The sequence below is a fragment of the Sarcophilus harrisii genome, chromosome 4 (genome assembly GCF_902635505.1).
Source record: "Sarcophilus harrisii chromosome 4, mSarHar1.11, whole genome shotgun sequence".
NCBI lineage: Eukaryota > Metazoa > Chordata > Mammalia > Dasyuromorphia > Dasyuridae > Sarcophilus > Sarcophilus harrisii.
Window position 1 is genome coordinate 54,464,980 of NC_045429.1, and position 125,801 is coordinate 54,590,780.

The 125,801-nt window shown below is 36.6% G+C and overlaps 2 protein-coding genes across 4 annotated transcripts; one reads left to right on the forward strand and one right to left on the reverse strand.

Annotated features, from left to right (window-relative positions):
* The first annotated feature begins 55,774 nt into the window (after window positions 1-55,774).
* POGK (pogo transposable element derived with KRAB domain) lies at window positions 55,775-80,916 on the forward strand. 2 transcript variants are annotated; one of them, XM_031936810.1, is made up of 6 exons: window positions 55,775-55,856; window positions 57,843-57,976; window positions 72,065-72,191; window positions 73,184-73,297; window positions 75,264-76,745; window positions 78,833-80,916. In XM_031936810.1, the coding sequence occupies exons 2-5, from the start codon at window positions 57,845-57,847 to the stop codon at window positions 76,730-76,732; spliced, it is 1,842 nt and encodes a 613-aa protein (XP_031792670.1). In that variant the 5' UTR covers window positions 55,775-55,856; window positions 57,843-57,844; the 3' UTR covers window positions 76,733-76,745; window positions 78,833-80,916. The 2 variants fall into 2 exon arrangements, with proteins under 2 accessions (XP_031792670.1, XP_003767442.2); XM_003767394.4 differs by lacking the exon at window positions 55,775-55,856 and adding an exon at window positions 56,029-56,336.
* TADA1 (transcriptional adaptor 1) lies at window positions 80,197-100,522 on the reverse strand. Of its 2 annotated transcripts, XM_003767381.4 has the most exons (8): window positions 99,998-100,521; window positions 92,092-92,183; window positions 91,708-91,773; window positions 90,015-90,112; window positions 87,903-88,112; window positions 86,206-86,357; window positions 83,279-83,441; window positions 80,197-82,900 (listed from the first exon to the last, which is right to left on the reverse strand). In XM_003767381.4, the coding sequence occupies exons 1-8, from the start codon at window positions 100,069-100,071 to the stop codon at window positions 82,748-82,750; spliced, it is 1,008 nt and encodes a 335-aa protein (XP_003767429.1). In that variant the 5' UTR covers window positions 100,072-100,521; the 3' UTR covers window positions 80,197-82,747. The 2 variants fall into 2 exon arrangements, with proteins under 2 accessions (XP_003767429.1, XP_031792671.1); XM_031936811.1 differs by lacking the exon at window positions 91,708-91,773 and having other exon boundaries at window positions 99,998-100,522.
* Window positions 100,523-125,801: the final 25,279 nt, after the last annotated feature.

A 125,801-nucleotide genomic window follows, 5' to 3' on the forward strand; every position in this document is an offset into this window, starting at 1 on the left:
GCTATAGTGGTACTCTGGTTACCTATGCAGGTGATTGTAGGAACAAAATGTAGAAAAAAAATTGACCTTGAAAACTTCAAAGGAAAAAGGAATATAACATTTCTTTGTGATATAAAAGACCATTTTAAATAGAATTATAATATGTTTCAGATAGAAGTTAAAGCTAGCTCCTCATGAATTTCTCATGCAAAACAAACATGCTTTTAACTTAATAGCCAAAGCTAAGGGGGGTCAAAACAATCTATTTAATAGCCTTGGAGTCTCTTACAGACAAAATGATCAACTCAACAACAATTGTATAAAGAGCAGTCAAAACATTAAAGAATAAAACTGCATTTATCTGACTCCAGATGACATTCCATGGTAAGGTTATTCCCTGACATGAGTTATTTCAAGAGTTAAACAGCAACATAAATAACAAAAAACAAGTCATTGCACAAAGCTAATTTTCAGTATCTCATATCCTAAAATGATAAATCTAGAGGCAGATGAGACCATAGAAGCCATCCAGTTCAAACTTTGCATTTTACATCTAAGAACTGAGGCCCACAGAGACTGTAACTTTCCCAAAATCATACAAGCAGAGAGCATCAGAGACAAGATTCAAATTTAGGTGGTACAGTGAATAGAATGCAGGGCCTAAGGTCAAGAAGATTCATCTTTTTGATTTCAAATCCAGCTTCAACACTTATTAGTTGTGTGATTTGGGGCAAGTCATTTAACCCTATCTGCCTCCATTTCTCTTCTGTAAAATGAACTAGAGAAGGAAATAGCAAACTACTTCAATATTTTTGCCAAGAAAACCCCAAATGGGATCACAAAGCTGAACATGACTGAAACAACTGAACAAAAAAAAAAGAGCTCTCTCCTCTCCCTTCATCCATCCTCCTCTCTCATGGGAAGAGCATTTTCCATGTCCTTAAAAATCATGAGAACATAAGTTTACTTGGAATTTGCTGATCTTTCCAAAGCCATTATTCCTTTCAAAGCAAATAGGCTCCAAGTCTTCATGGAAGCAATACTTAATAGCATCCAATCCAAAAACCCCAGGTCCAATCACAGCAATTCTCTTCTTAGTCAGAGTCTCTCATCTCACTAGTCAAAAGAGTTCTGTGGGTATCATTAAATGCAGGAATGAAAGAATTCTATTTTATAGGCATGAAATTCCTATGATCCCAGCTCCACAGACCCGAGAACCCAGTTGTCAAAACAACATCAGGTGATCTAGCTATAGCAGCCTGATCAAACTCATTAAAGACTCCATTGGAAACCTAAATTTCAAATTTAGTGATTTACATTGGAGGAAATGTCTGGCTAGGAAACTGAAGGGGTCCTATCTCCCACGTGGAGCATTTTTTTTTCTGTAGGAAAATGAGCCAAATAGGAAGTTGAATAAATCAGAAAAGCAATACTCTATGAACATGGGATCAGGAAAAAAAAGCAAAAGGCAGGACAAAGCAGACAAATCCTTTTGTATCTGGGTAGAGAATTTCTGGAAACCCCATATGATGATCCTTGTAATTTAGATAAAGTGTCCTGCTTGGCCATTTTCAGTTGACAAATCTGTCATTCTCCAACACATCTTTTTATATGTTGTTAAGAAGGAACACAAATCTTCTGTGTACTTTACTCTAATTTGACAGGTTATCATAAATACCTTATATTTCTTTCTTTTTTTTTTTCTGAAGCAATTGGGGCTTGCGCAGGGTCACATAGCCAGGAAGTGTTAAGTGTCTGATGCCAGATTTGAACTCAGGTCCTCCTGATTTCAGGGCTTGTGCTCTATCCACTACATCAACTAGCTGCCCCAATTCCTTATATTTCTACCCACTTTACAATTATATTTGTCTTTTAACTAATTTCAATATTTTTTCTTGAATTTCTTCATTTCATTCACCGTGAGTTCTTCTGTTTGTTTTGAACTTCATTTTCATGTTCATCATTCTCTGACCAGGCTGAATTTATCACAAGAAAAGTTCATCACTAGGAAACTCCTAATCTTAGAAATTGCTTCAGCTTTGCTATTCATACATTATCAGGTCTCTCAATAGTTCCTACTCCTCTGAATGGAGGTCTGGAGGGAAAGGCAAAAAGCTCCTCCCATAATCTCCCTTTCTATAAGGTTCAAAAATCTTAATCATCTCTTCCTTTGACTTTGACTCTACCATTATTTTAATCAAGCCTTTGGGGTGAAGTACCTTCTAGTACCCTGCCTCCCTTTCAATTTTTATTGTCATCCCCTTTAGACTGTGAACTCCTTGAGGACAGGGTGATGATCTTTCTTGTTTGTGTCCCCTGTTAAGCACAGCTGAACACACTACCTCGCACATAATAGGGCAATTAATAAAAGTTTTATTAAATCTATCAAATGGCAATGGGAGTTAATAGGATGATCATCTATTTCCTATCTCCTGATCCACAGGATAAAAGGAAAAACATAGCCAATTCTGAAGAGGATATGTTGAACTTATATTTAAAACCTTTCCAACTTGGTAGGATCTTTCAGGTAGGATTTTACACTCTGCTGACACATCCTTTGAGAACCCATGTTATAATAAGGCAGCTGAGAAAGAGTTTAATAAAAGATTACTTGGAAAATAAAAGCTAAATAGCAACAGCTCTCCTTTAGTCTCTTGGATTCACATCACAGGATTAAGGAATGATATTTAACAAAGTTTGAACATCAATTGAAATGATAATTGTCAAAGCTCCTCTTTCCTGCAGATCTTAATCATTTGGCTCAATTTTCTATTCCTAGTACATTCTGGTAAAATCCAAAATTAGAGAGGATATAAGATACAGGAAGTTTTTGCTTATTTCCTGTAGAAGATATTACCAATCTCACTAGGCTTTTTGGCTATTTTTTTATTAGTTGATTTTGTATTCCAAAAGATTTCTGATTTTTCTAATAGGCAATATATTCATTCTCTTTGATAGAAAGGATCCTAGTTTATCTTCTCTCTCTTTGCATTAATAGAAATTTCCTCCAGAGGGCACCAAATCACTCAACATATTTTCCAGCTCCTTTCTGCAATAAGCTATTTGGAAGAATTGGGAGGATAGCAACAGGGGATTATGTTTTACAGTCAAAAAAGCCTTAGATTTGTAATTAAGAGGACCTGGGCTCGAATATTGCGTCTGACATTTGACCTTGAAAGAAATCACTGAAATTTTTAATATGAGGCTCCATTTCCGTACTAAGGTTGCTTCCAGCTGTAAATCTATGATTTTATAAGTTAAGAATCCCAGGGACTGAGGGAGAGAAGAAAGAAGTGAAAATAGAAGCATATCTAGCAAAGAAATGGCCCCAGAAATTTATACAATCCAAGGGATGATGCCATCACATTATATCTGAAAATATTTAAAATCTATTATGTCTTCTATTTTTCCTTGTTGTTAGGCTTACAAGCAAAAATCTTACTTTTTAAAAGGTGTACTTCTTAAACAAAAGCATACACAGTTTCTAACCAATAGCAGCAACTTCTTTTTTCCATGGGCTTCTAACTCCAATCCAGTTAAATAAAATTTTCATTCCTGACAGGCAAACATTATAATATTACTGGAGTGACTGAATAAAAGGAGGGAATTTTATTTTTAAGACATATAAATTACATGGATATATGCACCTGTCTTAACCCAAATATAACATGAAAATCCAGATTTATATAACTAGTTTAATTATAATTTAAATGAAAAAAATGATTTTTCATTTATAGGATTTACTATAGGATTTATTTCATATTAAATACTCCTTGGACATTATATTATTATCTGATTTGCACATTTTTGGTTAACATTTTCAAATTGCATCAACCTTGAAAATATAAATATTGAATTCTCTGCTTCGTTTAATGTCATTAAAATTAAGTTAGACTCAGAGCATAAGTGGGAAAAGGTTTAAACGAAGAGAAACCATCTTATGCTTTATTTACTCATTCATTCTCCATTAGGATCAAAACTACAATAATAGTAACATAAAATGTTAACCCAAAATGTGAATCTAGAAGATACCACTGTAACCAAAAACAAAACAAAATAAAACCCCAAAATCTTTGAGGATGTACTTCTATCATTATTAAAAGTTCAGATTTCCATGGGTTAGAGGATCCTTTCCAAGTCAGAAAGGGTCTCCTGGCCTGAGCCTATTCTCAAGTCAATGCATCAATAAATATTTATTAAACATCTACTGTGTTCCAGGCACTGCGCTAAGTGCTAGGAGGCAAAAAAAAACAGTCCCAGGTCTCAAGGAATGCCCAATCTAATAGGGAGTTGATAAATAAACAAATATAAACAAAAAAGTAATATAAAGGAAAAACAGGAATTAATTAAGGGATTAATAAGAGAGTGGGAGGAGAGAAAATGGAAGCATGTTTATATTAGAGATTGGAGGTTTTTAGATCAGGAAAGGGCAGAAGAGATATAGGATTATAGAGGAGGTGGAAGGATCAAGTGAGAGTTTTTCAGAATACGGAGATACAAGCATGTTTGTGGGAATGATCTAGTAAATGGGGAGACAATGAGTAAAAGAGTAGGGATAATGGAGTGGGCAATCTGTTGAGGAACTGGAATGGAATGGGATTAGCTGTACAAGTAAGGGGGTTAGCGTTGGTAAGAAATGAGGTCACTTCATTATGAGACACAAGGATGAAGGAGGACATATCTTACTGATAGGAAATGAGGAAGATGTAGAAGAGTATTCACAGAAAATGCTTGTTTTTTTATGTAAAAATATGATCAAGGTTTCCAGTTGAAAGACTATTGGAAGGGAAACAATGGGAAATTTAAGAAAGGATGAAAAGGTTTGGAAAAGCTCAGTATGTGATAAGGAGGTAAAGTAGAATTGACCAGCTACAATGAGCTCTCAAATGAGGTTGTATAACATACATACATATATACATACATAGGAGGTATAGTGAATGGAGTCTGAAAGTCCTGGTCTCGAGTCAGGAAGACTGCATAAGTTCAAAGCCAGCCTCAGACACTTCTTCGTTGTATGATCCCAGACAAGTCACTGTTTACCTCAGTTTCTTCATTTGTAAAATGAGCTGGAGAAGGAAATAGCAAACTATTCCAATATCTCTGCCAAGAAAACCTCAAAATGAAGTCACAAATTAAAAAACTGAACAACAACAAAAGCATAAATTTGTTATGGATCCAGTTGTATTATTTTCTCCATCTTCATTCAACAGCATGTATGTAGGCTCAAAAGCAAGGAATGGTGGAAGTGATCCAAGACTGAGACATGACTGGGTATAATTGGCAATATTGAAAAGGAATTAGGGATTCAATAGGGGAAGAAAATGTAGAGTTGAATTGACTCACTAAAGGGTCAAGATAGAGAAAAGAGGGAGAGAGACTAGTGCAAGGGAGATGGTCCAAAAGAGAAATAAGAGCTCAAGACTTTTGGAGGTCACAGTATAAAAGAAGAGTACAGTTAAGTGTGTGTGTGTGTGTGTGTGTGTGTGTGTGTGTGTGTGTGTATGTATGTATAGACATATGTGTGTATAAATATATATATAAGCCATACAATATAAATTCAGCACTCTATTCATTACATCATCATGCATCATAGAATCTACATTACCTGATAGATGAAGGGAACAGAGACCATCTAAACCAATTCACACATGAAAATAGTTCCCATTATAACATAACATAAAGGAAGGCAGAGAAAGAAGTGAAAGGTCAATGTTCATAAGGGGAAATTTCAGAATTACTGAATTGCCCAGAATTCAAGGATTTCCAAATTCTTCAATGCTTGAAAATTAGCTGTTTGTTTTGCCTACAGCTAAAAAAGGTACTAAACGTGAGCTGTTAAACATGTACATATATACACATACCTTCCAGAAATACAATTAGTATAAGGAATTCCCAGTAAGAAAATTCCCTCTCTCAAAGTAGGTTGGCCATTATTCTGCAAGTCTTAAGGGGAATTTTAGGTATAAGTGAATTGCCTTGGGTCAAATAGCCAGTATTTGCCCCTTTTTTATCCACAGTTCTTAGCAGAATGCCTGGCACATAAGTGTTTAATAAATGCTTCTTGACTGACTGATGTCAGAGATAGCACTGACACCCAGGTTTCCTTCAGTCTAGGTACAGTCTTCCTCCACTGCACCACATTGTCTTTTTTATGGGGAGAATTGCTAAACACAGGAACATAACAACTGACCTTCAGAAACATTTAATTTGATTCAATTGAATTTGTTAAATTGTCAAATTAACAAATAATAAATTTATAAATATTAATTTGTCAAATTTATTGTCAATAATTAATTTGACAATTATTTGACAATCATAATATCTGAAATTTATAGAGAGTTTTAAGGAATTATGAGGCTGTCTATAGACATTAACTAGGCAATTTCAATGCGGCTGAAAATGTTATCAGACTCATTTTTGCCCTACACTGAAGTAAGAATGACAAGTGAAAAGAAAACTCTGCACACATTAGAAATGTCTCTTCCTCCTCATTTCTGAAGTGATGTGTGTTTTGAGATTTCACACTAAACTGTTTTGTAGTATTTCATCACCCATATGGTCTATGGTAATTTGGATACAACTAAAGCCGAGTCCTTTGTGCGTGAGTCTAGAATGCATAAATTGGACTGTTTTGTGCTTCATAGAACAGTTCCACTTGTCCTTTACCAATTTACAATGTCCTTTCCCCACAAACCAAGTCCTTGCTCTTACTTTCTAGGCATGCTAGTTGACTAGGGAGAATAGTGGCTGATAGGAAGATCTGGAGTTAAAATCCAACTTCAGACACTTAGTAGCTGTGTGACTCAGGACCAAAGTCATTTAACTGCTCTCTACCTCAGTTTTCTCATCTGTAAAATAAAGATAATAATAATGCTTACCTCTCAGAGTTGTTGTGAAGATCAAATGAAATAATATTTATAAAGTGATTTACAAATCTAAGCTAAGAGTGTTATATAAATGCTAACTATGATAATTGTTATTGTAAATATTTATTTGTATAAATATATTTATATAAAAACATTATTATAAATGCTAGCAATGGCAATATTGATATTTATAGTACATCAATCTAATTAATGTGATGACATAGAGAGTATTTATATAATACTTTAAAGTTTGAAAAATACAGTATCTGGCACATATTTTATCATCATCATCATCATCATCATTATTACTATACCTGGTATCACTGAACTCTGACATGGAGAAAAAAGAATGAGTTTGGAGTTAAAAGACTTTTTGTCTTTGACTTTGTTGTCTGTCGGTGAGTTAGAAAGCATTTATTAAGCGCCTATTATGTGCCAGACACTATGCTAAACATGAGTTAACAAGAGATAGAAGATAATTGTTCTTGTCTCCTCTCAAGGAGTTCACAATTGAAAGATGAGTCTTATTGCTCATCTGTATAATGTGATCAGCGTTATTTAACCCTATCATAACATATAAAAACAAAAAACTCCCTTGGTAGCTTATACTTTCCTGGAGGGATGCACATTCACAAATCAGTAAATATAAAGTATATACAGAGAACCATCAAGAGGAGAAAAAGCATTTAAGAACTAGGTGGGGGTGGGTATCAATAAAGACATTCTTTAGACTTCTTTTGAAGGAGGATGGGAATTCTAAAAGTCTGAGGTGAAGAAATGGATCATCATCATCACTATACCAGTTTCACCACCACCATTAATATAGCACTTTAAGATTTACAAAGTATTTTAAGTCATTTTGTTCTCACATTGACTCAAGGAGATAAGTGCTACTATTATTCCCTTTTTTATAAACTTTCCTATTTCCAATGGAGCGCAACTTTTTTTTCCATAGTACAAAACCAATCTCTGACCTTTCCATAAGATGTCCTCCCCTACTCCTGTCAAGTGATCCTGAGAGACTGATAATCCTAAAATCCACTCTTTTATGTACTTCAAAGCTAAAATCTGAACTTTCTGTGAGCATCATTTCATTGTGATTACATCTGACAGATTGCAGCAGATATCTTATGTTCTTACTTTCTTTCCAATTACATGTCTTTTTTCCAGTGTGAATTTCTTTACTCCTCTTCTACAAAGAAGAAAAGAACATTATTTCAAAAACATATATATTGGGGCCTTCCTTTATGTATCATTTTATATAGATTTCTATTCATATTAAAGATGTCATCCTTTTTTTGTCCTCGATCTCACAAATCTTCTCAAGTAGACAATCAAGACCATTTCCACTAACTTTAGAGGGTTCATAGACATGACTAAAGAGAGGCAGCTTAGTCAATACTTCCCCCAGTTGGTGTTTAAAATAATCTTAAACTCATAGATGCTTGTAGTGAGTCCAGTGATTTTGGTTTTTGGAGGATAAGAATGGCAAAAGTAATAACTCCAACAATTCTACCAGATTTTTTATAAGACTCTTGGGTTAATTTATACAGAAACAAAGGAAATTAAAATGGATTAAAAAGAATCTCCTCACAAGAAGCTTCATCCAATTGTTTTACAATTTTGCTAAGTAGAGAGTCAGGGGTGATTTTAAGAGGAAACAAGCAAACAATCCAGAAATAAAATAGGAGTTTAAAAGAATTTCAGATTATAAATCACATAAGAATTTGATCTTTAAAAGTTCCTTTGGTATGAGGGGAAAGTCCTAAATAGTTAAAAAATTGAAATAGTTTAAAATTACTAATTATTTCTCTAGCTAGCTGATTGGACCATAAACTAATGAAATTATAAAATTCTCCTATGGAGAATAAGCCCACATCACAGATGAAGGCCAGAAGATGATACTAAAGAGCAGCATGATAACACCACCATTGGACATCAGTTTCTCTGTAGTTTGAGAGACATGAGTTATCCCAGACACATGTTTCCTGTCATGTATTTTCTCTGCACATTTATCTAACCATATATTTTCCCTGGACACATGTGTTAACTACATGTGTACCACTTTATATCATTCCAAAATCAATAACATATTAGCACTAGAACTAGAACCATCATTTCTAAAGTCCTAATTCTTAATCTACTTCTTTTGGCATTTCCTTTACATAAAAATAGGTCTTTGAGCTTTTTTCTGAACAGAATAGGAGGAGCTAAGAGGAGAAATTAGATGGATCTGTCTAGGACTCCCTACCCTCTACATAGTTGCTTGGGTACTCGATTCCCCTACAGATAGTTTTGCCTAAATCATCATTGGGGCCAGTTTACATAATTTAATTTGACAATCCCTTATACAAAAATATTCCTTTCTTCAGATTCTTACATTATCTGAAATTCAACCTTTAAAGATATTTCCTTCAGATTAATATACTGCTCTCCAGTATTCTTTTATTAAAATGTAAATTTATCCAATGCCCAACTCATGAATAGAATGTCTTATAATGGTTTATTAGTTGTTTGGAAAACATAACACATTCTTCTCATAAAAAACAAATTGAAAACAGTGTGGCTATATTTCCAGGATGGTACACAAAAGATTATTTGCCTCATGATAGAGCTGTCTAAAATAAGGGTAAATTCTAGACCCTATGAAAAAAGAGTCATCAATGCAGTAGAGATGTGAAAAAAGAAAACATGTCTCCTTTCCTGGAATTAAACAACCAAAAATTGAAAGGTATAAATACAACAAACTTGTCTTTGGTACCACTCTTACCCATGTGTACTTTGGGCATTGATACAGGGATAATAGATAGATAGGTAGACAGACAGACAGATAGATAGATAGATAGACAGAGAGAGAGAGAGAGAGAGAGGGGGGGGGGGGGGGGGGGGGCGGAGGGGAGTGGCTATTGATACACACACATGCACATATACACGAACTAATATATTTGTGATATATAATAGACTATATGTATATGTAAGGAATGAGTATAGAGTGAGCCCTATCCACATGTGTAAAGGGTCTGACATACACTTTATTCCTTCCCTTAGGGAAAGAAAGAAGTTGAAGAAGGAAGCCATCATACTTTATCTTCCTCAGAGAGAGGGGATACCAGACTAGAAGTATTTATCTGCCCCCTAAATATTTGTTGTATGGAGGATATGATCAGTTTCAATTTATCTTTTGGTCTCTTTTTCTTTTGGAGCCATATAAAAGACTGCAAGCTCTACATCTAAGATTGACCCCTTTCCCACTTAAAATGAGTTCCACATTAAGCACACATATAACAAAGAAGTCGAATTATCTAAATTATAGTAAAACAGACATAAGAGAAGGTGCATACCAGAGAATATAAACTTAAAGGAATATATACCAGACAACACAGTGAAAGAGCTTTCCATTTGGGAGCAAGATAACTCAGCTCAAACAAGAGATGTATAAGATCTCATTCAAGGGAAGATTCCTAAAATCTCTGATGTACAAACTGGGGATAGAGACATGATAAAGACTGCCCACTCCTCTCATGTCTCTCCCAGAGTCTTTTCTTTCAGCCACCTAAAGTAGGTTGACCATTTTCTATCGGGAAGCTAGAAGCCAACTCAGAGCTCAAAGAAAACCTGAAGCTTGACCAAATCCAAAATGGGAATTACCTAAAAACTAAAGCTCTCCATCTCTCACCAAATTCACTAGCCCCTCACATAAGGCATGGCCTTCATCTCCACCATGAAAAAGAGAATCCCATACCTTGAGTTTTGAGACAGGGATGATGGATTATAGATAGATAGATAGATGAATAGATAGATAAATAATGTGTATGTGTATATAAACATATATATATATATATATATATATATATATATATATGTATGTATGTATGTGTTTCACAGATTACTGGTAAATGTTTAACAATTAGCCCTCTGAGGGAAAATTACACATACAACATACTTTTTTAAGTTTAATCTGCCTTGTTAACATTTCTCCAAATCTTTCTTAACTCTAAACAGCCAATAAAATATTCAAGCCAGGATCTGTAGCATTTTTCCAAGGTGTAAATGCTCACAATGAAAATTTAATAATCAGCTGTCTTGAGCTGTTCCAGCTGGCTACAACATATTATTACAGGTAAAGTAATTATAATAGGATACTCCTATATCAGAGATTTTAAGTAAAGTTAGAAATGTTTATATCATATGTATGACATATGGACAAAAGTGCATATTTATAATATTAGCTTTATTTTCTTGTTAAATATTTTAAAAGCCCAAATAAACATATTCTTATATGCATATAGTATAGTGTTTTTGTTGCTATTAAGTATATGATTTGACCAGTACAGAAACCTCAAGGCAGAAACTTCCTCCTCCAATGAAAATTTGCAAATGTTCTGCAATTTATCATCTTGGGGGTTTATGGAGGAAGCTACAATGTGTATCTAAAGAAGTACTCATCAACAAAATTCCTAAATTTTCAAAATATTGATATATGTATTCATTAGAAATATGAACCTACTTTCCTGTTACTCAGAGAGTAATTATTCCAATTCAATTCCTTTTGTTCCAAGTTTTTTCTAGCTACAGATATTTGCACGTCTACCATGTTTTTATTACACTGTGGTAATGTTAATTAATGAGATTGCTTTGTCAGTATCTTCAATTTGTGCATAATCTTTTCCTCTTTAATATAAATACTAATTATGCTGAGGATAAGAACTCTTACAAAAAATTATCATCTTAGGGAGTTGGCTGGAGCATGGAGCATTTAAGTGACCAGGGTCACATAATCAATAAATATCAAAGTGGGGCTTGAGCTATCTGTTTTCATTCATATATCTATCTCCATCTTGACATAGACATATGAGAAACAGTTCTACTAGCTTGCTGAAAAGACTTTAGTATTCCAAGCCTCCCACTTCCAAAATTTGTGTGTGTGTTACTAAATGATAATCTGGTAGTCCACATAAATGGAATGCCCCATGTGTGTATTATTTATGATAAATTCAAAGTTCAGCCATAGGTTGGGTCAGCTTCTTTATCTTTCAACCAATTGTAATGTCTTGAAGTCCCAGGTATATATCTTGAAGCACAGGATAAAAGATAAAACCTCAGAAACAGGACCCTTCCACCAGCTGTGATGCAGAACTAGAATGGAGAGATAGAACACCCCAGAAGCAGGCACTGCTATAATGTAAAGGCCCAGAAGAAAGGCAAGATGCACAAAGTTAGAGAAGCACCCCAAATATTCATATGGACTATTTGTGTCTGAGCTGGGTCAGAGCACTCTGAGCTCGTATTGGTTTGATCAGCCACAGGCAGACACACCATGACTTGACTCTAACACAGTGATTCATTTTGGTCCTCTTTGAGAATGAAGGACAACAAGTAATCAATGTGGAAATGAAAACTATAGGAAAAAGACTAGAAAAAAATGTAACACAGTTGGAAGTTTGAACAAAGCATGGGCAAAGCAGACCATCCTGATTCTGGCCAAACTCAGAGAAGTGGAAAAGTACTTATTAAGTTCCATTAACTGAAGATCAGCTAACTGTGTAGTTAGGATCTTTGATGTATTGCCAATGTAAGCCAAATTCCCTAAGTGTAAGCATTGCCTTATTTCCATGCTGAGTAAAGGACCTACTCACTTTTATGTAGTGTAATAATAGCTCTTTGCTAATCCATTATTTTTTTCCTCTTTAATATATTTATTTAATATTTAATTTTATGTAATAACATCTATAATAATATAACATATGATCTCTAATATATGATTATTTAATATGTTGTTTATTCCATTATTTCTCAATTACATGTAAAAAAATTTTACATTCATTTTTTTCAAGTTTGAGTCCCAAATTCTCTCCCTCCCTCCCACTTTTCTTCACTCTCTGACTAGGTAAGCAATTTGATATCAACTGTACCTGTGGGTCAGTCATGTGAAACATATTTCCATGTTAGCCAATTTTTTTGCTAACTCTTTATGCATATACAATTTTACCTACTACTCTCACCTGCTCATGCCTCCCCACCAAGACACCTAGTGTTTTCATTCTGTCCTAAATTTCCACCACAACACCCAAAACTAAGCTTGCCCAAAATGTTCCGTGCACCAGACTTATCTATTTCTCCCTCTTCTCAAATGGAAAGTTCCTTTTGGCATGATTTGGCTGAACTCATTCATATTCACAGAAGTACTTACATTTTTTATAACAGTACTCTTTTTAAAAAATTAATCATGTAAAGTTGGAATTTTTATTGGCTTTATTGAGGTAAATTTTAATAGAGTATAGTGGAATGGAGAGATCAAGAATGAAGGCATTAACTTAGCCCTGTCTGAATGGGTAGATTTGTTTGCCCTCACCCAAGTAGAATCTAGGCAGGTTAGCCTAGGAACCAAAGCACTCCACTTCAAGGGGTTACTAATCTAACTTACTTTCCCCGCCCACATGAAACTTGAGCAGACTAATAGTGTGGTAAACCCACAAAAATGTCCATCAAATCCCCTGTAAAAACCCTCAGGCTCACAAGGCACTAAGCATAGAACAGGCTTTATTTACATAATAAAGTACACAGAAAGGAGCCCATTAAAAAAAAGCTCTCTCTTTCATGTGATCTTTCATCTCACCTCAAAAGGGATTTGAAATTTTCATTACTATCTTCAGCAGAATTCACTGTTATGGATCTTTCTCCCATCAGAAATTTGACACTGTCTTCAAATGGTTTGAATGCACTTCCTTAAATGTTCTCAATTATTCCTTTTCTCTGAGGAACAACGAGGTGAGCCACAGGTAGTGCACAGAGTGCTAGGGCTGGAGTCTGCAAGACTCATCTTCCTGAATTCAAATCTGGCCTCAGATACTTCCTAGCAGTGTGATCCTGGACAAATCATTTAACTCTAAGTGCCTCAGTTCCCTCATCTGTAAAAATGAGGCAAAAAAGGAAATGCCAAACCAATATTTTTGCCTAGAGAAACCCAAAGCAGAGTAATAAAGAGTCAAAAATAACTGAGCAACAAAATCTACACTCTCACACTTCACACAAAGGATCTCCTCAGGTGCCTGTAGGAAGAACATGTTCTTGCTTGCTTCACTCCAGACATCTCTCTTTTTTTTTTTTTTAACTCCAGATCAGTTTACATTAATTGCATCCCATTTACCTATTCCTTCTCTAGGTCTGAGCAGTCATTTCTCACCAATGAAAATATATTTCATTCTTATAATATTTTCCAATATCCTCCATGTCAATTCTTCCCAACTGTCATTAAATATTAACATGTCTACAAGCCTTTAACCTCTCTTGATTCTTCCTCATCCTTTTTGTTTTCTAGCATATTTTTTGCCATCCTCCCTTTTCATCACTGTCTTGTCTTTCCATGGAAGTCGCTGAATATACAAAAAGATATGTTTCTTGTTTAACTTATATTACTTGCTGTCTATGAAAAGGGGTGAGGGGAGGAAAGGAGAAAAGTTTGAAACAAAAAGTTTTGTAGTGGTGAATGACGAAAACTATGTTTGAATGTAATTGGACAAATAAAAAGCTATAAAAATATAAAATATAAAAAGACATGCTTCTAATAGATTTTAGTTAATAATTTTATTTTCACATTGTCTAAAATTTCCCCTGTATCTCCTTTTCCCTCCCAGAAAGCTTTCTCTTATAACAAAGGATTTTTTAAGAGGAAAAAAATCAGCAAGAACAATTTATTGGGAAAAAATATGGCAGTATATTCAACAATCATCCTGACTCCAAAATCAGAGCTCTACTCACCCCATCATTACTTAGGCAATGGCTAAATAATTCAGTCAGTCAGTTAATTTCGGGTAGGGGATATCACAAATCCTTTCTTTAGAATCAAAGTTGTTCTTTATAGTTTTGTAGCCTTCTATTTCAACTGAGTTGTGATAATTAATCTTTCCATTATTACTGCTGTAGTTTGTTTTCTTATTTCTGCTTACTTTATATAAATTCATGTCTTTTCATGCTTCTCTGTACTAAAAAAAAAATATTCATTTAATTGGGAGAATCTTTTCAAGTTCTTAAAAGAATTTCTCTACTTCCTTATTCTTTACCTCAGTAAATAAGCTGCCTTTATTTTCTTGGTGGCCTTTTAAAAAATGCTAATCATAAACAACATAATTTGAAATGCCAGATTTCATGAACTGATGTTTCGAGTTGCTCTTGAATGCACAAGAAACCCAACTCCACTAATTTTTTCATTGCCTCTCCTGGAAAAAAAAAAAGTCACATTTAACTGTGATCGCCATTATGAGCAAAATAGAGTAAGGAATATGGAATTAAGAGAACTAACAATCAAATCACCCTCCCAAGAGACATCCAAAAGTACTGAAAGAATTGATTGATATCATTTCTAAGTCACTGGCAGAATGAATAGAGTACTGGTCCTGGTGTCAAATTCAAATCTAGCCTCAGACACTAACTGTGTTGAGTCCCTTTGCCTCCATTAGCCTCAGTTTCCTTAACTGTGAAATGGGGATAATAAAAGCATCTACCTCCCAGGGTTATGAGGATCAAATGAGAGATTTGTAAAAATCTCGGCTTTTCTTCCTCAGTTTATCACTTCTCTTCAACTCTAGGTGACGCCAAAGAGCAACAAATATCAGAAACTTTCTTTTATGTTTTTTTTTTTTTTTAAATAGCTTTTTATTTACAAGATATATGCGTGGGTAATTTTTCAGCATTGACAATTGCAAAACCTTTTGTTCCAACTTTTCCCCCTCCTTCCTCCCACCCCTTCCCCCAGATGGCAGGTTGACCAATACATGTTAAATATGTTAAAGTATAAGTTAAATACAATATATATATATACATGCCCATACAGTTATTTTGCTGTACAAAAAGAATCGGACTCTGAAATAGTGTACAATTAGCCTGTGAAGGAAATCAAAAATTCAGGCAGACAAGGTAGAGGGATTGGGAATTCTATGTAATGGTTCATAGTCATCTCCCAGAGTTCTTTCACTGGATGTAGCTGGTTCAATTCATTACTGCTCTATTGGAACTGATTTGATTCATCTCATTGTTGAAGATGGCCAGGTCCATCAGAACTGGTCATCATATAGTATTGTTGTTGAAGTATATAATGATCTCCTGGTCTCGCTCATTTCACTCAGCATCAGTTCATGAAAGTCTCTCCAGGCCTTTCTGAAATCCTCCTGCTGGTCATTTCTTACAGAACAATAATATTCCATAACATTCATACACCACAATTTATTCAGCCATCCTCCAATTGATGGGCATCCACTCAGTTTCCAGTTTCTGGCCACTACAAAGAGGGCTATCACAAACATTCTTGTACATACAGGTCCCTTTCCCTTCTTTAAAATCTCTTTGGTATATAAGCCCAGTAGTAACACTGGTGGGTGAAAGGGTATGCACAGTTTGATAACTTTTTGAGCATAGTTCCAAATTGCTCTCCAGAATGCCTGGATGTATTCACAATTCCACCAACAATGTATCAGTGTCCCAGTTTTCCCACATCCCCTCTAATATTCCGCATTATCTTTCCCTGTCATTCTAGCTAATCTGACAGGTATATAGTGTGGGTATCTCAGAGTTGTCTTAATTTGCATTTGTCTGATTAATAATGACTTGGAGCATCTTTTCATATGGCTAGAAATAGTTTCAATTTCTTCATCTGCGAATTGTCTGTTCATCTCCTTTGACCGTTTATCAATTGGAGAATGGCTTGATTTCTTATAAATTAGAGTCAGTTCTCTATATATTTTGGAAATGAGGCCCTTATCAGAACTTTTGACAGTAAAAATGTTTTCCCAGTTAATTGCTTCCCTGTCTTCATTAGTTTTGTTTGTATAAAAACTTTTCAATTTGTTATAATCAAAATTTTCTATTTTGTGATCAATAATGATCTCTAGTTCTTCTATAGTCATAAATTCCTTCCTCTTCCACAGGTCTGACAGGTAAACTAGCCTATGTTCTAATTTATTTATAATCTCATTCTTTATGCCTCGGTCATAAACCCATTTTGACCTTATCTTGATGTTCAGTGTTAAGTGTGTGTCAATGCCTAGTTTCTGCCATACTAATATCCAATTTTCCCAGCAAGTTTTGTCAAAGAGTGAGTTCTTATCCCCAAAACTGGGGTCTTTGGGTTTGTCAAACACTAGATTATTAAAGTTATTGCCTGTTTTGCCCTTTGAACCTAATCTATTCCATTGATCAACTAGTCTATTTCTTAGTCAATATCAAGTGGTTTTGGTAACCGCTGTTTTATAATATAATTTTAGATCTGATACAGATAGGCCACCTTCATTTGATTTTTTTTCATTAATTCCCTTTAAATTCTTGACCTTCTGTTTTTCCATATGAACTTTATTGTTATTTTTTCTAGGTAATTAAAATAGTTTTTTGGGAGTCTGATTGGTATAGCGCTAAATAAATAGATTAGTTTTGGTAGTATTGTCATCTTTATTATTATATGTGCTCGCCCTATCCAAGAGCATTTGATATTTTTCCAATTGGTTAGATCTGACTTTATTTGTGTGGAAAGTGTTTTGTAGTTTTGCTCATATAATTTCTGATTTTCCCTTGGCAGATAGATTCCTAAATATTTTATACTATCAGTAGTTACTTTAAATGGAATTTCTCTTTGTAACTCTAAGTGTTGGATTTTGTTAGTGATATATAAGAATGCTGATGACTTATGTGAGTTTATTTTGCATTCTGCAACTTTGCTAAAGGTGTGGATTCTTTCTAATAGCTTTTTAGTAGAATCTCTGGGATTCTCTAAGTATACCATCATATCATCAGCAAAGAGTGATAATTTGATTTCCGCATTACCTACTCTAATTCCTTTAATCTCTTTCTCAACTCTTATTGCCAAAGCTACCATTTCTAATACAATATTAAATAGTAATGGTAATAGTGGGCAACCTTGTTTCACTCCTGATGTTAATGGGAATGGTTCCAGTTTATCACCATTAAATATGATGCTTACTGATAGTTTTAAATAGATGCTACTGATTATTTTAAGGAAAACTCCATTTATTCCTATACTGTCAAGTGTTTTTAATAGGAATGGATATTGGATTTTATCAAATGCTTTTTCTGCATCTATTGAGATGATCATATGGTTTTTGTTAATTTGGTTATTAATATGGCCAATTATATTGATCGTTTTCTTAATATTGAACCAGCCCTACATTCCTGGTATAAATCCTACTTGATCATAGTGTATTATCCTGGGGATGATTTTCTGTAGTCTTTTGCTAATATCTTATTTAAGATTTTAGCATCAATATCCATTAGAGAGATTGGTCTATAATTTTCTTTCTCTGTTTTCAACCTACCTGGTTTAGGTATCAGTACCATGTCTGTGTCATAAAAGGAATTTGGTAGGACTCCTTCATTCCCTATTTTTTCAAATAGTTTATGTAGCATTGGGGCTAATTGTTCTTTAAATGTTTGGTAGAATTCACATGTAAATCCATCTGGTCCTGGGGATTTTTTCTTAGGGGAGTTGATTAATAGCTTGTTCTATTTCTTTTTCTGAAATGGGACTATTTAAGCAATTTACTTCCTCCTGTGTTAATCTGGGAAGCTTATATTTTTGGAAGTAGTCATCCATTTCACTTAGGTTATCAGATTTATTGGCATAAAGTTGGGCAAAGTAATTCCTTATTATTGCTCTAATTTCCTCTTCATTGGTGGAAAGTTATCCCTTTTCATTTTTAAGACTAACAATTTGATTTTCCTCTTTCCTTTTCTAATCAGATTGACCAAAAGTTTATCTATTCTATTGGTTTTTTCATAAAACCAACTCTTAGTTTTATTTATTAATTCAATAGTTTTTTTTTTAACTTTCAATATTATTAATTTCTCCTTTTAATTTTAGAATTTCAAGTTTAGTACTTGATTGGGGGTTTTAATTTGGTCTTTTTCTAGCTTTTTAAGTTGCAAGCCCAATTCATTGACCTTCTCTTTCTCTATTTTATTCAAATAAGCCTCTAAAGATATAAAATTTTTCCTTATTACCACTTTGGCTGCATCCCACAAGTTTTTGTGTGATGTCTCATCATTGTCATTATCTTGAGTGAAGTTATTAATTTGTCTATAATTATAATTTGCTGTTTCACCCAATCATTCTTTAAGATGAGATTATTTAGTTTCCAATTACTTTTTGGTCTATTTTCCCCTAACTTTTTGTTGAATGTAGTTTTTATTGCATCATGATCTGAAAAGAAAGCATTTATTATTTCTGCTTTCCTGCATTTAATTTTCAGGTCTTTATGTCCTAATATATGGTCAATTTTTGTTTAGGTTCCAAGAACTGCTGAGAAGAAAGTATACTCTTTTTTGTCACCATTCAATTTTCTCCAAAGATCTATCATACCTAATTTTTCTAATATTCTATTTACCTCTTTAATTTCTTTCTTAATTGTTTTGTGATTTGATTTATCTAATTCTGAGACTGCAAGATTGAGATCGCCCACTATTATAGTTTTGCTATCTATTTCTTCTTGCAACTTTCTTAACTTCTCCTTTAGAAAGTTAGATGTTATATCACTTGGTGCATATATACTTGTTTAATATTGATACTGCTTCATTGTCTATGCTACCCTTTAGCAAGATATAGTTTCCTTCCTTATCTCTTTTAATTAGATCAATTTTTGCTTTGGCTTGATCTGAGATAAAGATGGCTACCCCTGCTTTTTTGATGTCACCTGAAGCATAATAGATTCTGCTCCAGCCTTTTAATTTTGTTCTATATGTATCTCCCTGCTTTAAATGTGTTTCCTGTAAACAACATATTGTAGGGTTTTGGCTTTTGATCCAGTCTGCTAACTGCCCCTGCTTTATGAGAGAGTTCATCCCATTCACATTTACAGTTAAAATTGCTAATTCTGTATCTCCTGCAATCTTATTATCCCCAAATTATGCTTTTCTTTTCTTGCCTCCCTTACCCCCTTTTCCAGTATTAAACTTATGGGCCCCACTTGTGTCACGCAGCTCTCCTTCTTTAGGATCCCTCTCTCCCCCCTTTGAATCCCTTTCCCTTTCTTGTACCTTTCCATTATTACTCTTTTCCTTTTCCCTTTTCCTCTCCCCCTTTTTAATGTAAACAAATATGTCAATTATTTTCTCTTTGAGCCAACTCTGATGAGAGTAAGATTCACACAATGTTCCTCTCCCTCTCTAAACTCCCTCAGATATGATAGGTTTCCTTTGCCTCTTCTTGGAATGTAGTTTCCCTCTTTTTATTTCCCCTTTTCCCTTTTTCTGACACTATCCCTTTTCAATTTCTACTTCCCTTTTTTATGTTATAACAGTAAAAATCAAATTATACATGTACTCTTTATGTATATCCACACAGAAATACAGTTCTCAAGAGTTCTTTATACCTTTTTCTGCTTCTTTTGAATCCTATGGTTGGAGATCAATTTTTTTGTTTAGATCTGGTTTTTTCCTTAGAAACAAATGGAATTCATCTGTTTCATTAAATGTCCATCTTCTTCCATGGAAGAAAATGCTCAGCTTAGCTGGGTAGTTTATTCTTGGCTGCATTCCAAGTTCTTTTGCCTTTTGGAATATCAGATTCTAGGCCCTTTGATCCTTTATTGGGGAAGCAGCCACATCTGGAGTGATCTTTATTGTGGCACCTTGGTATTTTAATTGTTTTTTCTGGCTGCTTGTAATATTTTTTCCTTAGTTTGATAGTTCTGAAATTTAGCCACAATATTTCTTGGAGTTTTTATTTTAGGGTCTTTTTAGAAGATGTTCAATGAATTCTTTCAATGCCTATTTTACCTTCTGATTCTATTACATTTGGGCAGTTCTCTTTAATGATTTCCTGTAAAATAGCATCTAAGCTCTTTTTGTCATCATAATTTTTGGGAAGTCCAGTGATCCTTAGATTATCTCTCCTAGATCTATTTTCCAGGTCTATTTTTTCCAAGTACATATTGAACATTTTTTCTAGTTTTTCATTTTTTTGCTTTTGCTTGACTGATTCTTAATGTCTCATTGAATCATTTGTTTCTATTTGTTCAGTTCTGATTTTTAATGAATTATTTTCTTCATTAGCTTTTTTTTACTTCTTTTTGTATATGTGCAAATGAGTTTTTAAATGAGTTGTTTTGCTCTATGGAATTTTTTTCCATTTCACTAATTTTTTTACTGAGTTATTTTCTTTTTCCAATTCACAAATCCTACTTTCCTGGAAGTTCTTTACCTTTTCCAATTCACAGATTCTGTTTTCCTGATCTTCCTGGGAGTTCTTTACCTTTTCCAATTTACATTTCAGGAAGTTGTTGCTCTCTTGAATAGCTTCTCTTTCCTTTCCCCATTTTTCTTCTAGCTCACTTTTAAGATTTCTTATACTTTCTTCTAGGAGAACCTTTTGTGTTGGGGACTAGATTACATCCTCCTTTGGGATATTGTGTAGAGACTGTCTGCTATTAGTCTCCTTGGGGTTGAAAACCTGCTATTTATTGTCCTTTTGATTTTTTTTACTCATTTTTTTTAAAGCCTTTAGGGTCTGCCTTCAGGTCAATGAGGTTACCAGCTTCCTCTGTAGAGCAGGGATAGGTATATGGACAGTAGCTGTCTTGTCAATGGGCTGCAAGGAGCAACTGAGCTGCAGGGGTGCTCTGGGAAAAGATCCATACTAGAAGTGATTAGGCCTGGATATCACAGCCAAGCTGCAGAAGTGCCCTGCGGAACCCTACTGTGTGGATTAGCAACTGCCTCAGGGACTGCCCCCTGCAAAAGCCTACTTTGGATATTAGCAGTTGCCTTACCCCTCATGGCACTGGAAGTGTCTTTGCCTAAGGAGCCATAGTCAAGCTAGGAAAATTTCAATGCCCCACTGTGCAGATTAGAGGCTGCCCTGAGCTGTGCCCCCTGCCATGCAGATTTGTGACTGCCCCCGTGAAAGCCCCAGGCTGCAGAATGGGGCTGCACAGCTGTGCTGTGGTCTGTGCTGGGTCACTTCCAGTCCTGAGGGGACAAAGCCAGATCCTGTTAGGCTCTGGCATCCTTCAGAATACCCTCTACCCTAGGCTCTAATTTCTCTGCTGGTCCACTGCTCCACAACCAAAGCAAAGCAGTCAACCTATGGCAGAGAGCTCTCTGTAAACCTTCAAAAGGAGACTGCCCCCTGCTCCTGGTCTAGCCTCTGGTTCTATCCCTGCCTACACTGGTCTATTCCCTCTGCTCAGGACAAACCTTTTCTGGCAATCTTCCAAATTATCTTCAGCTGGTGAGTTGTTACACTTCCAATCTTCGTGAATTTTACCAGTCAAGGGCTATTTCTGAGGCTGAATTTAATAATTGGTAGTGAGGGTATGCGAGAGGCTGAGAAAGTCCCATGTGCCTTCTCTGCCATCTTGGCTCCCGTTATCAGAAACTTTTAGTCAATCAAGCTAATCCTCTGATTTGTTTCTTCAAGATTCACTCAGCTAAAGTTTTTTTTACTAACTGGTTGATTCTAATAATATAGCTCTAAAAGAGGGCTTAGAGGTGGATTTTTTTAATGACCCTCCTCTCTATCCCTCCTCCCATGTTCCTCAGATTTCTCCTATACTGAGATCCCACACTTTTCATCCTTCATGTTCCTATCCATCTCTGTCAGAATCCCATGGCTTAAAGGAGAGACTCATGGTTTTACTTTAAAAATCACAAGATATCCAAATGTTCCCTCTCAAACTTCACTGAATATTCTTTTCCTGATATGGGAAGGGGGGAGGTGGAGAGGTAAGGAAATAAGCATTTATTAAACACTTATTATGTGCCAGGCACTGAGGAATACAAATATTACCATCCTTTGGAGATAGGTGCTATTATTATCCCCATTTTTCAGTCGAAGAAATTGAGGTAAACAGAGCTTAAGTGATTTGCCCAGAGTCACACAGCTGGTAAATAACTGAGGCCAGATTTGAACAACAAATATATTGATTCCACGGCCAGAGTTCTATCCACCCCATCATTATTTAGCCTTTGGCTAAGTCAGTCTCCTACTCTGTAGTAGGCACTATGCTAAGTGCTAGGGATACAAAGAAAGGCAAAAACAGTCTCTGTTCTCAAGAAACTCACAGTCTAATAAGGCAGATAACTGCAAACAACTATGTACAAACCAGCTATTATATGCAAGAAAAATTGGAGATAATCAACAGAGGGAAAGCAATAGAATTGAAGGGGATTGGGGAAATAAAGAAACCAAGAGAAAAACATTCTCCTTTTGTAACTGTTGAATGATCTATGAGTTTCTCATTTCATTCCAATATCAGACTTCAATGACCAAAGAATTGGCATGAATCAGGCCCAACCCAGAACACCAAATCCAAGAAGGCAAAAATAGAACAAAATTTAGAATATATAAAAGAAACTCTTGCACTTAGATTTTTTTAATTGAGTTTTGAAAATTGGAGAAGAAACCTTAAGAATAATTCATGAGAAAAAGACGGGCTTTGAGCTGATTGCAAACTAAATGTGAGTCAGCAGTATAACATGGCAGCCAGACAAGCTGATGCAAACTTAGCCTGCATTGATAGAACTCTAGAGGCCAGAGAAGGGGAGGTAATAGCCCCATTGTGCTCTGAGATGGCAACACCACACTTGGGGTATTATATTCAATTCTGAACAAACTGGGGCACATCAAGAGAGAGAGAGAGAGAGCAGGACAGTGAGGTGACTTGTAACCATTTCATAAGAGCACAGTACTTAGAGCAAAGTAAGATTTTAATAAATGGTTTTTAAGTCAATAAATGCCTCACCCTGGAGTATCGATAGAGCTCTCACAGAAGGGTGAGAGGGATAGGGAGGTAACAGATTTTACAAGAAAGATCTTCCTAATAATTAAAGAAGTCCAAAAATAATAGGGATATATACTATAGTACCCAGTTTTTAAAACTATGGGTCATGACCTCACGTGATCTTGTAACTGAATGTATGGATGATGAAATTACCATTTATTATAAGTAAATATTTGATTTGTATAACTATTTTACATACCCATATACCAAGGTCACATAAAATTTTCTCAGGCAAAAAGAGGCTACAAGTAGAAAAAGTTTAAGAAGCCCTGATAGAGGCAATAAGACACTGTACTTGAAGTCAAGGAATTCCAGAGTTCAAATCCTTTACAGGGCCAGAACTCTGGAGAAATATACTTGAAATAAGGTGTTAACTCAGTGGAACTGATGAGATGATGGTTTTCTAGTTCACATATATACTTAGTATTTAGTATGGTGATGTAACGGTTCTCTAGTTCACACATATTCAGCATGTTGTAATGATGCAATTGTACTAAGGTATATAAGGGCTCAAAAGGACTAGAAAAGAAACATTCCATTTTTGACTAGCTCATGGTGGCTGTCCTGCCTTCATCACTTCTCTACTAAGACCAAGGACTTGAGCTGATCCTGAGGACCTTCAGAAAGTTAGCCTGAACATTACAAAATCCTACCTCATATTCTCACACTTTTTGTGCCTCAGTTTTCCTCATCTGTAATATGATTGGATTCCATGGCATCTAAGCCTTACCCCACCCACATACACACACACACACAGACCCGCAGTTCTAAATCTATAATCCTATATTCCTGTGGATAAGGGTTAGAATTAGAGGACCCTTAAACTACTTTCCAATGCTAAGATTCAATGATTCTATAATTTAGGAATATAAGAGTTTCAGTAGGCATAATCTTTGATATGAAACCTTTCCCGAATCTTATAGCTGCTAGTGCATTCTTCATTGTGTTTATGGTTTTCATAGGCTTATCAATCAACAAATAAATATTTAGGGGCAGCTAGATGGCACAGTGGGTAAAGTCCTGAAGTCAGGAGGATCTGGGTTCAAATCTAGCCTCCGACACTTAACACTTCCTAGCTGTGTGACCCTAAGCAAATCACTTGATTCCAATTGCCTCAGTAAAATAAATAAATAAATATTTATTGGACATTTACTATGTGCCAGGAGACAAAAGGATCTTATACTTGTACATGTTGCATCTCTAGTCAAAATAGAAACTCCTACAGATAGCTACATAAAGCAAAGGACAGAGCATTAGTCCTAGAGTTAGAAAGACTAACAAATCCAGCATCAGATCTTTGACTCTTACTAGCTATGTGACTCTGGGCAAGTCACTTAATCCCAATTGAAAAAGATAGATAGATAGACAAACAGACAGAGATACACACATAAATACACAGATATACATTTTTATATATGTGTGCATGTATATTATGTGTGTGTATGAGCTTCTTGAAGGTGGTGATTATTTCACTTTTGCCTTTATATTTCTAGAACTTAGCAAGCATAGTGGCTATCACATAGTGGGTGCCTAATAAATGCTAGTTCACTAATTGCTTGACTAAAAGAGAAAAACGTAGGGCACAGGGGAGAATGTAAATGTAAAAGAAAATAATAACAAGATAGTGATTGGACCTATCATTTTATTGATACAGAAAACTTCTTGTTGAGGAAGCTCCTTCTCCCAGTGTAAGATGATACCATCACCACAACTTGCAGTCTTAAAAAGATACCTAGAACGGTTAGGACTTGCTCTTTTTTAAGACTTGATAAAATTCTACACTATCCTTGATGATTATTATTAAAATTCTCCTGTAAATGTTTTGCAGTGCTTTGTAACAAAATCCTTAAAATGCATAAGGAAGGATCATATCTGATTTTCATGGAATAGGGCAAGGGAAAAGGAAAAACTCTAACAGTGACAAGCCTAAGATCTGAAAGAATGGTCCTAATTAGAAACTAATAAAAAAAATCCAATGAAAAGAAATTCTAAGGTCTATTAAAGGAAAAAAAGTAGGGCTGCAGAGTAGGAGATCTGTGACATCACTTTGACATGTTAAAACTATATAAAAGTTAGTCCTAATGTTTTTTTAATCAAGTATTTATTCAATGACTATTAAGTATTGAATGCTATTAAATGATTTATTATGTGCCCAGGACAATGCCAAGTACTGAGTCTTCAAATAGTTTACCCAAATAATTTGTTTTTATTTTGCCCATCTGCCCTTTTTCCTATCAAAAAGGGGAGATTATTTGTGGAAATGGGTGTGTGGAAAGTGAAAGAGGAACCTGACTAGTTTCAGAATGAGGCTTCCAGACAGAAGTGAAATCAGATCAGGTATGCAGACATAAAAAAGGACTGTCACCTACTGAAATTCACCCCAAATAAATAGGAATAGCTCACATTTATGTACCACATCTAAAGAGATATCCTAGAGTAGTAGAGAGAGTGCTGACACTGAAATCAGAAAGCCATGGATTCAAATTCTACTTCTGATAGATACTAGCTGCTGACCACAGATAACCTCCCAGTACTTTCAAATGACTTTAAAACTAAGTTTCATCTGAGTTGCTGATCTGCACCTGTGAAACTATTTTCATACCACAAGATCCCTATGCTAAGGAAGCAACATATCTGGGCAAAAATACACAGAATACTTTGCTTTGTAAAATGTTATCCTCAAATAAACCCATGAAGTAGCTCATTGTACAGATGAAGAAATCAAGGCATGGGGAGATTAAGTGATTTGCCCCAGGAGCACACAACTAGTAAATGTCAGAACCAGGATTAGAAACTGGTCCACTTACTTTAAGACCAGTGTTCTTTCCATTATATAAGTTTTACTTTTAATATAATGAAGCTTTGAATAAGTATAAGTGATTATCTACAAAAGTCAACAAACATACTTGATTTCATAGGATTCAAGGCTGGAAATTATCTTGAAGTCATCTTCTGTTATTATTCTTGTTGAATTGTTTCTGAGTCTTTGCAATGCCATTTGGAGTTTTCTTGGCAAAGATACTGAAGTGGCTTGCCATTTCCTTTTTTACAGATGAGAAAACTGAGGCAAACACGGTTAAGTGACTTGCTCAGGGTCACACAGCTAAAGTATCTGAGATCAGATTTGAACTTAGGAAGGTGATTCTTCCTGACTCTAAGCCTGGCACTCTATCTGATGAGGTGCTCTGAGTGGTGAGTATAGTTGACAGAGAGAAACTGAAGAATTGATTTAAAAAAAAATTATTCCCTGGGGCAGGCAGAAAAAAGGCTCTGATAATCGAGATCAGTTTAGTTTCATGATCCCACACTCTGGAAGTAATAAAATCAGAAATCCAAGATATAATAAGTCCCAAAGGTTAAATTTTCCCTATAAAACAATTTATAACCCATGGCTTGACCCTTCTTTGGGTCAGTCCCCAATTGGCACTCTGCCTCAGGGTATCTTTCCCTCTTACCTTTCCCCCTTGAAACATGATGTCTCAACTCCATTATGCTTTTCTACCCCACTTCTCCTCCTTATAGCTAACTGACTCTTTTAGTGTGCTAAGTCCCTTTCTGGATTTAGCAGGCCAGCTAAAGGCATGCCCCAATCTCACATAGTATTTCCTTTCTCCTGGTAAATGACAAATTCTGCTAGGGAACTTGCCCTCTCCATAAAACCCCTTTCTATGCTCTTCCAACCTTATTTCATATTTACCATTCCCGGCATCTATTGTACCTCTCATTTTATCTGCAACCTCTTCCACTAAATAAACCTATCTTTTGCCAAAGAAAATGGCCATTTGGTGCCTACGGTGACCTGGTGTCTACATCAGCCACATCATATCCACTGTGCCATCTACCTGCCAGAGGTCAGCTTATACAACCGAAATATTTGCAGGTTATGAGATATTAAATGACTCACATTGTAGAGAGGATTTCTTCACTTTAGAAAGATATTTTTTTAATAAAATAGGGATGAGAGGCTTTGAATAAGAATAAGAGGCAAACCCCCAAAACATTTGAATAGCCTGTATAATGTAAATTCCTCAGGGTAGGAAATTGTTCTTTTCTTGTTTTTTTATCCCTCCCACCAAGCTCATAGAAGATACTTAATAAATGTAGATTGGTTGACTTCCTAGCTCATTATAAGTATCTGATTGACCCTTCCTCCAGGTTCCATTCAATTTGGTTTCAATAAATAGTCATGAACCCTTTAGGCAGAAATCATGGCTAATCTGATACTCTTCCACGGTTGCTGTTTTTCAATCAATTTGTAATAACACTGATCAAAATGAATTGATTCAAGGTCAACTTCCTAAGCACATCATCTTATTTGGCATGAGAAAGTAGAAAAATATGGAAAGTAATGCATGAAATGTTGGCATCATTTTCTGGCTAAAAATATGAGACACATCATTCCAGATATTAAAGAACATTTTATTCCCGCAGCATATGTGAATGGATTTTAAATGTGTGCTCATCATTGAGGGTCTCTGACATTATATTTAAAAATAAATAATAAGGGGCAGCTAGCTGCCACAGTGGTTAGAGCACCAGTCCTAGAATCAGGAGGATCTATATTCAAATCTGACCTCGGACATTTAACACTTCCTAGCTGTGTGACCCTAGGCAAAGTCAGTTAACCCAATTGCCTCAACAGAAAGAAAGAAAGAAAGAAAGAAAGAAAGAAAGAAAGAAAGAAAGAAAGAAAGAAAGGAAGGAAGGAAGGAAGGAAGGAAGGAAGGAAGGAAGGAAGAAAGAAAGAAAGAAAGAAAGAAAGAAAGAAAGAAAGAAAGAAAGAAAGAAAGAAAGAAAGAAAGAAAGAAAAGAAAGAAAGAAAGAAAGAAAGAAAAGAAAAGAAAAGTAAAAATAAATAAATAAATAAATAACAAGATCATTACACATCAAAACAAATTCAGGAGGCAGAAAATATACTTGTTACATCAAAAAAAGAAAGAGGACAGAAAGAAATCCTATTCAGAACAATGCTTCCAAAACACAATAAATTTGAGCTTAAATTAGGGAAGGAAGAAAATTCTCAGAATGAAAACATTCTTTGTAAACATCCACCCTTTTCTCATCTCCTACAATCAAAATCTGGAATCATTCATGACCTCATGGCAGCCGATATTGATAGGTGCAATGGCAGAAATACAGAGAAGGGAATTATAAGGTAATTTCTCCCAGGAAATATTGATTCATTGAAGTATTGCAAACAGCTTGTTCCATCACGACGCTAACAAATAAGATCTAAAACTTTGGAAACTTAATCATAGAACAACAAAAGTATTATCTTTTTTTTTTAATAGCTTTTTATTTACACAAAAGTATTATCTTAGAACCACTAGGGTCCCTTTAACATTTATCTCAAGTGTAGAGAAGATGAAAAACATTTTTTGAACAAATGGAAGAAATTATTGGAGACAAAATATAGTGATAAAAATAGAGGTTTATATAACAAAGCAATGCATCTAAAATTTTGAAAAGATTGGGAGGAAGATAAATATAGCTTTTGAAATAACACCCATACACTTTAAGGAATTAAAACAAATTCAAAAGTGTAATAACCCAATTAGATATGTGGCCAAAAAACATAACATCCACTCCCATTCCATTAGTAAAGGAAGGACAGCTGTGTGCAATATCTATGAAGATGTGACTCCTGATTATCTGAGAGGATGTTAGACATAAAAATACATATTCCCTTTAAGAGACATCAGTTTGAACCAGCCATTCTTTCAAGTCATACTTGGGGGAAGAAACTAACTAGTGATCTCTTGAGTTGCCTTCCAGATAGACAATTTCTGAATGCTCATTATGGAAGTAGAAGCATAAAATGTTCTGTTGCCACATATTTTCTTCCCCATTAGACAGTAAGTTCCTTGAGGGTTACTGCTTTTGGTCTCTTTTTGTATCCCCAGTGCTTAGTAGGGTCTGACACATAGTGGGCATTTAAGATTGTGGAGTGTTTATTGATTGATTTTTATTTATTATTCAAATTCAAATAAGTCAAAGGTTGTAATTCTAAGCAGTCTAAAATTAAATACCAGAGAACTGAGCAACTTGTGCTGGCCTTTGATTTGAAGGTCATGGACATTTAATTAAAGTGAATTTCTTTGAATGGGTTTAAATTCAATTTAATTTTTGGCTCCATTATTAATTGCTATCAATATACTTTTTAATGTTTTCAAGTGAATTACTTCCAACCTTAATCTCTAGATTGAAAGCCAGCATCTGAAACTGGTAAAACTGAACTCTGAAAAGTCATCTCCATGCCTCTCCTAACTGGAGATGTTTGTCTCCCCTTCCCCATCCTTTTTATCTTTTATTACTACTTCTGATCTAATATTTTATATCAGCTTTGCTCCTCAGTTAGTTGAAATTAACAAGCTGTCCTATAGGATCTCATAAGATTATGATTATATTAATTTGTAGACAGAGAAATTAAACTCTTAGTCACAGAAAAGGGTCCGGGGCCAGATAGCCTACAATGATCAACCTTATGCAGCTGTTTATGAATTAAAGGAATATTTTATCAAATTGGAAAAAAAAATTAAAAACAACAACAATAAAAAAAAAGCCCTTGAATTTGGTTAGACTCAAAAGATTTCTTTGGACACGAGTCTAGCCTCTCCTACCTTTCCTTAACCTTCCCAATGCAAAATACACATATGCTTAATGGGAAGTATACTTACAACTGGATAAAACTGATAATACATCAGTCTTTTTATTCTAAAGGTAACTTGAAATGATAGCATGGTATATTAGGTAGAAGATGAGAAGATAAGGACTGGTGTCAGAAAGACTGCATCAACATTAGCAGTTCCCTACACTAGTAAAATCATTATTTTTTTTAATTATCTTAGAATCACAGAATCTCAGAATTGGAAAAGACCTCTTGGAGGCCATGTAATCTTGCCTCCACAAAGTTTTTTAATACCAGTTTATCCAAACTTGGCTTACATACTTCTAATGAAGAGGAAACTACTACCTCCCATTAAACTGTAAGGTTCTTCAGAGCAGGGTCTATATCTTCAGCCCTAAGCCTGTGTTTGGCATGAAGAAAGTACTTAATGCATGTTAAATGATCGAATGATTACATCCAAAGATGCCCCAAAGCATTCTGGGACAACTCTGAGTGATAAGCATTTTTCCTTGCTTCAAGTTTAAAAGTTCTTTGTAAGATCAACCCATAGCATGACCAAGGCTTGCCCAATCCACCAAATCAGTAAAGAGCCTGCAAATAAGGGGCCCTGAGCAGGCTCTACAGCATACTTTTACCCTACAAATAACCTTAGTGATGAAAGCACCCTCATTATCCTATATTAGTATCTCCCTCTTCCTGTATTCCTATCATGCCATAGAGACATAATAATCAGGTGAGTAAGTTCCCTTGTTAGCTCTCTCTTCTGAACTTTTTGCTTCTACTTTCTGTTTACTTAGGTCTGAGTGTCCATCAAAAATCTCACTCACTTTGACTTACAGTTAGAAAATGCTTGTTGCCTCCTATCAGTAGGTAGGAATTGCTGGAGTATATCCAGCCAATAGTAGTTTTAGTAGTTTTACAACAGGGGCTTTTTCTTTTTCTTTCTTTTTCTTTTTCTTTCTTTTTTTGCTATGGAACCATCCAGTTTTTCAATCTAAAAATGATTTTGAATTTCTATACAAAATAAATAGAAGCAAAAGCACAAAAACAAATACTGAGCACAGAGAGGCAAGGAATTCTCTTTCTCTTTTTTCAGCTGTCAGCTTGTCATTATTCTGTATCCATGGTTTAAAAAAAATGACTAGATTCTTGAACAGAAATTAAATGATTCAATTAAATGATTAGTCATGGCCAAAAGGGTGAACATTTTAAAGGAAAAAAGATAAAATTGGTGAAGAAAAAATAATAAAAATCCAGGAAATATTGATATAATATACACCTACTTATTAAGAATCTATTTTATGCAAGCATTCTTCTAGGCACTGGGAAAGATACAAAGTTTGAAAAATTCAAGACCTTATAGTCTATTATAAAATATTAACCCAAGTTGATGTAATATATAACACCATATCACTTTCTCCTTTTGGATAATCTCTATAGATTTTCTTTACATTGTTCTCTCTGTCCTACTTCTTTCTGGCTGACTACTCTTGAATTTTTTGTTTGATCATTATTCATATCCTACCCACTAAATGAGGCTGTACTCTAATTATAAGCACATAAAGAGCTATAAAACCAAGTGCTATATGAAGTCAAAAGAGGAAGGTCATTACCAATGAGAGAAGATTAGGGAAAGATTTCTGAAAGATGGGATACTTGAGTATCTAAAATATTCATATGCATGGTCTTTGGAAATTTTATAGGCATTGGAAATCTAAAAGAAATGGTGAATATATAAATATATCAGTGTATATGAATATATAAATGCTTTTAATAACAAATCTCTGGGGACCAAATTTAAATTCTACCTTATTTCTTATCTCCAGAATGACCTAATATCTTAACTTCAAAAATACTTTCAATACTTTCAAAAAATATCTCCAAAAAATGGTTAATCAAGCTCTTCCAAAAGACCTCCAATGAAGACTTGACTCTCTCCCTCCTCTCTCTCTCTTTCTCTCTTTCTCTCTCTCTCTCTCTCTCTCTCTCTCACACACACACACACACACACAAACAAACAAACACACACATAGACACACACTTAAATACAGAGGTTAGCACATTTATCAGCTCTTACTATTAAAAAGATTTGTATAACAACCAAGTTGAATCATCCTCTATACAAATTCCATTCCATCCGTTGTTCTTAGTTCATGCCTGAGGACATGTAGAACAAATCTAATCCATCTTCCACAATCTTCAAATACTTGAAGATAGCAATCATATCTACCTGAAGTCTTCACTTCTGATTCAACATCTCCAGTTCTTTCGATTGATCCCTATTGTTTCTTTTCTTGTTCTCTCTCAGTCTCCTTCTTGTCTCTACCCTCTCATTACAAGACTTAGCCTTCTACTTCATTGAAATCATTCACCAAGCAAAACCTTGCTCTTCTTTGCCTCTCTCCAAATCCTCTAAATTTACCTTTAATCCCATGCCTTCCTACCTTCTCCAACAAATCATTCCCACAATCATATCCTTCTCTCTAACATTCAATCTAACCTAACTACTGAATCATTGGCTGTTATCCACAAAAACCCAGCTCTCCCTCACTCTTATAAAAGTATTTTATCTTACCATTGCCTCAAATTGTCGTTGTACATCTCTTTTATACAATCAAACTGGAAAAAAAATTTATACTATTTCTTTCTACTTCCCTTATTTGTCAATCCTGTAATCTGGCATTTACCTTCAAATGAAACTACTTTCTTCAAAACTACCTACAAGTTCTTAATTGCATCTTTTGCTTCTAATCTTTCTTTACTCTTGGCAGCAGCATTCTACTTCTGGGAGCTCTCTCCTTTCTGTGTTTTCGCATTATTGTTCTCTACTCTTTTCGGCCTGACAAATCTTCAGTCTCTTTTGCTTATTATTTGTGTCATACTCACTACATGTGTATATAGCCCGAACACTATGTCAGGCTCTTTTTTTCTTTGTATTCTCTCTCTTAGTGACTTCTTCAGCTCTCCTGAATTTAATTAATTTCTATGCAAATAATTGTGAAATCTGTTTTCCCATTGGGCCATTTTTCTGTCCTTCAACATTTTAGTTACCCATCCAAACTTCATAACAATCTATAAATTTGACAAGAGTGACATCTTTGCCATTATCTAGGGCAGAAATCTAGATAGAAATATTGGATTGTCAAAGCAATGTTAAAGACAGTTACCTAGGACAATTTACCAGCAACCTCCTTCTAAGCTGAACTGAGTCCACCAATAGCTACTCTTTAGATGTGTTCAACTCCAAAACCACATTACAGTATATCTCTCCATCTTATTTACAAGAATAGCAGGAGAGAACTGTCAGGTGTTTTGCTGAAGTTTAGGTTTATCATGTTTACAAATTCCCTTGACTTGCTAGCCAATTTGTTCTTTCTGATTTTTATTTGTTTTATTGGTTATACATATACATTCATTTTTAACATATTTCCTTAAGAATCATTTTTGAGACATGTGCAAAAATGTTTGTGACAGCTTTGTTTGTAATGGCAAGAAATTGGAAACTGAGTGGATGCCCATCAGTTGGAAAATGGCTGCATAAGTTATGGTATATGAATGTTATAGAATATTATTGTTCTATAAGAAATGATCCGCAGGATGATTTTAGGAAGCCTTAGAGAGACTTACATGAACTGATGCTAAGTGAAATAAGCAGAACCAGATCATTGTACACAGCAACAGCAAGATTCTAAGACAATTGATTCTTTTGAATGTGACTCTTTCCAACGATGCAATGATTGAGACCAGTTCCAATGATCTTGTGATGAAGAGAGCCATCTAACCCAGAGAGAGGACTGCGGGAACTGAGTGTGGATTACAACATAACATTCTCACTCTTTTTGTTGTTGTTTGCTTGCATTTTGTTTTCTTACTCATTTTCTTCCTTTTTTGATCTGATTTTCTTATGCAGCAAGATAATTATGTAAATAAATATGTTTACATATATTGGCTTTAACATATATTTTAATATGTATAACATATTGGATTTCTTGCCATCTAGGGGAAGGATTGGGGAGGAGGGGAAAATTTGGAACACAAGGTTATGAAAGGATCAATAGTTTGAAAATAAAAAGCTTTAATTTTAAAAAATCATGTTGAGATAAAAAAAATCAGAACAAAAGAAAAAAACAGAAGAAAAATGTAGAAAAGTAAACATAGCATGTGTTGATTTACATTCAGTCTCCATTGTTTTCCCTCTGGATGTAGATGGCATCTTCCATCCAAAGCTTATTGGGATTGCTTTGGATCACTGAACTGCTGAGAGGAACCATATCTATCATCGTGAATCATCACACAATCTTGCTGTTGCTGTGAAAAATGCTTTCTGCTTGTTTCACTCAGCATCATGTTCATGTAAATCTTTCCAAACCTTTCTAAAAATCAGCTTCCTCACCATTTCTTATAGAACAATAATATTCCATTACTTTCATATACCATAACTTATGCAGTCATTCCTCAATTGATGGACATCTATTCAATTTCCAATTCTTTGCCATCACAAAGAGATGCTACAAATATTTTTGCACATATGGGTCCTTTTCCCTCTTTTTTGATTTCTTTGGGATACAGACCTAGTAGAGACACTGCTGGATCAAAGAGTAAGTACAGTTTGATAGCCCTTTGGGCATAGTTCCAAATTGTTCTCCAGAATTATTGGATCATTTCACAACTCCACCAACAATTTGATCTTTTAAAAAAAGAAAAGAGATTTGTCTGTCATAACCCATTCTTTTTTTTTTCTTGCTGAGGCCATTGGGGTTAAGTGACTTGCCCAGTATCACACAGCTAGGAAGTGTCAAGTGACTTCACAATTAGTGCTCTATCCACTGCACCATCTGGCTGCCCCTGTCATAACCCATTCTTAATGAAGCCATTCTAGCTTTGAGTGACCACTACTCCACTTTATAAGATTTCATAAATCATCCATTTGATATTATCTTCTAAAAATTTGTCAGGAATAGAAATCTAGTTCATTTCCTTATATTTTGCAAAGTATGCTCTGAAAAAATATGTTGTACCATTCCTTCCCTCCCCAAAACCTTTCTGTAGAATCAAAAAGCTATACTAATTTGGGACTCTGAATTTTATATAATTGACTTTAAAATATCAATTCTGCTTTGCAGTTACTCAATTCTTCAGAGTTGTCTTGAAGGCTAATAAACATTTACTTTAAGATTTTGATGGAATATAATCTCCTTAGTGTGACTTCACTCCCTTCTGGTGATTATGACCTATCTATGCCATTTCATGCTATACAACTCTTGCTGATGTCCTCTCATAAATTTTTTACAGGGTAATTGTCCAACGTAGGGGATAACTATTTAGATTTCTTCAAAACGAATAGATATCAATGGGGAATAAAGAATAACCCTTTATTATCTCTCATTCTAGATAATTCTTTTTCAATCATACATTACTCTATATTTATATCCTTTATGCAGTTGCTCTTTCACATTTATTTATTTGTAATTTTTATTCCACCAGACTATTCATGCCTACCATTGCACTCTGGGTGATCCACAATTTTAGTTCTTCAAAGACTTAAATATAGTCATTTACCATCACCACCCAATAAGTATAATGGTGTTATATTAAAATATATAAAAGTATGTTTAAAATATGGGCCTTTGTTTGAATAAGAAAATTGGGCTCATTAAAAGCACTACACAAGTTTCCAAAGATAATCTAGCTTCTCTTTCCCAGTTTCAGTTCTAGGTCCAGTTCACTATTTATCTGTAATGGATGTCCAAAATAGATTAACTCTATCTTGTGTCTATCTAAGCAGAGATTATAATCTGGAAAATAATGAACATTCATATACTCCTTTTTCCTTGTGTGGATAGCTAGGCCAAACTTTTTTATGTGATTATGGATCTTATTTCAAAGTATCTGTAATGTCTGGGAGTTTGATGAAATCAACACAACATTATTCAAAAACAGCAGTATCTAGAGGCCCTTAATATCTTTAGAGATTTCTTAGTCTATCTGGATTCCTCAATGCTCTGTCGACATGGAAGTCGCAAATAACTTTGTCAAGCATGACATCACTATTGGTATTACTAATCAGAATAAAGTTCCCCCCTTTATTGCATCTTTCAAAGAATTTTGTATGATTTTGACAATAGCATGAAAAACACTGTTGGAATGCTTTGAGGCAGCATTTTACTTTACCCAATTACACATGGTTGGTTGGTTTGCTTAATTTGACCAACAGAGGGATTTTGTAGTCTCTCAGGGTTAGTGTTAGAATAACAATGTAAAGATGTGGTCTGTTACAAAATATCTTTTATACAAGCCTGATTTTCCCTTCTTGTGCCACCATCAAGAATTCTTGCTTTTAATACACAAAAGTGTGTAGATTACACTCATAAGGATTTTCTAGTAATGTGACAGGAGGCAAATGAGTGATAATTGATACTTATTCAATTGTCTTTTTCTAGTAATAATAAGAACTTTGAGTTTCTCCCAAGCCTTGATGCTTTCTTCTTTCAGGTATCCTTGGAATCAATGGCTCAATGTTGTCAAAACTGTATCATTCCCAACTGATCCAACCATTCTGGAGAGCAATTTGGAACTATGCCCAGAGGGCTATAAAATTGTACAAACAAACTCTTTGACCAAGTAGGAGTTGAGAATGACCTCTATATGCAAAAAAAAAAAAAATTATAACAGCTCTTTTTGTAATGGCAAAAAAAAAAAAAAAATGAACAAAAGGGAGTGTCCATCAATTGACTAATAGATAAAAAAGCTGGGGTATATAATTTGCTATTGTGCTATACTATTGTGCTATAAGAACTAAGGAGCAGAATGATTTCAAAAAACTATAGAAAGACTTACACAAAGTGATACAAAGTGAAATAAACAGAACCAGAAAAGCATTCTACATAGTAACAGCAACATTATCCAGTGATCAACTGTGAATGACTTAGCTATTCTCAGCAATACAATAATCCAAGACAATTCCAAAGAACTCATGATGAAACATGCTATACCCAGAGAATACTGGTGGCATCTGAATGTAGATCAAAGCATACTATTTTTCACCTTCTTTATTTTTTTCCATGATTTTTTTTGTTTTGGTTTCTGTCTTCTTTTATAACATGACTATTATAGAAATATGTTGTGCATTATTTCATATGTATAATCTATAACAAATTGCTTATCATCTCAGGGAGAGGGAAGGGGGAGAGAGAAAATTTGGAACTCAAAAAATGAATGTTAGAAATTATTTTTACATGTAATTGGAGGAAAATAAAATATTTTTTAAACTTCATCACTTCTAATACATACCTTCTTAGTATATATTTGGTCTAGTCTTGTTTATTTCCCCAAGAGGATTTTCCTTAATGTTATTTCTATTTTCTTTCATTCTTCATTAGGAATTGTCATGTTAGAGTCCATTGCCATTGAAAGAGAAAAAGGTTATTATAGTAAACTGAATTTTTTTTCATTTTTCTTAAAACCTCCTTACAGTTTCAACCTTAAATACTGTGGGGATAATCTATCTTAAACAATCTCTTATCAGAAACCATTCTTTCCATAAACTTATTTTTCCCTTCATTGCTTCTGTTATTTGGAGCAATATTGCTAATGATTTACCATCAATCTTCTCTGTAATATTTTATAAATTAGTTTATACTATAAACTAGTGTTGATTTGGCTGTCATATGTTTCAAGTTAGATAGGAAATCAAGTGGTTGTTTTCAAAGAGAGTTTCTAGGCTCTTTTGGTCTCCTCATTGCAGTGACTGATAATATTGATTAAATTTCCTTAAGACATAATAATAGTTTGTGTTAATATCTATTATTATATTTATTTACCATTTGGGTACAAAACCAGTTTAAATAGCTCAGGTTGAAGTTATGTTAATTGAGTGCTTTATAGAAAAGATTTTTTTTCCTTCTACTAAATTGGTATTGATTTGTCCTAATAAATCAATGATCAATTTGAATATATAGGCAGCTGATTCACAAATGACATCACTTACTAGACATTTCTTATCTGGAATAAAATAAATTTCCTTTTTGTTATTGCATTTGGAGCTTGCTATATTCATTGTTCCACAAATCTTAATTAAAGCAATACTTATGTGCCAAAATTATAATTAAGCCAGATAATTTAAACATTTTTTAGTCTTAGTAGCAACCTTTCACTTTGTTTTCTTAACAGTGAAACAATTGATCCAGTGACAGTTAACATTTTCTTACTAATAAATCTGGCATCAATCATATCCCAGACTTAAGTCTGGGTTCCTTCTAATCTGGTCCTTCTAATCCTACTGTTGAACTTAATTTTTATGGTAATACTAGATTCTTCTGTCTCCTAATACCTATTCTTTTGGAGGATGTTAATAATCTCCTCAGATTTCTCATTGTGGTGAATATAAATTCTCAAAGTCTTTGCCAATAGAAAATAATGTCTATAAAACTGGACTTTCTAGAAAACCTCTACAAAACAATTTTATAAACTGGAAGGCTTCTGGAATACTCTCAGTGAAAGTCCAGATCTGCTGTTTTTAACCAGATAAATAAATCTCCAGTGAGTGGGGCCCTATTTTGTGGTAGTGGGAAAGATGGATTCTTTGCCAATGGAAACTCATAAAACAAAGAAAAGTATGAAATAGTCTTCAATCCTATCACATATCATTTCTACTTCTATAGTTGTGAAAGAGAAGAAAGTTCAATTTTTTTTTTTTTTTTTTTTTTTGCTGAGGCAATTGGGGTTAAGTGACTTGCCCAGGGTCACACAGCTAGGAACTGAGTTCAAATCGGGCCTTAGACACTTAGTGTCTAGGCCCGATTTGAACTCAGGTCCTCCTGACTTCAGAGTCAATGCTTTATCCACTGCATCATCTAGCTGCCCCAGTTCAAACAATTTTAGGCCATTTATAATCATTAAGTTGCTGCTAACTGTGAAATCTTTATCCAGTGACAAATGAAATTATATACAATTAAGGCATTCTTAAAACAAATAAAACCAAGAGAGAAAAGTAAGTTACATCCAAATAAGGACAGCTCACAGATTCTCCTTGGCAAACTATACAAAAAGGCTGCTAGATCTGACATCATGTGTCAATAGGCAATAAGAAAATGATGTAATATGATCATTTCATCTTTGAGCACAGTCAGAATTACCACTTTAAAGACAATTGTCACAAGAATCAATATCTGTTGCTGATGATGAAAAAAAGTAGAGAAGGTCCACAAAGACTATGACACAATCTTCAAAACCAAATTGATAAATAATTTAACAATCAATTACAATAAGAACAGGGAAAGATGGTAACAAATATGTTGAAAAAGATGATTCAGGTTTAAGAAATAAGTCAAAGACATGTCCTCAAAAGTATTCTATAAGTGTTAGAGCACTTCATTCAGCATCTGTTCATATAAGTCGTTCCAGGTTTTTCTGAAATCCAACTATTCATCATTTCTTATAGAATAATACTATTCCATTACATTCATATACAACAACTTGTTCAGCCATTCCCCAATGATGGGCATTCCCTCAATTTTCAATTCTTTGCCACAATTAAAAGAGTTGCTATAAATATTTTTGTACATCTAGGTTCTTTCCCCTTTCAATCAAAAAATTAAAGCAGATGTCAAAGTGAAATTGAATTACAAAGAAGAAAAAAGAACAGAAAACCCTATGTACAACTGAGACAACTTTAAGCTGACTATCCATGAGAATTAGAAAAAGGCAAACATACTGACTTTGGTCATCACTTTTTCTAAATGTTTAAGTGATATAAAACAATTCCCCCAACAAAAAGAGCCCCCAAACTGCCTTAGCTTTGTTGATCCCTACTTCACAAACAGGGAGACACAGAAGCCAAGGGAAGCCACAAATGATTTGCAAAATACTAAAAGAAGAAGTAAGTGGGAAATTATAGACAGTATCACTTCAGAAGAGGCACTTTGAAACAATAGAAAGAAACTTGGCCTCAAAACCAGGAAGACTTCCATTCAGCACCTCTGACACATATTTACTTACTGTGTGAAACTAGATAAATCACTTAATTCCTCAGTAATCTGGGTCAGGGTTTCTTAAATTTTTCCACTCCTTTTTGTGTGAGAAATCTTTACATCACCCCAGGTATATAGATATATAAAACAGGTATTCAAATCAAATATTTACTAATAATGAATTATAATTTTGCAACCCTACTTTCATTTATGAAACCCCATATGGGGTTCCAACCCACAATCTGAGAAGTTTTCTAGGCAACTAAAACCATTTTTTAAGAGAAGAAGCTGATCTGTTTTCAAAGAAGAAATTTCCCTACCTAAGAATTCTCCAAACCAATGAAAAGGTTCAGGTAGCTATGTGTAGCAATGGGTAGAGCATTAGACCTGAAGTCAGGAAAATATGGATTCAAATTCTGCCTTGGATATTTACTGGTTGGGTCACCCTAGGCAAATTACTTAATGTCTACCTTAATTTATTCATTTGTAAAATGGAGATACTAACAGTACCTACTTCACAGGATTGCTGGGACAATCAAATACATGCAAAACATCTAGCAAATCTTAAAACCTTTATAGTAGCTGTTAGGAAAAGCAGAGGAAAAAAAATCAATCTAAATCACCCAGCATCCTTCACTACTCAGATTTTCTGGGCTAGTTTTTGAGGCAAAAGCAAAAGGGAACAATAAGCAAAAATATTGAAACTACATAGGGGTAAACTAGGTGGTACAGTGGATAGAGCACCAGCCTCGAAGTCAGGAGGACCTGAGTTCAAATCTAGTCTCAGACACTTCCTAGTTCTGTGATCCTGGGCAAGTCACTTAACCCCAATTGCTTCAGCAAAACAAACAAACAAACAAAAAACTACAAAAGAATAGTTGTAAATTGCTATGGATGTGAGTCTTTCTAAAGACTACTTACTGACTCTTAAATTGCCTGGCTAATGACAAAATTTTTCCTCTCTCAAGTGAGGATCACAAGCTTTATGGAGATTCATAGTCCTTTTTTTCTTAGGATTCTACATAGGAATAGAAATTCAAATTCTATAATTCTAAAATTTATGCAACTTGCCAGAATTTCTGTTTGTTCCATTGACATAATATTCAAGAACTCAGAATCATCACCACATCACAGTCACCATCATATCACCAGAGAAGAACTTTAGTACAAAAATTAATTTAAATGTATTGAGTTGATTTTTCTGTATCATAATTTCAGCATGATTAAAAATTTCCTCCACTCATATAGATCACAACTGCCTATGATTTAGTATATAAGTCCCAGTTTAGTATATAAGTCCTAGAGTTGTTGGAGGATAAGGGTTAGAGATGAGATTTGAACTTAGTCTTTTTAATTCTGAGTTCATCACTATATTCACTATATCCCTCTGCTTCTATGCTCTACATTTGTTTGTGAAATATAAACATGAATCCTCTCTTTGAAATGCTAAGCCATTATGCTTTCTTGAATAGCTAAATTGAAATCAGAATTATAATCATATCTATCCTTATACAAAAAATTTTTGTAGTAAATAATCTGATAGTAATCTGATATTCATATTTTATAAATAGCTAATAAAAATTAAAAGACTAATATCCATTCTCTAATGAGTAATGGTCAAAGGATATGAAAACAATCTATGAAAAAAGAAAAAAAATTAATAATCACCAGAAAATTGTGTAAATACTTTTAAAATATGAAATTTAAGACAACTTTAAGACAACACATCATAATCAAATGGGGGAAATTAAGTGATAAAATTAAGTGCTGATTGAAGTGAAAAAAGATTTTTAAAACTTTTTAGTATTGCTAATGGAGCTGAACTTTTTTGGAGAGTAATTGAGCAATAAACTATAAGCTACAAAACATATTTTGCCCTTTAACTCAGTTATTCATTATAAGGAGTGCATACTAAGGACATTATTTTAAAAGGAGATGCCAATTGACTAGACAAAAATATACATAGTCATCCTGTATAATAGTTTTAAATGATTATAATCTATATACACCATGAATGAGGAATGGCTAAGTAAATTTGTGATGTATTAAAATAATGGCATATTCTTGACCTATGAAATAGGGCAAGAATGAATAATATGGAACTATTAGAAGGCATGTGAAGGGAAGCTGAGAAAAATAATTAGAAAAGTGTCATATATATTGAATTTACTGGATATTTTTTTAAATAGCAAAAATCTTTGTGCCATATTTAAAACATGAATTCCTTCTCCAGTATCCTCTACATGAGCTCACAAAGCTGCTGGAATAGTGGAATTAGCTATGTCAATTCTACATTGACCTCTGTTCTCAAATCCCCTTATCCTCTTCTCCTATAACCTTTTGTCCCTTGCTGAACTTCAGCTCTGGATAATTTCACTTCCTCTTCTCCTACATGCTAGATGCTGAACACAGCTAAAAGAAGGCTCACAATCACGCTGATTAATACATCAATAAATTCATGCTATCCAACTTCAACTGGGCCCTCACTAGAGCAAGGCAGTCCTTCTATTCTTCTTTAATTGATTCTCAGTCTTAGAAAAGTTATTCCAAACCTATTTCCTCTCCTCAAGGCTCCCCTGTCTTTTCTTCCCTCTCTAGCTCATGAGGCTTAGAATCTTGCCTCTTTACTGAGAAAATTGAATTACTTCTCCTCTCCTCTTTATTTCAATATCTCCCGACATTCCCCTCCCACTCTCTCCTCCTTTTCCCATCTCTGACAGAGGTGACAGTTTTTCTACATATGCACATGATCCCAATTTTCCTATCTTCTGCAGCAGGCTGCTCTGTAAATCTACTTTCTCTGTCTCTCCTTCCCTCCCCTACTTTTCTCCTCCCTCTTTCTCTCTCCCTATCCGTCCTTCCCTTCCTCTCCTCTCTGTTTCTCTCTCTCTGTCTCTCTTTCCCTCTCTTTCCCTCTCTCTCTCTTCCCCCTCCTTTCTATCTCTTTGTTTCTGTTTGCCTCTGTCTGTCTCTCTCACCTTGCCTCCCACCTCTGTCCCTTTCTCCCTCCTCCCTTCTCTCTCTCAAAATCTACTTATCTCTGTGTCTCTTTCTCTTTCTTCCCTTCCTTCTCTCCCCCCTTTCCCTTCCTCTCAATTTCTCCTTTATATTTACGCTATATGTAGTTTTATAAGTTGCTATCTCCCTCATTAAAATGCAAGTTTATACTTGTATCCCCAACACTGAGCACAGTGCCTTGCACATTGTAAAAGCTAAATAAATACTGGCTGAGTCATATTTCTTAAGCCTAGTGTGTAGAATTTCCTATTTATTCTTATAAACTTTTATCTTGTTAGTCTCAACCGATCATCATTTCAAATTGTCAAAATCTTCATGGGGGCCTAATTCTGGTATCCCACACATGATCTAATTAGCTAACCCTTCCATTTCATGCCATCCATGTATTTAATAAGTGTGCTATATGTATAACTATATCAAATGGCTTGCCGTTTTGAAGAGGGGAAGGAAGAGGAAGGAGGAAGATAGGGAGGAAGGGAGAAAAATTTGGAACTCAAAATCTTGTTTAAAAATGAATGTTGTATACTATTATTAATTAATATTAAATTAATTAAATTAAATAAAAATAAATTTAATTAAATAATGAAAAAAATAACCTGCCATCTAGGAGAGAGGGTGCAGGGAAGAAAGGGAAAAATTGGAACAAAAGGTTTGGCAATTGTCAATGCTGTAAAATTACCCATGCATATAACTTGTAAATAAAAAGCTATAATAAATAAATAAAAATAAAAAAGAATGTTGAGGGGCAGATAGGTGATGGATAGAGCACTAGCCCTGAAGTCAGGAGGACCACCTAAGTTCAAATCTGGTCTCAGACAGCTAAACTACATGTTTCAACTAATGTTGAAAACTCTACATGTAACTGGAAAAAATAAAATATATTTACATAGGAAAAAAAGAGAAGAAAAGTAATATGCTACCTGTGCTCTCTGTGACTTTAGACAAATTACTTAATTTCTCTAGATCTTTTTCCTCATCCACTCCTGAGGGCCTATTGAAATCCAATTATGTTATGACTAACCCAATTAGTAACTCTCATTTTTTTCTTTACAATGCTTATAGGGTTAACATCTTGACCTTTTTCCAAAGCACTCAATTTTGAAAGCAGGAAAACTGTCCATTTACCAAGGCCTCAGAGGAACATGGGAAAGGAAAATGGCTTTGTTTTCCAAATGTTTAGTTGATTGGCCTCCCCTAGAACACACAGCAGAGGGAGCTCCTGATTTCTAACCACTTCTCTCTACAATCTACAGAGATATACAATATAGTATAGAACTATATTTAGAACCTTAAGATTGGACGGGACTTTAGGGATTCACGGGTCAGATCGACTCACTGTACAGATGAGGACATTGAGACCTAGACAGGGGAAGCAACAAGGTGACATTACTAAGTAACATTCAAAGTAAAATCTTCCAATTGGCAAGGGTAGCAGATGCTTAATTAATGGTTGTTGAAAAATTGTACAATAAATCATCCTTCAGAGACTTAAGAACTGCGATCAATGCATGAACAATTGCAATTCTAGAAGACTGATGACAGATCATAAATCCCTCTAAATTCTCAGTGCTTGGGGGTTTGTCAATCCCAACACTTCTGGCTTCTTCAGGCTAGAAAAAAACTAGGCCCACAGAGGTGAGACCTAGACAGCTTTCCCAAGATCACACAGCTGCAATTTGAACCCAGGTCTGATTCCAAATTCCCTTCTCTTTCTACTACTCTAACAGTTTTATTACCTATTATGGGAAATATCATAAAGGGATTCATTCTTCATGAATGATATAAAATTTGTACGTAGTAGAGCCAGCGTGCACGAAATTGTAATTTTGGGTTTTTTTCCCTCTTAATAACTTCATATATCTTTGTATAAATAAATGGATATATTAACCCAAGTTGATGTTTATCAAATTCTTTCAAATAAAAAAAGAAAAATTAAGAAAATATTTGTTTCATTTAATAGAATTAAATCAAATGGAATTTTTACTATACTATGTTGTCCCTGCACTAGCCAGGGCTTTCTAATCTTTCCTTTTTAAAGAACTTTTACCTTAGGAAGATTTTTGGACTCATTTCTGTTCATTAATAATTCCCCTTTTATAAAGCCCCATCTCTCAAACATAGAGGGAACGGTATTAAATTTATAAAAAAAAAAAAATAAGTCATGCCCCAATTGTTAAGTGATCAACATATATGTTCTATGACCAAAGAACTATAAGTTCATACATATGCTTTGAAGTAAAAATACCACTAATAGGCATGAATCACTGAAGAGATTTAAAAACAAAAAAGGACAAGGACATATATGTACAAGAATATTTATAGTAGTTCTCAGAGCAAAAAAAAAAATGGAAATTGAGGGGATACCCATCAATTGGAAAATGACTGAATAAATTATGATATGGGATTATAAAGGAATATTATTGTTCTATAAGAAATGATAAGTAAGATGCTATCAGAAAAACCTGGAAAGGCCTTTATGAGTTCAAGCAAAGTGAAATATACTGTGTACATAATAATAGTAAAATTGTGGGATGATCAGATGTGAATGACTTTGCTGTTCCCAGCAATATAATCCAAAATTACTCAGAAGGACTCATGATGAAAAACGTTATCTATATCCAGAAAAAAAGAGCTGACTGTGTCTGAAGACAGACTAAAGCATAGCTTTTTAAAACTTTTCTTTTTTTTCTTGAGGGTTGGTTTTTTTGTTTGTTTGTTTTTTTGGTGGGGGGAATCTTGTTTTCTTTTGCAACATGACTTTTATGGAAATGTTTGCACAAGTTCACATGTGCCTTCTCAATGGGGTGGGATTGGGTGGAGACTAAGGGAGAGATTCTGGAACTCAAAATTCTGAATACAAATGTAAAAGAAATCATTGTTTTACATGTAACTGGGGGAAATAAAAATATTAAAACAAAGAAAAAAATTCTTCCCTTTTCCTTTCCCTGTCCCACAATGGGGAAAATTAATGGGAAGAATGTGTTAGCATAGAGAGAAGTTGGGGTCTTTTTTGAGGGGAATGAATCAATAGGAGAGAGCAGGGCAGCAATAGACAATCAGGACTGAGGCAAAGATGGAATGTGGGGATAGAGAGAGAATGATGATTAGCTTCTCTAGACACAGAGAACAAAGATTTAGAAGGGAAGGAACTTTAGGTCATTTAGTTCAAAAATTAAGACCCCTAAAGTTAAGTCATTTATCTAAGATCAGATGGGTAATAAGAGTCAAGGCTGGGATTTGAACCTACCTACTCTGACACCAGATCCAAACACCATGGCACTTCTTTAGGGGGGCCTGTTTAATGAGAAAATGGGGAAAGGTATAGATCACACAGAAGAACATAGCATCATAGAATTTAAAGCTGAATCTTAAAATTCATCCAGTCTGGAGGTATCAAACACGTGGTCAATCTCTGGTCACAATACTGCTTAGTAACCCACAAGATTAAAAGGCAATTGGGAAGTATTTAATAAAATAAATAAAAGTCCAATAGAACAGAATTAATGTCAATATGTACCCATCTATTCCTATTTGAGTCTGACACCATTATAACCCCATTCATTGTACAGCAGATGAAACCAAAAGCCAGAAGAGTTAAATAATTTGACCAAGGTCACATAGGGAGTAGCCAAACAGATCCTAATGCAAAGGTAAAAAGAGAATGTTGCCATAGTGAGGAAACCCAGAAAAAGCTGCCAGTTTGCCCTCCCCCTCCACTGTTTTTAATCCTTTCTGGAGGTTTATTGAAGTTTCAGGCTCCTTTTACTGGAGGGACACGTTAAAAGCTGAAGACAAACAAAAAGAAGCTGGTTGTGTTTATCCCAGTCTCACAAAGACTCAGTGGGAGGTGTTGCCATAATATGTGGAGTTGGGGGTTTGGAGGTTGGGGCTGGGCCCCTGCTTGTACCCAGAGGTTGGAATGAGCTGAAAGGAATACAATCTAATTTAACTAAAACTAAGAGATTGGAATGTTGAAGTCTTAGCCTGACCTGAGTGTTGTTTTCATGTGTTAATAAAGGCAATGGGACTGTTTAACATCAGAGTTGAAGATACAGATGTTTTGAAAATGTTTCAAAAAGAATGGAAACACTTTCTTGAGTTAACTACTGTGGCTACATATAATAAGGACAGAATGCAGCTCCATGGATTTCAATTAATAAGACTAGAATGGTCAAGAAGGGTAACAATCAAATACTGGAAGAGTTTCAATCAAGGACAACCATGGCTTGGGAGCATAAAAGCAAAGTAGCATATCATGGCCGCCCGCATCAGGGGAGTGGAATGCCTTTGGACCACACCAGGGGACTGCAGGAATAAAAAGCTCTATATACTCTCACTTTACAGAAGGAGTTTTTACAAGTTGATGGGAGGCTATACTCCTAAGTTAATTTTTTCCCATTGCTTGATTTTCCCTATTAACCTAACTACAATGCTCAATCATGCCCAATTAAATAATCTGCTGTTTGATTTATTTTTTTGCCTGGTCTAATGATAGACAATGCGTTAGATGGAGGCACAATCTAAATGTTATCTCCACAATAAGTCCAAGTGTTAGCAGGATCCCAGAGGTGATTAGAATACTTGTTACAGCAGCAAAAAGAGAATCAACTGATAAGCACTTATGTTTCAGGTACTGAGTTAAGCAATGAACATACAAGAGTCAAAAGACAGTTCCTCCTCTCAAGAAACTTACAATCTAGTGGGGGAGACAACATGCAAACAAAGTATATATAAAGCAATTTTGATACAGGATACATATTAAAACATATATTTACAGAAAGAAAGCATTAGAATTAAATGGGGTTAAGGAAGAATTCCTGTCAAAAGTGTGATTTTAGTTAGAACTAAGAGGAAGTCAGGGAGGTCAATAGGCAGAATCAAAGAGGGAGAGTGTTCCAGGCATGGAGGACTGCCAGAAAAAAAATGCTAAGAGCCAAAAGATGGAGTGACTTTTTCCTGGAACAGCCAGGAGGCCATTACTGCTGAATTGAAGCACACACAGGAACTAAAGATGCAGTATAGAAAAATCAATATTTCAAAGTGCCAGCCATTATAAGCTGGTTCTATTAACAGAAGAACTAACTCAGAAGAAAAACAAAGTATAATGAATGGATAGATATATCATACAGGAACATTTTTAAAACTCTAGTGTGAATATTAATATGATTATAGCCCTGGATTATGAGCTGGAACTACCTATATCATTGTGATATACAATACTGGGCTAGTTGTAAAAAAAGACCTGGATTTGAATTGTGACACAAATACTTTCCATGTAATCTTGGACAAATCATTTAATTTTTCTGGGCCTCAATTTCTTCATCTGTAAAGTAGGAATAATAATAGTAATAGCATTTTCCTTACAGGATCAAATGAGATATTACATATAAAATATTCTGTGAATCATAAAATGTTATATAAACAGGGATGTGGTGGTAGATGTTTAACAATCATGTCTCCCTCAAAAAAAGTACACTTTTAAGTTTAATCTGAAATAGTAACATTTTCCCATCACTTTCTTAAGTCTAGAATAGTCAACAAAGTAATTGATTAAATCCTGATTTGTAATACTTGCCAATTTCTGAGGTATACTCACTCACCTTGAAATTTTAACATTTGACTGTCTGGAGCTAGAACCAGCTGGTCTCAGCACCTTTGTAAGGGTTCCTTTCTCCAATCCCAGTGCTGAGAGATGGTTTTTCATATGGGAGAAAACAAGATCATGTGGGTGAAATTTAAAAACAGAAAAACCCTGTTATAATCAGACTTATGATTATAGACTTGACTGTGGTGAAGGTCATATCCCCCAGATGGTACAGCTACATACAGTCAAAGCCTGCTGCTAGAGGCTTAGTCTATAAGGTGGGCGTTACATCCTGTCTCCAAACACTAGCTAAATAAAAGGCTTCTTCTGCACATGACAGTGCTACTGACAATGATTAGTGATAATGACAATTATCTAACTTCTCTAATGACTTCAATTTATGGAATGAGACCACCATCCTCCCAAAAGCCTACTCTCTAATCCTTGGAATACATCTTTCCAGATGCTGTGGGAAGAGTGCTGGAGGAATCAGAGGACCGGAATTCATCTTCTAGATCTCCATCTCAGTCCATTTTACCTCAGTCAAATCACTTCTCACTTTTGGTCTCAGTTTCCCCATTTATAAATGATAAAAATTGAATGAGATACCTCTAAGGACCCTTCCATTTCCAAATTTCTGCTCCTATGATCCTTCTCTCAACTTCATCCTTCATGTCCAATCAGTTACCAAGTCCTGTTGTTGACATATTCACAATATCTCCCACAGTCATGCTTTTATTTCAAACCCACTGAAGTCATGTGGACTATTTTAACAGCCTCCAGACTGGTCTTCCTGCCTCTAATCATTCCTTCACATTCCTTGGCAGATGGTGTTCCTAATTCATTCTAATAGGTAAGACAACATATATAGATCTATATGTATAATATAAATACAAAATTAAGATAAAACAGGTTTTGGGGAGGGAATACATTAGCACTTGGAAGGATCAGGGAAGACTTCATGGAGAGGGTAGTTCTTGAGCTGACTCATGAAGAAAACTCAAGAAGCAGAGATGAGATGGGAGTACTTTTCAAGTACAAGGACAGTTGGTAGAAAGATGAGACATAATGAATTCTGCATGCGGAACACAGAGGAAGTCAGTAAGACTAAAGACTATTATAAAGGGAAGTATAATTTAAGAAGACTAGAAAAGTAAGTAAGGGACCAGGTTGTGAAGAGATTTAAATAAGAAATAGAGGAATTTATAGTTGATTCTGGACTTAATAGAGAGTCAAAAGTTTTTCAATAAAATCACCTTGGATGGCTTGAAGGAGGAAGAGACTTGAAGTTAGAAGGTTATTGCAATAGTCTATGTAAGAAGTGATGGGAGCCTGAGCTAATATGGCAGCAGTTTAAACAGAGAGATGAGGATATAGTCGAGAGATGTTGCGAAAGTAAAAATTACAAGATTTAGAAATAAATAGAATATAAGAAGTGAGAGATAATGAGGAATCAGAGAATATACTGTGCCTAAGAGGATGGTCTGTCAGATAATAAACATTTATTAATCATCTACCATGTGCCAGGCACTGTACTAAGTACTAAGGATATAAAAAGAGACAAAAGACAATTCCACCCTCCAGAAGCTCACAATTTAATGGGGGAGACAATATGCAAACAAATATGTACAAATAGGCTATAATACAGGATAAATAGGAAACAATTAACAGAGGGAAGGCACTAGAATTAAGAGGCACTGGGAAATACTTCTTGTAGAAGGTGGGATTTTTGTTGGGACTTAAAGAAACTAGGGAAGCCAGGAGACAGTGATGAGAAGATAACCATTCCAGGTAAAGGAGACACCTAGAGAAAATGACTGGAAACCAAAGAGAAAAAGTGCCTTCTTCCTGGAAAAGCAAAGAAGCTAAGATTTAAAAGTACTTATAAGGAGCAAGATATAAGGTAAGAAGCAGAAGTGGGATATTATAAAAGGCACTGAACACCAGAAAATTTTTTATTTGATCCTACAGGCAATAAGGAACCACAGGAATTTATGAGTAGGATATGATATGATAGGACCTATGCTTTATGAAAATCACTTTGGCAGCTGAATTGGAAATGGACTGGAGTAAAGGAAAATTTAAGGTTGCCAAACTCAAGCAGCAGGTTTTTGCAATAGTCCAGTTGATGAGGGCCTGCAACAAAATGATGGTAGTGTTAGAAAGAAGGGGACATATATGAGAGATGGCACAAAGGCAAAATTAATAAATCTTGATAACATATTGGATATTGGGACAGAGAGGAAAAGATGAAAGATAGTGAGTTCAGGATATCTCCCATGTTGTAAGTCTGAGAGACTAGGAGGATGGTGTTGCCCTTAATAGTAATAGAGAAGTGAGAAGTGAGAGAGGGTTCAGGGGGAAAATAATGAGTTAGGTTTTGAACATGTTGAGTTTGAGATATCTTGGGGACATCTGGTTCAAGATACTCAAGAGGTAGTTTGATACACATGACTATAGCTCATCAATGAGGTTATATGTGTATATGTTTGTGTACACACACATACATACGCACACACACACTTCGGAATCATCTGCACATAGATGATAATTGAAGTAATGGGAGCTCTATTATCAAGTGAAAAAATATAGAGGGGAAAGATGCGGAGGGGAGGCACAGGGGGAGGAGTGGGGCAAGGAACTCAGATCAGAGCCTTGGGAGATACCTATGGTTATTAGGTAAGACATGGGTGAAGAACCAGAGAAATAAACTTAAGAAGTGGTCAGATACATGAGAAGAGATCTAGCAGAAGAAAACTAAGAGAAGAGAGAATATCCAAGAGAAGAAGGTGATCAACCATGTTGAATACTGAAGAAAACAAGTGGAGATATAGTTCTAACACCCTTAAACAATCATCTATATAATCCATTTCCATAGCAGTATAGTGACACATTTTACAAAATACCCTACTAAAATGCAAGTATATTATTTAGACAGCATTTTCTTAATCTACCAGATCAATAATTCCACTGGGGAGGAGTAGGGGATGAGGTTAGTCTGGCAAGACTCCATCATAATTCTACTTTAGCTTACTTAGATCATTGTATTTTAAACCACCCTGTTAATACTCTCTTTAGAGTTCTGCCAGGAATATCCCTCACAATGGTCAAGTAAAGAATTCCCTTTTTCCTTCTCTCCTTCCCACTTTTTAAAAATCAGGCCATCTTTCTTGTTTCAATCCCATAGCACATCTCACATTGTCTGATTCCAGAAAAAATACAATGGCTCAAAAATTTCATCGCCCAGGTTTTTACAGGTTAAAATTTGCCTTTTCCTTGAATTATTTAACTTGCTGTTATAGGAAGCCTTATGAGAGAAGGTAGCTTAGTGTCCAAGTTCTTTTACAAAATGATGAAAGGGGGGCGGGTCTCAAGTGTTCTTGTTCTAAGACACCAGGCTCCCAAATCTCCAGTCCTGAGGTTAGTGAGTGCTGATCCTAGAATCAGTGAGATCCCAGTTCAAATCCAGCTCTAGAATGCCCTTGCTGTGTGTCTCAGGGCAAGTCATTTAATTTCTCGTAGCCAAAGTTTCCTCAATTCTAAGATGAGAGTAATAATAGTAGTTATCTCACAGGATTGCTATGTCAGTCAAATGAGATATTTGTTGTTTTTTTGTGTGTTTATTTATTTATTTTTTTTTTTGAAAAGTGCTTAACGTAGTGACTGGCATTTAGTAGGTGATATATAAATGCTTATTTCTTTCTCTTGTCACATCTTGGATTTCAGTCCTCTCTTAATCATTTTGATTTGTGTTTTGCCACCTTAAAACCAGCTTCTGTGATAGAAAAAGAAAAAATTGAAAATAACAGCTCTCTAGCTCTCCATTGTCATTGTTTCATCTATCCCTCAAGCAACATGACAGTCTTTCTTATTTCCTCCTTTGGTTCCCTATTTGACTTTAAAAGATTCTCTCTGTGGTAGTTGGTATTTACCTAAAGCTCATGCTGTCTGTTAGCTCTCTCCTGGGATTATTATCCTCAGACAGTACTTTTTTGGGCATATATTCAATTGCATCTCTCCCTCTCATCTTTTGTCAATTTCCTTTTAACTGAGCTAGTGAATAAGCTTCCTTAAATCAGAAGGGTCTCTTTCAACACTTTCTCTTCCTTTCCTCAATCAGAATTTTGTTGAGTGCTTAGAAGTCTCTTTTTGAGATCCTCAGGTCTTTCTACTTTTTCTCTAGGTAACTCCAGTTCATATTAATCTTTCCTTTATGCTGAATTTCAATAGCACACCAGACTTAATAATGATAAGTCCGAATTCTCTAGGTTCTGAAAGATTACAATCACTTGAGAGTTGAACTGTTTGCTACAGGGATGAATTTATAGTAGGTATTTCAATAAATGCTTGTTGAATTAAAGAATGAATAAATGAGGGCAGTTCTAATAATTTTGTGATGAAGAGAGCCATCTCCATTCAGAGAAAGGACTATGGGGATGGAATATAGACCACAACATAGTATTTTTACCTTTTTTGTTGTTGTTGTTTGCTTACTCTTTTTTTCTTTCTCCTTTTCCCCTCTTTTGATCTGATCTTTCTTGTGCAGCATGATAAATAAGGAAATATGTATAAAATAATTGCACATGTTTAACCTATATTAGATTACTTGCTGTCTAGGGAAGAAAAATTTGGAACACAAGGTGTTGAAAACTATCCTTGCATGTATTTTGAAAAATAAAAAGCTGGGTTTTTTTTAAAGAATGAATGAATGAATCATTGAATATAGTTTACTATTTCTACTACTACTAATTAGTTGGTCAGTCATTTACCTAGCATCAACCCCTATAAAGTACTAGGCACCATGGAAAGCTGAGGAAACAAAGAAAGGTCAAAGGCCTTTCCTGCTCTCAAGAGGTTCTTAGTCTGAGACATGCAAACAACTATGAACAAATAAAATACATACATAAACAGGATAAACTGGGGGAGTCTCAGAAGAAAGGCACTAAGATGAAGGATTGAGGAAGATTCTTTGCAGCAGATGGGACTTTAGCTGAGAAGGAAGAAAGCCAGGGAAGTCAGGAGGCAGAAATAAGCAAGGGAGATCCGTTTCAAGCAGAGGGTATAAACAAAGAAAACGTCCTGCTCACATTCGGGAGACAAGAGGTCAGGCTGCAGGAGCAGCTAGTAAGCAGGGTGACAGGAAGCCAGGACTAGAAAGCTGAAAGGGACTTTTTCTTGAAGCAAGCTGAAGATTTGGGTGTGAGTCCTACTTCAGATATTTACTTACTGAGTAGAACCAAGAGAACATTGTACATAGCAACAATAAGATTATTTGATGATCAATTCTGATGGACATGATTCTTTTCGACCATGAGGTGATTCTGGCCAGTTACAATGGTCTTGTGATGGAGAGAGCCATCTGCACCTACAGAGAGGGCTGTGGGGACTGTGTGGATCACAACATAGTATTTTCACTTTTGGGGGGGGGAGGGGTTATTGTTCGCTTGCATTTTTCTGTTTTTTTTTTTCTTTTTGATCTGATTTTTCTTGTGCAGCATAATTGTGGAAATAGGTATAAAAGAATTGCACATGTTAAACATATATTGGATTACTTGCCTCTAGAGCAGGGGGTGGACTGGAGGGAAGGAGAAAAAAAATTGGAACACAAGATTTACAAGGTGAATGTTGAAAACACTATGCATATGTTTTGAAAATAAGTTTTTTAAAAAGATAGTTACTGTGTGACCTTGGGCAAATTAAACTTGGTAAACCTTAGTTTAGATATAAGCAAAAAAGGGAGAATGAGCCTAATAAAATACCACCCCTTCAACCCCAGTCTCGAAGGGTTGTCTAGTTCAAATAAGATAACATACAAAAAAGCACTTTGGGAAACCATGAAGTGCTAAATTAATGTGATTTCTTAGTTCCATGAAAAAAATGTTTATTTATGCATATTCTCCGAGCTCGGGCAAAATTTAAATGTGAAAAGGAACCTATTCACTACTAAAGAACTCTGAAAATGCGGCAGACTAAGTAAATCACCCACCTTTGGAAGCTATCCAATCAAAACCCCAATCCTAGTATTCACATTCTGGAAGGGGATCTTTTTCCCCCCCTTCTTCCAGTTTTTGTTGCATTGGCCCAATACGGCTATAATTTTCAGGTAGTCAAACCCTTCCTCTTCCACAGCACTGGAGAGTTTCAATGGAAAAGACCTTTCTAGGCTCTAGTTAGCCTATAGATCGTGTCCTGGATGCTTATTATTAATAATAATAAGGATCGGGATGATCATGCAGGAAAGTTTTTCTATACATTGTATCAAGGTCTGGCCTGAACCTCTGGGCCTGTGACTGCTTCAGCTTCCAGAGTTAAGGTGTTTTTGTTCCTGTAGATAACTTCTGAAAGCAAGGTGTGCGCAAGCTTGCTAACAAAATATACACGTCTACATTTGTGGATAGGAGAAGCACGATTTTTTTTAAGACCTCGGCTCCTTCAGCAGCTGTACTGTCCGTCCTTCCACGTCTCCCTACAAGCTTACAGCAGAATTTGAGGGGAGCTGGAGGAAGAGGAGGGGTGTCGAGAGAACTGAGGGCGGGGCTTAAATCTCCCTAGTACCCAACCCTGGGATCAAGTGCTCCTGGCGCAGGTGGGGGGTGGGGGGAGCAGGATGGAGCCGGGCGGAAGCCGGGGAACAGGAGGAGGGTCTTGGGCGAGAAGGAACCCCGGGTTGTCCATAGGCGCCGCAGCCAGGCGGCTGACATCAGCAGCGCTCCTCCCCTCCGCCTCCCAGTACCCTCAGCTCCCGGCCGGACCCTCCCTCCTTTCCACCACGTGTCCCTCCCTCCCTCTCTCCCGGAGGGGACGTGAGGACGGATAAGAGGGAGAGAATCCGTAGGACCGACGGAGGGAGAGGAGTACCGTGACCCTCCCGACTTCGCCCCCACCTCTCCAGACATCCACTCTCACTCACGCCCACCCTCCCAACGTCCGCCCCCGCCTAGTGCGTGCTGTCTCGTCCTGCGCCCGGAGCCCCGCGCCCTGCGTCCTGCGCCCCGCGCCCTGCGTCCTGCGCTCCGCGTCCTGCGTCTTGCGGTGAGTGTGAGCGGGCTGTGCGCGGCTCCCGGGCGGTGCGGACAGCTCCGGGCAGGGAGGGGCGTGCACCGAGGGCTCCTCCTCCTTCTCCCCCTACCCGGGGCTGGCCCCGGCCCCCTTCCCCTCCCCCACCCCGGCTCCTTGGAGGGGAGGGCGGGAAGGGGCGGGGGCTGGGCTGGGCTAGGCTGGGGGGGAGGGGAAAGGGGGGGCCGCGGATGTTGCAGCTGCTCAGGGCCGCAGCCGAAGCCACCGCCTTTGTTGCGGCCCTGCCCGCCCGCAGCCGCAGCCGCAGCCGCAGCCGCCGCCCCTGGGTCGCAGGTGCATCGAAGGCGGAGGTCGGGGCATGAGCGCAGGGAGGAGGCCGGCGGGGAAGCGGGACCATGGGGGAGCCCTGCCCAGGGCCTCGGCCCGAGGAATGGGGAGGAAGGGAACAAGATGGCTGGAGAGCTCCGAGCGGGCAGCCGCTGTGGCCGAGGCGCGGTAAGACCGGTCGGGTGGGCCCCGGGAGCCGGGACAGGCCCCCTGTGCCGTCCCGGCCACTCCCACCATCACTCATCCATGTAGCTCTCACTACCCATCCATCTGTCCATCCATCCTTTGGCCTTGCTTCATTGGGTTGGGTTTCCTTCCTTGTCTTTTAAACAGCTCCCAAAATAAGTTGTTTTCTTCTTACCTCCTCCTAGATACCTCCTTTCCCTATGCAATCATAATAGCAATAACCTTTATACAAGTGTTTTAAGATTTGCACAGTTTAGTTCCCAATGTTAATTTCATTTGATCTGCCACCACCTTGGGAGGTAGGTGTTGTTATCCTCATTTTATAGGTGAGGATACTGGAGCTGAAAGAGGTCAAGGGTTTGCCCAGAATGTCTGAAGTAGGATTTGGACTCCAGTCCTCTCTAGTTTGAGTTCATTGCAACCACTTATACTTGGGCTGCAGCTTTTAAAAGAGTATGTACCCCTTAAGGTTTAATTACAGGGTGTCTCCAAAGTCTGTGCACAACCAATCAAGACTTTTGGGGCTTCCTCAGTTGTCCAGGGAAAATGGAATGACTTAGAAGATACCCCCTAAATTGCACTAAGACTTTTAGGATACTACCCTATATGTCCTTCCATTTTCCCTGCACAGTTGTAAAGTCTGACTTAGAGCACGTTTCCCAGCCCCCTGGATCCCCCTATGAGTAAACTAAGATAACTAGTATACTAGTGTGGTATAGTAGGAGGGCAAGATTTGATGGCAGGGGACCTGGGTTGGAATCCCTTGTTCTGCCACTTACTAACTTGTGTGACCTTGGGCAAGGTATTTCAACTTTCTAAGTCTCAAGTGCCCCCATCTGTAACATGGATTGAATGTAAACTCCCAGTCTATGACTGAGCTACATTCTCCCTCTCCATCTTCCCCCGGAGTTGAGTGTATCACCTAGTGTTCAGAATACCCGCTTCCTGGTATTCTTGTGTGTGTTTTGCAAGGCATTTGGGGTTAAGAGACTTGCTCAAGGTCACACAACTAGCAAAAGTTAAGTATATGACCAAATGAACCCCGGGTTCGCCTGACTAAGGGCTAGTGCTCTATCTACCTTGACATCTACCTGTCTCAGCTTCCTGGGATTCTAAGCCCCTTCTTTTCCATTGCTGGTTCCTCTTAAAAACAGGTGATTTGGAGTCAGATCATCTGGATTTGAATCTGAAAATTAGTAGTTATGTAACCAATGACAAGCCATTGAATTTTTCCGAACCTCTAATTTCCTCATCAGTAAAATCATAGGATTTGGACTAGGATGATCTCTCTTAAGGGCCTTTTCTACTCTTGAGTCCTTTGACTCCATCCCTTCTTAGTTGAAGCTATGATATCTAGTACAGAGGAGCTGGTGTACTATTCAATCACCCCTCCTGTCCAAGGACATAGAATGGAACTCCCTTTGGTGGACAGTTCATGATCAAATTGAGCACAGCCCTGGATCTTTCTGAAATAAATCTTCTTCCTAGACATGGAGTCCACCACCTTCCCCCTTCCTTTTCCCCTGAAAGAAGAGGAAGAAGAAGAAGAAATTCAGACCAAGGAAGTAGAAGATGGACCCATGGATATGCAGAGAGTGAGGATCTGTGCAGAAGGTGGTTGGGTGAGTAATAAGATCATGAGAACCATTTACTGAGGGGATTAGATTTGATTTGTACATATCAGGCTTTTTTTGACTGTTAATCATGTTTAATGAGGAAGCAATAGTCTGGTATATGTATATTCCCCCTCACCTTCCTCCCCTCCAAAAAATTATTGGGCTTTTCTCATATTGGCTTCCCAGTTATTCTGAAAAGCAATAGTATTACAGTTGGTTTGTTTGTTTTTAACAGCTTTGTAGTTATGAGGGAATCTCCCCTCCAACAAAATGTTTACCCTCCTTGTGATGGGGATTTCTGTGTATACTGCAGTGTGTATTCTACATGTCATATCAACATAATTTTGGAGAGTCTTCTGAATCTGTTGGGTTTTTTTTCTTTATGTTGAATAGAGAAACAAACATTGTTCTGTGACAAAAGTGATTCTCACAGTTCTCTTGACCTTTCTTTTCCTGTTTTATAGTTGTCACATCACCAGCACATTTACTGAATGGAAATTTTTGTGATCAGATTGTTGTGACTTGACATGAGGTAGCCATTCATTCATTCATTGAAGAAATATTTGCTAAATTCTTCCCATGTCCTAAGCCCTCTGAGACAACATATAAGGAATTTATATCTAGAAGAGCTGATCTTCAATAAAAAAATATCAGTGTATCTTAGACCTTGGCTGGCAGTGAACAGTAGATTATAAACCATAAATAGATAGGTCATCAGATTATTGTTTTAAATTGAGATGCGCTCCCCCAAAAGTTCCTTTGTTCCTCAACTCCCTCTGAGTGGGCCAAAAGGGGACTAAGTGTGCAAATACTATAAATAGATTGCACAGGCCTGATGAGTAAGAGATATGAGATGATTTAAAAGGTACCAACTGGTATCCCCCCACATCTGCCTAAAGTAGTAATTGCCAACTGAATGATTGGAATTCTTATTCATTAGTTGGGCATAAGAATCAAAAGTCACTGTCAAATGCAAATAAAGCATTTGAAAGGCCCAAAAAACCCCATTAACACCTTGTTATGGATTCATTTACTAGTTCTATCAGAAAACCAGACCTGTGGGGTTGGGGCAAAAGACAGAGGAGAAGAACAGGGAAGATGTAGATATAGAGTGTTTGGGTGATGTGGAGAGACTTAAATGGTGGAGCAGAAAAACTGACCAGCCTCAGTTATCTCAAGTGTGGACTAGATACTTCTAAAATTCCTTTCCTGCTCTCAGTCTATGATTCTCTATGACTTTAGGAAGCCAAACAGCAACATGAATATGATTGGGCAGAGCAAGGGTGGGGAGGGGACAAACCTGAGAGGGGAGAGAAGGGAAGCTAGAAGGATTTTGAAATCTGCATCTTACTCAGGGCACTGTTCCTACTTACTATTTCTACCCTCATATTCTCACTTTAATTAAATTTCACTTTCATAGACATTAAGGCCCTAATATGTGGTGTCTTTTCTCCAAAGCCCAATGTTTTAGATGGATAAGGGGGTTAGAGAGGCGGCCATTCTAGTTCCTATTTTTGCTGACTTTTGGAACACCTGTTTTTCATTGACTGAAGCTACTTAAAATTGAACCAGATTCGGAAAGGGGCATGGTGGGGCACCCTTCTCTACTATGTACCATGAGGCACTGTTCAGTTCTCACTACATTTAAAAAATTGTGAGTAGATATCTATCCCATGTGAGCAAGAGACTATAAAGACTGAGCCAGGGTGTTGAAGTCAAATAAAACTTAGGGCAAAGTTCATGTTGCATGTAGTGATTGATTTAATGTCTTTGTTGCTTTGTGCCTTGAAAATCTAGCATAAATGAGCAACAGTTCGTTTAAGTGACTAGAATTGATAATATTGTTTACATAATTAAAAGTTTTTACAGATTTTTTGTATTCCTTGGTATCTAGAATTGGAAACAATGTCTTTGTTTTCCCTAGTTCCATGTACAGTTCAGTGTAACCCTGTTCACTATCACCAACACCACCACTACACTCTCATACTCAGGATAGGTGTACATGCTTACTCACTCATGTTTTTTCTGACCCTCTGAAATTTAGATTTAAAAGCAAAGATCCAATATTCTTCTCCCCAGAAGTTCCAGGTTTTTGTTCTTTCTCTTCCTCCCTGCACCCATTAATGTTGTACTAAAGTGTCCTTTGCTTGCCTTGATCTTTCTGCCCTGATCTCTCCATCCCTCCTTCCTGAACCCCAGTCTTTTCCCTGCCCCCATGTCTGGTCTGGGAGGAACTGATCCCAAAGGGTCTGAGACAGATCATTTCTGCTTGGTCCTGTGCTATTCAACAATTTTTTTAAAAATTTATTAAAATCAATGCATTTTTTTAAAAGTTTTTGTTTTTTTAATTTTAAAAATAAAAAAAAATTTAATTAAATTCACTGATTTGAATCTTGAGATAACCTGAATTGATCATACTTAACCATGCCTAGTCATCTTTCTTAACAATTTTAGGCGACACAGCTGCGGAGATAGGTAATGTGGTCCAGAGAGATAGGTAACACAGTCAAAGTACCAAAAAAAAAAAAAAAAAAAAAAAAAAAAAGCCTGACAGTGTATAATGAATATTGGGCTAAATCTAAGAAGAAGTTTATTAGACATAAATTTAAGTTCAACACATGTATTCCAATAAAATCAACTGCTGAAATACAGGGTGTCCTAAAAATCTTAGTGCGGTTTTAAGCTATTAAAGCTTAAATTAAAATTCATTAGTTGGGTTAAAAGCAGTAAAAGTCCCTGTCATAATGCAAATAGATTCTTTGGAAAGTATGACACACTTAAATAGTAAAAACCCATTAAAATTTAAAACTAAGATTTTGGGGATGATCTGTAAAAAATAGAAATTATGTCTATAAGCATTAGATCATCTGAAAAAATAGATGGACATTTTAGGGAACGAAAAGGTTAGGATGACTCAAGTTTGAGTTAGTATGAGCACCCAAAAAACTAAGGTGTAAGGAGTTTGTGATCCTTCTATATGAATCATGTATACTTTGGTCCAGTCACATTTGCAATATTGTGTTAAGTTTGGGTTGTGCCGTTGAAGAAGGAATATCAGTAAGATTGAGAATGTCTAAAGGAGGACATCCAAGATGGTATCACAAATGAGTTATGCCATAGGACAACAGCTGAAGGTTCTTGGGAAGTTTAATCTGGGCAAAAGAAGGCTTGGGGCAGGGAGGGAAGTAATCACTATCTTCAGGTATCTAAAGGATTGTCATGTAGAAGACTGATTTGTTTGACCTCAAAGGACAGAATGGTGGAAGGTGCTGTCAGGCAAATTAGTTATTAGAGTTTACCTTAAATTGATTCACATTAGAAGTCTTCAAAAATCAAGGATGAATGACCAAATTTTTTTCAGGCATGTTGTGGAGTAGGTTCATTTTTTCAGGTATAAATTGATTGAAATAGCTGCTGAGTTCCCTTCTAACTAAAGTCTGTGGTTGTATGAACAGGGAAGAGAGAAGAGGTGCACATGAACAGTGATTACGTGCTTTCAGTTCCTAGCAACTGGAAGTCTTGGACAGGTTAGAAGGACTAGGCCCAGAAAGAAAAGGAGGAAGGGGCTTAGTAAAAGGGAACCAGCCAAACAAATCAGCAACAGTCCACTAGGATGGCCCCCAAGAAGAGATGAGAAGGGACTTGCCTTCCCCTTCTTGGTAAAGAAGCACTGTAGGTATATAAAAGTGCATAAGAGGTGTACCATTTGTTGGTCAGTTTAGCTGAACCATTTTCTTTTTTTATTCTTTGTTATAAAAACTGGCCCTCTGTGAGAGATGGATTAAGGAGAGAGGTTGTAAAAGATATAAAAACCAAAGATTATTTTGAAAATTAAAAAAGGAAATAAAAGACATTAAAATATAAAGTTTTGTTATTAGAGAAGAAGCTTAAAATGCTAAGAGAATTCATTTATTAGAAAGACAAGTAATTTATAAATTATTAGAAAAGCTTTTGGGAGGGAAAAGCAGGGGAAAAGTTCAACATGAGCTATTAATCAATCAGTGCTGTGTATTAAAAATGAACTAAAAAGAGAGGAAAACCTAAGAGCTTAAGAAATTTCTATGATTTCAAGTGTGATATGGCATTGGCCGATTTTTACCTTCATTTACCAGATAAAAACCATTGGAGGTCATATGTAGCCTGTGGACTTATGCAGCTTAAAGGGAATATTGCTTTAGAATTGGTTTCTGAGCTGCTGAACTATCTTCCTTTTCTATATCATGTGAATTAAGATTCTTGGATTTCTTGTCAAAAGAAAGGGAACAGATGACAAGCTACCAGCCTCCAATCTTCACATCTTCAGTACATTCAGTTTCAGTCCAACAATTATTAAACATTTGCTTCTTGTACAAATTACTGTGCTCTGTCATTTACTATTTATATGACCTTGAACAAATCAATTCACTTCTCCAGGTCTCATTTCCTGAATCTCCTTTATGTTGTAAGTAACTTGAGGGCAGGGATTATGTATTACCTCTTTTTATATAAAAAGGATTGATTGATTAGGAGCATAGGATTTGAATAGGTTATTGCTATTATGATTGCATAGGGAAAGGAGGTATCTAGGAGGAGGTAAGAAGAAAACAACTTATTTTGGGGGCTGTTTAAAAGACATGGAAGGAAACCCAACCCAATGAAGCAAGGCCAAAGGATGGATGGACAGATGGATGGATAGTGAGAGCTACATGGATGAGTGATGGTGGGAGTGGCCGGGACGGCACAGGGGGCCTGTCCCGGCTCCCGGGGCCCACCCGACCGGTCTTACCGCGCCTCGGCCACAGCGGCTGCCCGCTCGGAGCTCTCCAGCCATCTTGTTCCCTTCCTCCCCATTCCTCGGGCCGAGGCCCTGGGCAGGGCTCCCCCATGGTCCCGCTTCCCCGCCGGCCTCCTCCCTGCGCTCATGCCCCGACCTCCGCCTTCGATGCACCTGCGACCCAGGGGCGGCGGCTGCGGCTGTGGGCGGGCAGGGCCGCAACAAAGGCAGTGGCTTCGGCCCTGAACAGCTGCAACAGCATGCACTGATGTTCCTTGTAGCTCTGGATCTCTCAACCCTACCTACACTATGTACTGGTTTAAATCTCCATTTCTATGGGTGTGGTGTAGCTGCTCTAGATACCAGCAATCCATTTACTTCAGGCTCTAGGCTCAGGACCCACAGGATGGACCAGGCAGCAAACAATTAGAATTATCTATGTGAGGGAAGAAGCAATAGGGTGACTCATGAAAGAAAAGAAATATGTACCAAATGGAACTGTATAAAGGAAGCAGTCTTGTTAACAAATCTCAATGACTATCCAGGGAGCAGGGTTTGGTTTGGTTTTTTGCTGAGGCAATTGGGGTTAAGTGACTTGCCCAGGATCACACAGCTAGGAAGTGTTAAGTGTCTGAGACCACATTTGAACTCAAGTCCTCCTGACTTCAGAGCTGCTACTCTATCCACTGCACCACCTACCTGCCCAGGGTTTTTCCCCCCACCTAAATTTCCATTTATTCTTATTGCTGCTCCAGTTATTAAGAGCACATAGCTTGATCTTAGCTCCCAAGCCACATAGGTTTAGTTTCATCATGGGCAAAAATTCTAGTAGAACTCAATTATAGAAAACAAAGGAGCTACAGTTTAAAAAAAAATAAGACAGTTATTGAGTATTGATTCAAAGGGCTAGGAGAATCAAAGAAGTAAATTAAAGAGAAGTCAAGGAAGCACAAAAGTTTTTTTTGGAGGTGGGGTAGTACTGGTCAGATTTTCCTGGTTGAGTCATTTCAAGAGCCATTGAGAGTCCTTGGTTCAGTCATAGTGGGTTCCTAATAAATGCTTTACTTTTAATTTTTCTTTTCAATTAACACGCATCTGTTTTCTTTCCCCCTTCCCTTTCTCCCTCCCCCCCCAAAAAAAAGAAGATATGGGTAACTTATAACACATGTACTTAGCCAAACAAAACATTACCAAATTGGCCATTTTCTAAAAATATGGGTCTCATTCCTCTACTGGGAGGTGATAAGTAGGATTCTTTATTTGCTGTCCTCTGGAATCACAGTGGTTCATTGCATTGATCATAATTCTTGACAAAGGTGACTATTGTTTTATATGTTATTATAAATTATTCTCCTGGTTTGACTCACTTCTGCATCAGTTCATATATGTCTTCCCAGGTTTCTCCAGACCTATGTTCTTTGTTCTTATATTAATGGGCAGCCAAGTTGCATAGATGGGCCTTGGGTCAGAAAGACCTGAGTTCAAATTTGGCATCAGACACCTCTAGACACGCAACCTCAGTCAAGTCACAACTTCTCTGTTCTTGAATTTTCTTATCTGTAAAGTACTCATAATAAGAGCACCTGTGTCCCAAGATTGTTGTGAGGTTTAATTGTGATAATATTTGTAAAGTACTTTGCACAGTGCCTGGCACATAGCAGGTATTGTAGAAATGTTAACTGCTGTTATTGTCATTATTCTTCCAGCATGATAATATTCTATTAAATGCACATATTATGGATTGTTTAGTCGTTTCACAATTCAATCACAATCAATGTATAAGCCCCCTCCCCCCCATGCTGTGCCCTCAGTTTCCAGTTACTTTCCACCACAAAGAGAGCTACTATAAATATTTTTATATATACTGGTTCTTTTTTTTTTTTTTTTCTTTTATCTCTTTGGGCATTATACCTACTGGTGATAATTCTGGGTTAAAGAGATAATCCCCATTTTGTCCCCATTTTCATTTTTGTAACTTTGGGGACATATTTCCAAATTGTTTTCCAGAATAGATTGGCCAGTTCACAGCTCCTTCCACAGCACAGGGACATGCCTATTTTCCCACATCCCTTCTAACCTTAGTCATTTTGATGGGTATGAAATAGAACATCATAGATTGTCTAATCTGTATTTCTCTAATTATTTGTGTTTTAGAACATTTTTTTTTAATGTAGCTATGAGTAGCTTGAATTTCTTCCCTAGAAGACTGCTTGTTCATCTCCTTTAAATATGTATCACTTGGGGAGTGGTAAATGTTTTATTTATCAAACACCTGCTTACTAAATGGGATTGGATTGAACTGGATGAGCTGTTGTGGTAGGGAAAAAAATAATATCCTCAAGTGGTCAGCCACCTGGTAATGAAAGTCAGTGCTTAGCTGGGCTGTTTGTCTTAACAACAGACACAATACTGTTCAGGTCCTGACTTGAATTCTTTGAAGTTTATTATCATGCCAGAGCTTGCACTCCACTTAAATAAATCCAAGGTCACCTCCACACCATGATGAAGGATCAAAGAAGGACTTGATAATAACCGATATAACATTTTACATCTCTCTGATCTTAAATATATCATTTGAAGTAAGGTTTTGTTTTGTTTTGTTTTTTTAATTCATCATGCAATAATTCCTGTAGACCTTTCCATATTTCTGCCTGGACCTCACATTCGTCATTCATAGTGGCCATATGACATTTTACTACCTTAATCATCCCAGGTATTTGATGAGCTTTTCCACATGATATGATTAGAATGCATGTATTAAAGACATAGTGTGTGCCTGGTCCCTGCTCACAAAGAGCTCACAATCTAATAAACTACTTTCAAAGGACTATGTGTAAATACAATATAATCAGAACAAATTGGAGATAATCAATAGAGAGGAGACAGTAGATTTAAGGTAGGAAGTTTTTATGAGACTTGAATCCAGGAGACAGAGAGGACTTTGAAAAGCATTCCATATCTTGGGGGAGGGGCAAGGTTTGAGAGAAAAACAGTCACTGAAACCGCCTGGAATCAGGATATGAAGTGTCTTGTGTAAGAAACAGCTTAAGAACAATGCCATTGGATCACAGTCTGTGTGAGGGGGTATAAGAAGACTGGGAAATTGGGAGAGGGGCCTGAATTTTATTTTTGATCTAGAGGTGATAGGGAACCATTGGAGTTTCTTGAGGATGTGATCAGACTTTGTGGTTCAGGAAAATCACTTCAGTGATTGAATGGATTGGAGTAGGAAGAGACTTGAGGCAGACATCCACCAGCAGGCTAATTGCAGTAGATCCAAGTGTGAGGTGATGAAAAGCTGCACCAATGAGATGACAGTGTCAGGAGAGAAAGGAGAATATTCACATGTTGCAAAGGTGAACTTGATAAGAGATGGTGAGGATGTGACATTGACAAGAGATGCCGAGGATGTGACAATGACAGGATGTGACATTGACAAGAGATGTTGAGGATGTGACATTGACAAGATGTGACATTGACAGGAGATGGTATAAAGGTGAAATGGGAAAGACTAAGCAACAATTTGGGTATGGGGCGGGGAGAATGGCACAGTTGGAGTTATTGAGCAGTCCAGGATAATTCCTTGGTTGTAAGATTGAGGATCTTGGAGGCTGGTAGTGCCCTCAAGTTTTGGAAGAGCACACATGAGTAGTATATTAGAAAGAGTAGGGGTTGAATCCACTACTTAGTAAATCATTTTCTTGTTATGGGCTTCTGTTTTGTCAGCTGTAAAACGAAGCAGTTGGACTAGATAATCAGTTAACAGGTGCCTTCTATGTACAGAGTAGTGTGCTAATTGTTGGGAATACAAATATAAAATTTAATTAGCCTCAGCCCTCTAGGAATTTATATATTGCTGTGGAGTGAGAATAAGGGGAATGTTCACCACACAGATAACACACACACACAAATATATATATATATATATATATATATATATATATATATATATATATATATATATAGTGATGGGTAAGGGTGCATCAAGAAAAGATTCCTGAAAGAGGTGATATTTGAGCTAACATTGAAGGATACTGGGCATTCCAAGAGATTGAAGTGAGGAGGGAGAGAATTTCAGGCATGGAGAGACAGCATGTCCAAAACCCCAAAGTCAGCAGATGGAATGTCACGTAGAGGAAGCAGGGAGCAGACTCAGTCAATTTGGCTGGGACATAGAGTAAGTGAAAGGGAGCAGTCTGATAAGTCTGGAGGCCAGATCTCTGTTATAAATGCCTAAGGGATGGAATTTCGTATTTTATTCTAGGAGGTATTAGGGAGTCACTAAAGCTTCTTGAGCTGGAGAGGGTATGTTTTAGAACATTCAGTTTGTCTGCTTTGTGGAGATAAGATTGGGGAAGAGGGGGATGTTAGTTTAGTTGGGTGTAGGGAGTTCAATTGAGAAGCTTTGAGTAAGTAGTTCAGGCTAGAGGTGTGAAGATTGTTAGTAAGGTGACTATGTTACTAGAAAAGGGAAAGGGAGAAGTCATCTTTAAGTTCTTCAACTGTTTCAACATTCTGTAATCCAGTAGGAGCCCAGGAGGGGGGAAAAAATCAGTAGAAGAAAGTACATATTTTAGTTATGAGGTGATTCATAACCAAGAATGGGGTGGAGTTGGGAGCCTGAATGTTGGCTGCTTTGGGCTGCTGTTTAAAAAATGACTTTCCATTCTAGTGTCTTGAGAAGGTAAGGTAGAGAAAAATTAGAAAGTCTCTGGGGAAGCTGAAAAGTCTCCACCTTGGTCGGTGTAAGGAGAATTTCTGTGGGGCTTTCTCCCATGCAAATAGAAGGAAACTAGTTTGCTTCTTTTTATACTAATCCACAAATTTGACTGGGGTGTTAAATACATACCTTTCTTATGCAGAAACTTCTTCCTCTTTCTCCTTTTGGATTTTTTTCCTCTTGAAAGTAGAAAAACCCTATTTAAAGTTTGGGGGAAGGGTGGTTTCAGGATTCCTGCTTATACTTTTCTGAATTGGCATTATGATTTGTGTGTTAAAAAACAAGCCCTATTGCTCTTGGGGAAAAAAACAGAAACTTTTGTCCTGAAAATGCTGGGCTTTACCCTCCTGAAACTGAGCCAGCCTGGCCTATTTGCAAACCAAATCTGCCCTCAGGGAGAGTGGCTCTCTTCCTTCCCCGTTTATGTGTAGGCCATTGTTGAATTGGGCAATCTTGTTAGAAGTGTTCTAATGGAGCCTATCTTCTGCTGCATTTTATGACTTTCCATTTCCGGAGGGGGGATGGGAAAGGGGATGGGACTTTCTGAGGGATTGGCTCTTTGGGAAAGAGGCAGGTCCAGGCAGATGTGGGCCCTTGGCAAGGTTTAAAAATCGACCCCTGAGTGCAATTTGAGCCTTCCTTGTAACACATGACTTGGCTTATCACAAAATAAATACCTAGGAGTCATGGAGAGGGGATTTTTCTGGCATTTATGAATAGCATTAAAAGTGTCCCATTGCCGTGCCCTGTACGCAGCTGCCCACTTTTGTCTACCCAGCCTTGCCCTGGCCCCAGTGTTACCTATTGTGTTCCTCTGCTCCATGGGGGTAAATCCTCATTTCCCACTTTACCTTTGACCCCTTATAATAAAATTCTTCTACCACCTCTATTGAAATGTTTTTCCCAAGTCACCATCAACTTCAGCAAGTTGCTTAATCTCACTGGATCTCATTTTCTCCATCTTTAAAAATAGAAGATTGAATTTAATTCCTCTGAGATTCCTGTTCTATGATCCAAAGACCCTAGAAAAAGTGTGTTGGGTTTTTTTGTTTTTACAGTTAACAGCTTCAACTTCCTGACTCTCCAGTTTCCACTGAAACTGCTCAGGTACTAATTCCTACATATCCAAGTTCTTCCCCTTTCTTGACATTATTTCATAGCAGTGAACACCTACTTTCTGTCTTTTATTGAAGGAGGTTCCGTGGCAGTGGCAGTTCTAGAACCTCTCCTACCTTTTTGACCTTCTGCCTTTTTTGTCTTGTTTCTCCTTCTATGCATCTCCCACCTGAGGTCCTTTTGAATCAGTCAGCACTTATTAAGTGCCTGTTATATGTTGTGCACTGTGCTAAGAACTGCTGGGTATATCGAGTCAAAAGAGAACTCCTTCCCTCAGGGAATCTAATGCCCCCCTACAAATCACCATCAGCACAGGAGGAACCATAATGTAAACACATCTATACAAAGCAATCCACATACAGGATAAATAGGAAATAATTAATCTCCCTGAAGAAAAGGACAGAAATTATGGAAGGCTTCTTCTAGAAGGTGGGATTATAGTTGGGATTTAAAGGAATGTACTCCATATTCTCTTCCTTGGTGATATATGCTTCTGAGGGTTCAGTTATCACCTCTGTGTAGATGACTGCCTCATACATCTGTGTTTATTACCTGTTCGACCTTAGTCGAACCATATTTTTCACATCTCTACCTAGCTGCTTCCCTAACATGTCAAATGCAACTAATTCAAAACTGAGCTCCTCATCTTCTCCCTGTACTTGAATCTCCACTCATCTTTCCATGACTCTTGGAACCCAGCCTCCTCCTGCTTTTCCTTATTATTCCTTAATTCACTGCACAGACTCGGAGATTAGGCCTCCTTGGTCTTCCTCAGAGGACAGTTCCATCTTCCAGCCCTGGGTATTTTTACTGGCTGTCTCCCAGGCCCAGAATTCTTCTCTTTCCTTTTACCAACCTCCTGGCATGTCAGCCAAAACACCACCTTGAACAAGAGCTCCTTCCCAGTCCTTAATTTCTGAGCTTTCCCTCTGAAGTTGACCCCAAATCTGTTCTCTATGTTCATTGTACATAATTGTTTTTCATGTGTTTTCCCTTTAGATTGTGAGCTCTTTGAAAGCAAAGACAGACAGAAAGCAGGTTTTCATTTTTGTTTTTGTCTTTCTGGGTATCCCCAGCAATTAGCATAATGCCTTGCATATAGTAGACATAAATGCTTATGGACTTGAACCATCCTCTCTGAGTCAGCCGGGTTTGAAATTTTGGTCTTGTTCTTCAGCTCTTTCCTCCTTGGCATCTATGATATCTAATCACAACCAAATCTTTTGATAGGTTCTTTCACTTTAACAGTCTCTCTCCTTTAATTCCTCTGCTAAGCTACCAAGAATCACCAGGTATCTAGTCTCTCTTCCATCCACTCTCTCCTCTCTGTAATCTGTCCTTCACAAATTGCCTTCATGCATAGGTTTGATAAAATTATATACTATTTATATCTATATTATAATATGCAGTAGAATGGAAGCTCCTTGAGAGTAAGGGTTATTTCATTTTTTGACTTTGTTTCAAGCTCAGAATTGATACAAAATAAATGTTTTGCTCGATCATAGCACTCCCTTGCCCCAAACCCTCAATAGTTCCCTGTTACCTATAAAATAAAATTAAAACACCTTAGCTTGGAATTTCAGGTCCTCCACAATCAGATTTCAACCAAACAAGATTTCTGTCTATTCTTCAGTTTTATCCTCTTGTTTCCGGCCTCCAGAAGCCATTGCCTGCCCTATCTCCTCATGGCAACCACTATTAAATCCATTTTTCTCCCATGCTCCCTATTCCATGAAGTCTTTGTTTCCCCCAGCTGAGAGTTCTCTTCCTTCCCATATTTTTTTTTAGCACACTCTGTACCTCGTTTCCATCACGCTCTGCTTTGTATTATGCCTACTTGTATATGTTTCTGACATTTTTCTCAGTAGACTATAAACTCCTTGGCAGCAGGAATTATATTATTTTTCATTGTTTTTTCACCAGTCACTTACAAAGCGCTATGCCATGCTATAAATGCTTAATGGATGTTAATTGGATTAAATTAAATCCTGTGAAACCTTCTGATGAGCAAAAAAGGACCTTTTCTGTACCTGGACCCCCTGTGGCAGGCAATTGGGAAAACCCTGGGGGACTCATTTCAAAATAATGTTTTAAATGCATAAAGTAAAATACATAAAATACGAAGCGTTATTGAAATAAATTTATTTTTAAAACAAGTTTATGGACTACAGGCTAAGAACCTCTAAAGGGAAGGAATTCTTTTCAAACACTGATGACAGTCTTAACCTTCCAGACTTAACCTCATGGTGTAAGCATTTCACAGAAAGGGAGTTTCATTTTTGTCTGATGGTTTCCCCAGCATCTTCACACGATGCATTATATACCACAGGTTTTTAATTCCTAATAAATATTACTGGAATCGAATAAATTGAATATTAGACTCCTTATGAGTTCGGCTCCAGCCAAACCTTAAACAATGATTCTACGCTCTCTTTATTGTTTTGTTTGGGGGATTTTGGGGGTAAATAGTTTGTTTTTCCCAATTATACGTAAAGATAATTTTCCACATTTTTTCTAAGACTTTTAGTCACAAACTTTTCTTCCTCCTATTCCTTCTCTGAAGGTGGCAAGTAATCTAAGTTCACATTTGCTTTCATGAGATAGTTTGTAGTTCACTTTCCTAAAATGCTCTTCCTCCTCCTCTTTCTTATTACCCTTCTCCCTTTTTGGTTCTCTCCACTCTTTAAAGCTCAGCTTATTCCCAAAAATCTTCTTTGACTCTCCAGTCTATAATGATTTAGATATCACTTAGTTTTGTTTTTTCAAATCAACACATATATTGAGCACCTATTGTATGCAAAGAAAAGCTCTCATTTAGGACCTCTGCTTAAGATATGTAAACTATACACACACACAAAAAGAACAAATTAATTTAAAATAGGGAGGAATTGTAAAAGGATGGAAGACTTCATAGAAGAGATAACAGATGAATTGAATAATGAAAATAAAGTCAGAAGAAGAAAAGAATTCTTAATAATTATGAAAAGTACATGGGCAAATAAGCAAAGGTGGGGAATGGAATGCTGAGTTTGGGGACCTTACATAAGCTTTTGAAAAATCTTAATGCACATTTACTTAATGTACATTATAGCTATCTGAAGAGGTGATATTCCTCTTCTAGACCATAAGCGTCTTCCGGATAAAAACCTTGTTTTATGTAAACTTTCTTTCCTGTACCTAACACAATGTTTTCATTCTGCAGATGTTAAATATGTTTCCATTACATTGTCTAGTTGGAAAATGGGGAATGAGTGGGAGGGTTGGATAATAAGGTGAGGAACAGTCCTCTTATTAAACTGGATGGAGAAAATTTAGGTTTTAATCCTGGCTCCTGCCCTCTATGATTTTGGGTAATTTATCTTGCAAAATGAGCAGTTTGGTTTAGATATTTCCCAAGGCTGATTCTGGTTTCAATATTTCATGATTTGGTTATATCTTAGATTCAGTTGTATCAGTGACCTTACCTCATTGTGTTTTGGTGTTGAGAGAGATTTATTTTTTTCAGGTACCAGCCCTGTTTGATGAGGTGGCCATATATTTCTCTGATGAGGAATGGGAAGTTTTAACTGAACAACAAAAGGCACTCTACCGGGAGGTCATGAGAATGAATTATGAAACCGTACTTTCCCTGGGTAAAAAATTTGCTTTCTTTTGTCTCCTAGAATCTCAAGTGTGGAGGATATCTATTTCTCATTTCTACTGTGTCAAGATCACTCTAGCCAAAACTTGGAGTTTCTCCCCTCTTCATATTTAATTTCTTGTTTAAATTATTGACACTTAGAAGAATGCCACATAAATAAGTCTTAATATCTCACTTCAGGACTTGATGTTTGAACTCTTGGGAGGCATACATTTTGCAGAGAATTTAAGAAGTGTGAAATTGAATCAGATCCATGGTACTTCTTGGCCCATAATCTCTCTCAATGATATCAGCTGTTAGCAGTGAATAATCTGTGATGAGAGCTTCAAGACTTGTACCCCAAAGTATCCTTGAATTACTGAGCTGCATTATTGGTAAAAGGGAGTTTTCTCACTGGAATTTCACTATAACAATAAAGCCATATATTCAGATTAAAAAATAAAAGAAAAAAATTAGAGGCACCTTGATGTAGTTGGATCTTGTGTTCAAAGATCTAAGCTCTGATACTTGCTTGTCATGTGACAATGGGGAAATTATTTAAGTTCTGAGTCTGTTTCCTCATCTGTAAAATCTGAATACTTATTTTGCTTGTCTTAAAGAATCCAGGCAGAGTCGTGTTGTTGCCGTTGCTTTTAATAAATCAGAGTATTTGATAAACATATAAATTATCAATATTATATTCATCAATATTTATCTGCTAGATCCAGTTGCTACCTTGCCTTTTCCTAGTAACATCATCAACTCTTGCCCTTGCTGGCAGAAATCCTTTAATTCTTCCATTTCCCAGTGAATATTTCCTTCAAGGAAGCCTTGAACTTTCCTTCCCCTTATTTGGTTAAGCTGTTTGCTAGATGTGCTAGTAATGAAGCGGGAGGGAAGGAATTATATTGCTTGAATGGTAGACTTTCATTAAATCATAAAAGTTACTTTAACAGTGTTCCATAATTGTGACTTATTCTTTCCTGCTTTGTTTCCTGTGAACAGAATTCCCATTTCCTAAACCAGACATGATCTCTCAGTTGGAAGCAGAGGAAAGCCCTTGGGTTCCTTACCCTCAGAACTCTGAGGAATGGAAACTCCAAGGAGGTTCTTTCACAGGTGAGAAAGTAAATTAATTTAGAACTAACTTTGAAGAAATGTATGCAGCTGGAAACATTGTAGTTCAGACACCAGAATTGGTCATGGTAATGATATTCCTCAATGGATGGTACCAGATATCAGTGAAAGGTTTGTTTTTTATTTTGTTTTGTTTGGGGCATATTAAGAACGATAAAACAAGCCTTCAGGTTCTGGAACACCACTTTCCTTTTTATAGTTACATTCAGAGGAGTACTCTCAACAGACAGATATGTATAGATATACACATGTCCAAAAAACAATAGGTTTATGCATTGATTGTCAGGGGCAAAGGTTATTTGAATAAAAATCATTCCTGCCAGAATAACTACAGACTGGACTATAACTATTGGCAAACTATGTGTAGAAAAATGGGCTTAAAATAACTTCAATCATACTCAGTCATTGTATTCAGAATCTAGATATAGCTAGGTCCTGATAAGTGCAAATAATAAAGCTCTTTAAGTCATCACACATTCTACCCATATATTCAAAGCTGTAATTATGTTAATTGATTCACTGACTCCAGCCCAATGGAAATTTGTAGTGTATTTGAAAAATGCAACCACTTCAAGGGAATTCTGAATGCATTGTATTGAGACCTGGCTATATATGACCAAGTGCTGTGAAACTGGGCAATGCAAGGAATAAAATGCTAGATTTAGAGTTACAAAGACTTGAGATCAAATCTTAACTCTAGTTAGCTATTAGCTATGTGACATGAAGCAGGTTTCTTCTCTGCCTCAGTTTCCTCATCTTTACGATGGAGACAATAACAGCATCAGTTTTCCAGGACTGTTGTGAGGATCAAATGAAGTAAAATAGATCAAAAAGCTTAACAAACTTTAAAACACTGTGCAAATGTTAGCTGTTACTGGCATGTTCTACCTGGGCTTTTTGTTTTATTTTGGTTTTTGTAGTGAGTTACTGTGATTTAGGGGGATACCTGAACTTAGAATTTGGGTCATTTTCTGTACCATGTTCATTATATGGATGGAGTGACAGTTGGAAAGAAGCATTTTTCAAATGCCTCCTGTGTTCAAGAACTCTACTAAGCTTTACAAATATTATTTAATTTTTAAGACTGGAGCCAAAATTTCCTGAATCACTATCCTAAGCTCTTTTGTGTTAAGTCCAACTGCTCGATGTCCCCCCAGAGTAGAGCTTCTAAACATCAGAATATGTAACTGATATATATAGTGTGTATATATATATGTACATATATAATATAAATATATATGGAATATATAACTCACGGAATCTTGACATTGCAGTGAGAAAAAAAGACAGTCAAATGGATTGCTTGACAGAAGGACAAAAGGGAAAAGCTTGAGCAGATTTTTATGGTCATTTCAGCTTTGCTGTATGGGTTATGTTTCTAAGACTTCTACAGAACTGTTCTCGGTTGTTAGTCCTTCATTACTTGTATGAATTTAAGAATACTCAGGTTTTCTTGAGAAACTCAAGTCTTGGCTTAAAGGCCTGTGAGTTTGCTAGGGAAAAGGTGATAAACCTTTTATCTGGTCTTTTAACCTTTGGTTTAGACCAAAGGTACTCTTTAAGGTTTTATGACTCTGTCCATTTTAGAAAGGGGATTCTATTGTGTAAAAAGAATTCTTAAGATTTCATTTATGTGTCTCATTAGAACTATAAGATATATCTCAGTTCAGCTTTGTTTCACGGGTTATGTTTCTAAGACTTCCACAGAACTGTTCTAAATGTTTAATGTCTTTCAAGGATCCTTAAGGAAGTATCAAGAAATCATGCCAAAGATGAGGATATGACATCCAGACTATTTTCTCTTTTCTCAAAAGAGAAATCAGTCACAACTAGACTCATTTGGCACAAAAATTTACATTACTTATGATTCTGGCACTTTTAGAAAGCCGAAGTATAAAACAGAAATTTACATGTAGACTAATAGTTTTTTAATTCTATTATCTCCCAGGGAATGAAGAATCTGATCTAAAGCATCCAGAATGGACCCCCCCATTGAGCATTGCTCCTCATTTTCCCCAACCACAGCATCTTGAAAACTTCGCTTTCCATCTGCCCCAGGATATGCCAGAAATGTCCGAGTGGCCTGAAGGGTACCCATTCTTCATGGCCATGGGTTTCCCAGGGTATGATCTGGGAATAGATGACATAGCAAGTAAGTTTCAGCTGAGTAGGGGTATCCGCCGGAGCTACGATGCAGGCTTCAAGTTAATGGTTGTGGATTATGCAGAAAGTACTAATAACTGCCAGGCTGCCAAGCAGTTTGGTGTGTTGGAGAAAAATGTCCGTGACTGGCGAAAAGTGAAGATGCAACTCCAGAATGCCCATGCAATGCGACGTGCTTTCCGAGGCCCCAAGAACGGAAGGTTTGCTCTGGTGGACCAGCGGGTGGCTGAGTATGTGAGGCAGAGACAGGCCAAAGGAGACCCAATCACAAGAGAGGCAATGCAGCTCAAAGCCTTAGAAATAGCCCAGGAAATGAATATTCCTGAAAAGGGGTTCAAAGCAAGCTTGGGATGGTGTCGTAGGATGATGAGGAGGTATGACCTGTCTTTGAGACATAAAGTACCTGTGCCCCAGCATTTGCCTGAGGACCTGACAGAGAAACTCATCACTTATCAGCGTAGCATCTTGGCCCTGCGAAGAACACACGATTACATGGTTGGGCAGATGGGGAATGCTGATGAGACTCCTATCTGTTTGGAGGTACCATCACGTGTGACTGTAGACAACCAAGGGGAAAAGCCTGTTTTGGTGAAGACCCCAGGCAGGGAAAAACTAAAAATTACAGCAATGCTTGGTGTCTTAGCCGATGGAAGAAAATTGCCTCCATATATCATTTTAAGGGGAACATATATTCCCCCTGGCAAGTTCCCCAGTGGGATGGAAATTCGCTGCCATCGCTATGGCTGGATGACAGAGGACTTGATGCAAGACTGGTTGGAGGTGGTGTGGAAACGGAGGACTGGAGCAGTGCCGAGGCAGCGGGGGATGCTGATCCTAAATGGCTATCGAGGCCATGCTACTGATTCTGTTAAAAATTCCATGGAAACTATGGATACCGACATGGTCATCATCCCAGGAGGCTTGACTTCTCAACTACAAGTGTTAGATGTGGTAGTCTATAAACCTCTGAACGACAGTGTGCGTTCCCAGTACTCAGAGTGGCTCCTCGCTGGCAATCTTGCTCTCAGCCCAACTGGGAATGCCAAGAAGCCTCCCCTTGGCCTGTTTCTAGAGTGGGTCATGGTTGCGTGGAACAGCATCTCAAGTGATTCCATTGTCCAGGGATTCAAAAAGTGCCATGTCTCCAGCAGCATGGATGATGCCGACGTCCTGTGGGAATTAGAGGGTGACTTGTCTGGAGGAGGTGATCCCCCAAGAGAAGGTGAAGCTAACAGCATGACTGAGAGCAACTGAAGCAAAAGTTAAGGTGATACATAAATGAACAGTGCCTTTCTTAGCTGATATGTTCTTGTTTCACAAATTGCCATTCCCTTTATGATCTTCAGTGGGTAGATGGTAGTAGGCTAAGGACATTTTCTCCTTTATATGGGGGATTCAGATTGCCGGGTTTTTTTGTTTTTTTTTTTTATTTCATGCCCCAGGAGGACTTTTATAATCAAAATGAACAATAAGTAAACCACCAAAACAGAAGTCACATTGAAATAAAGCATATTGGCTAAAAACAGCAGAGAATGTTATTTAGTTAAAACCAAAAGTCTTAATAATGGAAACTTATGTTTGAAAGCCAATTTTTTCCTCTCCTTTAAAATAGAACTCAAGACTGTGATAAATTTATGTTCTTTGGTGTCTTTGTTAAAAAATACCACAAACTTTCAAAGGCTTGTGTATATGTTGGCAGAACGCCAAAATTTAGTTCGACTTCAATGAATATGAAATCTATGTTTCAATAACTGAATTGAGTTAGTTTTCCCACAATTAGGGGTCTTTTACCTATGAACTACTGGAGCTCCACTTGGGAATTCCATTTGGTAGTCATGGATTATGGATTTCCTGTATGCATGGCACTATGCAAGTCCCTCAGGGATATAGAAAATTTCAATAAAAACAGACAGGGTCTTTGCTTCTTGAGAGCTTACTGAATAACTAATCCAATTGCTGTTCTCTAAAATATTTTTAAAAATCATTTTATTAATCACCACAATGATGTATTCAAGGAACAGGTGATGAATAATAGGGACTGCCTGTGATTCACAGGTATATGTGAACTGACAAGCAAGAAAAAAGTTGTGACCAAGAGTTACGTGAAAGAACTTTTTAAATTCAAAAGTTGTTTTAAATGTAAGGACAGCTTACATTCAACGAGGGCAGCTATGAGTTCAGATTGAGAATACAATTACAGATCTTCAAGGATTATTTGAATGAGGAAGAGCTGAAATTCCAACAGGCATTGACTTAATTTTACAGGAAATGGGGAGCAGGACACAGTGGGACACTGCCCCCAGAAGGGTGATTCTTATTACCTTCTGAAATAGAAGCAGAGAAGAATTATACTGAGACACATATATTATTGTGTTTTTGTCCCACCTTAGAACAATTTGAATAGTTCTCCTAGAAGCATCTTTTGAAGCCAGGGACAATCCCACTTTAAAAGGGAATGAAATATTGATACTTGAAATAATATTGATATATTGATACTTGTTAAACTTCTTCAGACATTCAAATTTGTCCTACTTGGTATCTCCAAATTAAATACAGAACCATTTCCACCTATAACTTTTTTTAGTCCCCTCACTTTAAACTGTGGAACAGTAACCCATTTGCCTAGAACAGTAAAATTTTATGTCAGTGAACTAGTGAAAATCGGATTACAGAGTTTAGGTTTAGGGTAAGTGATCTCTAGACCCTTAAAAGTTTCAGGGGGAGATATCAGGCTTTTTAAAAAAACACTTTGAAACTTTTGTTCTTATTTATCCAAGTGTGTACCATACCACTGGTCTTGTAAATTCAGTCTGTCTTGCCATCATCCTTGCTTTCCTCTTCCTGGGAGAACATATTCCTAGGATTGTCAGACCCTGAAGCAGGTCTTGGTTTTTTCCTTTTCCTTTTAGTCGTAACTAATTTTGGTCATAATTTTCTGAGATGATCACAGCAATGACTATCTTTGCACAACTATGAGACTTGATGTCTGTTAGATGGACAGGATCCATCCTTTCCCAGGGGGTGATTTGTAGTTAAGACATAGCAGAGAATCCGGGTATATATAGCGTCTTTGTTAAGTATGATTCATGAGTTTTTCACCTATCTAGACTTTTGTTATTTCCCACCACATTTGCCATTCTTTTCTTTGAATTTAAGAAAACAATGGAGGGGGAAGGGGACAAAAGAGAGAAGATGTTAAGATGTGGAAGAATTTTACCTTTTCCTACAGCACCATTTTGAAGGTCTGACCATGATTTTTAAGGAAAAAAAAAATCATGAAGAACTTTGATCTGCAGTTTACTTTTCTTCCAAAACCAAGGACTGATTTATGCTTGGATTCTCTCTTTATTCCAGCAAGTGGAACTGTGAATGGAAACAACTGAGGAAGAAAATCCTCAGCAAGGTTCCAGGGATGCAGATGCACAGGAAACATCAGGAAAATGCCAAGTTGGTCAGAGAAGCCTGGTAAGATGAGCCACGGGTGCATCCCCTCCCAAGAACACAGAGCCCTTCCCCTCAGGAGAGACATTTTCATGAGCTTGGATGTGGAAAAGAAAAACTGAGCTTCTGTCCTGTCTGTGGCACTGTCTTGAAGATTATTCTGTGTGCCCACCAGAAGCAGTCTGTAAATATCATGGGTGACAGAGGCATTTCATGGAGAAAGGCCCATTTGTGCATCACCAGAAACAACACATAGGAGACAAGCCCTACCACTGTCCTTTCTGTGGGGAAAACTTCAATATGATTTGTTTTATTCCGCCTTTGAGAATGTTCCCCCAATGCCATCCCACATAAGTCACAAGTGGGGAGGCAATTCTGTAGATGCATGTAGTTATCACTTAGGATTTCTTCTTGATATGTTTTCCTCTCTTACTGGAAAAACCAGATACTGTTAATGGCAAGATAAAGACAGACATCCTGAACTGGTGCCAGCAGATCAAATGCTTCTATAGGCGGTTAACTAGGTTAGGATGGAAGATAATAGGATAAAATAGAATATTCTGTACTTATTTACCCTCCCAAATTAGCAGGCAGCTAGACATTTTCTAGTCTCAAACATTGGCTCCTGGGTATTTTCTCCATTATATTTAAAGCTAAGGTGGTAATCAATACGGAGGCTATTCAGGCTGCCAGCAATAGTTCCCATAAATTATCTACTGTCTATGGTACAAAGTCCATTTTACTTCTGTTACTCATTTTGCTAGTTTCTTTAATTAAGTGTTATCTTTACAAGGGCAGTGAAGGGACTTGGACCTTTGGCCACTGCCATTTGGGAACTTCAGTATAACAACTCCTCCTCTACAAAAAGAGGTGGGATTTTATCTTAACAATTTTTAGAGATTTTCGTTCCCACTTAGTGGAGGTAGGAAAGCTTTTGTTCAAAGCTGCCTATCCCTCACCAACGTATCATGGACAAAGCTACAATTAGAAATGCTAATTCAATACCAAATCAGTGTATCTAAATACCAGTTACCTTTTTCTTGCTGTTTTCTCAGCTCACTTTTCCACTGCTAGTAAACCGCTCTTGCCTTCCTAAAATCCCTATTTCTGACCAGGGACTCAGGTTCTCTACAGGGACATAACCTTTCGAATGCCTTTTTCACTTATTTTTCTACCAGAACCATGGTGGATCCAATTCAGTCTAACTTTTCTGCAGGATAAATGACATTTGACTAAATTCCATTATCTTCCTTTGAACTGCATTTTTGCAGAAGTGCTTCTCTCCCCTAGAATAACTCTACATTCCCCTTAACTCTGTTACTTGAACTGGCTTCCAGTTCCAATCTCTTCCACATGTCCCTTCCAATCTTAGCTAGTCTTGTCCCTTATTCCCCCCACACACTTTATGTTACCCTAAATCATCTGTAATTGAGAGGTTATCTTGTACTGGGAGGGTTCAAGAATTTTGTGACCTAAATTTCAGGATCATGGGTTAGAGGTTAGCTAATTTTTTTTCCACTGGGAAAGCTGGGCAGTGAATTAATCAGCACTTGTTTCATTCTGTGAACAATCCCTTCCATTTCTTCATTTGCATCTTTTGGTGGTGGTTGTTCCAAAGTTATGATTTCCCTGGTGCAGGGGATTGCCCCCAGAGTAGCTCTCTTTGCCAGTGCAGATCTCAAAGAGTGACTTGCCCAGGTCGCACAGCCACAATTGGCCAGCTCTCTACACCACACTGCCTCTCATCTGCATCTGACAGGGTGCACCATACCATAGAATTCTCCTAAAGTAACAGTTCTAATGTCAGGGTTTTCCGGGGCTCACATGTTCTTCCACTGATTTAATTATGATCTATGCCTCAAAGCCCCAATACTTTTACAGAACTATTACTTATAATGACTGTAGCACATATTTGTTTTCCTGGACTCAGAATCAAAGATAGCTGAAATAGAAGGTAGGTAGAAATTAACCCCAACAATAAAATTTGATAATAAAAATAAAGATTCTGGTGGTTCTATTATACTTTAAAGTTTTGTCGTCTCCTCTTCAGGACCCTACATCTTACTGCACTTTACATTTTATTCACTTCCTGGATTGATGGTTCTATCACATAGCCATAAAGGAGAGACGTTATTAACACGTGGCTTAGATGGGATTTCTGGATGTGAGGGAAGAAATAAAATAATTATGTCAAAATTTAATTTGGTAACCAAATGGGGGCCTTCCAAAAACAGCTATGTATAAAATTTAGCCCATAACAAGAGTGTTTCTCAGGATGACAACTGACTTGATTATTAGCAGAAGCATTCAAAATTGTTTTTTGTAAATGTTGGTGAAAAAACTGAGAAATAATCAGTGAGCCAGTTTAATAATAGTCTGTAAAAACCCATCTGTGCATGGTGCTCCCACTGACACAGAGATCTAGAGTTCTGCCTCTTCCCATTATCCATCAAGTGTCTAGTCCTAAAACAAGCCAAATACTACCCTCAGAATAAATCAGAAATCTCTTAAACAAGGTTTTTAACTCTGCTAACCACGAACGGAAGTACTACAATACTGAAAAGAAAAATTAACTTTTGTTCAGTCTTAGCTAAACAGAAAAAGGTTTAGATGGATCAGTTCAAAATAAAATAACAAAAAATCCCTTTTAAACCCCATAAATGGAGTGTTCTGAAAAGGGCTTTTCATACTGGTACTTTTAAAATTCACTTTGAATAGATTGTCCTGAAACATAGCATTACTTTTGAGCTTCACAAAACCTTGTCATATATGATTTTTAGAATTCTTTAACATGTAATATCCATCCCATGGAAGGCAATATTTGCCATGTAATTTTTTTTTTAAGAATTTATTTTTCAAGTCCCAGTTTATAACAACAAAGAATAAAACTACTTCACTAAAGGAACATTTATAGATAATATATGTACATGTATAGGAATATAGCTGTATTTTAACTGATTTTAACTGTATTTAACTGATATAACTGATTTTAACTACAGCACTTCAGTTGTTAGCAATATCAGTTTCCAGGTGGCATTAAAAATACAACCAAAAACAATTCTAACTATAGTTAGGTGACTTTAAATTGAGAAGATCCAACTTCTAAACACAGATAATTTGTGGGTGTGGCAAAATGGTGGTCCTACCTAAGGACTTGGCAAGAAGACTTCTCCATAGAGAAATGTTAATTATGGAAGTAATTTCATGTTTATTATTGCATTCCTGAACCAGATTTTTTAATGCAAAGAAAAAGCATGTAGCCATCTGCAGTAATATTGAATTGTGGTTCTATGGAGCTGAAATAACTGGGTTATTATGGGACTATTTACATCACTTAAATATAACACTGAAGTGTTTTTTTGCATTTCTGAAAATGCCTACATTGTCTCTGCTGGAATGTAGATCAACAGTCCTTCACTCAACACCTGGACTTTTCTTGATCATAGAAAAGAGGATACATAAAAGCTTTTCTAAGACACTCACACAAACCCAGCAAGATACCTGCAGGGCCCAAGGCAAATTCCAGCTAGTCCCTGGTACTAAATTTCTCAAACAAATCAATCGGCTTTGAATCAAATAAAAGAAACAGGATCTACTTTGGACAAGGGGATTAGGAGTAGAGGATGGTATCAGGAAGAGATGGATCATTAACAAAGGTCAAGTTTATGTTATGGCTTCATAGTAGCACATAAATACATTAAACATCAGTCATTTCCATAGGAAGTGGTTATGCATTGCACATTTCATCCTTGAAATGTAGACACAAAAAATCCAATACTTAGACATTAGTTTGCTTAAAAGTTCAGCCCTCAGAACTCAACTGCTACATCAGCAAAGGAGCAGCCCCTCCCTAGTTGCCAAACGTTGCCGATGAATTTTATCCTGTTGAAGCTCTTCATGATTTGGATGCCAGAGTTTCATGATGATCCTTTCAATGTTCAGGGCATATACTGTATGTGTGGGAATCACTTCTCTGTGCACCTATAATTGTAATGTAAAATATTCCTAAATATTTGTTAGCACAGTTTTTTTTTCTGCATTAATGATCAAATACAGGACTCACAAACACTATACAGATTAATTCAGACTCAAATCAGAACCAGGAATAAACTGATCAATAGTGTGATCATTCACAATTTTCAAATTTGAAAACTTAATATTGTTATTTCTTTACCCATGTCATACAATTTAGGCATTGGCAACAGCTTCTGAACAGAATTCCTATGGAATACCTGACACCTGGTCCGTGAGGAAGAGGTTACTCAGTTTTTTGTGAGCTTACTTTTTTTTTAATTACTTAATTTTGCAAGCTTCTTAAAGCTATAAATACAGTTTAGTAATGAGCAGGCACCGATTTACCTGTAAAGCTTCAAAAAGGTCATACATGTTTACAGGAGGCAGCGAAGCTGGTAAAGTATCCCCTGAACAAGCTAGCAGGAGAGCTGCCTGCTGCTCAGCATCATCAGGAGGTGGGTGGGAAGCTGGATTCTGACCAGCAGAAGGAACAGAATATGCTGGAGGGCTGAAAGAAAGCAAAAATAACATTTCTCCACAAAAATACAATAACAATAACTTGAGTGAATAGAACCTAAGTTTGCTTTTCAAACAGTCTTCATTTTACCAGCAGAACCAATCTTTCTATTTAATTTGTGTGAACCTGAATGGGCTCAATCAATATATGTTTTTAAGCAGCTGCTTGTCAGGCTAAGAAAGCTCTTAAGTGCAGCTGTTGTTAGGTTAATGCAACAATGTCTTTTTCTCATCCAAGTCAAGTTTTCTCTATTTCCATCTCTTTGTCAGTAATAACATAAAAATATTTTGTGCAGCTCTATAAATTACTGATGCCTGACAAGAGCTCTACCTATCACACAGACTTTATTCAATGCAATCACTTGAATAAATGGGATTTGTGTGTGCTTATATATTATTCTTCGTTTTATATATTATTCTTCGTTTTAAAAGCATCTTTAACATAATCTAGAGAACCAACCTCCATATTTAATCAGTGTGTAAACTTGAACAAGCCACAGATAGAACTGTATATTTCTATTTTGAAACAGCTGCCTTCCAGATTGAGAAGGCTCCAGTGCAGCTGTATTTAAGCTGTTGCAATAGTTCTTATGCTCCTTCAAATGAGATCTTACTACCAGGATCTAACCGTTAACGTTTTCAATGTTAATGTTAACATTTTATATAGTTTTCTATTAGATGAGATACTTGAAAAATATAGTATGAGCCCTACCTACTATAACTTTTTTCTAAATTAAATTTATTTTTGGCACACATTGCTTTTTGAATCATGGTGGGAGAGAATAAACAACAACAAGAGAAAAACCACAGGAGAGATAGAAAAAAGTGAGCATAGCATGTGTTAATTTACATTCAGTCGCCTTAGTTTTTTTTCTAAATGCAGATGTCATATTTATGCAAAGTTTATTGGGATTGTTTTGAATTAAGATACGAAGTCTTTCATAGTTAATCATCACATATTTCTTCCTGTTATTGTGTACAATGTATTCCTGGTTCTGCTTGTTTCACTCAGCATCAGTTCATGTAAATCTTTCCAGGTTTTTCTAAAATCAGCTTGATCATTATTTTTTATAGAACAATAATATTCCATTACCTTCACACATCCCTACCTACTATAATTAACCTCATTTGGTACAGTACTCTGAATATAAACCTAACTTTAACCTTAAGTCAATATTCACTGGGTTCCTAGTAAGAACAAGGCATTAAGCAAAGCTTGTGACATTTATAAATCAATATAAAATTTGGTCCTCATCCTTTTAGTAGCTTGCAATTCAGATTAAGAAATGGAATAAGTAGGAGTTAAAAAATAAGATGTATTATCAAAAATAATTGGCTGTTCGACTACAGAAAATACTAGGACTTTCTCTGAATAGAAATAAAGGTCAAGAAAAGCTGTACTGTACGAAAGAGATGCTAAGAGCCTATGAGTTCTTATTATACCTAACAATAGGCACAATATTGCATTCTGCATATGACAGATCATTCTAATTGTATTCTGAGGGGCAAACAAGGAAATATCATACTAAAGACATCCTCTTCAAATAACTGAGTAAAACAACTAACACAGGTCAATTCAACAATTCACTAAATTACTGTCATCCTGCCAAGCAGCTCAAAGTAAAACCATAGCAGGGATTGGTTAAGGAAGAGAGGGGACACTGCCCTCTCCAGGGGCATTGGTCTCAGTAATCAAGTGGGAGAGTGGTAGTTTTTTTCTGTAGGGAAAAAGAAGAGCTTTAATTAAAAATTAATTAGAAATTTTTTAAAACACTAAACTAAGATGGACATCACTTGCTGCCAGAAGAGGATCAAAACAGTAATCTATGAATTGAAATTCAGAAGAAAATATCAGTTAAAGAATCTAAATATTCTATTCTCTTTAAGATGGTGCCTCTAAACGGGTACTGGTTGAAAATATCCTTTCAAGTCTATTATCTCTATCACACTCTCCTGCACTCATCCTTTTCATTACCATTTCTCTGTTGTGTCTTAAAATTTCTTTCTCCACAGGCAGCATTTCCTGCCAAATTTCTCTATTAGCATCTTTTTCTTTTCATTCCACCTGCTCCCCCTCAACCTGAACACTACAGAGATTAAAAGACCAGTGCTTAGATAAAAACTTAGTTCCTTCTATTAACTGATAAAAAGAAAGTATTACAATTTTTTTTTCAACTGCTGAGAAAATGTATCACTTGGGGGGAGGGGAGAACAGTAGATGGGAGTAGCTGGATTGAAATAAAAGAAGCTCTCAGAGTCTCAGGAAAAAAAAGTATGCAAAGGAACAGATGCATGAGAACAATTAATTTGATAAAGCACACAGTAAAGAATGCAAAAGACAGGAAATATGAGGTAAAACTGCGACTTCCCTGTGGTTCTAGTCTTAAGACCAGATACGCAATCATATTACACATTCAGATCCTAAAATTTCTGCCAGCCTTGAGATACTACCTGAACATTCAACAGGGTATGAATTCTAAAAAACACTCCATTCTGGCCCAAATATTTTAGAAACAAGGGGATAAGAGAAGGATTCCAGGTAGATATCATGTTCCAGCAGTCAAACTCAAGAAAAATAAAAGAATCCATAATTGAAGAAAGGAAGGAAGATTAAGTGAAACCTATCCAAAGCACTCTGGTTGGATATGATAATTAAAATAATCATTTATCTTTTAAGAGCTGGTCATTTATATCTCAGTCACTGAATAATGAGAGAACTCAAAAAATGAGCAATCATCATTCAAAATCTCACTTACCATTCAATTAAATTATTGTATGCTATTACACTATTCTTTAGGTAAGGCTGTGGATTCACGTTACTACCAAATGCATATTTAAAATGACCATCCCGTAATAGGTAAGCTTTTCTTCTTGATACCACAGACGTCAGAATATCTTTAAGATGATTCTATAAAGGACAAAAAGAAACACATATAATTTATAATTCTCTTCAAGAGGAAATCATAAAATATTCACTGACCTCTTAACTACTATTAGAATTTATTTGGTGGGAAATATAGGGCAGACAATTCAGTTGGGAATGATGTGAAAATACACAGGACTGGCCACAGAGGCAGAAACCCCGAGAGCAGTTGGAAAATGTAGGGGAAAGGAAAGAATGAAAATCTTTCCCCCCCCTTAGTCCTATTCTCAGGTTGACTACTTCTATACAAAATTTGAATTTCAAAGAGCTACAATCTAGTAGTAGTAACAACTTTAAAAGTTCAATTTTATCCTTTCTCCTAAATCTAAGTCCACACATGGTGAGTTAAGCTTATTACAAGACTAAATATACTAAAAATCCAGAAATGAATCTGGCCTACAACAATTTTTTTTACTAATTTTTTTTTCCTAATCATATGCTAAGTATGGCTAGTTCAAAAGAGAAGACTCCTAAAACAAGATGAGGTAGTCTATTCTACAGTCAAGAAAACCTTTAGCAAAATACCACTGAACTTTATATTTTAACACAAATGAGAGGCAATAGAGGAAATGAGCAAAAGGCAAAATTCCCAATGAATATTGTTTCATTCTCTCATTAGTAATAAAAAAAATTTTCAAAGCAAAGTTTCATTTCAGAAACTGACCAGTCAGAACCCTCAAATAGTAATTCAGTCATACTGACACTTATAAAAATAGAAGCTTACATGAATTTTTTTTTTTTACAGTTTCTTTTATATAAAAGTAGCCTGTTATTGGCGAAAAATGGCAATGACAACTAAAAGAGAGCTTAATGAAATCCCCAAAATCTGTTTGAGGAGATTATGGTCACATTTACTAGGTAATTTTTTATTAAAAAACAAAAGGTCTGCCTTAAAAGATCTAGAGATAAATATAGGGGAAAAACTAATCAAATTAATACATTCAATAAATGTCTGGAACATCTACTATGTGCAAGATACTCAAAAAAGATGGGCTAACTACCTATTTAGTCTTCTGGATCACCTCGAAGAGATCAGTATAACCCTTAGACCATCTGCATTTTCACATAATTCTTCCATCTGATTTCACAATAACCCTGAAAGTAGTTTTAACTCCAAATCAAAGACAAGAAAATGGATGTTCAGGAAGATTAAGGAATTTTGCCCAACAACAGGGAGTTCAAAAAACAGAGAAGCTGAGAACAGAATAGGGATTTTCCAACTCCTAATTCTGTACTTTTCCACTGGAAACTAATGTTCAGATTCCTGATTCAAAATTAAGAATTCATTAAAAAAAAATGCTTCTCTTGAAAGCTACCTTTCTAAAAACATAGTAATCTTTTACACATTATCATCAGAATAAAGATAATATGATCCTTGACCCATAATAGGTTAATAAAAAGGATTTTAATTCTTAGAAACCAGAAATGGAGTCAGTTTTATAAGTCTTATTTTGTAACATCATCTCTTATCCTAAAAACACTTCATATTAAAATATGGAATCCATTATTATTTTATGACAACCACCTAACCTCCACTGCATATACAACAGCAGTCACTGCCTCTTCGGTGACATTGTCCAGCCCATGCTCATACGCAGTTACTATCATTCTCCCTTCCAGTTGGCCCCGAGTAGGAAGCATCATTGTATGAGAACAAAGTTTCAAATCATCATCGTCCTGTGGATCCTTTGCCACAAACTGCTGGGCTCCTGACAGTGGATTCTGAGGCTGGAATCTATGCTGTGGGGTAACAACTATTGTTATTACTCATAACAGTGACTTAGAACAAAGCACAAACAGAAATGACCAACATAAATTCCATCTGTATTTTAAATGGACTCGGTGTCCCAACGTACCAATTATAGTTTTATATATTAAAAGGTAAACTAAAAGAATATGTGCAAAATCCATCACTTCACAAGTAATGCTGAAGGCATGTTTCCACTGGATCATTCTAACATTAGAAATCAATATAGTACTTTATGAAACAAATGAAATCTAAGAAAACTAATGGACATACACTGTAAGAGGTTCTATTTTTAATAAGATACCTAGGAACTCAATTCAATTATCATTCAGTGACTACAGTCAGCAAGGCCCTCTATTAGAGAATAATTATAGGTAGTAGTAAAATGAGAAGTACATAAGTGTTCTAAATTAAAATGACAAGAATATTTTTAAATCTGTATGTCTGTAACTAAGTTTCAAGAACATCTATATATTATCAGTGCCTTCATTAAACACCAAAAATGTCCAAATAACCAATGAAATAGACTTGTTGACAAATGTTGAAGAAGTATGAAGCCAAAATTCAAAACTGGGTTCTTAATCTTTTGTTTGCCATGACAATATAAATATTTGGCAATATAAAGCTTTCTCAAGAAGTTTTTAAACACATAAAATACAAATGAAACCTATTTAATGATTTCAATATGTATTTTAATATATGTCAATATATTCAAATAAAGTTCAAAAACCCCAGAATAAGAACCTTCTCATTTAAAATACAGAAGGAGTAGGTATATAAGTATTTGTTGATGATGACAATCTTTGAGGTTGTCATTAGTCAAATCCTCAAGAAGCTTACATTCTGAGGGAAGAGCACACCGTAACATATATGCAAATAAGCAAAGTATAAAAAAAATTTGAGGAAGAAGAGAATACCAACAACTAGGTAGAAAGGACGGGACAGATGAAGACCACCAAGAAAAGCTTCATGAATATTAAGTAACTTTAGTCCTGATGAAGTTTCTGAAATGTGGATATAAGGGATGTATATAAAATGGCTTGTGTGAAAGCATGAAAATGGAAAGGAAAATTCAGAGAACATTATAGTCCAGTGTAAATGAAATACAAAATATGTGAAAAAGGGGTCCAGATAGCTAGAATGAAATCAGATTAGAAAAACTTCAAAGGGCAATCTAAGGAGTTTGTGTTTATCTTAAGGGGATGAGAAAATCATTTAAGCCTGATATAAGAAACAAATAGTTAAAGAATATTTTTTACCCTAAAGACGTTAATAAAAAGTACAAGTTACTCCTATGATATTCACAATGATACTCAAGACAATCTTTAAACATAGTTAAAATAAAGAATGTACTAAAATACTAAAATAAAATACAGACATGAACACTGCCAGTACCAAAAGGATTCTACCATTACAGCAAAGTACAGGGGAAAGAAAAAGTTCAAGGGTCTAGAAATTTGGTTCCCGTTCCATGTCACTCACTCACTAGCTGTGCAACACTTCACAAATCAAGGTTTGTTTCCTCACTTAAACTGAAGAACTATTGGCCTGGGTCTTTATGGTCTCTTCTGCCTACGATGATCTATACCTCAGCATGTTCAGAAATTCATATTTAAGAGGATGTAGAGAAAACAGGTTTTGCTTTTGATTGACTAAATATTCATCAACATAATAAGAAACTAGTACGCAATTAAGGAAAAAGAATTGTAAACACAAAATGTATTGGGCACAAATTTATAAAATCAATTGCCACTTTGAAGCAGCATTATCTTTTTCTCCTAAAAGTCAATGTTTTATACATCTCAATTTTTTGGAAAAAGACTCCACTATGTAGAAAAATTAGTTAAGTCACAATGTTGGCAATTATTACCAAGCTCACTCGGAAAACAACTCACATCAAATTTCTGTCGAACTGAAGAAAGTTTTTTCTTTCCTTTGGGCTTTCCAGGTTTAGCTGCAGAACCTCCTGTCCAGGGTAAAGACCCAGCACCCTCTAAAAGGCAAGAAAACAACATGGATTCATAACAATTAAAGATTCTAACAGCAATTAAATATGCTTTTCTTAAAAAATATAAGACATGTAAGAAAAAGGATTCTATATGCTTATATTCTAATTTTCCCCAATCACAATTTCCAGGACTCAAATTTCTGGACATGGAATTTCAGTGGTATAGGGAACTAACTCCTAGGTGAGGAAATTTCTTCCAACAATGCAGATGGGCACCTACTCTGCAATTTGCCAATCTTAAAAAACCTACCTAAAACCAAAGATGGCAAACTCAGGCCAAGGATGGTCCACAAAACTGTCCATCACATGATTTTGTACAACCAAAGAATAAAGAATGATTTTTACCTTCTTAAAATTTGTTTTACCTTTTAAAATTTTTATTTTAAAATATAAATACCATTATTAGTTTGGCCTTTGCCAGAATAGAAGGCCAGATTTGGTCCTTTGGTCTTGAGCACTGAAAATTAAATGATTTGCTAACAGTCACATAGCCAGGTTGCATTAGAGATTACCTGAACTCAAGTCTTCCTGGTTTTAAGGACAGCTCTCTAGTCAGTATGCCAGCTTGCTTGATATAAGATGGTTTTAACAGAAATTGACCATTTTACAAAAAAGTTAAAAAACCAAAACTCTACATAATTTTCGAAGAAAGAGCTACTGTGTCAGAGCATAATAGACTGTAAAAAAGAAAATCCCAGATAGCTAATCTTATCCCTTTTTTTGTGAGGAGGTACAAGAAAAAAATGGCTAAAAATAAGATGTCAATGGAGAAAGGCGAGATGAAATATCAGTCATCAGAGAATGAAGCACTGGGCTTGTGCTTCAAGTTCCCAGTTCTCAGATATCTGATTTATTGATTAAAAAAAAAAAGACAAAAGGATATAAACAACCTAACAATATGAATAATAGAAGAATTTGCTTCTTTTAATCTGAGTAGAAGAACCACTGCTCCACCCAGATTTCTTTAGATTCAAAGGAGAAAATTAACCTGCCTCTCTCTCCATGTTGTTTGTCTCCTAGATGATCATTTCATCTTCACCAACATCCCTTTAATAGTTGACTGTAAGTTCCTTCAGAGATAGAAGACTTTTTTGTCTCTGTATCCTCCATGCCAAATAAGGTGCCTGACACAGAAATCACTCACTGAATGTTTGTTGACCACCTGAATGCAGTCTGTACCAAACCTGACACAAGAGCATTAAGAGTTCTGAACTACACTTCAAATGAGGATATTTTTATTAAAGGAAGACATCAAATAAAAACTCAATCTTCTAGAAAGTCTTAGATTCTCCTAGACCACTACTACTTTATTTTTCACTTTACTTGTGCCTGCCTTTAAGCTGTTTCAAACATCCAATCTCCTTCACTCATTCTTTATCTTTTTGAAAAACCCTTGCACCTGAACTTGATGTCATCCCTGGCTAACCGTCGTTATACTACCTTCTCCACCAATTGCTTCACCTTCCAACCATCTACCTAGACAAACTAATGTCCAGCAAATGAATAAGTAAGAAACTAAGTAGATAGGAAAAGAGGAAAAGAACAAAAAAAAAAAAAAAAAAAAAAACAGTTCAGCTTACCAGGTGCAGAAACCAAAATCTGACAACGAGTGAGAATAGCCAAGAGGAAATCATTGTGGGAATGTACTGGAAAAATAAAGTTTGCCACAAATTAAATACAACACTACTACAAACACAAAAGCATTTACAACAACATAAGGCAACTACTAGGTTAATCTAAACTGTAAGAAAATTTTAGATTCTCCATGTATTACAATTCTAATTTCTTTGCTCAATGCACATTTTGTGAGGGTATCCTTCTATACGTTTAAACTAAAATTTTATGCAGTGACACTGGACTCTGGTCTATTGTACCTTTTTGTGGGAGGATGAGAAGGGAAACAAAACCAATTCCCCAATTGTTGTGATTTTTTTTTTTTTTTTTTTTTTTTTTTTTTTTTTTACCATTTTCCTGTGTGAGGAGTCGATGAGCTTCCAAGTCAAATTCTTCTTTGCTGATCTTCTGTTTGAACCACAATTTCAGGTTAGCCCAATATCTGCATGAAGGAGATAACAACCACAGGTTTTGACTCTTGTCAAAATTTCATTCTTTATCTCTTCAAAAAAGTACTGTCTTATGAACACCAGAAAAAGAATTTAAGAAGACTTAACTTAAAGCAGGAAGACAACTTTTTAAAAAGCCAGAGCCATCCTATTACTCCCTTACATCTTTTTAATGCTTTATATTTCATATTTGATATTTATATCCAAATGTGAGGAATAAACCAAAGGAAATCAGTCGGACATTTGGCTGAATAGTTTAAATGCTGGATTTCCAAACATCACAAAGGAAATCAGTTCTGAATTCCTGAGAACCTGCAAGTAAAAGTTGTTTTAAAGATTGAAAAAAGGTCAGCTCCCAGAAGAGAAAAGCATTTATGTAGACTTATTAGCTAATTCATTATTAGGAACAGTAATATCTATTTTAACTTGGTATCAGCAAAGAATTTTTACATTAATGTCCATCTAGCTATAAACTTAGGTAGTTGTTATGGCATGTTCAGGTTAAGGTTCATCTAAAAGGCAATTTATTAACAAACTAAAATGAATCTTCATGCAACTTTCTAATATCTCTATCAACTCCTAAAAGTTCTGTGCGAATTTTTGTAATGAGACAATTTAGTTGAAACAGACTGTCTTGTATTGTAGCCTGAGGAAAGAATCACTCAAAGTTGGTTTCCAGCCAGGTAGGACTACTCCCCTGTTGTGATCAATAATTTGAATGTCTCTCTTTCTTTAATAACATTGTTATTCTTCAATGATCAGTACTATGAGGCCTTCTCAGATTCCTTCAGTTTTTGTTTTTTTCTAATCTCAACTTACAGTGTATTTATTTACTAAGGGTCATATTTCAGTAGGGAAAAAACACTAATAACAATGCTGAATCTGGGTTCAAATCCTAATGTTACTAACACTTACTACCTGTCTCTTTGGCAAATCACTCTCTGAGTCCAAGTTTCCTTCTATGGAATATGAGAGAATTGGACAAGATCAAGAATTCTTAACTTGGAGTCATAGATTTCAGGGATCCATCAATGTTTGGATGGGGAAAAAATAGATCTTTAATCCAATATAATTGGTTTCCTTTGTAATCTTAAATATTTCATTTTATGCATTAAAAAACAACATTCAGACTTCACCAAACTTGTTAAAGGTATCTATGACAAGAAAAAAAGGTTAAGAATTCCTGGACAAAGCAATCTATAAGATCTGTGATTTCTCTACATCAATGATGTCAAAAATTCAAATAAAATCAGGGCCATGAAACTGTACAAATGGATTTTTGTGGTCATATACTGACTCAGAAAACCATTTATTAATATTTTCTATCCTTCATTATATTTTTATTTATTTTGCCAAACATTTCCCAATTACATTATAATCTAGGTCAATGTAGGTCTTTTGGACATCTTTTCTACATATTTAATCTCAAATTTACCCTCCTATTTGTGGTTACATACCCTCCTACTCTAGTTACACATTACAGAAGCTGTTTATAAGCAGAAATAGCTAAATTTTTACTTTTCCTTTCCAGTGCCTAGCATAATCTTTTAAATACAATGGTACTTTTAATAAATGCTTGTTCAATTGAATTTGCATTTTAGAACCATTAAATTACTACTTTTTACCTGCTATTAGTTAACTGCTGGAAAATATTATCAATAATAAAAACTTATACACATGTTTAAAAGATGAGAAATAATTAACCATTCATTTAAAAAAAAAACTGTAGTATGACTATTATCCCCACTCCCATTCTCACCAAACAACAAAAAAAGGAACTAAGACCACAGAAAACAATTCCTAATGGCCTGAAAGGGTAGCCTCAATTTTATGAGAAAGATGGGACCATATAATACTGCCATATAGTCTGCCAACAGACAAATTTATTTTTTTTACTTCAAAATGGCATTATTTGTACTTAAAAATATCAAACCATCTAGTTAGATGTTTGGTTAGTTTGGTTTTGACTTCAACCATGCTGGGTTACAAACTATCTACAATGGATCCGTAACACATTTTTAGACATTAATATAAAGAGTCACACAAATTTAGAGTGAAAAAAGACAGAGATGGTCTAGTCTCCACACCCCCTTTATAAAGATGAGAGAACCAAGGTCCAGACAAAGCCAGATGAGTAGCTTAAAGCTTCAGGGGGAATGAATTGGGCCTAGTCTTAACTCCAGTCTAGTGTTCCTTCTGATACAAAACATGGCCTCCTTTGTAATGAAAAAGCAAAAGAAAACCAATGTAATAAAAACATAGATAATAAGGTTAGCATCAAGTGGCTGAGACAGAATTCAGTCCTAATCAGGATTCATACTACTTCTGAGACCAATCAGGAAGAACTTTAAAAGCAACTTGCCTCAAAAGCTTAGATTAGACAAGGTCAGAAAAAGGCAAGACAGAAAGAACAAGAGAAACGGGTTAGACAATAAAAGATTCAGGTATTTTTCCATTCCTCTCTGACCACAGATAACATACAGAGTCTTAAATATACTATGATTTAAGATGTTGGAAGGGTTTTAAACCAATAAGAACATCTGAAGTAATTAAATATAATCTGTTATCTAACGTAATCTGTAATATTCAAAATTGAGGGGGAGTGAGAGGAAATACTAGGAATATTTAAGTAACTGTTATCCTATTAAAATAAATTTCTATATTTTTTATCTATGTATAAATGACAATTTCTAGTTTGTCTTTCATCCTGAAGACAAGGGTAGGTGAGATGTTTAAGTGTATATGCATGAAAAACTCCAGAATTTATTTCTTTTAATATGAAATATAGAGTATGAGATAGTTTACTGAAAATCAAGAGGTACAAAGACTAGAAAAGGCTCAGAACTTCTTATTTTAGTCCTTGCTATTAAGAGAAGGAAGGCCTTCTGAATTTAGAACTACTAATAAAATATAATGGGCCTTTTGGAAAAATAAACCCCCTATGGGGTAAGGACGTCTAGGTTCTTTGACATATGATACCTGCCAAACATTTAATGACAAGTTTGTACTTTGATGCTAAGATTTTTTAAATTTTTATTCTAATAGACACAATATTATTATGCCCATACTTTCCTAGTCTCTATTACAGGTTAAATGCCTCCACCTCACTCTTACCATGTACATTACTATATAACGTGTATTTTGAAAAAAGGGAAAAGAAGATTAACTTCCACATATATATATTGTTGCTGCTACTACTGTTGTCAAGTACTATCCCAACTCTTCATAACACCATGGACCATACTATCCATGGGGTTTACTTGGCAAAGCTACTGGAGTGGTTTGCCATTTCCTTCTCCAATGGAAGAAGTGATTTGGCCAAGATCACACAGCTAGCAATTGTCTGAGGTCACATTTGAACTTGGGACTTCTGACTCTAGGCCCTGAACTCTATCTCCACTTACTCATCTAACTGCTACTTTGCGACATATATAGATAAGTATAACACAAGGTGAATGGAAGCAAAGGAGGTACTGAAATAATTTTGAAAAAATTTAAGGGAGGATAAGGGAAAGAAAAGAGATAACTAGAAAAGGGTGAGAATGATTTCAAGATGAGGAAGAATACATTCCCTCAAGACATAAAGAAGCACTATGCAAATGCACTATACAAAAGAGAAAGAAAATTTGTATTGGCATTCTCTCTCTTAAGAGATCCCACTTCTAATAGTTTCAAGTAATACTTCAAATTTTTTTTTTACTCCTACATCTATCACAGAATCAGACAAAGCTGGAAATGACTTTTAGATCTCCTTAAAAACCCTCAAGAGGCCAGTGAGCTTAAGCAACATTCCCAAGATTAAATTGGTAACTAAGTTGCAGGGCTGTAGGACTTGAAGGCAGGTACATTTAAAGTCTTTCCATTATACTCTACTGCTAAACTGCTGGACTCAAAAGTTACAAACGAATTTATTATATTCCTGTGTCTATCTGGATCACTAACTGGTAATTTAAACTTAATGTGTCCACAACCAAATCCATCATTTGACTATACCTGAATTTCCTTTCTTTTGATTTACCATCATTTTCTCCCAGTCACCCATAAACTGCTGACTCCTTTCATTCTCCCCTCCACCCCCATGTAATAATATTCTTCTTGTGATCTCTCCCTAACGTGCATGCTCCCTTCCATCCCCAAAGCTTCAGTCCTAGTTTCAGGCCTCATTACCTACTGAGTGAGCTACTTACTGCAATTGCTCAATTAGTCTGCACAGAGCCGCCAGAATTCTAATACACAACTCTAATCTTGTCAATCCACTGGGACCAATCCTTCCCACTGGGTCAGAATGCACACTACTGAGCATTCAAGGTTATCATATACTACTTTATTTCATGTAATCTATACTCTACGCTAACTGGATTATACCCAAGATAATCCTGAAATCAAGGTTTTCCTACATTCATGCATTTGTTTACCTCATTCCCTACTCCTAGAATGCCCTTTCCCAGTCTATACTTGCTGAAATTCCATGTTTTCCATGCATAGTTCAAATGCCACCTTCTTCATGAAGCTATCCGTGACACATCCAACCTGCAGAGATAGTGCCCAGCTAGAAGTGTTCCTTCTCTACTCTGATTCTAGTCTATCTCTCCAGAATTACACATTACGTCCCCTCTCCTACTCTGCTAAACTACTTTGCATTATGCATAAAAAAACCTTCAAATTCATGCCTTTTCACAAGTGATCTTCCCTCCTCACCTATGATACAAAAACCCCTAATTCCATTCACAGTTCAAATCAAATGCCACCTCCCTTCAAGAGAACTTTCTTGATTTCCCTAATTGTTAGTATCCCACAACACACATTCAAATCATTGAATGCTTACTTATCTTGTAAAAGTTTTCTATTTATCTATGTATGCACTGCAAAGAGCTAAGTGGGGCAGGGGATAGAGTGCCAAGCCTGTAGTCCGGATCTGCCTCTATTTGAATGTAAGCTCCTAGAGAGTACGGATGCTTTCATTTTTGTATTTGTATCCCCATTACAAGCAGTCCCACTTGGACCTGGATTCTGCTGTAACATCTTTTTCCACCTGTAATGTATAGCTTTGTCAAACATATACCTCCTTGGTCCTTTAATGTCAGAGTTACTTAATATGTTGATTTCTATTGTTACACCTTCCAAAGAATTGTGAATGATTTTGATTTTGATTTTGATATATGAATGAGACATGTTCATTATTAATTATTCTATTCACGCACACACACATATATATATATATATATATATATATATATATTACACTTTGGACTCAAGGATACAGAGGTGAAGAGGTGAATGAAAGCAGGCTGGATAGTTTTCAAAAAACAATCCAAGCCCTGGAAAGTTTCTGGTAAAAGCAAAAGCTCAGCTTTTCACTAGTGTTTTGCTTGGCACTATGGCAATCATATGAAACATTAGTATTTTCTCTACCCTTCAAACAACTGCGTGGCACAACAGAGAGAGTGCCCAGTCTGGAATTAGAAAGATCTATCTTGAGTTCAAATCTGGCCTCAGAAACTCTTTAGCTATATGACTCCTGGGACAGTCACTTAATCCTGTTTCAGTTTCCTTATCTGTAAAATGAACTAAAGAAAGAAATGGAAAATCATTCCAGTATTTTTGCCAAGAAAACCTGAAATGGGGTCAATTATTATTAGCCACAATGGAAATGACTGAAGGAACAAAAAAAAAATCTCATCAAAGTAAGAATTCCCTGAGCAGAGGGACTATTTTTTTTTTTTAAGTTGCTTTTGTGTCCCCAGCATTCAGCACATGCTGCCATAGCAGGCACTTAATAAATGCTTGATATTACAGAGAGTAATGGAGAAAGGCACCATGGTGAGTTGTATAGAGACTGCATACATAACTCCACTGGAACACCTTAGAAGAAAACAAGAGACACATAACTAGGATGAAGTGAAGGCACTCTCCTCTCTGTGTCTGGAGAAGAGAGGAAAGCCTTCAGAATACAGGGAAACTTTGGGAAAATGTGTATAAAAATCCCAGAGATGCCCTGCAAATTGGCATCATTGGAATTTATTTGGACTGTAGCAATAAGCACTTAATAAATGCTTTTCTAAAAAAAATTCATTTATTTATTGACTCACTCGAATGAGAAAAGAAGCAATGCTTTCAACAGAATAATTCTTGGTTCCTTGTATTATGGGGTCACTACTTTACAGGTTGTATTTTAAAGGTCTTGATACGCAGACTGTTCCCTAAGTCTTTGTGCTTTAGTCTTAAGCTTAATTATGATTCAACTGTACTTAGACTGTATAGTCCTAGTCATGAATAGGCAGATTTCATTTGGGATGGAAAAGGGTGTCTTGAGTTTAAGTTTATGTGGAGGTAAAGGTAATACCTCCTTTATAAGGAGGTAAGGAGGTAAGGTACCTCTGGGAGGTAAGGAAGAAGGGAATAATCATTCATATTGATCATACTATGTGCCAGACACTGTGATAAATGCTTTTACAAATATTACTTTATTTGAAATATCATGAATAGGCAGACTTCATTTGGGATGGAAAAGGGTGTCTTGAGTTTAAGTTTATGTGGAGGTAAAGGTAATACCTCCTTTATAAGGAGGTAAGGTACCTCTGGGAGGTAAGGAAGAAGGGAATAATCATTCATATTGATCATACTATGTGCCAGATACACTGTGATAAATGCTTTTACAAACATTACTTTATTTGAAATATGTGTATACACATGTGGGTGTATGTGTATATATATATGTATGAATATCTAAGTGCTAGATATTATTACAGTACTCTGTAATCCTTAAAGCACTATATATGTATGGGAATGAAATAAGCATTTACATAATGCCAGGTTCTTAATAAACACTTTATACAAATATTATCCCATTAGGAAATGAATGTAAACTGTTTGCATTTTTGTTTTTCTTACCGGATTATTTTTACCTTCTGAATCCAATTCTCCCTAAGCAACAAGAGAACTGTTTGGTTCTGCACACATACATTGTATCCAAGATATATTGTAACCTCTTTAACATGTATAGGACTGCTTGCCATTTGGGGTAGGGGGTGGAGAAAAATCGGAGCAGAAGTGAGTGCAAGGGATAATGTAAAAAAATTACCCTGGCATGGATTCTATCAAGAAAAATTTACTATAAGTAAAAAAAAAAAAAAAAAAAAATTATCCCATTAGATACAGATATAGATATAAAGTGTATCTATGTTTACCTATTATCAAAGCACTTTGCAAACCTTAAGGCAAAGGGGAAGGAAATAAGCATTCAGCTAGCGCTTAAGATGTGACAATGTACTAAGTGCTTTTTTACAAATATCTCATTCGGTTTTTATGTAAAAGTGTATCCATAACATATACATATTCCATTTATCATTAAAGCACTGTGCAAATCTTAAAGCACGCTATAAATGCCAGCTGCTAGTGATATCGCTATCATTTGTTGCATTTTGTAATAATTACTAATTTTCTAATCCCATAACGGTTTGCTTTTCTTAGGCCTCGCCTAGTCTTGCGGTCTCGGCCCCCCACCTTCTCTAGGCTAGGTTGCTTACGGAACCAGCCTAAGAGCCTCTAGTAGGAGAGTGGCGCCTGAAGGGCGGGGAAACGCCGCCCGCCGTTGCCATGGAGACGCCGCCGGCCCCCCGCGGGACAGGGGACAGGGCCGCCGGGTCTCGGCGGAAAGGGGCGTAGCTGCCCTCCCTCCTCACTCTCGGTAGCCCCGGAAGGGGTCGGCTGCGCTCGCGGAGGAGGGAAGAGAAGGGGGAGGGGGGAGAGATAAGGGTCTCCGACCAGGCCTCGGTGGCCCGAGAGCGGGAGGGACGGCCGTACTTACTGCTTCACGTTGTCGCCCAGCGCCTCGCTCAGGTTCTTCTTGGCCGCCTCCAGCTCGCTCACAAAGGTCGCCATCGCTGCCCAGACTCCCGGCCGTGGAACAACCGCGCGTGTGCAGCCGCGAAAGCCAATCCGGAGAGATCAGGGATCGGGAGGCCCAAGTCGCTTCCGTCTCCCGCCTCCCGCCGAGCAAACGAGCCTTCGTTTATTTAGATCTCGGAGAGCGTTCCCTTTCTCGCGAGACACACAAAGGCAGTCGCGTGCGCACGTACGCACGTACTTGTCTCCCCCCCCCCCTCCGCCGAGTCTTCTGTATTTTCCCCGCCTCTCAATATTAAGTATCCGGTTTCTCTCTACGCGACCCTTCCTTCTCCCATCCTGCAGCGCCACCTGCGGGGCTGGAGCTGCCCATCACTGTCCCGCTCTGCTCCCTTCGCTCTGAATCTGAGAGAAATTCTTCAGAACCTCCAACAGCGTCTCGCGCTAAGACGTTCGGGTCGCTCTGTCCCATGTTTACACAAGACTAGGCAAGGAGATACAAAGTAACCCCGGGACCTGCCGGGCAGGAGGCGGCGGCCTGGGGAGCCCGGGCTGCGAGGAGGCCCCCGCGCTCGGGGCTCGGGAGCAGGGCGCGCGGGCCCTTAGTGGTGCAGCCCCGAGCGGAGGGCTCCGCGCGGGAGGAGCACCGCGGGGGAGGAGCACCGCGGGGGAGGAGCACCGCGGGGGAGGAGCACCGCGCGGGAGGCTCCCGGCACGGACCGGGCGAGGGCATGAAACCCGGAATCCCGCGTGGAGAGAAGGAGAGAGGGCGGAACAGGCATTTCTTAAGTATTTATTCTGTGCCGACACTTTACAAACATGTATGTGATCCTGTCAACAGTCCTGCAAGGGGGATACTGTGATCCTCCCCATTTTACAGTTAGGAAGCTGAGGCAGAGAGATGGAGCCACGGCTAGGAACTATCGGACTGGGGCGGGATTAGACTGCATCTTCTGTCCCGGACACATACATCAGTCCTGGAGCGGGGGTTGGTATGAAACGGGCTCCCAGTAGCGAGTCTTATTTATAGTTACGGGAAGGAGACAAAAAAATCTAGTTCAACAACTCTCACTAGGACAGGCGGCAAGCATTCGGGTTTTGATAAATTGGATGTTGTTACACACCCAGGTTCCTTGTGTACTAATAATAAACAGGATTCGGGAAAGCTTGGGTCCCGCTACACGGTTCTATTCCTTGTTTTTCACAAAATCTAGCCAATGGTTTGGCAGTAAACATCTCCCCTGAGAGGGTTAAACCGATAAACTATTGTAAACATTTTCCCCACCCCTTGCCCCCCAGTCCTGCCTTTGCTTAGAAGTACCCATCCCAAAGTACCCTCTCCGACTAACTGGCCCCCTGAAGCTGGCTGGTCCTGTTCTGCTTTTATAGAACCCTTTTCTTTTGAGAAACTAGTCCCACCTCCCTGGTAATTCTTTTTTTGGGAAAGCTTGGGTCCCGCTACACGTTTCTATTCCTTGTTTTTCACAAAATCTATCTCCCCTGAGAGGGTTAAACTGATAAACTATGGTAAACATTTTCCCCACCCCTTGCCCCCCAGTCCTGCCTTTGCTTAGAAGTACCCATCCCAAAGTACCCTCTCAGACTAACTAGCCCCCTGAAGCTGGCTGGTCCTGTTATGCTTTTATAGACCCCTTTTCCTTTGAGAAACTAGTCCCACCTCCCTGGTAATTCTTTTTTTTTTTTTTTTTTTAAGAGACCAATTCAATAGTTTATTAAATAGAGAGAAATACTGGAACCAATAGATCCATGGTTGATCCCAGGGCTAGACGAGATTATCACCTCAAAGACATCATTATCAGGGCAGCAAGCTTTTTATACAATAATAAGAACAATGACATAATGGAGGTACCTAGGTGGAGATAACCTAATAGAAGAAGGTTACTGATATTCTAATGACATCTAAAATGGATAAACCTTTATCTTGTCAAACATTAAGAAGAAATGTCTATAAAACCTTTATCTCAAACAGAGAGAGAAAGGTTATAACCTAAGGCATAATAACTAAATAGGACAAATAGGGTCACAACATTAAAAGGGAATTTTGTCATAGCATTCCCCACTTTTCTCTTGGAACTATTCAAATCTTTGAATTACCTTCCTCTAGAAGCACCATCAAAATAAAGCTAGACCAATGCAAGGACTTATGGCAAGGTCGAGTCTCTCCCTGATAACCCCAGAGTTAATCAGCAATACACAAAGTTCCTTATTTCAATATTTCTGACAATCAATTGTCAGATTCTCTGCAGTTGGGGAGCATATGGACAGCTGTGGTCATTTGTGCATGACTCGGCCTCTGCTTACAGAGCAGCAAGGCTCAAGACAATTGTACTGCCCATTCAGAGGGCCTGCTCCAGGGGAGAAGGGTGAGGCTTGGAGTAGCTCCATCTGTCCCACCCAGAGGGAACAGGGCTGCAGAAAGCCTCAGATTTCTGAGCAAATTATACACAGTTAGACCAAGGCAGGCAAACCCCAAACTTTTAGAGGCCTCGATATCAACTACAAGGTCCTTTTAAGTACACTGAAATACTAATTAAGGCGCTGGGGTAACAGGAGTGGAGAAACAGCTCAGAGAGACTGCCAATTCCAAGACAGGTATCCAATTTCTGGTTGTTTCTAAAAAAATAATCCCCAAAACTGAGTCTGCCAAGGCAATTCCAACAGAATAAGGGATTTCCAAGTTAAAGCACAACCAGCAAGTGGTAAATTTAAGCAAGGGGTAAAGGACTTCCAATTAAATCTGAACTAACAAGATAGGGGATAAGGCAGAAGTGGCTAAGGAAATACACCAATTTCCTATTTCTTCTCCTCCCTTTTTTCTTTTGGAAAGGAATTATCAAATGACCATATATATGTGTATATAAATCACATACATATGCATATACATAACAGACTAAAAGTCCCTCAAACATAATAGCAATAGTTACACAAGTTTAACAATTTCCATCCCAAGTCTTAAACACACGGTAAGACAGTTAAAATTCTAACAAGTCAACCACTTTCCCACTCCCACATATGAGTCCAAATTACATCAGGAAAAGTGGGGAATGGTTCTCAATTGCTTCTTCCTGCTGAACAGGGACGATGCTCAGTCCGGGAGGGGGATGGGTGTATGTAGTGTGGCGTGATCAAGATCTAGGTCCCAGAAGCAAGTCAATATATCTGTAATTTGACCAAATCTAGAAATAAAAATAAAAAAAAAAACCTAACAAAGAAAAGTTAGAACAGTCTGAGATAGAAACACTGGTCCACAAGCACTGCTACAAGATGTGACCTCTCATTAGTTATAAACCTTAAAAAAACTTGAATATCCAGACACAATATCTAGTAACCAATAGATGACCAGACTAAATACTTATTGCTCAAGTATTTAGGATATAATTATTACCAATAACCAAATTGGAAACAGCAAGATATGACATAATTGAATTAACAGTTTCTAATTGACCATTGCTCCGATTATAGAAATCAGTTACAGGAGGAAAAAAAATGCAGTGCATATTAACTACAAACCCAAGATATTTTACCTCTAGTAACAAATCCTAAACAGATATTTACCATAACTTTATCAGTTTGCTGCTTTTAGCCAAGAACCAGGTAGCTACAACTTGATAAAAAAAAAATGTCTGGAACAGTTTAGAGGGAGCGGGGAGAATAGGATTAGGGTGGGGAGCGAAGTCAAACTAAACTTCACTCCAGGCTAAGTAGGTGCTCCTATAGCTGAAGTAGCAGCAGTGGGGGGCAAGTTTAAATCTTTACAAAAGATCCTTATCCCACCCAACATTTAATGTAGCAGAAATCAGTGGGTGGGTGGGGGAATCCCATAAAATCCACATGTCCAGCAGAGCTGGATTTAAAGCATGTAATCCATTTCTATCTCATTTCAAATAATAAAACAACATAGTTTCTTTCTTTCCTTCTGGCTCCATATGGCCATTATGCCCAGTGGACTCTTCCTAAGCCCCAGCTTGGCCAAACTTGAAGCTTTCAGAAAAGTCAGATCCCTTGTTACATACTTTAGGTAAAATTAGAGACACATGACCTCTTTTAGGCAAGTTAACAGAATTTCTTTAACAAACTATTGTTCCTTTAAGATCTTATACTTAAAGATAACCAATTCATTTCCCAAATTTAGAATCATCTTTAAATTCCTAATCAAACGTTTTCTCCAGCTGGAGTTTAGTATTGAAATAACCAATTCCCAGATTTGATCATTGTTCTTAAATTTAACAGAGCTCTTAAGTTAACAAAACAGACAAATTACAAATAATTTAACAGACAAAAATCGCACAGAGCACAACTAGACTGTCTAATAACATACAAGACATACAGAACACTGATCACACTTAGACTGCACAATTACAACATTCAGTAGGAAACTAACATTAAAGCCAAACTAAATGGCATTTTAAAATCCCCAGTCTTTGTAGATAGCCCCCTGAGCATGCAAAAGCGGGAGGGGACTGCATTACTTTAACACGGGATGACCAAAGCAGGGAAACCAAGTCCTGTTTTCAAATGTATACACTCCCCACTCAATGGAAGAAGTGGGAGGAGAGGCCAGAGCAAGGGTAGGGGAGGACCTCTCATAGAAATGCATTGAGATGCAAAGGAAGGGCCTTTGTCTCTGGAAAAGGATTTGGACAGAAAGAGTTTCCTCAAGCAAAGCATCTGCTCCAGGAAAAGATTTTAGAGGCAGCTAAGTGTCTAGATTGTGGACAGATAAAAACTTAAGTTTTCCAAATCTTTGCAGCCTCCCTCATATCTCTTTTTAGAAATAGAGCCACAGCAATTCCTAAAGAATTGTGCCAGAGCTCCCAAGAGCTCCACAACGACGGCAGTCATCATCCATTTGATGACTGCAGTGTCCACCACAAGCTAAGGAAAGAAAAAAAGTCTTTTACCTTGTCCAGAGTTCCGTATTTTTCAAGGACACCCCAATAGCGACCACCGCGTCCAGTTAGCCACTCATAAAGAATCAATGGCATCTCAAGGACACCCCAACAGTGACAACCACGTCTGATTATTCACACAATGTGTCTTTAAAAGACGCCCAGGTAGGGTCCCCTGTGTCCAGAAGACCCTACTCTCAGAATCTATAATTCTGGGAATCCAGAATCCAAATGCTAGCATACCAAACAACCAAACAAAACAAGTTTTAAGACATAACCAGATGGCACCCCAAAAGGTACCCAGACAAACTTACTCTCCTGTGGCCGAAATGGGGTTGTCTACCATCAGGCTGTTGTGGCTGGAAACTGCTCTCTTTCCCGGAGGCTCTGGAAAAAAATCCAGGGGGCCCCAGCCTCTCCAGGCCAAGAATTCAGATCCAAAGCTACCCTGCCCAAGGCAGAGACCCTAAAGTCTCTTATCTCTAATCCTACTCATTTTCTAATTATCTCGCTGGGGAGCTCCAAAATGTAATACTGAAGAAACTGAGCAAGACAAGAGATTAGAGACCAATTCAATAGTTTATTAAATGGAAAGAAATATTGGGACCAATGGATCCATGGTTGATCCCAGGGCTAGACGAGATTATCATCTCAAAGAATCTAGCCTCCCTGGTAATTCTTAACCATTTAACTTTCTCTCTCCCACTTGGTGTATATTTGTTACTCTTTCCTTCACTCAGTGACCTTCTCTCCTTTGAAGTTCACTCTAGAAAGACACAACACAGAATCCAAATCTTGGGAGACAGTCACCTGGAAGGCCCTAGGTCATTTTTCCCCCCTTTCTCAAGAGCAGTTATCTAGTTCATAGTATTCCTCTCTTCCAACCCCTGTGCCTATAATCGTGGACTTCAGCATTCTACTAAGGTAAACAATATGATTTTGGGAGAGCCATAATTTTAAAAATATTCTGCTTTGATGCCTAGTCTAGCTGAATGTCCTTCCAGTAAGACTATATTCATTCCGTCTTTGTCCTCACATGATTACTGGTCCAATTTTCCTGAACTGATTTCATGATATGGAAGACATTAGCAAAATATCACTTAGTACAAAGTGCCAGCATTAAAGAAGGTGCTGTGCTCTATGAGCAAAGCAGGATTGAAGTACCTCAATAGAAAGAGGAGATGTGTAAATTTAGAGAATCTACCCCAAATGTTTACATAGACTATTTATGCCCTATCTTTCATAGAACATCATCTGGACTGGTCTCCTTGAGGACAAGCACTGTTTGATAGCTTATTTGTTGATTGGTTAATTTTAAAACCAACTATAATAATGATTTGAGAGGAGGGCTATATTGCTTTGGCCATATCATGTGAATAATTGACAATGGAATATTTGTATATTTATCGTCATAGCTTCTATTTAACAAAATCCTCCAAACCAAGTTAATAACCATGGCTAAAAAAACTGAACAGTAAACACATGCACATATATATTTATATATGTACCTATATACACATAAAAGTTGCTAGAAAATGAGGCAAAAAACTGTGAACTACTCAAAAGCCTTATATCTATATCATCCATTCCCCCCAAAGAAAGTAGGAAAACATTGAATACACATAGTAAACAAGCAAGGAAGGCCAAAGAGGAGGAAAGAAAGACACATAAAGAGAGGAAGGAAAAGGGAAGAAAGAAACTTAGTGAACGTTTATTAACGTGGCTACTATAGTATCAGCAAATATAAAGTCAAACCATCAGCTTTAGTTAGAGCAAAAATCAAAACCAATTAAGAAATGACCAACAGGATGATTTCAGAAAGGCCTGGAAAGACTTACACGAACTGATGCTGAGTGAAACGAGCAGGGCCAGGAGATCATTATATACTTCAGCAACAATGCTATATGATAATCAATTCTGATGGACGTGGCCATCCTCAGCAATGAGATGAACCAAATCAGTTCCAATGGAACAGTAATGAACTGAACCAGCTACGCCCAGCGAAAGAACTCTGGGAGATGACTAAGAACCATTACATTGAATTCCCAATCCCTATATTTTTGCCCACCTGCATTTTTGATTTCCTTCACAGGCTAATTGTACAATATTTCAGAGTGCGATTCATTTTGTACAGCAAAATAACAGTTTGGTCATGTATACTTTGTGTATCTAATTTATATTTTAATATATTTAACATCTACTGGTCATCCTGCCATCTGGGGGAGGGGGTGGGAGGGAAGGAGGGGAAAAATTGGAACAAGAAGTTTGGCAGTCATCAATGCTGTAAAGTTACCCATACCGATAACCTGTAAATAAAAGGCTATTAAAATAAAAATTTAAAAAAAAATCAAAACCAATATGAACTTGGAGGGTGGGGGGTGGAAGCTAAACAAGAAGAAATCCTAATCAATTATAACTGCCTTAAAGTAACCTGTCTGCATGAGACATTGATGGCCTAAAAATGAAAAGTTGAAAAAAATCAAAGCTATTCATCATGATTTCCTGCAAAAGTTTGGCCAAGATAAAATGAGACACAAGAAAGACTATCCTCCTCTCCCACCTCCAACTCTTCTCATAAAAGCCTCATATGTTGCTCTTAGAGAATAAGGGCAATTTTTTTCTTTGTAATTTTTTTTTTGCCTTCATAACATTTAGAACAGTGCTCTGCACCTAGTAGGTGCTTAATAAATGCTTATGAAATTGACTTATCCAGTAACATTTGACCTCCTTGCAAAACAGAGAGAGGTTATAGCAAAGGACAACTCTTGTTCAGAAAACAAACTCACTTATAAAGCATTACAGAGAGAAAAGGCAGCAGATCACGAGCAAAATTACCTTATAAAGCAAGAAAATCCAGAGGGACAGAAAGCTTGGCATGAAATCCAAGAGAGCTGCATCATCATCCCTGAAACATTTATAGATAAAACTGGCAGAAGTACAATAAACAGACGTAAAATGGAACAAATATGTCCATGTTTCTATAACAATCTGCTTTCATCATAAGGGAGAGAAAACCTTCCTCATTTGAAACCTAACACCTCAGTCTTCAAAGCTCTATTTAAAGAAGTAGACTACCATTTGAGAAGATAAAGTTTGTAAGAGAAATCAGGAAATCCTCACAGAAGAAATCCATGTTGGATGTGAGAGTCTTGAAAGAATTGATGGCTCATTCCACATAATAGTTCAAAAGGAAAGGGGTTGGAGGAGAGTATAGCAAAAATGATGGAGAAAAGAGGTTGGAGGAGAGTATAGCAAAAATGATGGAGAAAAAACTCACATAGACAATATTGTCTATTTCCTCCTGTAACAGACAACTTCTCCTTCTGGATGCTGTACCACTTGATGCATATATTTTAGTGTTGATGTTACTTCATTGTCTGTGGTACCTGTTAGCAAGATGAAGTTTCCTTCCTTTTCATTAGATCTATTTTTGCTTTTGCTTTGTCTGAGATCAGAATTGCTTCCCCGCTTTTTTTTGTTTCAGCTGAAGCATAATATATTCTGCTCCAGCCTTTTACCTTTACTCTGTTTCACATACTATAGAAATACCCCCAAAAGGCAATTAGGGAATAATGAACAATTAGAAAAGAAAACTATAATCTCCAAGAATGAATATGGTTTTATTTAGAAAACATCACACTTTACTATTTCATTTTCAGTTATGATTACTAAATTTATGCCCAACAAAGGCCCGTTATAGTCCCTTATCATGGTATTAAGATTGCCCGTGAGTTCTTGAAGCATAAGTCCAAACTCCTAATTCTACAGATGGGGAAATTAAGGCCAAAAGAGACTAAGTGGATTGACAAAGATCACAGAGTTATTAATTGGGTGAGCTAGTTTTGAACCCATGTCCTCTGACTCCAAAATCCAGAGCTTTCCCTCTATATACCATGAGTCCTCTCTTAGCAATCTTGACATTCTTACCATAGATAAAATTTTTAAAAATTGGAAGCCCAAAGGAAGTTACAGTTAAATTACACTGATAGTCATATAAAAATATATAGGAGATATGGGAAGGAACAAATATCAAGTGTCTACCATATATCAGGCACTGTGCTTAGCACTTTACAAATATTTTATTTATTCTGAGTGAAACAAGCAAAACCAGGAATATATTGTACACAATAATGGCAAGAATATGTGATGATCAACTGTGAAAGCCTTGGTTCTTCTTAGTAGTTCAGTGATCCAAAGGAATCCCAATAGACTTTGGACAGAAAATGCCATCTGCAATCAGAGAAAGAACTAAGAACAATAAATGTAAATCATCAAATGCTATGTTCACTTCTTTTTTCTGGTTTTTGATATCTCCCATGGTTTTTCTGTTTTCTTTAATTTTTCTCTCCCAACATAATTCATAAAGCAATGTATATTAAAAATAAACTAAAAAAAAATCTCTCTTGATCTTCAAAACAACCATGGAACATAGTTGATATTATGATCACCATATTACAGATGAAGAAACTGAGGCAGAGTGACTTGCCCAGTCATACAGCTAGTGTTTGAGGCCATATATAAACTTGGGCCTTCTGACTTTAGGCCCATCATTCTATCCAGGAGTATATATATGCAAAGTAATTTTAAGAAGAAGACACTAGGAGATGATTTATTGCTGATGTGGGAATCATTCCTGAATCGTTAACTAGTTAAAGCAAAAGTAAAAATTTATACAAGATTAAAAGAGAATAAAAATGAGAAGACAAAAGAGACATGATGTACAATTTAAAATGTCAACCTGAAGTTAGTAAATTAGTGGCCCTGAAAAAGAGCAAGTGGATGGAGGAAAAGACATTGAAACTATAAAGATTTCATATGGAAGTTTAAACTACATCAATTAAGTGCTATAATAAGGGGACTAATGAGGAGACTTTCCCCTTCTCCCAGAAGGTAGAATGTGTCAATCAGAAACACCAGACTAAATGATGAATCTCTTAAGTGTGAGCACTGACACTAAAGGAGTTATACTAATCCTTGTGGTTACCTAGTCCACACATTATGATGTATCTTTAGGTGCCTGTGATCCTCATAACCTAAGACTATCACTTCCTTTGTTTATCTCGTTATAAAGCCCAAATAGATCCTTCCCAAAGCAGGCCATTCTAATAAGTTTTCAATTCTGAACAGGGTTGATTTTCTGGATTGTAATTACATATATGGCTTCATATCTCAGAATCAGAACAAGACTAGGAACCAAGACAGGCACATGTCTCCTTATATCCTTTATTTAAGTGTTCCATCAATGGGTTTTAATATCATTCATAAAAAGGGGGAAGTGATGTCTCTGTTTCTTGAAATCCCAACCTGGTCTAACATATCTGATAGTGAGGATATGATCTCAGAATACCAACTCACTGACTTTATTTATAGCATGGGTTTCTTAGTACATCAAGGAGTAATACAGATCCAAGGATGAAAGAATCTGAATCCAATCTAGTTGATCTAAAAACAAACCACTATTGTTTTTAGTGGTCTATTACTGTCAAGAAGCTTTTTAAACTGCTGCCTATGATTAGATTGGGCAGAATTTTCTTGGGAGAAAATAAATTTAAAGAGCTGAGGAGATGTTCTGAGTATAGAACTGACATTAGCAAATTTAGGTACCAAAGGGGGATTTCTTATAAAAGATGAAGTCCTCCATAGTTTGGTGAATGAGGAGAAAGTTACATAGACTATATTCAGCTCAAGAATCCTGCAGTCTCCTCGGTGAAATCATAATCACTTCAAAGAGCCTGGCCTAATTATCCACACAGGAAAAACTTAAGTCAATTTAAAAATCAGTCAATCAACCAACCAGCAAATGAATTAACTATAAGGCACTTTGCAGACATTAAAAATGTTAGATAAGTACTTATTATTATTGTATACCTACTATATGAGAGGACCCACCATGTTGAGCTCTAGCAGTACAAGTATAAAGAATGAAATAATGCCAACCCAGAAGAAGCCTGCAGTCTAATGGGGGAAGCAACAATTTCATGTAAAAATCTGTATAGCCTAAATATAAAGTTAATAAATACAAATGCATTCAGAGTAGTTAAATACAAGGCAGTTTGGGACAGTTGGCATAGCTGCTGAGGGGATCGGGAAAGGCTGCATGTAGAAAATTATGCCACATATGCATCTTAAAGGAAGAAAGGGACTCTCTGAGAGAGACAGGTGAGGAGGGAGTACATCCCAGGCAAGTGCAACTGCCTAGGCAAAGATTTGGAGGTGGGATATAGGAACAGAGATAAGGTCAGTTTGACTAGATTGTAAAGCACAGGATAAGGAATAATGTCTGAAGAAGCTAGAAAAATGGGTCAAAGTCAAGTTATATAAAGACTTTAAAAGCTTAACAGAGGAGTTTGTAGTTTATTTTAGAGACAATAGGGGGCCACTGGGATTGGTTGAACAGGGAAAAATTACTTTGACATCAGTGTGTGATGGATTGTTAAAATGGATATGAGTCACTAGGGAGAGAAGGGATGAGGTCTTGAACTATAAAATGGTAACTGTGTGAGTGAAGGAAAAAGTTTGAATGCAAGAGGCATTCTAGAAATGACAAGATTTATTAACTGGTTATATGTGTGAAAGGAGAACAAGGATAATTCATGTTAAGATACAGAACTGAGACACTCCTTTGACCAGGAGGAGGGGAAGAAAAATAAATTTAAGGTAAAAGATAAATGACTTCAGTTTTAGGTATGCAGAATTTAAGATGCCTCTAAGACATCAAGTGTGAAATGTCCAACTGACAATTGGTGATATAGAATTGAAGGTTAAGAGAGAGACTAGGATTGGATTGAGAATCATTTGCATAGAGATGATAGCTAAAGACGTGGGGGTTGATCATGTTACCAGGAGAGAGAATATAAGCAAGAAAAGATCCCAGCAAAGAATGTTAGGTAACCCATTGAGTCAACAGATCCTATTATCTAGAGTCCAGGTTCTTAAACTGTGGTTCAGAACCCCATATGGGATCATGTAACAATGTGGGGGAAACAAAATTATGACATTATCAGTAAATATTTGATTTGTATGCCTATTTTATATACCTACATACCCAGGGTTGTATAAAAATTTCTCAGGAGAAAAGGGATTGTAAGTGGAAAAAATTTTAAACTTACAAATCAAACATTTACTGATAATCATAATTCAGTTATTCAACCCACAGTTTAAGAAGCTCTGATCTGAGGTATCAAACATGAAGCCAATGGGCCCACAACATTCCTGAGTTCCAATACAAACCAGATTAAAATATAATTGGGAAGCATTTAACAAAATACAGGAAAATATAATGTAAATATGTGGGTTTTTTTTTAATTAATACTTTCAAGGGTCTTTATGTATGGTTTAGTGGATTCTTATTTGAATTTTGCACCATGGTCTAGAGTATGATACTCAGCCAGATGGGCAACCTACAGAACTAGGTCATTGGTACATAGCTCTTGGATAGTCATTATCAGTGCCTATATATCAGCCACTGTATTAGGTGCCGATGGTGCAAAAACAAAGATGAAAGTCTCTGGTTGGCTACATCTTACCTTTTTAGGCTTATTATATGTTACTTCCCTTTGTGAACACCATCAAACCTGTTCTTTTAGAAGCTGGAGTGGAATGGGAGAGATTACAGACAGGGTAGTTCATTTAGCTGGATTTTAGAGTACATCTAATAAATCTAAAAATATAGGCTGGAGATAGGGTTCTAAGGGTTTTAAATGCCAAACAGAGGAGGCTGAATTTGACCTTTGAAGCAATGGGACCCACTATAGCTTATTGGAGAGGGGAGATGACATGGTCAGATCTGTGCTTTAGGAACATTGTTTTGGCAGTTGTGGGGTCATTGGTTTAGAAAGGGAAGAAACTTGAGGTAGGGATGCTATTGTAGATGCCACTGGAATGTTCCAGGTGAGAGATAAATTAGGTTTGAATTAGAGTGGTAGACGTATGAACTCAGATTGTGAACCTGAGTGAATGAAAAGATGTTGGTGTTTTTGACAAAGATAGGAAAGTTCAAAATGGGGAAAAAGTATAAAGGGGAGGTGCATTATGTTTAGAAGGTGCCTCTAGGATATACAGATCAAAAGTTCAAAAGGCAATTGGTGTCAGATGATCAGTCAGGGCTGGAGATTTGGGAATCATCTATATCAAGGTCTTAAGTGCAACTATGCAAGTGAATGAATTCACTGAGAGAGAGAAGAGAAAGGGTGAAGGACAATCTTGATGTATACACACAGTGAGTCATGATTGATAAGACAACAAAGGAGACAATGAAGGAATAGTCAGATGTATTTAAGGAGAGTCAAGAGTTCACCATGCCAAATAATGAGCAGGATGTTCTCAGAAAAAAAATAAATAAATAAACAATCTGGGAAGTCCTTCATGAACAAAGTAAAATATAGTGTATACAAAGTGATAGCAAAGTTCTGGGGTGACCACCTGTGAATGGCGTTCTGAAAGAACTATGATGAAAGATCCTGCCCATACCCAGAGAAGGAACTGATTATGTCTGAATACAGATCAAAGCATTCTATATTTCTCTCTCTCTCTCTTCATTTTTAACTAATTTTTTTCTTGAGGGTTTTTTATTTTCATTAGGATGGGAAATCTATGTTTTCTTTTGCAGCTTTTGTGGAAATGTTTTGCATGGCTTCACATGTGGTTTCTTGATTGTAGATGGAGATAAGGGAGAGAACTCATACCTTAGGAACACATGTAAAAAATTGTTTTGAATATAACTGGGGAAAATATTAAATATACATGTATACATATATGCATATGCAAAGGTAGTTTTAAAAAAAAAAAAGAGGATCCTTTATGAAACTTTCCATTTCACTCTGCCTGCTTAAAAAATGTTTAATAAAATACTTTGTGTCAATTTCAAAAAAAAAAAAAAAAAAAAAAAGAGTTTGCCATGCCACAAAATCAGAGGAAAGAAGGTATGTGTAAGAAAAATATGGTTGACATTATAAAATGTTGCAGAGAGGTCAACAAAAGATGAGAACTGAAAAAAGAACAATTTGTTCTGTCATTGGATTTGATAACTGGAAAGTCATTGGTAACATTGGAGAGCAATTTCAGTTGAGTGATGAACTGAACTGAAGAACTGGAAGACAGATTAAAAGGCTTGACAAATAAATGAGAAAAGAGGAAAGTGAGTGGAGGCAAAGAATTTAGACAGTTTTTTTTTTCTGGGAAAGAGAAAGCTAGAAAGACAGTTTGAGGGGATGGCAAGGTCAACTGAAGGATATTTTAATAATGGAGGATGAAAACTATGTTTGCCATTTTTTTGTGCAGAGAACATCCTTAACAAAAGACCAGGAGAGAACCATCTTTCCACCAACCTTAGAGAGAGTAAGCAAAGTCAAGGGCAACTATGATCATGGAAAGAAAAGCTGTGGTAGATTGACTTCAGGTTCTGACCAAGCATCTTCTTGAAGAAAACTTGAATATACTATGATGAATGAGCTCCTAGCTATTTCCTCTGTTTCATGAAATGACCCAATATATCTCTAGCTTTCCAATACTTTGACCCACGATAAAGAAAAAACTATTCCTGGATATGGCTACGTTGAGTATTAAACCAGATTCTGGACCCTCCCCAGATAACATTAGGATTAAGAAATATGCCAAAATTACACTTAGGTTGAAGGAAAAATTAGAGATGAATAAAATTCAGAGATGATACAATAATAAAATGGCAGAATGAGATGTGGGTCACAATATTTACAATGCCATGATACCCAGAGTGGGCACACTCCCTGCCAAGGGCTTATAACTAGAAATAAACAGTCATCCTTGAAACAAAGAGAGATGAAGTCTCTTGACTAGGGAGGTATCCATCTCTGACCTTTTTTGCAATCCAGACAGCAGAAGGAAAGGAAAGGCTGAGGTGATGGATTATCAATTGCACTTCTCTGATGGGGTGGTCTTTTGGATTTATATATTTTCTCCTTGGGTCACTACTGATCTGATCAGTTTTCTGGAATTTGTAGGAGGCTTACCTGAACCCAGGTCCTTAGACTCCAAATACAATTCTATGCTGCTTCTCTATTTATTTATGAATGTTCCATTGGTGGGAGGTTTGTACAGTACTGATCAACCTTATAGTTAACTTTGAAATGAGTGTACTGAATGATCTGTAGACACCTATATATTTAGCTATCTGTGGCAATCTGCATGTTTTTTCAGTTCAATTAAATAAACATTGAGTACCTACTAAGTTCAAGATTCTAGTGCTTAGAGTGCTAGAGTTGGAGCCAGGAAGACCTGTATTCAAATCTAGCCTTCTACTCTCCCTTGCTAAATGACCATGGGGAAGCCTCTGAAATTCAGGCAACTCTACAAGACTTCTTTATGAGTTATATATTTAGAGTTTGTATGACAGTGAAATTATAGGTTTTTGACAAATTGATGCATGTTTAAGGCACTAGGCTACTGCAGTAGCATTCTTCCTATTTCAATACTTAACACCAGGCAGCCATCTGGTCATAATTCCAAGTATAGTGTGTGTGTCTCCATAGTTACTCTTCAAACTTATGTTGCCATAGTGATAATTCCATGTCTTTCACAGAATTTAATATTAAAGGCTTTCCATTGAATCTCAAACAAATGCTGACAAGATTTTCCAAATCCAGCTATCAAAACTCTGAATCTGAGCCCCTGAATTTATCCACTCTGAATGAATAGGACATGGAAGAAACACAGGAAAGGTGATAAGAACATTATATTCAATAAGGATCCCTATATGTCCCATCTTCTTTCTTTTTTCTCCTCTGCAGAAAAAGTTTAAATATTTTCAGAGTGGTCAGGCAAAAGAGAATTCAGCCAACATGGAGTAATGGCATTTAGTGGGGGGAAAATGCCTGATTCCAAGCCAACAATTAGGGGTCAAATCTAAACTCTACCTTTCACTATTTCTATGAGCCTGAACAACTTATTTAATTTCTCTGGCCCTTAGATTCTCCATCATAAAATAATGTCCAAAACTAAGTCTATGATCCTATAATAGTTCTCACAACACATTCCACATTCTCTGGAATTCCTCAGGGTGTCCTTTACTGTTTCTAATTCCTTCCTCCTCTAAATATTTGGAGAGACTCAGGAGAAGGAGGAAAATAAGGAAAGAAGAAGGAGGAAGAGAATGTGGAAGAGGAGAAAGAAGAAGAAAGGAAAAGGAGGAGGAGGATGCCCAGAGAACCACGAGAAGGTAATGACAATGGTTAGAACTAGAGTAGTCTTCTGAATCTTTATAAGTGTGTGTGTATGTGTATGAAAATATATGTTACATATATGTGTGTATGTGTGAATATACTCATATATACATGTGTATTTATAAATGCATGTGTGTGCATACATATATGCTTATGTATACATATATACATTGTGTATACATAAAACATTACAAATATACTTATATATCATTGAGCTGAGAGCAAGTCAGGTGCTCCTAAACCTAAAAGAGAAGCAGAATTCAGACACAGTACCTGACACTATCTAATATGAAATCAAAGTAGACCATTGCAAGAATCTAAGTTCCAAGGACATATGTTTGTTGCAAAGTTCAGACTTTTTAGTTCTAGCACTACTATTAACTTGAAATGTGATTTTTAGATTATCCACTGATTTGTTTCTATATCTGTAAGATACAAATAATAATACTTGCCTTAGTTATTCTTTATGAGTGTTTCGATATTGAACCAAAGCTAATGCGCTAAAATGTGGTATCCTTGCAACTTTTATTAATAATAGCTAGCTTTTAGAGTGATTTACAATTTATAAAAGCACTTTAAGATATTATTTTATCCTCACAATTATCCTGGCAGGAAAATACTATTATGATCCCTCTTTTATAGATGAAGAAACTGAGGCAGCAGGTTTAAGTGACTTTCCCAGCTTCATAAAACAGGTATCTGAAGCTGCATTTAAACTCTGGTCTTCTTGGTTTCAGAATCAGTGCCATATGCACTATTGTGTCATCTTGAGATGTCCCTTTTCAAAAGCAGACTATGATTCTCTTTGCCCCACTAGCTTTCCCTCACTCACAAGCCTCTATCTCTTGACTGTCTAGAAAGGATCCCAGGTATTTGGGATGTTTTCCTTCCAACTTTATTCAAAGCATAGCCAAGGTGACACCTTTTAATGATTCTTTTAATTATTCTCTGAAATTATCATTGAGCTCTAAATTTAGAGCTAGAAGGGACCTTACAAAGTCACCTTGTCCAACCTTCCCATTTTGCAAATGAGGAAAATGAAATTCAGGGTTCTACTCACAGTTACCCAGATAGAAAGTGGCAGGGCTTAAATTTAAAGCAATGTCTCCCAATTCCCAGTTCATCATTCTTTCTCTTACATCATAATCTCATTCTGTTGATAGATACTGAAACACTTATAAAGGAATAACTGTCAATTAACATTTGAGCTCTAACCTTGTGGAATCAATAGGGGAAATATGGCATATATATAAGTATCTCATAATTACAAAAGTATTTATAATTATATTATAATGCATTCAATTCAATAAACATTAATTAAGTGCCTACTATGAGAGATACAGATAAAAATAACAATCTCTGCCCTACAGGAGTTTACAATCTAGTGGAGGAAGACAACACACAAAGCTGGGGTGGGGTAAAAAAAAAAATATGCCAGGGAGCATCTTATTCTGTGGAATTGAAGCAAAAAAAAAAGCTGCATTTTAGTCCTCCATTCTCCTTATCAGGCAGGAGAGAAAGCTGAAGAAGTGGTATTCAAGGCAGTTACCAGCATGGTAAGTGAAATTAGATTGGTGATTAGATTTTAATATAAACATAATTATTAATATGATATAAAAATTATAAAAAATATTTCTTGAAAAGGAGGAAAACATGAGTCTTGAAGTGAGTCTTTTAAAAACTAGTTTTAAAACAATACAAAAATGAATTAGAGCAATTTAAGTAGAATTTAATTTAATATAATACATCCAGCCAAAAAATTCAAAGCTAATCAAATTCTATCTAAAAGACTCTTTGTGATAATTCTTTACTTATTATATGCATCATATACATTACATATATAATAACACAATAATGGGGTATGCTACAAAATGATACAGTATAGAGGTAACTTCCCTGAAAGGGCCACCAAAATGATCAGGCAAAGGGGATTGGATCCAAAAGTATATTGGGTTTCTGGGCCAGTAGCACAAGATATCCCAAAAAAATTTGTCGGCTTATACTCCTCTACAAATCAGGAGGCAAAGATTTTATTATTATCCCATTGACTAATGGGGTTAAGTTCCAAAAGGGAATTTTAATAATTAACAAGAGGAAAGACTAGGGTGCTAAGTTCCCTAGCAGAACTCACAATTAACCAGGGTAAAGATGCCTGTAAGCAGGTTTAAAAGGAGTTAACTATCACAGGGAGAATGCCATAAGATAGGCTAAATTCCTTTTTAAAAAGGAGGTTAGCTGGAGATTACAGCATTGATTTATGGGCCAACAAATTAACAGGGGATTAGGGTTTTATAGGAGAAAAATAATGTTGGAGTGAGGTTGACATCATAACTTGGCTTTCTGATTGGATACAGTAACTATAGTATTTGTCAATGCAAGGAATTGAACAAGTAATTCAACTTGGGCCTACTGCCATAAAAGTCTGTGTAGGATAACAAAAGGATAACAAAATCAGGGAGGTGATGCTATGGCATGCAAGCTAATTGGATTTAAGTGAGGGAATGCTATGCAAGGTCATCTGTCTCACCAAAATCAAAAGGACCATTTAAAGAGATAATCATATCAGTGCTCTTCTCTGCTTCATTCAGAAGTAATGTGGCTTCCAGATTATTTATAGTAATTCAGGCTCTCTCTATCAAGGCCCACCTAGCTACCAAGAACCCCATCAACAGTATTTAAAAAAAAATATTAACATGTAAAATAATGTTAAAATAATTAATCTCTTTATTTTACTGAACATACTGAGAATCCAGCTCAATAAATAAGTCTGAGTTCATTTGCTTCAGTTACATTAATAAGAGATTTCTCCAGCCATTGAGCCAGATTGGTCAGATGTTCTACAGGGATGAGATATTTCCATTACTTGCTTCATCAGGCAGTTGTATATTGCTTCTTCACTTCCTACAAAACCCTTTGGTATTTTCACAAGTATTGTCATCAATACGCCTACAAAAGGACTAATTTGCATCAAGTAATATACAAAAGCAACTGGATTTTTCAACACAATTTAGCAAGCCTCAAAGCAAACTGACAAAAAACTGTTAGTTATTCCTAACAGTGCAAATCACAGAGAGGGACACAAGAAATATTATAACCTCCTCTGCAAAATGACCCTTGTCACAGAAATAACTTGACTAAAGCAGCCTTCACCTTTGTTACTACTGACAGGTACAGAAGGTAGAAACATTTTGCCTCTTTCATGTAGGTTTGCATGAAATGACAATGTTAGAAGGCATCTCAAGGCCTATTTTGTCCAAGGGATAGCAAAGAAGTGCACACAAAGTAGGTGCCTCTTGATTAAAAAGTAGAATGGAATATTGTTTCCTCTAAGAAACAATAAAAATGAAGAACACAGCGAAGTCTATAAAAACTTACATAAACTGATGCAAGGTAAAGCAAGCAGAACCAAGAAAACAGTATAAACAACGAAAGCAACAATGTAAATTTTTGCAAGAGGGGAATGTGGAGAGGGTTAAGATCAAATGCTACATAAAATTTGTTTTAGAAGAAATAGGAGAATGCACCTCCTTGGTTTGTAGAGCAGAGAACTATAAATGCTGAATATTTAACTCATTTGATGCACTGTACAAGTTTTATTGAATAATTTTTTCTTTATTTTTAAAAATTCTTTATTATAAAGAATGGCTCTATAGTAGACATAGAGGGATATTTATATTATACAGTTTAATTCACATTCAATCTCATACTATCTAGGTTTTCTTAGGAGTCATGTTGCTTAATACGTCTACTAAATTAGAGGTAGGTATTTGGACCCTGCCAAATCATTCATAGTTTTCAAATAGCCATGATAAATTTGAATCACATATGGAATTAGCAAGTAAGCTGTCTCTCATAATTTTGTATATCAAGTCATGTTTTTGGTCAAATACTAAGCTTCACATAAGGATCCCTGTAGGCCATACATTAGCTTAGTTTTTAAATTTAGCCAAAATCAGATTAAGATATAATTGGGAAATATTTAATCAACTGAAAAAATACAAATTCCTCTATTCTCAGTCTCATCACCCTAATCTCTGTTGCATGAAATTTGGAAATTAGCTTGGGAATCAGTTCCTTGTACTAAGTGAGGTACTGTAAACACAAACAGCACACAACCCCTATGAAGATACAACAGAAACCTAACAAACAGAACCAAGTGCCAAATCATTTCCATGGGGACCAGGGATTGTTCCAGGGATTCAGAACCAATGCATATGTTTATGGATGTGTTTGAAGTTGTTAGGAACCCAGGTGTAGCAGTCCTGTTCTACAAAAGTACATACATCATCTCTTCCTGCCAAGAAGTTCAGAGTTAGCCTATTTTATAAGCCTACAGTCCTAAGTTCATGGACTCCAATATCTGGCTTCTTCACTACACCTATGGTTTCATTAAAAAATACAAAAATTTGTTTGATTTATTCAGGAGCACCAAATGGCTTCCAGTCCAATGCGTGAGCAATATGATGGAAAAGACATATTCAAGCTCTCTTACTGTTGAAACTTGGATGGGTGCAAGCTTACTTTGCAAGTACAAAATCATGGCAGGCATCCCAATTTATACTTATCTGTCTAATTTAAGGGGAGGCAATAATATGCTTTTTGGCTGCACAGGAAATAACACTCTGTGGGGCTATCCTAAAAAAGAACCACCACCACCACAAAATAAAAATAAAAATAAAAATCTGCTTATGTGTGCTTGCCCCCCTGACTTAAACACAATTCTTTCCTTTTTGAATAGTCATATTTTATCTCAGGGATAGGGTATAATTATGTCCCATGAGCCATTCTACTGTCTGACCTAGTGTCCCATTTTGCTCATAACAGAACTGGTAGCCTGACAACGTGTCATAACGTTAATTAAGGAAGGCTAAGAATTATGAAATGTTGATGATCTTTTCCCAATTAAAAGTGAATTAGTAGGTAACGGATCCATAATTCTACATAGGAGCAATATAACAAGCAAAGTTTACAAGACGTAAATAAAGAAACCCAATACAGCGTTGGCTTTAGGGTTGTCAGATCCTTTGATAGTTTCTATTATCTATAGGGATTTGGCAAGTACTTCAAAGAAAAGGACATGGTTATGATGATATCAAGACTGTCCTTTCAAAAACCCAGACTGATCTGATATAAGACATAACAAGGAAAAATTCTCTTAGGTTTATTTGATTCCAGTCATAAATAATATTTAACAGTTAGTTTTGTAGCAAAATTCCACATTTATTCACAGGATATCAAAAGCCAAGCTCAGAATTAGGTTGGAAATTTTCCTATTCAGAAAAGAAATAGCACAATGGGAAACTGAGCCAAAGGAGTCTTACCTTTACCACACAAAGTCACCTCCTCAACTTTTCCTGGGGACAAATATCCAATTGTTGCAATTCTTGGTCACACTCCATTTGGCAGTAAATGGCGTTTCTCATGGATGGTGGACTATTGACTTAATGTAGATAATTCTACATGAAATCAAACTCAGAACAATATCAAATTACAGCTTCATGTGAAATTGCATCAAATAGAAAATTTACACTAATAGTAGTATAGGATAAGGGTTATGATGTTTTCTCACTTTGCAAGAATTGTTAACAATGAGCACATATAAGAACATTTCATTAACTTCTTTTTAATATAAGAATAACTACATTTTGGAGTTTCACACATACAGTGAATACATGATTGTTATTATTGTTTAGTCATTTCGAGTCATGTACTATTCTTTGTAACTACATTTGAAGTTTTCTTGGCAAAGCTGCTGGAGTGATTTGCTATTTCTTTCTCTAACTCATTTTACAGGGTTAAGTGATTTACCCAAGTGATTTACATAGCTAGTAAGTAACCTGAAGCCAATTTTGAACTCAAGTCTTCCTGAATCCCATAACCCTCTGTAAAACCTAGATGCCCCTACATAGTAGTTGACTTCAAGCCCCAGAAAAATGCTGACTACAGCAAACCTCCAATTTTGTAGTGTCAGTTAACGCCTGAAGCAAAATGAAGTATTTGAATCTAAGGTCTATTGTTTTAAAAAGGTAGCTCAAAGATGTAACCTTAATACTTAGAATTTTACAACAGTGGTGGATAGGATTGACAAGATTTTATGATTCTGCCCAAGTAAAAAGTCCCAAGACATTTCACAGATAAAGATAATTTAAGAGGTCTTTTTTACTTTTTCTTCCCTAGTAAGTTATGTGTTCTCTGTTATCAAAGTAAATTATTTCCAGTTAAATATTTAAGTTTTCAACAATTTGACTACATTTTTAATAGTCTAATTTTCAATTTAACAGCATCTAGGAGAAAAAATTCCCTTTCTAACAGAATTTCTGATACAGGTGGGTAGTTCCATATAGCTGGGAAACCCTAAATGGAGTCACAAAGAGTCAGACATGATTGAAAAATAACTGAACAACAAAAACAGTGGCTAAATTCTGAACAATTTTTTGTTCATTAATTTATTTAGTGTTCAATAATTGCTTAGTAAGAGCTTACTCTATACAGGGTAGACCTATTTAGCCAAAAAAGTACCAGAAAGGTGTCAGGATAGATGCATGCTTCTCCAGACTGCTCCATGGAAAAGAGGGAAAAAACCTAAAAGACAAAAGTTTTGTGAAATGTAAATCTTAGCTCAGGATTTAAGCCTTTCTTATGGTCCCTTCTGACAAGCTAAGTAAGAATTTCCAGTTTTAGGATGCAAGCTCTCTTGCTTCCATCTTGAAGTTTTAGAATCCAGCATATAATGACTCCCTATAGAGCCCTACTACTGAACAGACTCTTGTGTTCAAAGAAAAACTCCTTGCCCAGGCCTTGGGAACATCCCATGGCACCCCACCACCATTTTCCCACAGCAATTGGTTGTCTGTCAATACCAAGACAGCAGTTACTCCAAGGTTCCCCAATGTGTGCTCAAATTCAATGGCCCCAGCATTGCCAGGCAGTTACCAAAACTAAACTTGGGTTCCCTTCACTTGAAAAAGTAGAAAATATCACTTCCATACTATTAAAATCTTTGCTGGCATTCAGATTAGAAGAGTTTTGAATTATGCATTGTGTTATTTTTATATTCATGTTTACATTGAGATACTTGTTCAGGGAAGAAAAAATTAACATATTTTATTCATATCCTTTCCCTAAGAGCCCTCAGTAGCATGAAAGAAAGCAGGCAGATCACCAGGGCATTATTGGTAGATTGAGTGAAGAGAGGAAAGAACCTGGGGGAAAGTGGTGAGTTTGGTAGAAAATACTGGCTTTGGAGTAAAAGCACTTAGGCCTAAATTCTGGCTCTGGTGCTTATTAACTGTAAGATCCTGGGAAAGTTCTTTCATCTCCCCAACATTCAATTTTCTCACTTGAAAAATAAAGGGATTAGCCTATTAATGCTTTGGGCTATGTATTTCCAAGAAAGGGGAACTATCTAGTGCCTATAAGAACAATCATGGGGAAACCCTAGGGAATATATTACATGCTGTTGAAAGGGAAAACATAATTCAAATAATTACTTTGTGATTTAGGCTCAAGTCTACTAGAAAGAATTTTACTGAATTTAACTGAATGTTGACATTTACAATAATCTATATGTAAAGGGGCAGTTAGATGGCTCAGTGGAGCCCTGGAGTCTGGAGTCACCATTCTCAGTTATTTCACACAGTGTGACCCTGGACAAGTCGCCTAACTCCAACTGCCTCACTGGGAAAAAAAAAGAAATCTATATACAAATCATTTCTAGATTGGAGAGAGAGGTGTCCAAACTTTCACAGTTTTTCATAGCTTCTGACATAACTCTTTGCTCCAAAAAGACTTAAATTGATATTTATAAGAATCTTGAACAAGAAAAAGATCATAATGCACAAAACTATAGATTGGGCTTAACAGTCCAGAACTCAGTTCCTTCACCTTGAGCATTCCCCCCCCCCCCCCCCCCCCCCCCCCCCCCCCCCCCCCCCCCCCCTAAGAACTAAAAGGAGTTCCTTCCTGTAATCAATATTCTAACACTGAATTTCAAAAAGAAGATCTGATCTCCAGATAGGTCTTGACTCCAGTCACTTTAGAGGGTGAGGAAGAGATCTTATCTAAATAGGAGTTAAGTTGTTAACTCACCTTTACACCTTTTGAAAGGAAGATATTCTTCCCACTTTCTTAAAGAGAAAGGTCTAAAGGCTGGGGAAGTATTATTTGTAAAATATTTCTAAAGAAACCAAAAAAAGTTTGGTTGTTTTAATATGCTCACACAAAAAGAAAATACTCATTTTGACTTAAAATTCACTTTTGCTTTGGAAATCAGACTTTCAACCTTTTCTAGAGAACACGCCAACATTTCATCAAAGCATTTTAAATCAAAACTTAGATATAAGAGAAACCAAAGTTTGAGCCCATCCTCAACACTTTCTGATTCTTAGCTGGGGACCATAATATCTAGGAACCTAGTGGCACACGAATACAATAATGCTTCTAGTACATGTCTCACAGGGTTGGGAAGAGAATCAAATGAGATAATATATGTAAAGAATTTCACAACCTTTAGAAGCCCCACATAAGCAAGTGCCAGCAACTAGAATACTTTTCCTCTCCTAACCTTGTCACTACAGAACTACCTAGATATCTGCACCCATTTTTGCAGTTAAGTCACCTAGGAGCATAGCTTGTATCCACTTAACTTGGTAGCTCTGTGTCATAGTACATAAGTGCTAGGACTAGAGTCAAGAAGATCTGAGTTCAAATCCAGAATCAGATATTACTACCTGTGTGTACCTGGGCAAGGAAGAGACTTGACTCTTGTTTGCCTCCATTTCCTCAACTGTAAAATGGGACTTCTACTTTTCAGGGTTATTGAATATCAAATGAGATAACAGTGTGTGGTATATCATAGGTGTTATGTAAATTCTCACTTTTATTAATATTTAATATTACCTGCCAGGATTCTTCTGAGAAGTGCCTATTTGCTTTCTGCTCTTTCTGATTATTAAGTTTTCTACTGTGGTAACAATTCTTTCAGAGGAAAGCCAGCCAAATTGGAGGGGGCTGTCACTTGAATATGCTTATTGATTCTCCTGACCTGGAGATAAAAAGTTTAGAAAGAGCAATAAAAAAAGAGGAAAAAAAACAGTAACAAAGGGCGATTTTTTTTCCTGGCTGCTTTGCTTTATTAGTTATAAAATTATCCAACTAGAAACATGTGGAAACATTTTTTCTTGCATCATTGTTAGAACATTCCTCATTGTGGTATACAGTTGAACCTGGGTTCTTGATCTGGCCAGTTCTGTCTATTTCTGCCAATGTTATTTATAGGGACCAAGGGAAAGTCTTTATGTAAAAGGATCAAACCCACTAAGTTTGGAAGCTTATTACTGGGTCAGACACAGAGTAATAATGCATTTTTCCCTCACATACACAACTCCTGAGTTGTAATTTTGAAAGACTGTTTACAAAGTCATAAAGAAATTGCAAATTGTTGATAGAAAAGTACTCAAACTGATAACATGATGGATTCCTAAAGTACTGACATGCTATAATTAGAGGCACCAAGGTGGAAAAGCTATGGATAGAATGCCAGAATTAGAAAGACCTGAATTCAGTTCTAATCCACTTACTAGCTTTGTGATCTTGGCACAAGGGACTTTACCTATCTAGGTCTCAATTTCCTTACCTGTAAAAAGGCCATAATGAAGATCAA

Excerpts from the sequence above, each read along its gene's own strand:
- POGK (XM_003767394.4), top strand. The coding sequence starts at position 56,237 with ATGGGGGAGCCCTGCCCAGGGCCTCGGCCCGAGGAATGGGGAGGAAGG. Across the intron at positions 72,192-73,183 it reads TGAAACCGTACTTTCCCTGG|AATTCCCATTTCCTAAACCA; the intron begins GTAAAAAATTTG and ends TCCTGTGAACAG. Across the intron at positions 73,298-75,263 it reads CCAAGGAGGTTCTTTCACAG|GGAATGAAGAATCTGATCTA; the intron begins GTGAGAAAGTAA and ends ATTATCTCCCAG.
- TADA1 (XM_003767381.4), bottom strand. The coding sequence starts at position 100,071 with ATGGCGACCTTTGTGAGCGAGCTGGAGGCGGCCAAGAAGAACCTGAGC. Across the intron at positions 90,113-91,707 it reads GATTTTGGTTTCTGCACCTG|AGGGTGCTGGGTCTTTACCC; the intron begins GTAAGCTGAACT and ends CTTGCCTTTTAG. Across the intron at positions 86,358-87,902 it reads CTGTTGTATATGCAGTGGAG|AATCATCTTAAAGATATTCT; the intron begins GTTAGGTGGTTG and ends TGTCCTTTATAG.